This window comes from Calonectris borealis, chromosome 2, assembly GCF_964195595.1.
Source record: "Calonectris borealis chromosome 2, bCalBor7.hap1.2, whole genome shotgun sequence".
NCBI classification, from domain to species: Eukaryota; Metazoa; Chordata; class Aves; order Procellariiformes; family Procellariidae; genus Calonectris; species Calonectris borealis.
The window spans coordinates 138,219,364-138,326,226 of NC_134313.1; the positions used below are offsets into that span (position 1 = coordinate 138,219,364).

Here is a 106,863-nt window from a genome sequence, read left to right on the forward strand (position 1 = left end):
TCTCTCTTTTAAAATTTTTATTTAAAATTTGTATTAACAGTCATGTTTCCACTGTGCCTCTTCTTACATATTTACATCTGTATATTTCCTTAGTTTGAGGGTTAAATATCTACTTACAGGTAGTCAAACAAAACCCTCCATCTCTATCAATAATTTCCTACTAGTCAGTACCAAGTTTTGTTACTGTTTTTAATTGGCTGGAATGGTGTTCCAGTTTGCTAGTACCCTCCAAAATCTTGTCCCTACAGTCACCATGGGCTGGACTCTGCTGTATGATGCTTTATAATAACTACAACAAATCTAATAACTGCCAGCTACTTCAGCACGTACATGTGTTGCAGGATTAGTGTCCAAGATATTTTCTTATCTTTTTACTGGGCTTCACAAAGAGACAAGGAGACATATGTTCCTCCCTTGGGATGTTTGTAAGGGTACGTAGTGCAGTAGTTTTGCTTCATCAGGGTTTGGTGCCGGAGAAGAAGTTGTGATGGTCAGTTCCTTGTAAGCAGAGGAAGCTGCATCCACTTTCTGATGAATTCACAACAATTCTTAATAGGAACTTGTCATCAAAACAATTTAAGAAGGAAATTCCAAAAGCATTTTGTTTTATGTAATTTGGCTGGCCTCCGTCTGCTAAGGGAAGCGCAGCAGGCTAATAATCCTTGCCAGCAGTGAGACAGAAAGAGGCTGAACAGCAGCAGTCTTTGTCTTTCCTGGTCTGTCACTCAGATCTTTTTTCTTTTTTCTTTTTTTTAACATCTTTTTTCCATGCTCTTTGATATTTTGCCAGACTTCTGCAATTAAATATAATACACATTTTTTTCTCATGCAATAATGAAGACTCGTTGCTTTTTTACTGGCGTATATCTACCTCTCAGCTGCTAGCCAGGCAACAACTCCAATATTTGTGACCACAAATTAAATCTGAATGTTCAACAGCTGCTACAGCTTTCTTGTTTGTTTGTTTCTAAACTTGACAGACAGACTATCCCTGCTGCTGGAGCTTTGTGAAGTGACAGAATGAGTGAAAAATCTGTTGTGTTTTTTTTTCCCTTGCTAATTAAACTGACTTGATGTTGTGACTAATTTGGCCTACTGGGAATGCAGATTTGCTGACTGGAGCTACTGCCTTTACTGGGCCACACTTCTGATCCTTTGGGCCCAAATCTGGCAGAATGTAAGCCTAGCATAAAGTAATTTGTTTCAGTGCAATTTTACCAGCTGCTTTTAATTTTGTTGTAAAGACTGGTTTCAGAAATTGTTTGATGCTCTCTCAATAGGAAAGAGTATCTTGAATGTATACCCTTTCCTGAACACAAGAAGCCATCAGCATATCAAATGTTTTTTGCTGGATTTTGTTGCAAATGCTCACATATAAAGTTACTGTACCATTGTTCCTTTGATTATAGTGCTGAATTATTCAATATTATCATCCACTGCCCTTCTTAGAAGATCTCTTTCACTATTAATTATTAAAAGGTGTACCTCCACTTTCTTAATTAATGCTGGTGTTTCTTCTGTAGGTGCTCCTACAGTCCTTTGTGGGTGAGAAGTACCTACCACAAGTTTACTTCTTCAGATTCAGGTAGGCATCTAACCATGACTAATGCAACTTGGTTGGTACCCACCTCTGACCATAAACTCAGGGACGCAGTTCAGCTGGTATAAATAATCAGAGGCTTTAAGTAAATAGAGGTATGACAAATGAATGTAGCTGAGGTCTAGTTCTTTTTTTTTTCTCCCTCCAGTTCACAAGTTACTGTACAAACTTGGAATAATGTGGTTTAGATTTAGAATAATACTTTTGCTGTTACAGCATTTGGCTGTGCTGACTGCTGTAATTTCTGGTAGTGGTCAGGACTACGTCTGTGCTCCTGTTCCCCATCAGGCTGTAGCACTTAGCTTGTATTCTGGCTAGAACTAAATTGGCTTAATTCTTTTAAATGGATAATTACAAATTGTTAGTTATAAAAAGCCTCTCTTGCAGTTGGAGGGAAATCTTTCCTTCTCTGTATGGAAAGCATAGACAGTATTTATTTGAAGTATTTATTTGATTTTTTTTTTTAAAGATTATTTAATTAGCTGGTCCAAGTGAGGAGCCTAAGTATTTGTCTCCTCACCCTTTGTCTCTACAGGGGACAAATTCTGCACTCCCATCTGTTATATGAATCCAGAGCTGCCAGACATAACCAAGAGCAGAATATGCCTTTTCCTTTTCTTCCCTCACTTTTTCTGATGCTTATTCTCTGCTTTCTTGCACAGTCTTTGTTCTCCTGCCCTTCTTTCAGTGGCACTGCTGGCAACAGGAGGAGCTATGAACAATGTGAATTAGTTGTTTTTTCATGGGAAACTGCAATGGGGGGAGAGTACACTGGGCGCTTGTAATACTACTGATGTGCACTTACAGACGGTACAAAAGTATGCAAGGAAATGCTCCTGCAAGGAGAGAGAGGAGTGAAAACACAGAGTTACTGGGTCTCAGTGCTGGCACGCGTCTTACTAGTCAGGAGAGCTTCAAATGGAGCCATTTGGGTAGTTTACTCTTCCATTTCCCTGTAAAGTTCACATCAGCTGGGGTTGTTTCCAGGAGGTTTTCTGCATGGGGCCTTCTGCTGAAACACTCTGAATGCAAACTCAGCTTGTAGGCAAATCTCTTCTGTTTCTGTAGGCTGCGATCCCACATTATTGCTGCTGGTTTATGTTAGTTATTATGTGCCTGAAATCTAAAGGTCTGTGTCGCTTCTGAGGCACAAAATTTGAAATGTGAAGGCTCAAGTATATAGAAAGTTCTCTTAAAGTGTATACTATTGTCTTAAAATTAAGACAGTGTGACCTTTTTTCTTACTCTCTACTATTAGGAAGTGTCTAAAACATTGTTAGTGAAACATTGTTTGCAGAAATTGATTTTTATCGCTTTATTTTTCCCAGGTTTACAATGAGCCGTTGACAGCACTTTGAGTAGTTCATTTCACTCTTTGTCTTGTAAAGTCATTTTTCTTCCTCTGTTGTTTGTATAAAGTCTCTCATGCACATCAGAATCGTGGAGGGGAAAAACAGGGTTACAACAAGCCAGGTGTTTCCAGGAGTAGGAATGCCACATGCAATCGCTGTACTTGTAATTATTAAAGTTAGACTTTAATTTGACTTTCTCTTCTTAAATGTATAAGCAAAATACTTGTGATAGTAGGGAAAATAAACATAATGGGTCTAAATTGTATGAACTCCATTGCAAGACAATCAGGCATGTTAAAACCAGTGCTAATTTCATTAGGATTTTAAAGAAACTTGGAATGCACCTTGCACAATTTTCTTCTCTGGCTACATTTGTCTTGGTATTTCTGTTTGTTTTGTTGTTGTTTTTTTAAAATCTAACATCAGTCTTTTTGCTTCCTTTAAGACACCATAGGAAAACTGCAAATGGCAGTGTTAAAATCAGTAATTTCATACTTGTTGCTCTGATGATGCAGCATCTAGGGAATTTCTCATTTTCCTTTTATATATGCAAAAAGGTCCCATAGGATTGTTTTTAAAGCTTACTGCATCAGCCCTAAAAAACAAGCCAAGCATCTGCTGTCTGTCTAAATTGTTTTCAAAGTATTTATTGTATACAGTTGACATTTTTAAATGGTAGTGTTGAGGTCCATAGTGAATATGCACAAAGGGACAGGGTTTCAGCTGGCTTAACTTGGAGGAAATAAAGGGCTTATCCTACCTTGGCAGTTGACTATTAAAGCATGTTCCTGTGCTTGGACCAGTAAGTGTGTCTGAAGTTTGATGATGGCTGTAGGATCTGTGTTAGGGTCAACAAAGTCTGTGAAGTAAAATGTTGTTTATGATCAACCATGTCTCTCCATAGAAAGTAGAGGTTCCAATGTCCAGTCATTTCTTTTGTCACTGAAAAGGGAAATCTGAGTCATCTCGGTCACCTGAACCACCTCGGTTATTCAGTCATGTCAATTAGTCACCTTAGTTATCAGTAATGCAGCAGGTAGAATATATGGAGTCAATAAAACATACACTTAAAATGTTATCTGCAGTAATAATCAAGGTTTTTTAAGAGCTAAATTCAGTGCAAATGTCCAGTGGACATACCGCGGTTATTCACTGAATTGTTTTGTAATTAATTCTCTGTGCCACAGTGTTTGCATGCAGTCATGAATTTCTCTCCACTTCCTGGAAGAAAGTCACTTCCCCAGCAGTGCTATTGTGCTCGTGCCATTCCACCCCAAACCTTGAAGAAGCCCTTTCTGGCACCAGGCAGCGAGGAGTAGCAGAGGTAGGCGTAGCTGTTGCTCTTTTATGGGTAGACGAAGTGTTGTGGTCGTGTTTCATGTTGATGATCATTATGAGCCAGACCAAAGGAGAGATGATTCTGGCATACCGAATAAATTTGCCTGTGTTGTTTGGATCAGAGGTTCTTCTGTGCAGAGAAGAAAAAACATACAAAACTGTTTGGCATTTTTATTTATTTATTTTTAGTGAAGTGGAGCATTGTAGATTGAGAAAGGGAAATTAGGACAGGAAAATAGGCCACTTACGTACAGTGGCTAGAGCAACCCACAACTAAGTCAGAAATTAGCTCCTCCAAAAGCACAAAGACATAGCAAATGTTCAGTTTAATAAATCTGACAAGTGGTTACAAATGACTACTGAAGAAATAACGGTTTGTTCATCTTTGCTCTTGGAAAGACAGATGCTGAATGTATTCTTTGAGAAACTTTCTGACCAAAATCAAAATGGCATAAAGTTCTTGGATTAAGCCTGGAAAGTTAAATCACTGTTAGAAAACTACTTAGAAGAGAGAGTCTTTTCAAGTAAAAGCAGCTATAGGCAAGCGTGAAGCCATTGTTCTGGATGGAGCAGCTGGATGTCCAGCCTCGCTTTTTAAGCCATTCTTTATAATTCCTACCAGATCTACCATGCAGTGGGTGAAAATAACATTGGAGTGTAACAATAGCATGTCTGCTTGTTAATTCAGTTGATGCCCATGTCTTTTGAATCGCCCCATGAATAGCACTTGCCAGAGAAAAGATAGACTTGGTGAAGTTTGTCCCTCTAATGTTTATAGACAGGTGAAGGGGGGGGGGGGAAAAACCGACCTAAAACAACACCAGGACACCAGGGACTTTACAGGGAAACACCAGGACTTTAAAGGGAAAGTGTATTTCAGAGGTAAGCCTTCTAAAAATAGTAAAAGAGACAAATACTCATTTTGTAGGTTCAGAAGCTATTTCTTGGGATTTTCTGAAGATCTTAACTGTAAGAATCGCCTTTCGGCACATTTAAAATCCATTTTGAATTAAGCTGATAGAGGATTAGGATAGGGAGAGTTTGTTGCATCTAATGTATTAAACAAACAACTGGAGGCTGAAAATAGCAGTATAATGACATTTTATTAATTTTATTAATTCATTTTATTAATGAATAGTAACACATGAAAGGCTTGACCCAAAGCCCAATCCTTCTGTTCAAGAGGAGGATTCAGGAATGTCCTGGAATTGGGTTGGTTTTAGTTAAGTTTAGAAGAGAAAAAGGCAGAATTCTAGATCCAGGCAGTGGAGTGGTCTAATGCTTCCTACAGCCAAATCCAAACTTACTTGTTTGCTGTTATGTATAAGGCATTTGTGCGTCTCTCTGGCGAGGTGGATAACTGCTGGGAAGGTAGCCTCTCAGAGACAGAGTTTATCATACTCTGTTCTCATGGGAAGTATATCAATGCAGTGTGCTGGCACCTGATCCACTGTCACATCTATTCTTCAGGTCTGAAATAAACCCAGCAAACTTCAACAGTAAATATAAGTTAAGACAATAACTCTGTGATTAAAAGGACATGTTAATGCCTGTGGACTAACAGTGGTGTGTAAGCAGTGGGAGAGTAAATAGTTTTCAGATTAATTGCAGCTTTTATTGGTCTTATGTTTGCTGCAGGTTCTCATTACCATTGCATCCCAAAGATTTCCTCTTTATCAGGTTCAGGTGGAAACCATCACCACTTGATTTTGGTTTGAAAGGAAAATGGATACCATCTGCTGAATGCCCTCTCAGGTGATTCCCTGGGAGAGTTCCAAGAAATTCTGAAGTAATCAGGCATCATATGCTAAGAAGCAGAAAGCCGAAGTGTTTACAAGTACATAGAAGAACAGTAGAAGATGGTCTGAGCCAGACCTTGTACTGTGGGAGCGGAAGGGTAAGGAGAAAAGCTGGGCATTACAAAGGAAGTTCAAGCACCAAGGTTCTGATGTAAACTGCTTAGCTAAGTGCTCGTCACCAGGTCTGTCTGTTGACCGTGTCGCTGTTCATCCTGTGCATGTGAGCTGTGTGACAAGTTGTGTTGTGCCTGTCACAGAACCATGGAGAACACAGGTTGGAAGGGACCCCTGGAGGTCGTCTGATCCAACCTTCTGCTCAAAGTAGGGCTAACTCCTGAGCCAAAGCAGTTTGCTCAGGGAGATGTTCAGTCAAGTTTTGAACATCTCTGAGGATGGAGGGCCACAACCTGTTGGGGCAACTTGTTCCAGTGCTTGAATACTCTCACTGTGAAGACTTTTCCGTTATCAGAATTAACCTTGTTGCAACTTGTGGCCATTGCCTTGTTCTTTTGCTGTGTCCCTCTGAGAAGAGTTTGGCTCTGTCTTCACTCTAACTCCTTTTAGAGAGTGGGAGACCGCAGTCGGGTCTGCCCCCAGCCTTCTTTTATCTGGGTTAAATAAACACTGTTCCAATGTCATTCCTGCATCATTCGTCCAGGCGCCAGGGCACTCCTTTTTTCCCTGCAATATCATGAGCTGGTATTTTCCTTTGACTTCCTGCTAAAGAGGGATAGATCACTTGTGAGAGAATAGAGACATTTGGTCCAAACCAGCAATCCCCAGGTGAAAGAAATTCACAGGAAGGAGAGAAAGACAGACTGTAAAATTTTGGTGTACCTGTTGTTTCTTTCTGTGGTTTCTGTAAAGCACAGTCAGTATGCTTACCCTGCTCCATCGGCATGGCTTATCTGTAGAAAAGTGAGCTGCTGTGGTCCTGTGATGATGTGAGAATCTTTCAGAAATGGACAGCTTAGTTGTGAGCAAAACCTTGAAAATATGAGCAGTAAATGGCTCAAAATTCAGAAGGTAAATTTAAAGAACCTAATTTCTTTCCTAATATCAAATCTTAAACCAGCATCATAACTAATTTAGACACCTGACATACATTTTGAAGCAGCTGGTTCAGTAATAATGCTATGTGCCCCTAGCAATTAATCTTTCTTTAAAATATCTCATTATTAGAACAGCCTAGCTTCTTTTCTTGCAAAGGGAAGACCTACAGCCATGAGCTGCTAGTAACGTGAATGCAGTACTTTCGAGCGTGCATGAGGAGCATATAGAAAAAGCTATGACTCTTTCCTCTAGTTAGGAAAACAACCTGCTGGTGCCAGCCAGTTCTGCTGCATCACCACCATCATCTATGTGCAAGCTGGGGACAAGCTGGGAAGCAGTTTCATCATTTGGTCTTTTCCCTTGAAAGCACTGAAAGAGTATCAGGCCTTCGCATAAAAATGTAAAGCAACATGAGTGCTCAGGAGTATGTTCATCTATAGGCACAGCTCTTTATCTTCCAGTAGTCTTCTTCCAAGCAGATGACACTAACAGTGGAATAGGTACCTAGTAACTATGAAATAGAAGAAATAAACCTTGTTTTCAGTGTCAGGTGATATCCAGAGTTTGACAGCGAAACGCTAAACTCTTATGCTTATTCTGACTTTACTGCTTTGTTCTGGAGCTATATGTCTAGCTTCAGTATAGTAGCAGACATATCACTGTGAAAATCAGTTTTGTCTTGGTGGGGAGTGCATTTCTGACTTTATGCAAGCTAAGCAATATATAGGCTTATGCATTTAAACTTAGCTTCATATTTTATCCTACAGGTTAGCTGCTTATCGAGTCTACTGTCAGTGCTTTCTGCTATCAGTGCCCGAACATCTGCATTAGGGACATTACACAAGTTGACAGTCAGATACTGATATCTGCAATAAGTAATTAATCCCTTAAGCACACAGGAATTTTCTGTCAGTTGAATTTGCTTCGTACAATTTCCCTAAAAGAAAGACAAAGGTGATAGGGCATGGCTTATCTTTCACCAAAGTTTCTTCTCGGAGTCCCAAGACTTGCCTCTTTCTGTTGTCCGGCTTGTCAGCCTGCATTCCCAATTTAGAGTTCGCCCTTTTGAAGCTGTGTTTTTTCATCTTTCTAGTTGGTGCTGGGTTGAGACAGCCATCAGTTGAAAATGGTTCGATATGAATCAGCCAGGTATTAACTTGGGTTTGTTCATTATTTCTATGCAGTTGCTTTTTCCTATATAGTTTACATAGTCAAAGAGAAGAGTGTTCTGCCAGTGTGCTAATACAGTTTCTATTTAATTATGTACTTTCACATGGGTCAAGAACCCTTGTGCAAGAGAGTAAGAGAAGCAAACAGTAAGGGGTGAAGGAAGGACACAGTGGGTTTTATGCTGTTCTATTTTCTTTTTTTTTTTTTTTAAGAAAATGAATGAGTGAAGAAACGCAAAATGAGAGAAAATTTGCAGTGACTGTGCTTTACAGAAAGTACAATGAATTCCAAGCAAATGTAGAGGTAAATCTAAACTTAATTCTGCAGAGAATTTTAAATGATGGTGGATTTTCAAGTTAAAAATAATTAGTTTAGTTCCCAGTATGAGCTGGAAGGTGTTTTTGACACCATAGAATCATAGAATAGTTGGGGTTGGAAGGGACCTTTAAAGGTCATCTAGTCCAACTCCCCTGCAGTGAGCAGGGACATCTTCAACTTGATCAGGTTGCTCAGAGCCCTGTCCAACCTGACCTTGAATGTTTCCAGGGATGGGGCATCTACCACCTCTCTGGGCAACTGTTTCAGTGTTTCACCACCCTCATTGTAAAAAATTTCTTCCTTATCTCTAGTCTAAATCTACTCTCCTCTAGTTTAAAACCATTACCCCTTGTCCTGTGCAACAGGCCCTGCTAAAAAGTCTGTCCCCATCTTTCTTATAAGCCCCTTTTAAGTACTGAAAGGCTGCAATAAGGTCTTCCTGAAGCCTTCTCTTCTCCAGGCTGAACAACCCCAATTCTCTCAGCCTTTCCTCATAGGAGAGGCATCCCCCATTTTTGTGGCCTTCCTTTGGACCCACTCCAACAGGTCCTTGACTTTCTTGTGCTGAGGGCTCCAGAGCTGGACACAGTACTCCAGGTGGGGTCTCATGAGAGCGGAGTAGAGGGGCAGAATCACCTCCCTCGACCTGCTGGCCATGCTTCTTCTGATGCAGCCCAGGATTCGGTTGGCCTTCCGGGCTGCGAGCACACATTGTCAGCTCATGTCCAGCTTTTCATCCACCAGTACTCCCAAGTCCTTCTCGGCAGGGCTGCTCTCAATCCCTTCATCCCCCAGCCTGTGTTTATGCTGGGGGTTGCCCCGACATAGGACCCTGCACTTGGCCTTGTTGAACCTCATGAGGTTCACATGGGCCCACTTCTCGAGCTTGTCCAGGTCCCTCTGGATGGCATCCCATCCCTCAGGCGTGTCAACTGCACCACTTAGCTTGGTGTCATCTGCAAACTTGCTGAGGGTGCACTCGATGAAGATATTAAACAGTACCAGTCCCAATACGGACCCCTGCGGGACACCACTTGTCACCGATCTCCATCTGGACATTGACCACTACCCTCTGGATATGTCCATCCAACCAATTCCTTACCCACCGGACAGTACACCCATCAAATCCATGCTCTCCAGTTTAGAGAGAAAGATATTGTGGGGGATGGTGTCAAAGGCCTTACAGAGGTCCAAACAGATGACATCTGTAGCCCTTCCCATGTCCACTGATGTAGTCACTCCATCATAGAAGGCCACTAGGTTGGTCAGGCAGGACTTGCCCTTGATGAAGCCATGCTGGCTATCTCGAATCACCTCCCTGTCCTCCATGTGCCTTAGCATAGCTTCCAGGAGGATCTGTTCCATGATCTTCCCAGGCACAGGGGTGAGACTGACTGGCCTGTAGTTCCCTGGGTCTTCCCTTTTTACTTTTTTAAAAATGGGGGTTATGTTGCCCCTTTTCCAGTCAGTGGGAACTTCACTGGACTGCCACTTCTCAAATATGATGGATAGTGGCATAGCAACTTCGTCCGCCAGTTCCCTCAGGACGTGCGGATGGATCTCATCCATGGACTTGTGCACTTTCAGGTTCCTTAAATGGTCTTGAACCTGATCTTCTCCTACAGTGAGATCTGTAGGAGAAGATCCACCTTGTGAAACCATCCTGAGAAACCATCTTGTGTTTTATTTCCACCTTCTGGTATGAGTGAGAGATGTCAGCTCTGGAAGCTGCCAGCCTGTCACCACAGGAGTGGCTTTTCTTCTAGAAATGTATTGAAACTTGATGGCACAGTTTCCCTGGAAGAGCCCAAGTCATGGCAGCTTTCAGTATACGTGGTGCTGCTTGCCTTGTTGATGCCACTGAGAGAGACACAGCAGCTGACAAAGCAATAACGTGGATGCTGCTGAAAAACAAGGCTGCTTCAGCAGTAGCAAACCATTTTAAATATCTTTTAAAGGATCCAGTCTTAAATGAATATTATGTACTCAAAATAAAGTGCTCTTGAAGGCTGCTTTTCCCCAGGAAACATTTCTTCATGTAATTTAGGTAGAGCAAGCAATCAGTCGTATTAGGAGCAGACAGATCTGGAGCACTCACCACCCGTGAGTGCACTGCGGTGCTTCTTTGCAGCCGTTCAGCGGGATTGCTGATGTGAGTGATAATAGATATGATGAGTGCTATTAGCTATTATAAGTTATATTACAATAGAAGCAGGCCAACAAAAGCCAGGTAGACTGCATGGCCCTCTCCCTGTCAACAGCAGGCCAGTGTTTGTCTCCAGTCTGACTATTGGTGCTAAGAAGTTTTAGTCTGAGATGATCAGCAGGAGTGAATTTCAGGTCTCTTTCATCTCCTTCTCATTGCTATATCTGTGTTGGGGCTGAGACTCCACTGCTTCATCCCCATAAGTCTCTGCTGTCAGAATTCATGTGGTATTTCCAGGTATCTTGGTGTCTGCCTTGAGTGCCATCTGCAGCTCTGAGCCAAGGCACAGGAAGGTTGCAGGTCTGACAGAACAAAGCAGAAGATCCCTTGAGAGTACAAGGTTTACTCCAAACACTACAGAAGCTGCTAAGACAGTTCTTTTAAACTGTATTGCTCTATTTTATTTGACATTCCTGTGTCAAAGGCATGTGCCCTGCACTAACCAAATGATGTAGGCACCTCTGCATTTGGGAAATAGAGCACATTTATTTGATATTTTTAGTCAATAGTTGGTTTGTTTCACAGTGCTTTATCAGATCTATTCAATATTATTTTACTGAGCTGGGTGATTTCTGGGTTTGGGTTTTTTTCGTTTGTTTGTTTGCCTCTGAAGAAGGATATATTTTTGCACATTACTGGCTAGCACAGCAGTGAAAGATGGCTGGTAAGAGGTGGGTCAGTACCATAATTATAGGTTCAATACCTTCTCCAAAACTGGAAGGAGTTTCTACTTCCAATGCCTGCCTCTTGGGGGAATATCTGGGTTTCCAACATTTCCATTATATGGGGTGGAGGAAGAACCCTTGGGAATTCCAGAATATCTCTGGGTTCCTGATATTTTAAGTGACTTCTTGTGAGAACAGCTAGCATGAATTTCATCATGGAACCAAATTTCCAGCTTAAATGTCATCTACAGCATGGTTCAGACTCTCCCACTGTTGCAGAACTTCAACTGGTAGGTTGTTGCTCTGCTGTCACTCTCTCATTTATGTTTGTAGGAGGCAGTGCTTTTGTGCTTTTCCTCTAGTTTAATTTTAGGTTCCCAACTATATTATTAAAGTTGTCCCTAGTGGATTCTTCCCTTGATATGGGAAGACATTGTCCTTTTTTTTTTTTTAAAAAAAAAAAAAAATCTTGGGATTAGTATTCCCAAGAAGACCACACTTTTCCTCTGTGCTATTTAGATGTTAAAAATTCAGGGTTGCTTTGCAACATCAGCACCACCATGTGTTCCTCTTCAGTCAGTTGTCCATATATCCTCTTACAGCTTTCAGACCTCTCCCAGACCCTGTGGAAACCATTTGGAGTTTAGGGTCATGAGAACCAGTTGCTTTAGGACTTCTTTAGTAAATATATTCATATATCTTTGATTTATCCATGCTGATTCTTCTTGCCTGCATCTGATTCTTGTATTTCATCTATCCTACTCAAGTTTAGTAATGTATAAAGGTGAGTTTGCACACAAGCAGAGCATAAACAAGTGGCCATTTACTTCTCTAGTCCTTGAAGGGAGGATTGTGTTATTTAAGTTTAAATCAATCATCTAGATGTGCGCCTGTATCATTTGAGCTGCATTTTGCCTTTAGAATTCTTCAGTTAAAGGAGCACCATGAGCTGCTGTTTCAGGAAGGTTTCTTTAAAAAAAAAAAAAGTCATTTCAGTTGCTATGACAGCCAGTAAATTATAAGTATAACATGAATATAATGACATAGATGCTACATAAATCACTAAACTATAGTTGTTATAAAAATATTAAAACTCACCCACCCAAACAAAACCAAGAAAACATGTAAAGGAAACTGTGAATGTGAATATGTACAAAATGTAGTTGAAAGCTGAAATAAAAGGAAAGAAACAGAAATAAAGCAATCTCTGCTGACTGTAACAGGGACCTGAGTGTGACTGGAAGAGCAGCAGCACGTGAGAGAGCAGTACATATGTGCTATTTGGTGCAGAAGTGACAGCATGTGACCTTGATCTATGTAGTTATTCCGAATTATCTTTCTGTCCTGTTTTTTGTATCCCGTACTTCTCTCAGGACTGGTACTGAATACTCCTTTCTCTGTCTTTGCAATGTTTCCAGGTGCTGCCATTTCCCCTGACAAGCTACTGGCCTATTTGGGATCTCTAGAGACTGCATCCCTACAGATCTGACTGCTGTGATTATTTTAGCACTCGACGCAGATTTCCTTGAGGAACAGAGGAATTGAGTCAGCAGATGTGGTTCATCCGCTCTGCTTCCCCTGGGCCCAGCAGGGAGGCAGCGCGCAGGCTGGAGGGGCACCGAGGGGGGTCTGAAGCAATGGCGCTTGGTCCCTGCCCCAGCCCCTGGGGAAGGGGGGATCCTCCTCCCTTCCCCCAGGCGAGGGGCTGCAGGAGGTGCTGCTGCACGGGCACTTTGGCATACAGCAGCGCGGGAGGGCAGATGGCTCTGACTGCAGGTCCAGAAGTTGAGCCGACGGTGATAAAATGTTTTCCCAGTCTTTTTGGAAACCTGGGCCAACCTGTGAGGGAGAGGAAGGTGAGATACTGCAGTAAGTGAGAGGTGATCTGTCTGGGAGCAGAAAGCGTTTTCATGTTGGGTTTATTGAATTATGTGTGTTTTGTGAGGGGAGAGAGAATTCAGGACGTTCTCAAGCTGGGTACAGTATGATTAGAAATCAGCCGTAGTGGTTTCTTCTGGAACAGCTTTATAGGTTCAGAGGTTTCTGGATTCACTAATGTCAAAGCAAAATGCAGGAGATACGGAGTCTGTGATAGCGAGAAGAAGTAGAACATTGTAGAACATTGTTTCTGTTAATCCCAGAATCCCACTGTTTCAATAAAACTCCAGAAGAATGTTTTTATATTCAAAAGGTGGGAAAAGTGTGATCTTCCAGGTCTGTCCATACACTGCTTCCATCTCTTGACACTAGAAAAATTTCTGGTGGCGGCGGTATAGTCTCATCTCCAGGCTCTTTCAGAAGGTGTCTTTGCATTGGCATTATTCCAAGGGCCTGGATCGTAGGGGCAGAAAGGGATGGACTTGGTGCAGAGATGGGCACCCAGCCACATGGGCAATACCATTTTTTCCCAGCTAGTGTAGTGGTGTCTGTGACCCCTGAGCAAAGGTGAAAAAGTCTGAATCTGTATTTGAACTTCCTTAGGTCATTAACACAGTAAAAGAGGGAGCTTCTGAGGCATCTTTTAACCTTTTCTTCCACTGACATGTCCTACTTATTCCACAAACTATAAATTATCTGCCTGCCCCCTTCCCTTTAGAATATCCTTCAGTATCACAGATACCATCTATTTTCTCTTGGGTGGTCTTATTGATACACATCTAACTAAATTTTAGAGCAGTTGTTCTCAATTGGTTTTTATTTTTTTAAGGCTGCTGCTTCTATTTTGGACCTGGAGAAGGACTGACGTACTTGAAAGCTTATTGATTTTTCCCAGCTAGACTAGTGGGTCTAATAACATAGCTCTGCCTACAAACCTTATTTTGGTCATATCCTTGGATACTTGGAAACAGTACTGTTTTGTTATTTCTTCTGGCATAATTTGTGGCTGTCAGCATTATGCAAATATCCCAGCAATAACTAGTAATGATATGGAGAGTTATGTTGGCCTGTCAGCAATGTTCCTAAACTTCATCAGGGAAAAATAAACAGAAAAATCTCAGGCAACTGATGTACTGGAAGAGACTGCAATGCAAATGCATCTTATCATTATGAAGTTGCCATGATACAGCCATTTGTTCATTCTGGGTTGAATCTTTCTTTTTTTATTCCTGTGTGTTCCTAAATCAGAGAAATTTGGTGTTCACGAGTGTGTTTCTCCCCATTAGTGGAGTTCCAGAGCAGTTTGCAGTTTCCCTGCAGTCCCGTAGGGTGAAGGGTGCTGGACGGTACAGAAGCAGACACTCAAGTCTTGTAATGCCGTCAACAGAAGTGCTAGTGATGAGTGTAGGAGGCAGTGGCAGTTGTTAACGTTGAACTGTTAAATGAGACACTTGGACTGAGGTGATTGAGTTTCTGGCAGCCAGGAGCCATGGGAGTGACAGATCCAAGTACCAAAATATTACCTGTCAGTCTGCAGCTGTGTCATATTAGCAGTTCCAGCACTGGCCTCTTTCCTCGTGCTGACTGGGAGATGATGGTGGATCTTGGCACATACAGTCCACCAACGCCTCTCCAGTGGGGACATATCCTGTATGCTTGCAAAATGGAGCCATCCGTGTGGTCCTGCTCAGTGATGGCTGAGACCGACAAGTGCATTTCTCTCTTGCATCACTCACGGGAGAGGCAGTGGGAAAGCAAGCACATGTTCTTCACTCTCCTTGTCTGGATCACCTCAGATCGGTACTAAGGACACTGCTCTCCCAGCATGGTCCCTGGTGCCCCAGCGCAGTGGTGAGGTGAGACTCCAACCTGCATAGCTCCCACTGAAGCTCCTGAGGTCCCTTGTAAGCTCAGGACTTCTTTCTTGTCAGAGAATAATGTGGGTAAATGGAAAGGAGAAACCCAGAAGGGGCCGAGCATCTGAAACCCCTGCTAGTGCGTGGGGTGACATGAGCTACCAGACCTCCGTGGGAGGAAACCGCGGCCGCTATCGTGCTGGTAATCGGATTCCTGCTGGGAAAAAATAGCAAGTGAGCAGGTCATCGGGGACGCCAGCACAGCAGCTTTGTGCCACGGGCCAAAGATAGGTTATGTGCAGAGCCTGGGAGTGCTCGCCTGCCTGAATTGCGTCTTCTGCAGGTGTTGGCGTAACTTCCCCTCCCCAGGTTTGTTTCCATTTACATGAACCTCTAAAGGCCCATGTGGCTGCTAAGGAGCAGGAATTAACTTTTCCTTAAATATCATAGCATAAAACCAAAAGCCTGGTGGAGAAGTGGAAGAAGCCAACCCTGAAGATTTGCTTCCCACTCCCCACCCCCCAAAATCAAAAGATGTGGCTTTTTTTGGGAAAGATGTAATTTGTCCTCATTTTGGTTCTTAATAACTGGCACAGCTTGGCCAGCACTGAATGGTTGGCTGCAATTAACCTATGTAATATTATTTGTGCTTCTTTTCGAGGAAGGGCTGTTTTGTTTTAGCCCACAAGCCTTATTTTAGATAATGAAAAGCCCCATTTTTAAGTGCAAATGTGATTTTAAAGGTAGTTATTCTTGCCCATGAACATGTTGGCAACCTAAAGCAAAGTTTTTCAGATGCCAGAGGAAACCTGTTACAATTACCAGGCAGTTTATCAGTGCCTCAGTATGGGCATGTTTGAGAGTGACGGGTTTTGTTCTTCGCCACATGCTGTTCAGACAAACCCAGCGAGGCTGAATAATCGTGTGCCCTACATTCACCACCGCTCTAGGGCTGAACCCGCCGGTTCTGAAAGGTCACATTTTGAGGAATGTCTTCAAAACAGAAACCAGAGTTCAGCAACCCCGCACCATTTCCAACACTGGAAGTAAGGCATTGGACCACGTTTTCTTGCTCTCTTTGCTCCTTTTGACGTGCTGGTCTCTCATTGCTTAATGTACAAGCTGTCCTGAAAGAAAATTGTGCCGCTCAAATACAAGACGCTAAGAAGCTTGCTTCATGCTGCTGATGCAGTACCACGGTTGCCTGTCAGTGCCCTGCCCCAGGCAGCACCCTTCGGGAGCAGTAGAGCTGTGCTGGGAGCTGGAGCCCTGCAGTGCACTGCACCGGGGACCCCAAGCCTCAGTGCTACCTGCAGGGGAAGGAAGGGCCTCCATCCCTCACTGGTCCCTCGGTCCCATCAGTGCCGCTCAGGTTGGCGCATGGGTGTTTGAGCAAAGTTCTGTGTCTTAAACTGTGAATTATGGCTGCATTGCGGGTAAACAGGAAATCGCCCCCCCCCCTATTTATGAGACCTTGTTTCACATTTCCTTTTGCCTTTAAATGGCTTGCGGGGGGCTTTTAAAAACTTGAGAAAGTGGCTCCTTGTCACTTAAACCCAGGCAGAGTGGGAAAAGCTGAACTCTACTATTGCCAAGGAGTGTGTTTGGCTTAAAGATGCTATAGCGAGTGCTGCTGTGGGTAGTATACTGAGAGCTTGGAGAGGTTATGTTGTAGCACTGTTTAGCATAGTTTACGCTTTTCATGTTTTACCACTTCCCTGTATTTATACTTAAGCTTGCTAACCCCTTTTGGCCTGCTGTCAAGAGTTGGAAAATGATGATGCAAGTTGCTCACTTGTTTCTGTTTATGTGTCCAGCACTCCGTTATATGCCAAACAACAGGCATGAAGTGGTTGGTACTTAAAAGTCCTACCCGGGAGTGTGGCGAGGTAGGTCATAGGAGAACCCACTACCTCATATCTCATAATGAAGAATAGGAGCCCTTCTGGATGGTGTTTCTCAAGTCCCAAAAAGAAGTGGTAAGAGTAGAAGCTTCATATGTGCATCCATATGGCACAGTTTACCCTGGGCCATGACTAGGCTTCCAAGGCATTCCTACGTTACAAAGCTGTTATGAAATTGCATGTCTTGAATTATGCTTGAGATAAGACTTGATCTTTTCAGAGATTTTCAATAGACTCCAAATCTCTTAATTCGAAAAGCTGCAGAGGTAAAATAATGCATAGCTTAGAGGTATTAAAAGGAATCTAAAATCAATTTTAATAGCTAGATGATCAATTGTGTGTGTTTTCTTAAAGTAGTTGCCCAGCCATGTCTTACAGCACACATTTCTTACAGAAGGGAGAAGGCTGAATCACTTGTTTGTCTGGTTGTTATCTCAGTTACTAGTACAGAGTAGGGTAAATTCCAATCAGCAAGTGATTGCATTCAGACTAAAAACATTACATATGAACAATGCTTCAAAATCCCAGTATTCTGAATTTTCTGAACATTTTTATTAAAAATAACCTGAGTAAAGCTACTAAACTGCTCAAAAAAACCTAAAATATATTCCACAAGTTTTGAAGTTACAAACTAGTTTATTTCCTAGAAAGAACTCTTATGGACTGAAACTGAGTTGTAGGCAAAATACCGAGTGTATAATTATCTTCCCTTTAGTATTGCACACATATCTTTTACTAGTGGAGTGACTTTCTCACACATGTACATTTTAAATAGTTTTCTTCAAAAATAATTTTACATTTTATAAAATTATATTTAAAGGTATTTTAATGTTTAAATACAATGCATGTAATGAATTCTAAATATGTATAATATTTAGCAATATTATATTATTTCTATTGGACATACTATAGTAAGCATTTTAATTTTTTTTAATACTTAAAAATAATGTTCAAAAACAGTTTTTCATTTTTAAATCTGTTTTGACAACAGCATCAATGGACAGGACCCTAATTAGAAAGAAGTCATTACTAGAGCTCAGGTTTCTTTGTTGAATGAACATATGCATCAGTTCACCAATATCTCTTATGTTCTGTAATTTTTAAATATTAATTTTTTAAAATATTATTTTAATATATGTAACTAGCGGATGTGTGGTTACTTGGTTAGAAAACTACTTACATCTGTAAGACTGAACACAGAGAAGAGCTAAATCTTTAATTTTCCAATTGGTTAATAAATTGCTAGAATTGTCAAGAACGACTTTTGTGTGAAAATCTTAACCCCCCTGCCATGTGTCCCTCTCTCTCCCAAACGTGGTAATAGACGGGACCCTGGGACGCTGCAGAGGGTCTCGCCTGGCAGAAGCTGGTTTCTCCAGGCGGCAAGCGCCAGCCTGCAGCTGCCCCAGGGATGAGCCCGGGGACTTTCCCACCACTCCTTTTGGCACAGGACTGGCTGCTGGCTGTGAGATGTGCTGGCGAGCAGATAGGAGGGATGCTGGCGTGGAAGGTCATCACCACGTGTCCTGGGGGTAAATCTCTATCGGCCAAAACATGGTAAGGGTGAAAGCAGGATTGCTGCTTAAAACGCTGAAGGGAGTGTCGGCTCGATGATGGTTTGTGATCTGAGGATTACTGACTGCTGTGGGGTTGGAGCCCCCTTTGTATAGGGACTGACACAGTTGGACACACCTGCAATGCAATCAGGCAGCAGAAACAGCAAGAAACTGTATCAACACCTTTCAGATTTCTAACCAGTGCTTTAGCTGAGGAGCCCATAAAACCTAACTCGCTGTTCCACCCCCAGGAAGATGCGGTCCCTCTCCTGGAGAGCACCTGCATGCCAGAAGAATGTTTTAAAGCAATATAAATGGGTCTCAGTTAAAACCTCCACATGAGGGGCCAGGAGGAAGGAATCACCTTCAAACTCAATAATCCCCATTTTAAAGTGCATCCTATTGCAATTTATTGTTGAGTAAGAGCAATAGGTACAGTTCTGACATTTAGATTCCACTGATGTTTCAAAATTAAATGCAATGTGTTATGATGTGAAGCGCATTTTCTGTGAAGTATCTTTTTATTTTTATAAGAAAACTGATTCCATATTTGAAGAATATATTTAGCGTTGACTGTAACTTTCATTTCTCTAGCAGAGAAGCAGTAATTCAAGGGTTGTGTTAAAGAAATGCTTTGGGTTGGGGACATTTTTAACCGAAATGCAGACTCTGTGAAGGCTTCCAGGGAAGGGTATTTTGCCTGAAGAGAGTCACATCAAAAGCCCCGCCCAGCTTCTAAACCACAGGTGTCTTGAAAAGCCTAATCATCACACATGTTTGTACTGAAATTCAGTCAGATGCAAACCAGGTCTATTTGTATTCATGCCCCTACCTAGTTCAGTTACCAGCATATATGTGAAATGCCAGATGAAAATACACATGTGAAAAGTCCCCATCTGAACTGATCTCAAAGATTAAGTGGGGAAAATTCCTGAAAACTAGAATAACAAATCATTTTGCTGGGGGAGGGCAAGCTGAGAGGGGCTCCCAGGAGTTAAACTTTAGACACGATACAAACACAGAAGATGTTGGGTTTGGGGAGTTGTGTGACTGTCAGTCCAGAATGCAACTCCTCCCCCTGCTCAAAATCACAAGTCTCAGCTTGGCCAGCGCTCCTGTCCTAAAAACATCTGTTTCTCTCTAACACAACAACTATAAAGGGAGGGTGGGACAACTGCAGCAGCAATCATAGAATATCTCAAGTTGGAAGGGACCCATAAGGATCATCGAGTCCAACTCGATGGGTGCCTGGCTTGTCGGTACCTGAACTTCAGTGAAGCGGATCCCACCGAGCCTGAGCGTGCTTTGCTTATATCCGCTGTATGCGGATACGCTGAGGGCAGAGAGGCAGCAGGCGTCCAAGACTTGCTGCCTTTTGCCACAAAGTGCCTCCCGCCGACGATGATTTTTCTCTCCAGCAGATGGCCCAGCCAGCCCGCAGCCAGCCCTGGCAGCCTCAGCACAGGTACATGTCGTGGTGCCCTCTGCACGTTATTCTAGATCGGCAGCTTTGAAATCAGTCTGAGATTTAGATTATACAGAAAAGTAGTTTTAGGTACACCCAACTGAAATTCATTGGTACCTTAGAAAACTGCAATTTTGAATTTGAAATGTTTCCAGCAATAGTGGCTCCATATCAATGACAACTCAATACTACCGCTTCACAGCTGCAGAGTTTGTGAACAGAGGGTCCCAGGTCAGTAGTGCCTGGCAAATTTATTTTCTGTAGTAACAAAGACTGAAATGGAAAGCATGCAGCTAATGCATCAATTCTGCTTTATAGTATGACTATCTTACTGTCTCCTCTAAGTTACTGGAAATATCCACATGACATATTTCCCCTTCCAAAGATCAATACCTGTTACAAAAATAAATGCTGTTCTAGATGGAAAGCTGGCATTCAACAGGACTTGATTTCCACTTGCTATTTGCTGTTTCCAGTAAAGCTAGATAGATATTGAGACAAGACATTTACAGCCATATGATCTGTGGTTTGCATGAAGTGTTGACTTTTCCATAGAAAAATCTGTACTATCTGTTAGCTTACTGGTTTCTAATGACACAATACACCACTTCATTAGTTAATTATGCTCTTTCATGCTTTTCCCCCGTAAGAATACAAGCCTGCCTTTTCTAAACCTTACTAATCCAATCACTCATATCTCATGTGGATTTAACTCTATGTTTAAAGGGAAGGATGCGGAGTGTTGTAACTAACACATTCTTAAAGAGATGAACTGGAGCGGTGCGATGTATCAGCAAGCTGACTCGCTGCCCTAGTCATTCTGCACGGTCAGAGGCATGGACAGCAAAGGGGGGGGTGGGGCAGGAGAAGACTGCTTCCAGATTAACTGGACCTGTGAGAAGTAAAATGGCAGCAACTGTTACCTGATCAACTGCTGTGAAAGCGCAAGTCGGGAGATGGTGCTGCACTGGACCTTTGCTGTTGAGTTCACATCCACGAGGCACAACACAGGATTCCAGGAACTCTGATCCCGAGTGCTGGCTGAGTATTCCCACAACGTCAGACCTCTAGCTCTGGGCTTGGGTTTTGAGACTTGCATGCATGTACAGACCTGCACATCGGCTCTATTTATGCAACGTCCTAACCAGGTCCCAGGCACTGGAATTGTAAATAGCATCACATCAAGGCACAAGGGGAGTATTAAAGAAAGTAGGATGGGTCTTGAGAAGTTCATGTATTCATTTATGTATTTCAGTCAAATATCTAATTATAACATCACGCTGATGTAAATAACTTTCCGGTTTCGCATGTAATGGCTTCTAGTCATGCATGTTTTGAAGCTAATGCTTCTAAAATGAGACGTTTTTTCTTGCAAAATTTAGCCGTCACCAATAACTGAGTGTAGTCTGAACTGAGAACAGCATATTATTCTACTTATCATTTGCATCAATTTTGTACACGCAAAACTGGGACTCCACAGATTTGTTCCTGTACATTTTCTTTGAATTAATAAATTGAATGAATCAACATTTGCTACGGAATCTGGTTAATCTGTCCAAAGTTATATGGAAATATGGGAATAAAGATTAGACAGTCATCCCAATTAACTACAGATGCTGATTTTGTGATTAAGAAGTATGAGAACAGTCTCTTAACGTTCTTGTGTAATTTTCACTTGAAGAATCATAAAAACTTTGGCAAACCAAATTTAGAAAACATACACACTAACACCATGAAACTAAGATATAAAAGCCATTTATTCAAAAAAATGTGGTGGTGTCAAATCACATACACAAGCCAATATTGAGCTACAAACACAGACCAAACAGTTCTATAAACAGAAATTGGAGTGTTCATATACCATAGTACCTGAAAAAGACCGTTAATAAAAAGGAGTCCATAAGTATTTCATTTCACTTTTTCTATATGGCTCCTTGCTGAATGTCTTTGCCTAAGTTAGTGTACAATGAGCCAGAGGTAGAGTCCCAAGTAAAGCATCTAATGCCTCAGGGCTCTATTAAAAACCTTTATTCTTCTAAACAAAAGGAAAGCCTAGCCTATAGTTTTCTGTATGACACTGAAGTAAAGCCTCTTTGCTTGAACAGTACGGCATTCCCAAGCGCATTTGGCATTAACCTAGATTGAGACTGTGCTTTGTTGAACCGTCTCAGTTCTCCTCCCCTTCAGACTCCGACTCTAGAAGAGAAGTAAAACACTTCATGTAGGTTGCACAAGGACAGTGATGTGAGTAATTCTATAAAAATAACAAGATATCCTTCCAAAATTCAAATGAAAATTTTCATCACACCTAGTAATTCCTAGGAAAGGATGGCAGATAAAACAGAGTAAGCCAGAAAGAAATGCACAGTTTCAGAAGACGAAGATCTACTCTGCTACCCTCCACTGTGGAGCTCTTCATTTACAGATCCGTCACTAGAACCTTAGCGAGATAACCATGAATTATTCTGGTCCTCACCTGCAGAGCCGTGCAATGCGTATCTGAGCCGAGTTTAATACAGGATCAGCATTATTTGCTCGCTCTTCTAATCTCTCTGAGCAGGCTGTACTGCCATCATCCAGGAAGCACCCTTTAAACTATTTGCTCTGCAAATATCTACCATCATCATCATACAGCCTATCTAGAAAGGCATATGTGGTGTTACCCTACAGCAGGTTTAAACCTGTACAAACAAAATTTTTTATGATTTGTATAGCATAAGATAAAAGTAATTTAGAAGTAGAAGGAGGAGAAGTAGAAGTAAGAAAAGTAAGAAAAGTAGAAGTAATTTAGCAATTTAGAAGTAGGAACATACATGGTGTTTTTCTTACCTAAAGCTACCATACTATATTTCTGTCTGTGTTCACCTGACAGGAAAGGGCTTGCAGCCAACAAATATTACACATTAGATCAGATTTCTCAGAGCAAACACGGTCTACGTGTTCTTACAGTAACATTTTGTCTCCATTTGTACTGGACTTTGTAATTAAGGACATCTGGCAGAGGGGACATGCAGGAAAGGATAAAAATAAAGAGCAACAGAAAGGCATACAAGCAGAAGATTAAAAAGGAAAAAAAAAAAAGCTTAATTAGACCAAGACTGCTAGTCCAAAGTCTCAAGTGTGAAAGGAGCTACCATTTTTATACTGCTACGTGCACATGTGAATTGCTGCCGTCTTATCTGCTCCTTGGCATTACTACATATTCCCTCCAAGTTTCTAAAACCAATTACATTAAATGGATGCAAATGAACACTAATAATTATATCCCTATCTATTACACATGGATTGCTCTTCCCAACTGAGGTGGAATTTCTTTTCCAAGGTAACTTATTTATTCAGTACAAACCGAAGTATTTTCCTATACAGAACATGAGAAAAAAAAGTTAGGGACTGAAGAAATTAGTTCCCCTCCCCAATAACTGTTTTAAAGCAGTAAAACCAGACCACATATCTTAGCCTGGTCATTCAGCTAAAAGCAATTTCAGCTGCAGTGGCACAGGCAGGCTTATGCTCTGTTCATGTCGCCAGTACAGATGATAATAGCAGAAAAGGCACCGATACAGAAAACTGTTCGGTTGCGCATGCTAACACCAAGGTACTTCACGCTGTCATCAGTGCGGGGTTCTTCCCTGCAGAAGCTTAAAGAAATTATCTACAGACAAGTGGTACCTGATGACTTAAGGACTTCACAAGGACACCACAAACATTAAAACGCAGCAAGTGTTGTTAGGCTCGGGCATGACTGGAAACAATTTGGAGCAGCCACGCCTGCTGTTTTCTATTCTAAGTCTGTATACTTCATATGCCTGGAACAACTAAAATCTGGAAAAATAAATTTGATTTGCCAAGAGGCTACCATATTTCTTCAAATGAATCTGTACCTTCTTCAGCGTTTTGCAGCCACTCCACAAATTTCTTCATCTGGTCAAGAAAAACACTTTTGCCTTTAGCAACATGCGCTTCTTTATACCACTTGAGGATAGCTTCTTCACTCAGAACATCAGCTGAAATACAGATCAGTGTTTGTAAAAAAATCAATGTATTTTTTAGAGGTTAGAGGATTTTGAACATGAGGGAAGAAAGATTTTTTTTAAAGGCAGCATAAAAAAAGTTAATATGGTCGCAGTGGAACAAGCATTGCATGAACTACATTAGGCTACAACTACAGAATATCTGATGCATATAAGGGATTCCAGATGCAATAAAATGTGTAACATATTAGGCTTAAAATAAAGTACCAAATATTATGCTTCTGTAAAGGATAGTTCTCTATTCATCTGCTTTAAATACATCACGTAAGATGGTTGGATTAAAAAAAAAAACAACAAAAACAAAAACAAAAAAACCCCCAAAAAAACCCCAAAAAATCAGTCTGCACATCTCAGAAGTTACCACAATAAGAAATACCGTGCTTTTTCTTGCTGTTGGATCACAGAACTGTGCACGGTTCTAGAAATCTGAAGTGACAGACACCTCCTGACTGAACAGTTAAAAGACAGCCAGTAGGGGTTTTTTGCAATCATTTTTCCCTAAAGGTTTTACATTGTTTTTAGCTAATAAGTTTTAAGGCCACTATTCAGACCACCCATTTTAAGGGACCGGCTCAGATGGACAGCACAGCTGACATTTTTCTGTCAAGCATCAAGAACAAAATAGCTGTCAGTGAGGGAATGTGAGGCTGAGTGAGATTCAGAATAAAGAAGTCCTAATAAACAGCAAGGACACTTATTGTTTCCAACAGATGCAAATTTAGGTCTAGCAACAGACCTCTAGCCCCAGGAACAAAGCTCCTGCAATCCAGCCAAGCCAAATATCTCAGTAATTGATGGCTGTGGAGGCAAAATCTGGGATCCACAATGGCATTTTGGCAGTTACGTAATGCAAGAACAAAAAAATCCAACTGTATTTGTTCTATAAAAAGACTAAAGACAGCTTTCTACATCTCATTAAAATTTCCATTCTTTTTGTCTTTGAACAAACTACCCTCCCTTGCTCTGCAAAATCAACACATTTATGTCAAGTTCTTCACTGCTTCCTTGAGCTCCTTGGTGCCGTCCCACCCATTGGGTATTCGCTTGCCGAAGCGCCGACCCTGACCATCACCTTTCGCTTCAGTCTAAAGGTTATAGCAGATGTGGCAGGGAAGGGAAGAAGGCAAACTGAAATAAATGACACCAAAACCCCAAAGCATCTGATCAAATGAGACAGAGTAGACACGTTTCACACATGCTGTTGAATAATAAACAGATGGAAGCAACCAGGGATACGTTTGAACTTAATCAAAACTATGCCAGGACATCAAACAGTAACTGAATATGAAGTCTCCCTGAAAATTTGGAATTTAGTGAGTGCATGTGACTGGAAGTTACCTTGTCTCTCAGACACTTTTCCAAAATAAAACCTCTTCTGCAGTTTGCTGCAACTGACAGTACGCTGAAAACACAGGGAAAACAGGACTGCGCTGGCTCTGCACTTTTTTCAGTACATATGAAGTTGCGCTTAGTGAACCCTACAAGTGGCACATAAATCTGTATCTTCCTGAAATCACAACCCACCACAATGAACTTTTTCTCCAATGTAACAGAAACACTGTAGCTAAGAAAGAGGTTTCAAACACGTTGCATTAAATACCTGCTAGTAGTCTTTAACAGCAGCTCAAAGGCATTACAGCATTTAACAAATCCGAATTTTCATTTAGCAAACCTGAATATATTTCACATGCACTCTCATGAAACTGCAGTTTAATCCCTGCATGCAAAAAGCTTACGTCACCAGAGTCCTGAAGTTCACACAACTGCATCTGCAGAATTACTCAGGGTGTAACACGTATTACCATCCTTAGGGACAGGCAAAGAAAATCAGGAGAGATTTCAGGAAGGAAGGGGGAAAAAAAAAAAAAAAAGAGTAGAGCAACCCCTCCCAGCTCAAGCTAGCTCTTGGGCATTGTGGACATTTAAAAACACAAAGTTGCTGTATAGAAGAAGCTGCAGAAGCCTCTTGCTGCATTTCAGTCCATATTACGATACTGCCTCCAGGTAGGCACATTTCTCAGTCCAAGAGTAATTGGATTTAAGTTTAGTTTTTTGATTTGCAGACTGTAAGCTCAATGGGTTTGCTGCCAAAGAGGAAGGGGGAACTTCTCCCTCCCTCCCTCCCCAAAACCCCAAATCTGACAATAGCAGCATGCAATCTCACTGTGTGCCTCAAAGATTAAAACATCTCAAATCAGGTGGATAAAAAATTTGCCTGTATATAACTCCATAGCAATAAGCCTCCTACACTAACAGAGGAGAACAAAATGCATTCAACTACAAAAAGGACAATTGCAACTCTCCTTTCATTTCTGAGCAATATTATTTGTAATACATTCATGCCTCCAGTGCTCATAAGAGATGATATTCTCCTGTCAGCACAGAGATGCTCAATTAAACAATCATGCAGGACAGGGCGTAGTTAATCATACCTCTAGGTTGCTTTGAAGCAATGGGAACCTTGGGGGGGAACGGGAGGAGGAAGGGAATGATTCATTTTGTATATATATAGTTATTCCTCATTGAAGTTGATTATAGATATATTTTAACGGCTGAAGCTGAACGCTGTGGTTTGTGGGCGTGTGCACATCATTTTCACTGCAGTCCCAGGTGATGTCAGCCCGAAAGAGCTGGTTTTCCTGCAGGTGCATCCAGCTGCCACTCAAACCACCCACGGCCAGAGCCTCCAGGGACGCCCCTCACGAAAGGGAGAAGCTGCAGAGCAGAGAGGCTGAAGAGCCCAGTGTCTTTACTGCAGGGTTAACTGGAAAGTTACTTGAAGTTCAGGTCTCAGCTTTGTACTAAATCACCCAGTTTGAATGAATTTCTGCTTTCAACTCAAACTGCATAGCCATCGGCAGTAAAGGGAAAAGCACACCCTGTCAGCTGCCACCACAGTCAATCAATCTGCAAAATTCAACTCTATTGCAGCTAACTCAGTTGGGAGGACAGAGCCTTAAGGCAAGGGCTCTTTCAATGCAAGGAATGTCACCCACAGTATGGTCTTTATGGTATTTTTTTTTTTTGCTGGGAAAATTTTGCATCCAGTACCAAAAGAAAGTACTTGAATAATGAAGATATTTAAAGATAATTGCGTTCCATCAAAAAACAAAACCTGTGTATCGAGTGGAACTTGAAGATTCAGTTCTTGTAAGTGCAAGATTCCTGCAGCGTTTGAGAAGACAGTCTGCATCATTTGGTTACAACATCTCTGTACAGCAGAAGAGTATCTCTGAGGCCTAATTATGCTGCCACAAACTACTTCACATGTAGTTGTGACTTTTTTTTTTCCCCTCTTCAGTATTTTGTAAACATCTTGAATTCTAATGCAAAAGTACACAGAGGCATTGTGCCTGCTAAGGGTGTTTGCTGTTCAAAGGGTGAAATTCTGATCCTCGTGAAAGGAATGGTTATTAATTTCAATAGCATCAAGATTTCACATTTGAAATTTTCAAGTTCCACACAAACTAAAAGAAAGGAGATTCTGCAAGTGAATATGATATATAGCATATAATCCAGTAACAACAATGCTTATTTTACCCACAGTTAAAGGACACACTGCAACATGGAATGGACTAAAAAACAACATACATCTTACAGTGCAAGCATAACCAGCAAGGAGCTGGCAAACTTACTAGACATCACTCAGGAGAATGCAGTAATTCTTATTCTGCAACTGGCTTTGAGATTGGTCAAAATGCAGCTGGCAGATTTAAAATTGCACTGGCTTTAAGTGATAACCAGAGAAGCAACATCACAGCCAGGGATCAGTAGAAAACGGGACAGCTTATTTTTCTCTATACTGTACCAGGAACACAAAGATATAATAACATCAACAAGCTTTACCTGACTACAGAACTGCTTTTGCAGATTATACCTACAAGCCGGTAAGAAGCTGCTACCGTGTAAGGGAAAAGAGGGCTTGGGCTTTCATCGGGGAAAAAGTAGATATTCCTCCTTGTTTAGAGACAGAATTAAAAAAAAAAACCAACAACACAGGCCTTCAAGACTTTCTAGGTGATAATGAGCCCCACCGTTCCTGTTAATATGTTTAGGTATTTCCAGGTAATTCCCAGGAAAGTAATTCAAGGGCTATTTTATGATAGAAATATAGGACGGATTTAAATGCAAGATGTTGGACATGCTGATAAGAGTAGTCATACAACTAAATTTGTCAAAGCATGAGTGGCATTTGGTACCTATCATCAGTGATGACTATCTTCATGCCCAGGAAGCACTCCCTCGTAATGACTAATAAACAATAAACTGTCCACATTCATGCTGGTAGATAGCTGCATTTCTGTCTGCCCATCCACAGATACTTCATATGCTTTTATTTGCCACTAGAAAAAGTTCATTAGGTACCCTGAAACCTCTCCAGATCCTGTGCAGGTTACACCTGAAACACAACAGAAGGGGGAACATGGGTGTCTGCTGTTCCCTCACCATTGACATAGTCAGTAATAGCTTTTGGGGGCTGTTCTCCTTGACTATTAGCAAACAGAAGATATGCTGTCATCAGCAACTTATCTACAATAAAGTATATGTCTCTAAAAAGACTTGATGGCTTGTTTCTAGTGGATAGGTATGAACTGAGAGGAAGGAGAGGGTGAGATCTACCAGCACTGAAATGAAGCAGAGGCAGGCAGCACGGCTCTGGACCAAAGCCATGAGCCGTTAAAGCTCGATAACATGTGGGAGAAACAGCAATTGGAGGACTAGCGCTCCCAGAATCTTCCCTGGTTAACGCAGTAGCGAGTCCTCACCTAATGGACACTGTTTAACTCCAAAGCTGCCTTAAATAGATGGAGCTGATGACTTCCTTGCTGTGTCCAGCGCTCAGAAGGGCCCTATGGCTAGCGGCTGCAAAGTCAGGCGAGCAGTTGCTAGTAGGCAGCAGTAAGTCTGCCAAACAGGGCAGACCCAGCTTCAGCCCAAGCGGGGCCAGGAGGGGCTGGCAGCTGTGCTGCCGCATGACTGCGTCAATGGCAGAGAGGCAGGTGCAGAGACGGCAGAGCGGGCACGCCTGCCCGAGACACTCCAGGCAGGAAGACTGGCACGGCAACTACTGCACATGCTGGACACGCTGAACTCACGGCTTCCACCGACGGGCCATATGGTAGCTCCAAACACTCTTCCAGACACCATGTGAATCCTAAACAATATTGTGGCACCTGTAGTGAGGCTAAAGTCTTCTCACCCTTCCTAACAAACCTGCCTGAGTACACCTCCACAGCCAGAACAAGAGCATGCGGTGTGAGCGGAGTAGATGGGAACTGGTTTCTTGGAGCATGTTAAGTTTAATGTACAATTTAGTGATTTATTTTCTTTGTTTTAAATACTTTGGAATGTCAAGGTTGCTCTTGCAGGCTAACACAGTAATGAATTTACAAAAATTATGAAGGGAATCCTACACAAGACTATTCTTGGTTTAACCATCATTTAAAGTGCACAGCAGTTACGGCGCTCATTCACCATGTACGAAGTGAATTTTCTTTTCCAAAGAAAACTGAATAAAGTGCTTGCTGCAGGTCGCATTTTCAAGTTTGTCCTCAGTCATTAATAGTGTTTAAAAATTGTAGAATTTGAGGGCAGAGGGACAAGGTGTATTGCTTTTTCATTTGATCAGTGAGGCCACGCTATATTGACACAAGGATGGAAATAAATCCACGATTCACTTACTTCTGCCTTCTGAAGCCGTGAAATTATTTTAACAGCCTGAACTTGTTTGCCTTGAACATGCACCTGGACACAACAGGGTGAACAAAGATCAATACTGGGTTTCTACTCCTGCTGATTTTTCTCCTTCAACTATTTATAGCAAGAATGTCAGAACGAATTGTTTGGCACCCACCCATCACACGCAGTGCAAGACCATTAGTCTCTATGACAACCTGAACAGAATAAACTTGCAAAGAAGTCAACTTCACAATAAAAATTAAATCCCTCAAACTATGGTACCTGCAAGAAATTGGCAGGGAAAGGAAAAGGGAAAGAAGAATAAGGAAAGCTCCTTCTGGCAGGGAGGGAGTAATAAAAAAAAAAAAAAAAAAAAAAAACAACAAACCTGAAAAATCTTCCAGCCAAGAGGGTTTGCACTTTCAAGGTTTCTTAAAGCCAAGCTCTAATCTACTCTTAAAATCTGCCAGGAATTTATAGAAATGTCTTCCTAGAAGTGGTTTTAAACAAGAACTAAACTGCACTTGAACAGACTGTGCTTGGATCCTGCTCTTGCTTCTTGACTACGGGATAAACGCAACAGAGAGAGAAGGGCTTGTTTCAGCTTTTCCTGCTGCCACACGCTCCTTTGAACTATCAAAGCATAAGGTATTTCAGAGTTCAACTCCAACACAACCTTCTCATATGCAATACCTGGAGAACGTCTGTTTCCTATTACATCGTAGGTGAGTGGTTGGCATTGAGAATCCACGCACAGTATACAACAGTGGATATAGACTTTTACCTTTATAAAAGAGTACCACTATCTTCTGAAAGGCTTTCATGAAGTGGATGTTGTCATAACAGTACTCCTGCACCTTCTGGAGAAGAATCAACTCTGACTGGCCTTGAGTGCTGAACACAGCAAGCAGGGGGGCATATTGCTGAAAGGAGGAGAGGGTAAAAAACCAAAATGCATGTCAGTGTACTGAAAATAAAAACAAACAAATAAAATTCTTTAATGTATGCATCATGAATTTCATCCCTGAAAAATCTGTTTCGCTGAAACCTCAGATTTACTTGCCAATTGGATTTACTTAAACACATACAATGCATATACATAAATATCCATGAGCTTTTGTAAGATGTGCTACATGCTGTGAGCTAAAATTCAGTACTACTTATAGATACTGAATTTTGTAAAATCAGTTTATAAAGTCCACTGCTGTTCGTACATTTCACAAGGCAGCATGCTGCTGATTCAGGAGTGATGCTTTATTGATTTTCATGATGTAAGACATCCAAAGACGAAGCACATGAAAATACAAACCTGTAGTTTCACAGGGGTTTCAGAAGTCCCAGAAAATGGAATTAAATTAAATTATTCCAGGTTAACTGTGATCAAGTGTCATTATTTTTTCTCATTATCACCATCGGAATATCATGACAACCTTTGCTTTGGTAAACAGCAATGATTCCAAAGCACAGCATTAACTGCTAACTTTATTCTGACAAGACAGTAGCAGTACATTTCCTTGTCTTTTCCTGGAGTTTATTAACATAACAAAAGATAAAGCAAAAACTTTTTTGTTATGAAATTTTTTTTCTCTAATTTCAGATCTTAATATAAAAAATTACATCAAAGGACCATAACTTGTTCACGCCTTCCTTAAAAACTACAGTGTTTATATCCATCTCTCTCCAATTTCCTTTCCTCTTAGCTTGTAGTGAGTCTAGCTAAGACTGCAATCTTAAAGTAATATTAATAGCATTTTTCAGAGCTGAAGGAAGACAAGTTACCCTTAATCTTCAGAGCCCCTGGCCAAATATACATTAAGGTTACTATTTAAATTGTTCTCGCACTGCTCAGTTCGGCCTTTCTTCATCGTTTTCAGTAACATTGCCAGTTTGGCATTTTTCATGGATTTGCAATGGCCTGATATCGCAGAGTTCTGGTCTGTGCGACCAGGGCTGCTGATGGACGCCATCAGGTAAGAAACCACCCACCACCAGCAGCACTGATGGACACGTTCAAAAGTATATACATTTCAGAACTTCTTCACAAGGGGCTAAATCCTGAGGGTTTTATTCAACATGATCCATGGAAAAAATTATTAAAACACACGAAAATTGACTCAAAGATGAAAAGTTGGTCCAGAATGTCTTTTGCAAAATAATTATTGGCTATTAATTTAAAGACAGAGACAGCAAGAAATCACACAGCAACTGTAACTGTAACAAGAGCAGCTAGGCAGGCAGACAGTCCTTACAAAGTAACTATGAGAAATTACTAGATGTAGCTAACATCAGAGGTTGAGTTTTTCCACTTCTAGCAGGTATAGCCACATCTTTAGAAACAACATTACTGTTTTGGTAAAAGCAGTGCAAAACTTCTGCAGGCTTTGGGTAACAAGACTCCCTCTTTTTCCCCTTTTGGCCCTTGAAGCATCCAGCTGGTATCTAAGCAAGTTGCAGGGCGGCAGGGCAATATACATTGCAATTCATTTATTTAACAGCATCAGCAGAACCCACTCCTATCCACAGGTTTGTGAAGTGCTGCTGTCTATAAGCAAAACAAAATTCAAGCAAATCAATTCAAAAATCCTATCTTTTTTCCATTTAGAAATAAGACACCTTCATTTTGCCACATCTCACTAACTCCCTTCGCATTCCTCTCACTCCTCAGCTGGTACAGACTTAAAATTATAAGTTTCACAAGTGTCTAACTGACTAAAGAACCATAAAATTAGATTCCTTTCATTGCCGGCTGAGCTCAGTGGCATTATTTTCCATTGGCCTCCGGTTAGGTAGCAGCGGATCAGCAGCTGCAGCGTCATGAAGCTCACCCCACAGCCTTGCCTGCAGTGCGAATTGTCTGGAGGATTCTCCCCACCCACGGGGAATGTCTCTTCTCTGCTCCGGAGGTGGCCTGGGGGCCAAGCCCCAGTATCATAGTGAGGTTACTGGGATGATGAGGAACTTATCCTGTAAGACTGAGGGTTTAAGAGTTTGACCTGTCTCCTACTGAGTTCAGCTCCTGCCAGTCCTGCCATGCGGATGGCACACGTGGCATTTTCTGGTTCATGCCTGCCCATCACCTCCATGAGGAAGCCGCCCATCCAGTAAAGCTTGTTAAGAACTGTAAACTAGGTCAATATGCTGTGCCTTGACACGTCTTTTCAGGGGTCCCTCCCTTACTAAAAGAAATCTAATAAATTCAAGAGACTGGTACCCAGATGACAAAGCTTGTGAAAGTTATCTCTCAGGTACAGCCGTACAAGAATAAATCCCACCACCTGGCATGTCCCATGTCAAGTACGTATTTACACGCATCCTGACGCACGCCACCAGGGCGAAACAACTCCGTGATTGTTTCAGGGCATGTCGACACACAGGAGGGCACAGGAACTAGGCTCTGTGTCACGCTAACAGCGTTAATCTGATTTCTGGAGCTGACCCACACATTGGGTCAGCTGAGAGCCCAAAGACAGGAATCCAAAATCTGTCTCTACCTATAGGAAGGATGTGAAACAAATGCTGTTCATTTTTGAACACTGAAATGTAAAGAAGCAGCTAGCAAAGTCCAAATTTCTACTTCTACTGCTTCTGTTAAAATCTTACAGATAAGTGCAAATAGTAAATACTCCATACAAATTTGCCCTCTGTTTTTAGACAGTGGATGTAACTAGAAAGATGCCTATCTTAGATAGACAAGATGCCTTACCTAATTTAGTGGAGTTACATACATAGCTGATAGCTTGGGTCAGTGAGATGCATAGGACTAAGCATCCAGTCAACAATATTTGTACAAAGCCAGCTATGTTTCTCTTTTCCCAATGTTCAAATATTCCAAGAAGTGTTTGTTAATTTGCCCTGCAGTACTAGACAATAAGTCTCAATGGATACTCTGTTACAACTCAGAGAGATATGATCAATTTTTACGTCAAAAGAACAAGAAAAACAATGTCTCTCCTCCTTCTGGAAACTATCTCGTTTTTCTACTGCTATGTGGGTCACTTGAGAAGACTTCAAGGTATTCAATTTTACCATCAAAGACTACACAAGATCCCAAGCTACTACATTTCTAGGATGACTGATTGGGAAACCAAATTCAGATGAAAGGACAGCAGTAGTAGGAACTTAACCAACGTGGGAACTCCAAGTATGGAGAGGCATCCAATATGAAGAAGAAAGGAATTCAGATCAAGTTTAAGATCCATTTTACCATAAAGAATAAAGTACAGATTGCTTCTGTCCTAGGGCAAATCTTTGCAGCCCTGGCTATAAGGGAGTATTCTCTTGCTCATGGTTTACCAGCTTAAAAGGACTAATTCTGCGGAAAAGCCTCTCTGCCTCTGTTCTCCTTTCAAGTGCCTTGCACCGCACAATTCCTTCAGACTTAGATGAGGAATACCAACCATAGCAATAACTCTGACACCTCTGCATTGTTTTTAGGTTTTGAGGTTTTTTTCCACTCCAAGGTCATAAGAGTTTTTGTACGAACATGCAGCTGTGATACTGCAATCTGTCATCACTAGCAAACTACAGCCCGACTTTCTATGCATTCAGTTCTCTCATCCACAAGGACAGTACCCGGATCAGAGAGTAACCACACTATACAGCCAGCTCCTGGCTTATTGACAAGTCGCTGAGTATCCAGCTCCCACAGTCAACATCGGCAACAACCATTTCACAGATTCTGAGCTCAGCAGTCCTGCCTGGATCTAACCAGCTCTGTGCAAAGCTAGCACAGGTGCTGCCTCACCATGCTCTCAAAACTTCTTGGCTGTTGGCAAAGACATTGCAAAGGCAGTTCCTGCAGATTTACTAGTCAGGTCTGAGCAGAGCTGAGTCTCAGCATTTGCTTTGCATTGTCCTCAAGGCAAGGAGCCTCTCAGGGTCCGGCGCACTGAGAAAGCACAACGCAGAGGCGCTCAGGCTGTGACCATCTCCATTTGTTTTGGTTCTCTGCACTGTATGCCTCAGGGCACTCAATAATCTGAACCACCTCAATTTTGCATTCATTTGCCTGAAGGAGAAGGGACTATACACAATGGTTGGCGTGCTCAGTGTCAGCCCTCAAAACTCAATCTCCTGGATTAAAACTTGACAGCTGTAGAATGTATTCTCTTAATTCACAGCAGCCCTTCCCCTCTTCACCCATGCACGCACCTTTAGATGTTTGAGGGCTTGCTCTGCAACCAGCTCTTCCTTCTTGTTCCATTCCACAGCATTCATGACACAGGTCCACAGGAGACCGATCACGGCTGGCTCTGGCAGCTCATTTCTTTTCATTTCCTCTTTTACATAAAGCACTACCTGGAGCAGGAAAGAAACTGCTGTCTTAAGCAACATTTCCAATCAACCAGAAACGATGCTGACTTACCAAATACTTGCAGTCATTTACAAATAACACCACGGTGTAGAAGTAATAAGAAACAAAATTAGAACAAGAGTAATAAAAAGGAAGCATTTAGCATGTTTTTATTTAGCAACAGTACTATTACTTGACTACAAGTTTTGTCCCTCCCCTCAACCTAACAGTTAATGCAGTTCAATGAAATACATTCTCATCAAGCATAACTGAACAAAAAAAACCAAATCCCAGCCAGCTACACTTGCAAATCCAGAGGATGTTTTGTTGCTTTAGTGTTAAGCACAGAGTGAATTGATTAATAAATTAAAATAATTTAAAGAAAAACAGACAAAATCTATGAGGTGCTCAGATCTGTTCCTCTGTACCTACTGTTCATTTAAGTCTTTGACTATTATTATATAAACAGAAGTTGTAAAAAAAAACCACTCTTTACCTCTTTAATTGGGCATTCCTGAGAGAGACGTTCTTGTAGCTCTTTTTGAAGTTCTTTACGAGTCCCCAGTGACTGCTGAACTCTAAGGAAATCTGAGAGCTCTTTTAGACCTGCTTCAGTAAAATACTTGGCAAAATGGTCCACATTCTGCCGGTTGGCTGGAAATAGTTCCTAAAAAGACAGGAATGTTCTCCGTTAAATAAATAACCAACTATGACTCTTGACAGAATGGAAGGAACATTTTTAAACAATGAACAGCAGGAATCACCTGGTACTGCACTTAAAAAAAAGTCAGTGCTTGTATTAACACTGGAAAAGTCAACACTTCATTCATAACGTTGTGTTTCATTATAGTGGAGGGAAAAATGATGGTCAGTTACGCAAAAAACCTAACAGCCTCTCCACATGAAGTGCATGTACTTATGAATAGCTGTGAGCTTAAGATGTTGCTCAAAACAGTCCTCAGAGAAACGATACCTTTTCCAGATTCCAAGATTCTTGTAGGGAAAGTACTAAGCAATAGATGGTAAAGCCATTATATCCAAGGCACATTTACCATGCCCTCCCAGTGCGTCCACATTTACCTCGTTAAGAAGACGACACTTAGCAATACATATATGGCCCAGGCACCCTGACCTGACGTCGCTAGTCTACTGAGCAATGATTACCACTAATGCATCATTTAACAAAAATCACAAAATCCCCTTTGTACTGTTAACATTAACTCCTGTAGGCATTTCTAATTCAAAGATCTGTCAATCTATGATTTATGAAAGTCCAGCTACTTAGAAAAGTTAAAATTATTCTTAAAAATTGCTACAGCAAATGCCCCATCTTGGCAAGGATTCAACAGCATTTGCTTACCATGCAGTTCCTTGTGTCCGACAATGATTTGTGGGATGAATAGCACTTTTTTTTTTACAAAGAAGCTAAAGACCCTCAATCTGTTTACTTACTGAAAATGAGATTAAGAAGAAACTATCATGAAGGCATCTATGCTAGGCAACATCATCTGATATTTTATAGTTTTTAATATAGCAGCATAATGAGAGCCCACAGCTGAAAGCTTAAGTCGGTCAAGTTTGAACTAGAAATAAGATGCAGTTTGCTTTTTTCCCCTCTCTAATAAAAAGTGTAATTAGCCCATTTCCCAGCTTTAAGGAAAATTATTTATGACTTGGACTCTTAAAATCAAATATAAATTGAAGAGATGAAGGGGTGGGAGGTTGCTTCACTTTTGAAAGATTCTTACCTAATCATAAATTATTGAGGTAGAAACAGGAAATACTGCTGAAATTCTCCAGGCAGTGCTACACAGGATGTAGCGCATTTGATTGGATTATCACAGCAGCAATCTTTCTGAGGATTAAAAAAACCTATTGATCTTCAGAAAGACACTGGGAGAGAAAGGCACATGACATTGCTGCATATTCATATATACTCTAAATACCTCAGGCCATTGCTACAAACCCAGAACACAGGTTTTGAATCCAAAGGCCTTCCTGCATTGCTCCTACTAGGTCTGCTGTCATCACTGCAGGACCACTTATGCTACCCAGAAGGCTACTGCTGCAGAGAATTAGCTTAGCGTGCTTTTGCTATACTATTTAAACACTGTTGCTTTGGAAACTTATATTCTAATCATAACCCTTTATATTTTATTTATTATTTACAAAAGTAAAACATATTTCAAAAAAATAGAAGTCCTCATGCACAGTTGCTGGTGGTGTGTGTTTTGTTAGCAGTGGTTAGAAAAAAATACGTTTAATTAATTCCCAAGCCCCATATATAGTCTTTCAGAAGGCATTTAACTACAGGAAAAATAGAGATAGAATGTAAGAACATGTGATATTTAATATTCCTGAACCTGTATCAATGCTACAGCCATAACAATATTGCTGTGATTCAAAATATTTTAAAAATGCTAAGACAGTCAGAGGGAGTTAACATGCTTACAGCAAACTACCATCTGCATTTTATTTCCTTCTCTTTCCCAAGGAGAGATAAGGATTATTGAAAATATGTTGTACTTACTAGCAATCTCTTATCGAGGTTGGCTTTTCTTAAAGCAGAGGTAACAGAATTGGCATCTTTCTCTGCCATCCATGCTTTAAAAAGCTTTACAGCAAAAGAGGCTGCAATCCCTGTTTGAGAAAAAACAAAACATGCTTCAGCGATTTTCAACACGAATTAGAGACGGCTATAAGAATTACAAGGTTACAAAATGATTACAAGAATATGGAATGAAAATACATTTATGACAACAGGACTAAACACGTAGAGCTGAAATGCTCATTTTTCTCCTTAATGCAGTATTAATTTTCTGAAGCATGCCAGACTGTTTGAAATTCTTTTCATTCTGTATCGCCCATCTCCATTCAATTGTTCAAAGATTTTCTTTGCAATTATTTTTCTTACCTCGCCAATTTACAGACCAAGTCCATGCAAAAGGAAAAATTATGTGTTAAATCAGTTAGGAAATGAGGCACAAAATAATAAAGGACAGTCAGGAATAAGAACTGAAAAAACATATCTTCAAAGGGCTTTTTAGCAAGTCCTGGAATAGGGTTAAATAACTTTGCAATTTCAAGGTAACTGATTGTACCCCGACCTCTCCTAGGAGCCATTTAGTAGCTGGTAGGACCAGGCACAAATACTATTTTAAGTGGAAAAATTCCTTCCTCAAGGCACAACTTAGTATTTTGTGCATTAAATCAAACGAGCTCTACCTCCGCTAGCTGTAGCTTTCCCTGCGGAGCTAAGAAACCATTAGCCCCACACTTCCTATTTCCTAGAGTAGCACCACCACGGCTCTGCTCCGGCTTCTTGGTTGTGAGTGGCAAGTACAGGGAGCTGAAGGAAGCTGAAAGGTCTCAGAGATGAAGACCCAGCTCATCCTTGAGGAAGGTCCCCTGTAGGCCATTTATGCTTCTCCGTACGACACTCATATCAACATTTACAGTGCTATTCAGGGTGGTGATAATGATAATGGTACACTATGCTACAGCCGGTCACTATAATTTTGTTTCACCTCTGAACAGTCCTGAAGCTCTGAGAGCTAGATAGGACCTACTGGTAGGAAGTAGCTTCGTCATTCTTAGCCACTTTCCAGATAGATATCCATTCTTTTTATTTCTAGGATACGTTGACTAATGAGTCATGAAACAAGAATAGAAGAGATTATTCCCAGAGCAGTGTAAACTTCATTAACATTCATTACAGATCTTGACTGTTATGACAGTTTTGGCAACCTTACTTCAGGAGCTTAGTTGTAAGGCACTATCCTTAGAGAAGTACTATATGGAACTATGGATGCACAATGCCACACCAAGAGAGGCCTACAAATTCTACTTTGGGCTTGTTTTACACGTTGTACAGCAGGTTCCAAGTGAAACCAGCATGATGCAGCGATCATAAGTTCTGTGGGCTGACTAATCAAGACTGACAAAGTCTGGTCAACCAACAGGGGACCTAGGTGTAACGTCCACCTGTCATTTCTGAACCTGCAAACACAGTTCAGCGTATCTGATGTCCTGATGAGTTCAATATCAACATAGAATGGAACACCCTGGTCTCTGTCACCAAGCACTGTCCCCAATACCCATGTCCTAAACCCTTTTTCAAGTTTTAGCTTAAAACAAGTTTTATGCCAGTACAAATATTAGAGGGAGGTTGTTCTAGGGCTTCACTACCCACACACATTTTCAAACTTACTTCTAATTTACAGTCCAAATTTATCATTGGCTAGTTCCTATACTCTATTCATGTGCTGCCACTGTCTTTTCCTTTAAATAGCTCTTCTCTTTTTCTGTTTTTTCCCCCCTATTTGCGGAAAGCAACTTCAGCCATTCATTTTATTGATTAACCCCGTTAGCTGCTCTTTGCATATGCACTGGTTTTTCAGCATGGGCGACAATAAGGGTACACTTAACCCTGATGAGGTTTCACCACTGCCTAGACCTTTCTCTGTCTCTGCTAGAAGTAGGTCAGCCATCCCCAAAAGACATTTTTTCCCATCTATACGTCACTGTAAAAAGTAATGACAACACTGAAAAAGGGTAATCCTAAAATGAATTAGGTATTTGTCCTCAAACTTGATAGATCTCCTATTAGCACAATCTATCCTCTCTCCCTTTCAGCCAATTCTTTGCCAGTGTTACAATTGCCAATCAACAACTCCCTTAGATAATTTTTTCCTCATGTATTTTAACCTCACTTGCCTGCCGCATTGTTTTTTGTAAATCAAAGAAAGTACCATGTTTATTTTTATATGATCTATCTGTTTTAAGTCTTGATCTTTTTCCTGGTTTTGATTTATCTTCACATCTTTAATTATTCTTCCATAAAAGATCTATTTCAGAACACTGATTGAACAATCTTTTCCTCAAATGCTGACATGGGTACATTTTTAGTACATATAAACCAAGAATCAAAAGTATATGTAAGCTCCTGACAAAAGTTCAGGGCTCCTAGAAACATAAGTTCATAATGCAAATGGAATTTGTTCTAGGATTTGTACATAACAATTGTATTCTTAAAATGTTAAATTTAAAATATAACAAATTACTTGAGTCTTGAAAATGTGAGTTTTCAGATGCCTCTTGTCTTCCCATAACTAGGAACAGACTTTGATTTAAAAACATTGCAGGCCATCACCCTAAGACATGGATTAGTGCTTTTGTTTGAATTTTCTCTTAGTTTAATTCTGATTCCGAAAGCTGTGGGTGATGACAGAGCAAAGCTGCAGCTGTGGCTTTTCTTTCTGCAGCATTTAGAAAACAAATGTAATGGTTAGCATGCTGCAAATGAGAACATGAAGTTAGAACGCTTTTTTTTTTTTAATGAAAGTTAGAATACATTTTAGCTAATATATAGCTCTTTAACAAAACCAAAAAGATTTCATGAAAACTGTTCAACACTGACAGTGCATTTTCAATTATTCCAGGTAGTCAGTAACTGGCCGAGAAAGACGTTATTGAGCAAGCATTTGGAAAATCAGGATTCCAAGGTTGATGGCTATAAACAGCTAAATAAAAACCTTCAAAAAAAAAGAGAAGTCATCTCAAAACGGCATTATACCCTAAGATTGAAAGAACAGTTACTCATCATACGGTAAATACAAGCCCATGGGAAAGTGTATCAAACACTGATCACCACTGCTATGAAGGCAAAATGAGGGTTTGAATTTTTTTTTTTCTTCTGCAATATCCAGTTGGCTTGCATGTGCTTTCTGTCCCACTTCACACTCACATGCACAAGATATTGGCAACACTTGAAAAAATCCTGGTAGGCATATCTCAGGAATAGATATTATACTTCACACTTTTATAGTATCACAATAATACATATATTCTACAATTTTGCACACACATGTATAACTTCCAAAAAACATAAATCCTTTGGGGTTTGTTTTTGCTTTTTGTTGCTTTTTTTGTATGTTTTGACTGCCACCTTATTAGATTTCACAAAGTATGTTGGCCTTTGCTGTCTGTATATGCTTCTGCCTTAAAATACTGATTTCTGTTGTACAGTTACAGGCTTCCAACATATAAAATATGTTGCAATAAAATATATCTCCAATTAAAGCTAATGTAAGAAAAAAGATCATATAGAAAATTACCTTCTTTGACTATATTGTCAGTGAAGAGGCTTGTTAAAATTGTAGCAGGAAGAGTCCCGTTGGCTAACAGGATGCCAGAAAGCATTGCCAGCTTTGTCTGTTCCGTCTCAGTAAAGGCTTTAAGAAACAGCAGAAGCTGTGGGTCAGACAAGAAGGGGAAGAAAAAAAAAAAGAGATATATTTGAGCCATAGGCAATGATAACAGGTAGAGATGAATATTAGCAGACAGTTTAATTTCTTATTTCTCAAGAAGTCCCACTATAAGTAATAGCAATTACATCAAAACCTGTCCTGAAGCACGGCAGTGCCATTTCACTGATCACTTATAATTTCACTTTCCGTAAGGATGCAAGCATGCGGAATACAGCCTTAGTCAGGGAGACAAGGCCTGTCTTCTCCAAATATACATATGTATGTGTAAAAATAAAAGTGCTTCTTAAAGCCTTGAGACCCACAGAAATTACAGGATCACGGACTTGCCGATTTCAACAGGCTGACAGGAGCCTGCCCATTCACATCTTCAGACTTCAGACTAAGCCCCACACAGTTGCAGTTCCTTTTCTAGCTTACAAAAACTATTACTCATGTGAACAATAAAAGGATGAGAAAGTTTCCTGTTTTCCTTTTGGAGAAGGGAACACAGCACAATTACAACAGATTTTCTATTGGCTAAAATAAGAAATATATTTCAAGTTCAGACATTCTTGATAAAGCTGACAAAGGACAGACAGGAACAAAAGCTGTTTTAAGACCTCGCCATTCCCACTACTAATTACAAGAGGAAACAACTAGCTTGAGAAAAAAAAACTACAAATCTCACTGTCTTAAGCGCTATAAGATCTGAATTACATATTTACCTCTTAAAGCCTAAAAATGGCAATTAAGTCTATTTTAAATATCTTAATTTCATATGTTAAAATGAATGACTTGAAAGCGTATTGATGAAGTACATTACACCTCTTTTCCTTTACATCAGGAAAAAAAGTTGTGCTAAATGAGATTTTGCTAATAGCATTACCATTAACAATAATGTTTTCTTAACATGTTGTTAGCAATCACAATATGGGTGGGAAAAAGGAGGCTAGACAGCAAAGGGCAGCTTCATTCATTGCAAAAAGCTGCTGACTCTGTCAGAAGCTAGCTTAAAAATTTACACACACAAAAAAAAATCACCACAAAAAAAAGAAAAAAGAAAAGAAAAAACCCAGAAAAAAAAAAAAAACAAACAGAAAAAAAAACAGAAAAAAACCCAGAAAAAAAAGAAAAGAAAAGAAAAAAAAAGACTGCAGACATCCACTTCTAGAGTTAAAAAAGAATTCTCATTTCCTTCTTCAGCCACCAGCTTTATTCAGCTACCTTCTGCTGTCATGACACCCTTTTTCCTTTGCCAAATGAGCAACAGATGCAACCAAAGCAGAACAGCTCATTCTGATGGAAAATTCCCACCCAGTTTCCAATTTAAGGGTATTTCTTAATTACCAAAACCTACCCATACAAAGGGACAGAATATCAGTCATGTCCCTGTGCTTGTTTGTTACCATGGACAGTGAGAGCTCTTCTCCCAGATATCTAAGCAGCTTATCATTAACTGTAAAGCCTTCTGAATACAGTGATATTTTAAAAATCTAGATAACTAATGAAGTAAGTTATTAAAACTCATGCAGTGTTTTATGAATAGCTCTGCTCCGTATCAGTGAACAAAACCAAAAAAACCCTCATTCATACGGTAGTACTTACATAATAGCATCAGCTTTAAATTGCAGCTTACACAGACCTGAACGATTCAACCACAGACAAATCATTTGGGTTTTTTTAGTGGGCTTCAGCCAAATGATTGCAACATGCAGTTTTAGCTTAAAAAGAAAAGTTATGAAACTGTAAAATCTCAAGGTGTAATTTTATTTCAACAAACTGTGACTCACAACCAAAAAATGTGAGAAAGTTTGGGATGCAGATGAATGGAATTATTATTTCTAAATATATGGATGAGAAACAAGTGGTGTGTTGTATTTTCAAATGCAGAAATTAACTGGTATATATAATGGTGCAGGTAAAGGAACTCTGGGGCCACATTTAATGGGAAGACTGAAAACATTTTAACAGAATTTCAATATAAGTCTAGTGTAAAATGGAGGCCTGGGCATTTCAAGTTTTCTTTATGCAAGCTTTATGAACAATACAGTACCAAAATCAGATCTGCACAAGAAAAAAATCTGAATTAGACCTTTTGCTCTTTACTGTAAGTACTGAGACTATCAACAGAGATGAAATGGCTTTAGATTTTTGTGTAGGCTACTTAACTCTTACTTTTGCTCCCATATAAGCAAGAGATGAGGATTTTGATTAGAAAGTGGTCACACTGACTACTTTAACATGACAGACCAGGTTTTGACATATTTCCGAGCTGTAACCTGCATTGGGTTTTGTCAGTAATAGGTAGACCATGAACAATTATACCCATTCATGTCAGATTTGAGTCACAAACACAACAATGGCAGTAAATCCAGCTGCAAATCCAGAGTTATGCAGCCCAAGGTGAAGTATTCTAAGAGAAAAACATCCAAACATTTATCAACTCTAGTTTTAAGAAATCTGTATTTGTTCAAATGTTTCAGAAGGTCTGAAATCATGTATCTATGAAGTTCACAGCCTCATCCTCTTCCCTTTCCTTTGAAACATGCTTCTTGCAGGTCTCTTAGCATGAATCTGAATTATGGTGTTCTTGAACTGTATCCACTGCAGTATGTTTTAAGCAGGAGCCTCATCTTCTACATGTCTCTCACTACTTAAAGTACTGTTGATGCTACTAGCATAATTTTTGTTTTACTAATATTTTTGAAAAGCAGCTCAAATAAACTTATACAAGTAATTTTCTGCTGTTCAAGGATATTATTCTATACTTTCAAGCAATTGTGAAACATAGCCTAATTTAGGGGGAGACTGGGTGATGGGAAGAATCAAAACCTTTAATAAACCCACTTAAAAACCATCAAAAAGAACAAAACGTTCAGTTCAAAGCTGTTGTTTCAGATTTTTATTGCTGATTACTTTAAGAGCTCTTCTTTTACCATCACGATTACAAACAGCAGGGAAGTCACAAAATGTCCAAGTCACTTCAGAATAGTACCAAACCACCCACGGAAAGTTCTCCAAGCTGATGCTTCCCCGCTGTTAGCCAAGCACTGGCATTACTGCTTTTGTTACAGATACAGACTGATTCCAGGCATAAAATGCGCAGTTCTGGCTCACAATTTTGTATTTTTATCATAGCGATACGAACTCCCACCTATTTAAGTGGGAGTTCAGAATGCCTAATAAGCACAAGACCAGACCTAATGTGCTGTTCCATGCTATTTTTTGTCTTTAAAGAACAAGTCTTTTAGGCACAAATTCTGGGCATAAAAGATACGCACAAGTAAAGACACGCACGCAACATTAAAAAGCATACAAGAAAAAAAAGTGCTTCTGCTCTCCTCTTGCGATCTGGAAACCTTAACAGTGAAAATTAAGGAATTTTATCCACACAGGGAGTGTGGTGTCTTTTTATATCTTCATCATCTGAAGTGGTCTGTTGCTTTAGCATTTGACAGTTTGTCACATTTGTAGACAGCACTGAATTTTCAGCAATGGAGAAGGCAGCTAAAATAACAGATACCCGCTAACTGATTCTTGCCTTTCATTTAGCTGACTTAAAGCATCTCTGTTTACTCCCCATTTGATCTCAGAATATTAGTCTCCTATTTCATAATTCCCAGCTTGATTTAGGGTTCTTTCATTAGGAAAATAGGAACACGAACAAAGGACCTCATAACATCTCCCAGTACTTCAGACGTCCTCATATGACTCAGTAATACTTATACCACTGTTAAGACCAAAAATATACTTACCTGTACTTTATCCCAATTTTGGTAATAAAAAAACTTATATAGAATGCTACTTAAACATGCAAACACACTATACAGACAGCTAATATGGCATCCCTCATCCACTGACCTGAACAGAAAAACACATATGAGAGAGACGAACACAAATTTGGAACTGAGGATTTTACTGAAATTATTGCAAAATGTTGTCATAAGTCTATGCCACTATACTGGGCAGTGCTCATATGAACTTAAGCTGCCTATATCAAAAAACAGCAGGTAAGCAATGCACTTAAACATCTTTGTCTTTGTTGAAATTGCTTGCACAAAATAATTTAGATGTATGGTTTGCTTATGTCACTAGAAGAAAGAATAACCGGCAGTTTTGGCAGGAGAGAGTTAAGCAATAAAACACTTGAAAGCTAGAAGCAGACTAAAAAGGGAAAGGTACTGGGAAATAATAATGTTCTAAAGACAAAATTATGAACTAGAAGACATAAAGCAAATACTTGTACAAATACTGCCATTTAAGAGAATCTCTCTTGAAAGAGAAGTCCCATTGACACCATCTGCTTCTTTAGAGTGAAATTGCTGGTATTGCCTTGGTTTTTTTAGCATGACTCTGTGAGAAGAGCTAATTTTCCCACAAGTGCTCTAGCTGACTAATGAATCTGCCGGAAAAATCACTTTCATTGCTGGGACGGTGACCCATGAAACAACATAAAGGAGTCACTCTCTTGCTTTTCTAACCACCGACTAACTTCAGTAGTCTTTGAACTACTAAATCTTGCAGAAACACCTTCTAGAAATACAAACATATCTATCTTCTGACCCTCTATGAGCAGCTACTCTCATACAAGTTACTGCACACAGTGATTAAAGCATTAAATAGTTAAAAACCCAGCAGCCTCATCAGGGAGAAAACAGTCACTTGTTGGGTTCACACAGCAGGGGGAGGGAGAAGGTAAGCAAAAGGCATCTACGAATAGTCCTCAAGGTTTTTAAGGCAATGACAGCGCAGGTGTGATACACAGGCCCAAACCTTCACAACCATCTTCCCAGTTTCTAATTCTCAGATAAACTGCATTAACTGAGGAAGAGAGCACAAAAGAGAACCCACGCCAAAAGGCCAGGTTCCCAGGAGCCACACCAAGATTCGCACCAGAGCGCAGAGCTACGGGTGGCGATGGAAGGGCAGATGGAAAAGTTACCCCCCAGCCTAGGACCACTAAACAAACCTAATCTCGTGATCTGTTACACATGATGTAATCTGGCACTGAAAACTATACAAAAAGCATGTACATAAAATTGAGATTTGCAGTCTGCAAGGTGAACAAGCCCGCTCTGACGCTGTGCTGCCACACCTAGGATGCTTCCAATGGCTTTAAATGAGTGTCATGACTCCAGTCACACTGTACCTCAAATTATTGCTTTCTCTCAAGCTAGCGTATGGCTACTCTTCAGATCAGAGCCACTTGTTCCTCAACTGGAGAGTTAAATTATTATACATTAACCATAGTCTCACCTTGTTACTAAGTGTGCAAAGTGATTTCTTAGAAACTTAAAGGATTCAAACCCAAGTAAGTTACAGAAGAGTGAGGAGGCGGCTTGAATTGACATGGCATTTGCTTAATATGCTGAACACTCTCTGAAACTTGAATGCTATGAGTCAGCGCTTCTCATGTCAATGATTATAGTAATTAACAGCAAGAACATTAGATTTGTGTGGGGATAGAGGTAAATTTAGGTCTTTAGAATAATGTATTGAGCAATCAGCATCAGTTAATAGGCATGCTGGCCACAAGCGCAAAAATAATTTCCTATATGAGCAACAATGTATAAATCAGAGCCAAATTTATCAGCCACAAGTGGTGGTGGTGAAGCATCATGCTCCAGACTTACCCTCACTTGACCTTTGCAGCAATCTTTCTAATGTTTAAATATGGAAACACACTTTTACTTTTAACAAGTGTTTTAGTCACAGGACAGATTTTGCTATTATCAGCATGCCTGTTAAGTTACAGCACAGCACAGTGTTTATTACTTACTCAGGCCATTAGAAAAAGATATTTACATTGGTTACTAGGAACTCAAAATAGACAAAATAAATCTGTATTCTGTTTTTCAAAAATTTCTACTGAGGTTTCTCCTGTCTCCTTAGAATTCAGTATCACAAAACAAAACAGGATCCACAAATATCCACTACAGTCTAACAGGCAAATCCTGAGCACTATCCCAATGGAGATGACTTTTTCTTGGACATACCTACGGCCTCGAATACAAAAACTTGTGGTTAGGATTCATTCCACAATGCAGTAGTTTAATACTGTGCTGGTTTTGGCTGGGATGGAGTTAATTTTCTTCACAATAGCTAGTATGGGGCTGTGTTTTGGATTTGTGCTGGAAACAGTGTTGATAACACAGGGATGTTTTCATTACTGCTGAGCAGGGCTTACACACAGTCAAGGCCTTTTCTGCTCCTCACCCCACCCCACCAGCGAGCAGGGTGGGGGTGCGCAAGAAGTGGGAAGGGGACACGGCTGGGACAGCTGACCCCAACTGACCAAAGGGATATTCCATACCATATGACATCATGCTCAGCACATAAAGCTGGGGGAAAAAGAAGGAAGGGGGGACGTTCGGAGTGATGGCGTTTGTCTTCCCAAGTAACTGTTACGCGTGATGGAGCCCTGCTTTCCTGGAGATGGCTGAACACCTGCCTGCCGATGGGAAGTAGGGAATGAATTCCTTGTTTTGCTTTGCTTGCATGTGCGGTTTTTGCTTTACCTATTGAACTGTCTTTACCTCAAGCCATGAGTTTTCTCACTCTTCCAATTCTCTCCCCCATCCCAACAGGGGGGAGTAAGCGAGCAGCTGTGTGGGGCTTAGTTGCCAGCTGGGGATAAACCACGACAAATTCTCATATATCAAGTGACATTCTGCACAGCAGATTTGCATTTTGCTATCAAAAAAAACCCACAGAGAGCTGTTCTATTAGCAGGATAGTAATACCACCTCTCATTAAGAACTATACCCCAAAGCATATCGAAGTTCTGCACATAAAAGCCTGGAAGAAGGTGAGTTTTGTCAAAGCAACCAAAGGAAGCATTAATTCAGAATTACTCTACATCAAGTGCTACCAGCAGTATTCCCACAGAGCTAAATTTGCAGATGAAAGCTGCCACCTGTAGATTGCATCCTCTTTTCCAGTAGAGCTAAATAAAATACATAACAGCACTGCATCTGTATATATACAATTATATTAGATAGAGGCTAAAAAATATTGATGCTCAAGAGGAGACTGCCACCAACATTACCTTTTTGATTTCATCTTCAAATGCTTTCTCCAGGTATTTGTATCTCCTGATAAGTTTATTGAAGACCTAAAGATAAACACAGATTAACTTAAAAAAATGTAACAACTTGCAGCCATCCCTCTTTACAAAAAAGGCAAAGGGAAACAAGACTGCCACTACTGAATCCATAAAGAATATCTTTGACTAATGCATGATAAGACAATTTTTTCTTTTTATTATCTCTGCAGCAGGAAAGAAAAAGCAGGCTGGCTTCTTACACTCTAATATTCCACTGCACAGTTTTCTTTTAGACATTGTTTCCAGGAAATAAGCAGCCAGCAGAATGATATTTTTGCAGTCATCTGTTGTGTTGTCTGTCTCATGGCAGAACATGAAACATCCTTCTCTATAAGTTTGTTCACAAGTGGAAAAATATAAGTTTTGCAATTCTTGCTTCATAGGGCAATGTTTGAATCAGAGAATTTACTGCAGTTTGAGAGTCTTCTGTTTCATATTTCTCAAAATTTTATTCCTACTCTACTTTTTGCCCTATCCATAGATTAAAAGCAGGGGAAAGGAGGAGGAGAAGGAGGTTTACTCTGCACCCTTCCCCTGGTAATGCAGCTCTCTGGGGAAGCTGTCAGGTGTAAACTGATGGAGTGAGGCAGTCAGGTAGCACCACTGGGCATTTTCAGTAGATGCAGGATCTTTGTCAAATCCACTAACAAGAATGCTTACAACAAAACACACTACTGCCAGGGAAAGAGGAAGAACATTTGACAAAGCTTTTACAACAACTATGTTCTTGGAAACACTTTTTCTCCAGTTTTCACCATTTGTTTCCCACCACGTGACCACAGATTATGAAAGCAGAAGCAGCACAGGTGCAGGGTGCATTCAGATGGAAGAAGGGAGAGATAAGAAATTAAATAAACAAATCACTGCTCTCACTACTGTACAAAGGACACAAAACATATGATTCACTGTCACAGGTAAAAAGGTTTATATGGGGAACAAATGACATATTGTCAGGCTGGATGGTGGTGAGGGAAAAAATTAAATTTAGAAAGTTTCAATTCACTTTTCAGAGAACATAAAATACATCCAAACATCCTAAGTGGTAGTATTTTGGCTCAGAAGAAGTGAAAATCAAGTTGTGGCCATGCTGAGAGGCAGAGAGATACAGAATTCTAATAAAATAAGGCGTAAAATAAGGTGTGAGATGAAAATGTAAGCTAACATCTTGTTCATATTTCGAAACTAAATTTTGCGTATTTTTATAAGTCCTTGTAAATGACAGAAGTACACTTCATAAGCAAATAATCTGCTAAAATATCAACACTAGCTTTAGTCTTTTTTCTTGAAGACTTTTCACTCTTTGACTTGTTTCCACATCTGAAACCACAAAAAATAGCCACACTAGTGGTTCATTTGGGAGTCCAAGTAAGAAATTACCTGGAAGATAGGAAAGCTCGAAACACTATTTTAGCCTAGCTCCACTTTTTCATAATACAATAAGAGCTCTATTTCCCATTATGCATGAAAAAAACTGGCGAGGTCTATAAAAGGGTACATCTCTTCTGGCATTAACTACAAAATGTTGACTTGTTTTGGTGATTTTTGGTTTGAAATGCAGAGAACACATTGAAGATTCCACTGCTTCAAATCTTGAAGCCCTCCTTTCCATTTTCCAATATGCAACCTTTCATTTTGAAGTTAAATTTCTCTTTGGATGACTGGTACTGCCAATTTTTATTATCAAACTGTTAAAATATTAAGATTCAAGAAGACAGAATCAATGCTTTTACCAATAACAGATTTTCCTGTTTTTAAGAGATGATAAAGCTGATAAACAAGATATATTGACTCCCTTTCCAGAAATAAGTATAATTCACTTCTTCAGATTATCAAAGATGTGTTTTTAAAGGAGCTTTCTGCTATTTAGCAAACATTTGTAGCCGATGCAGATTCTTATCCCAGCACCCTTTAAATCGACCACACACCTTTTCAGCAACTTACGATCCTCAACACCTTAGCAGGGACAGTGGTTTTTATGCTTTCAATTACTGTCTCCAGCATCCCAATAACAACTAGTTATTTAAAAAGATAAATATGTTACTCAATTAACAATGGACTTTTGACATATGTGAGTTTCAATGGTATTGCATTTTTATGCAATCCTACTTGTATCCAAAATTGCATAGTGGCTTTGAACTTTCAATAGAATTCTTACTGTATTTTCTCATATAATTATTATCTTCTATTAAGGAGTTATGCAACATTAGCTTCTCTTCAATAATGTTTTAGGCTTCATTGCTTATTTCTGTTAATTTCACATAGGCCTATTTGTGCAAGCCTTATTCCTGCAAAAGGAAATTATGTATCACATACGTAGGAGAAAAGAAAGCTCTTGAAATATATGCCCAGTTCCTAAGTAGTTATACAACTAAAGGTTGGAGGCGTGAGCTTTATATTTTTTGTCATTCATATACTTCCATGTGTTTCTAAAAATATGTTCATACAAATCTTTCAGGCTGCATACAGAAAAGGTCAACAAAAATAATAAGGATGGTGTCTAAAAATATACTGAACCAACAGCAGACTGAAATAAGTAAGACTGCTTTCTGTAAAAGAAAGCATTGCCAGCTGTGATCAGATTATCTTAGACATCCTATTTTCTTATCTAAAATTTATAGTTAGGGCAGACTACTGGTTAACTGGATTTTCAATTGCCCTATTGCAGCCTAGACAGTCTGCAGATGTTCCACTGTAATCCCTTTTGATAGATAAACGGAAAACAGTAACCAACTACGCCTTTACTGACCTGAGCATAATTTCGGATGGCATCATGATCTTCATCTGCAAAAAATACACAGTGGTTGGTCATCTTGGTCTTGTCATTGTCATCTATGCGTGTGCCTCCAGGAGCTAAAAGAAAGCAAAAAAAAAAAAAAAAAAGGACAAGAAACAATTTCTCACTTTAGAGGATGTTCTATAATTATTAGATTTAAGGACAAGAAACAATTTCTCACTTTAGAGGATGTTCTATAATTATTAGATTTAATAAGTCCAATAAGTCTTATGTTAGTATCACTGAGGCAAAAGGCAAGGGTAAGACCTAGCAGGGGAGAGGCGGGAACAGAGAGAGGCAAAGCTTTGCGAGGCTGTGGTGGCCCCTGACAGAGGGGACAGCTGGCCGATATGCTGCACCTTAGATCACACAGACCTCACAAGACTGAGAGATTCAGGTCACACCAAGGAATCTTAGCTGGTTTTGAGAGCACTCAGTGTGATCCAATAAGTATGGGTTGGAGCATAACCCTTGCGCATATTTTAACTACTAATTCAAACACCACAGTAATGTAAATCCTTTCCGAAGAGAAAAGTATTAGCACTCTGTTACTAATTTGAGGACTTGGAACGTCTCCCTAACCCCTTTAATGCTTACCAGGCCCATGTAAACATTCAAAACACTGCTGCAAAAGTTTTCTCCTGGCTTATTTTGTTGAGAGCTTTTTCCCTAGGTATTTCTACCGGCTTTTGTTTCCTGCATTACCTCAAGTCTTGCAAAAACATCTTTTCTTCTTACATACCAAAGAGCAGGAAGTAGGAATCAAACCAACATGACCAGTAAAAAGAGCCAAATGATTCAAAATACAGAGGAAGGCAAAAGGCGTGTTTTCGCCCATACTGCCAGTAATACCTGGGAGAAATGCCCCATGAACATCCACTAAGCACTCCCCATTATCTTTCTATTCTCCTCTTTAGCTAGCCCTTGTTGCAATGTCTACAAACCAAGCTTTGCAACAGCTAATAACCTGGAGTGCTGTACTATACCTTTTCATGCTGATAAATTCCTCTGTTTCCCCTAGTTAGCATCTCTCTCATTTTCTTTGCTGTTGCATTTATATTCTGTTTCAGCGCAGACTGAAAGAAAGCTTCTCAGAGCAGTATCCATTTTTTGTGGTATTTGCAGAATGCCTCACACAATCAAGTCCCTAGGTATTACTGCACTACAAACAATAAACAATTCTATGATACGAGACCCAAAAAGTATCTAGATAAGTGAAATCGTAATACAGTTTATAGTTTCCACTTTGTAAGGGAAGACAGCATCTTAAAAGAAGCAAGGCTGATCCTCAAAATTCTGCATCAGGTACACTGCAGTTTACCTAGCATGCTGCCAGCTACCAAAATATCGAAGAGTGTGTCAGCATAGCGGCGATAATCAAGCCGTGAGCCAGTTGCATCCAGAAACTTGGCTATAGCCTCCAGGTCACTCCCAGCTTCATTGAGGCCTTGGACAATCGTATCCCTGAAGACTGTGGGTTCAAATTTCTCCTTTTCATCTGGAGCAGAGATAAAGGAGAAAGAGAGAGTCAGTTTGAAACTTTCTGTTTAAAATCCCCTATCAGCCAGCAATTGAAATGACCATAGCACCTAAACATACTCTTCCCATTCTGGTCAATGCACCAAAAATTTGGTTGGTTGGCTTTTATTGCCTGTGGAAATTTTGCAGTGTTTACCCTTGCTTCCCTCTCCTCCTCATCTCCCCAAAATACCAACACACATACAAACATACAGGAATAAATAAAAGGGAGGAAAAGCAACTATTGAAATTGTTTTCAAATTTCATACTCTTGCTTCTCTTGTTAATATTATCGAACGTGTGTATCATTATGCATTGTTAAATCTGATAGCAGAATAAAGGGTATGTCAGTCGTGTAAATAATCTCACTGTAGGAACACTCCATTTTTCATTTCTTGATATTTTCCTTTAAATAATTATGGTCGCATATCTAAAATGTTTTCAAAAATACAAGTCTTCAGGAAAAGAGGAGATCAAGGTACTCATAAAAATACTTTTTGTGTAAACATTTAGGACCCTGCCACACGGCGTAACCAAGAATTTATCTTTCATGTTCACAGACGTAAGCAGCACTAGGAACACAGAAACGCAGTGCTCACATCACATTTTCTACAGCCGTCCCTGGTTGAACTCGATTAAGGTACAGTCTGACCCCCAGGCAACATCCCTATGTCAAGGCCATTAGCCACAAGAGATGTAACTGCAACCTCCAGATAAAGCTAGGTAGATTTACCCATACCTCCTGCTGCTTTTTCTTGCAGGCTGTTAACAGCTTACCACAGACACTTGAAGCTTCTTAGCAAAGCAAGTCTTGACTTTATAGAAGGGCACATACGAAATGCTTGTTACCGTCAAAATAACTCTGAACATCAGAAACACAACTGCGAGCTGTTCTGTGACTCAAAAAAACTAGTTTGTTATCAGCTGCTGACCCAAATGTTGATAGAAGTTCTTTAAAAAACCTGCACATATTATATGCAGAAGATAAATCCAGGGATTTTAGTTACTAAGACAAATGAGGATTGGTAAAATTCCTGTCTAAACACGTGCAGTTTGAAACGTGCCAGCTGCAACCCTTGCAGGCTTTTGGGGAGAAGAGGTTCTGGATATTACACATTCTCTGGCTGCAGGTTTCCTTTCTCTGCAACACACAGTGCAACTTTTTATCCCAAATATTAACCAACAGACCTTGGTTTCCAATAGCCTTTCTTCCCGTAATCTCTTTCCTCCAGCCACATTAGCCTCACGGCAATTAAATAACTATTTTGCACACAATGCCTACTTCTATCAGCTTTAATATTTCTAATACATAAACGTTTCTCTCTCTTCTTTTTCCCTTACATGTACCCGGGGTGCGCTCATTCTACCATCTTCAGTGCATCACTTGCACATTCTCCCCCTCTTTCAATGCATTCCCTTCCCCCATAACAATTGTACCTGGAAAGCACAAGCAGTCCCTCCCACTCAGTGCTCAGTAGCACTGGAAAAATGAGGCATCACCTTATTTTCCAGAAATCCCCTGCTATGCCTAGCCTTTAGTGGCTTGTTGACTCTATTACCTATCTCCAAGTGGGGTGCTGCCCCATTCCCCGAAGCTGACCTCCTCAGACCAAAGCTGAGGATTACTCAACTCCACGGATACCCATATACATACGGCACTATGACTGTGTGCATCGCTCATACAACCACCTGTTCCCAACCCCAGCTCATCCTGAAGCTATGCACACAATCAGAGTGCCAACCCAGCTTCCCCCCTACCACGCTCTCGTCATTCAATAAACCACTCAATATGACCCTTCTCTGAATGGCAAGTGACTTCTTCCCAGACTTTTACTTCACCCCAGACCTTGGAGATATTCAGGCTCTCAGTTGCGTTACCTTGCCTGTCAGCCATGATGAAGATCTGGAGTCTGCTGTTTGAGTAACCACCTCTCATATCTGCAGGGCATGCCCGTGGTGGAAAAAACAGAGAGGGTGGAGTGGGGAAACTGCTCTGGGGAGATGCCTACAGAGAAGCATACTACTGGAATCCCATCTGAGCTATCAGACCAGTTACCAAACACTCAGTTGCAGCTCTCTTCCAACTTGAAGTATTAAAAGAACTCAAAACAAGCAACAAACCAATCAACCCACAAACAAACAAGCCTTTTGCTGAAGTAAGTGTAAGTACTTCAGTATGTGTACTTCAGGCAGTTTTATTTGCGCACAAGAAACCCAGCTCCACCCATAAACAAGTATCTGAGTATAATTATTCTTTTTTGGTTTACCAAATAAGTATGTATTATTTGCAGGGAAAAAAAAATGCTTGATGACTCATTAACCAGTAAAATGACACAGTTCTGTCTTATGAGATGAGTTAAAAAAATAATCCTATTTTACTTTTTCAACTCTATTTTGTCTAAAATTTTAAGATGTTCACGTCTAAACTGAAAGGTGTTATATGCTTGGTATCATGGGTACACAGTACAAACACAAACACCATGATTAATATTTCTCAGCTATTTTAAAGAGATTCTTCTGCCCTAGAAGTCCTCCTCTCATCTGGAGTATCCTACTATTTTCTTGTCTATCACAATCTAAAAATTTACACAGGAAGACGACGTAAACTCATTGCATGAAAAATTATTTATAATTTTATTGAAACATTTTCCTAGCAAGCTAATGTACTGAAGAGGAATATGCTGATGTAGTACAACAGGGTGAGTAAGAAGCCATCATCAAGAAGTGGTGACAGTACGTTGAGCTGTCAAGTACATAATTACTAAACAAGCACAGTTTCAATCACGGGCTAGCAGAGGCAGGTGTAGCTTGCAGATGTGATGCATGCAATATCCAATGCAGCAGTGCTATACACAGCTTTTCATTTTCATCATGTTCCCGGATCCTTATTTCCTTTCTTTTGCTTCTCAGGAAACCACAAAGTACACTTATACCTCCCTCCTTAAGAATTAATCTTAACTCTTAAACAGAAGGCCTGCAACTACATTTCTGTGGGAAAAAAACGAGATGCCCTCTTTGGCCCCCCTTCTGACTTCACGATAATGTAAAGGTGTTAATACTGACTTTTTACTAGGTAATTTTCATTCTGAAAGTAATATGCATTGTTTAGCTTAGCTTATTTTTATGCTGCCATTTACCTTTTTGCACCAGTTTTTTAGCAGATATTAACTCTATGTTATCTATGCCATGGGAACAAACTTGGGTCTGGGGTATTGCCTGCCAGTTTACTTTAAACAATACGCACTGTTTGTTCCTGTTAATGCTTCAGGAAGCTTTTTGTCCCACAGGTATTTGTCAACTGTCTGGAGACATAAATTCTTCTTATTTTCTATTGGCATTTTTGCTACTCCTATCTCCTCCTCTTCCATTTCAGAAGACACAAAGACATCAATTTGCATTCATGCAAGTACAGTGCAGTCAACACAATTCACATCCCACGTATCTGCACCATAAGCACAAATCCCGGCCAGATGCCAACTACTGCTGACCCTCACCAAAAAAGCAGTATTCAACAGGTACAGAGATTACATTAAGAACTAACCAAACTATTTCTTTGCCCAGATTGCTAAAAACTTGATATGGAACTGTGAGATGCCTCCTTCCCTCAGAAGGTTCTTCCCTTTACAACATCATTTTTCTTCCTTCAAATCTTTTTAAAGTGATTTTAATGCCTGCCACTGTATATGCTGGAGGCAAGGTTTATACCTTTTATTAGGTCAACTAATAGAACTGGAAGGAGTGGGATTTACAAGCTCCTCCTTCATAGTCCTCTCTCAAAAATGTTTTAGACACTAAGCACACTTTCAAACTTTAAAGAAAAAAATATCGTCATCTTCCTTTTTTTCTCTCTGAAAGCTCAAAAATTGTTTGCATTCAGAGATTAGGGGCAGTGATAGAGTTCATACGGACAATTATTTTTATTAGATGCCTGACTGCCGTGTTACACCTCACTGGCTCCTGCGAGCTGCAGAAGAGGAAAGAGTATCATGAGGCACAAATCAACTGGTAAGAACCAGCAGCCATCTGTCAACCAGCTCACTCCCCCCAGCATTTGCATGTTTCGGACCCCCCTACCTACCTGCCAGCTACACACAACAGGAGAGGCTGAAATGCCATGTTCAATGACAGCCACTGCACTCTCCTCTACCTGGGTGAAATTTCAGGACTCCCTGATATACTGAAAGTCAGGAGAAAAAAACCTAATAGTATCTTCTAGTCTAAGTCCAAGACATAACAGTCTGTGACACTGCTATGATACAAAAAGAAGTACATACAAACAGAAGGGAATAAACATGCTAGGAAGCCGTTTATTTTTCCTTGAGCCCTCTGCCTCCAGAAAGAAAACAGGTATCTACATTTTCTATGTAGAATCCTCAAATATTAAGGCACCCAGGATCCCACCATATCTGAAGAAGAGATTTTATGCTTTAAGCACACAAAGAAGTGTTTGCATGTTAAGATTTCTATATTAAATTTAATTATTAAATTTCTATATTTAATATCCCCAATCCCATGTAAGTAATCTCTCACAAGAAAACCCCCAAAATCACTCCTCCAACCTTCCAGACTCCCCCCAAGTCTTTCCTTCTTCCATGTAGTCAACAAGTATCTATTGCCACTTCCAATCACTGTAACAGAAATACAAGAGAGAGGCACAGAATTACAAATAAAAACTCTTTATTTATTCTAATTATTACTTGTATTAAATAGGAGTCAAAGACCAAATCCGTGTTAGGACCCATTATGCCAAATACATATTGCAAAACAGGGGCCGAAAAGAAAGTCCTTATGAGAGAGAGAATGTTTTTTAAGACAATTTTAGCAAATAACACATGTACCATAATTGACTGACCTAGACTGAATAATACATTGGATCAATCCAGCAACGCGCATATCTGATTGCTTTTACTTGTTGATCTGACAGGTGTTTCTTTAGGGATTGTTAATCCCACTCCTCTAGCTATATCTACGCTGTTGCTAATTAATGTAGTGTACAGCTACTGCACAATGTTCGGGACCATGTGATAGAAGGTTAATCCCACTAATTACTGGAGCATCATGACATTTATTTACAAACAATATAGGTTTCTTTTTTTGATCAGTTATACCTACAAATGTTGTATGTGCATCATAGAAAGGACATTTTCCATTTAAGAGACCGCATCGGTCAAACTAACCAAGGAAGTGGTATGTGCAAGGGAGGAAAGACGGGAGAAAGCTGGCACCGCTTTTTAACACGACTGAAAACAAACTATTTTGCAATTTTCATCCAAGCTTCGTGATCATCCTAGATCTTAAGACGCTCTTCAGATTTGTGATAGAATTTGTAATTTTCTGAGAAAGGTTACAAACTCTTTTTGTTTCTCTCATCCACACTGAGAAAATGCTCCTATTTACATTCTCTGTCACAAGACATCAAGACCAGGTGTTAGGTTTTGATGAGAAATAGGAAAGTCAAGATGGAAAAAGTCTGTTACGTGACAGACAGGAACCCCACCTGTGTGTGCTATAATAATCTGCTATTGCAACAGCAAAAAATCTAAGCCTTCTTTTCACAAACCAGACTTTTTTTCCTGAAAAAAATAAATCATTCATTACATATATTTTTGCTCTCTGCCTCAAAGTGTTGGGCATTCAACTCAGACACCTAAACCATGAGAAATGAACTCTGAGTATAAGCAACCATGTTAGGATGTACTCGCTGTACAGAATACCTGGATGATCAGTATAATTAGCACCTCTCAGCTTCCTTTAAAAATTGATCCAATACTGTACATAAGGAAAGAGAGTGTTGGTCATGTTTACAGAAAATCAGTATCACAATGAGTAAAATGGGACTTAGGCAATAGTAATTGTTTTATTTCAACAATAAAAAAACCAAACTACACTAACACAGCAGAAATAAGTATTTGTGAAAAAAGAGCTTTCTGACCTCTATTGTTAGAGAAAGCAGGGCCAACGAGATGATCTGACCATCTCATGGAGAAGGAAGGTGAGATAATTCCTTTTTAGATGTGAAAGGTTCATTTATAGAGATGGCATTGATTTGAGTCAAAGAAATAAAAACAAAAATCAAAACCAAAAAAGCCAGACTTTCTTTATGCAACCTTTAAATAAAAGCTTATATTTTGCTTTCTTAGTTGAAAGGGACATTTTAAGAAACATCTGAAACAAATATCTAGTAAGTTTTCTTCCTCGTATGTAAATATACGATGAGCTCAGTTAGAATCTAATTTTTTAACTGAGGCTTCTAATAAACCCAAAATTTACAGAAAGTCCCAAGATATATAGAAAAAATAATAAAATTTGTAGAGCTTAGTTAAAAATAACATCTGCACTCTTAACATGGCTGAAGAGAAGGGGAGAAAAACCTTAATCCTACTGAACTTTCAGTTATTCCACCTGCCCTGTTTCTAGACATTTTAACAAAGAGGAAAATAAAGTTAAAAATGTAACGTAACCTACCCCTCTTCCTAGTTTTGAACCGCTGGCCTGTTAGCACCGGCTTCTGATTCTTATTCATAAAATTTCTGGAGAAAAAAGAGAAAAATATTTTTACTATGGCATTTACAGACAACAGCTTAACCTGAAGGCAAAATAAACATTCAGTGTAGTAAAATCCCAACATGTGAAAGGGAAAGAAAGTTCTTGACGTACCCTCAAAGAATAATTCACATTATGTTAAAGATGAAGAGCACTATGACCCAAGAATAACTTTGATGAGATGTGCTTCTCTCAAAATCTGGCTCTTAGCATCCCTATAAAAAACCGTGAGGGTTCAAACCCGAGCAGGAAGGTGGCGGAGCCTCTGCCCTTCCTGCCGGAGCAGGGATTCAGCTGCGCTGCCCATGGGACGCCCAGGGGCACAGAAGCCACTAGGACACAGGAACTGGGAACGATCCCGGCAGGGCTCTGCGCCGCACAGGTCTTGCCCTCCGGCACATTCACTGGGCAATCGGACTCCCAGGGCTACAAGCCATCCTTCTGAAGAAATGACTGCGGTCTAACCACAAAGACAATGTTTTAACAATCAAATCCCTCTCAAATGTTTCTTCCAAGCGTGACTGTATCTAAGGAACTTTCAGTTTCTAAAAACCTGTATGTGTTGTGAAAATAATAAAAGACAACTTCCCCCCCCACACCCCCATCAATAGTTAAGGACCTCCAAGGCACATCATATAATAACAACAACAGTAAAAAGATAAATATTGGGCTTATGTGACTTCAGACCTTAACGGCAAATCTCAACATGCAACATTAAAAAATTTGGGAAGTGATCATATATTAATGCCATTTTATCTAAAGAAAATAAAACTAGTTTTCAGCTTTGGATATAATTACTTTAATCACACGAGACGCAGCTTGCGCAATGAGCATCCAAACTGACAGCTGAAGGCAAAGAGCAGTGAATACAAGGAAGCTTTGCAGCACGTGGCAATTGTCACGGGTCATCCCCCTGTCCTGCCAACAACAAGTGCCAGAGCTAGGACTTACAGGCCACCTATTTCATACCCTGCAGGTCATTAGGTCACTGTTACATATGATTTGTTCAGCCAGAATTAAGCCTTACCACGCAAGAAGCTTTGTCCTTTGGGCATGTTCTTCTAATAAATTTAGTTTTACAAAAATTTGTATTATTTGTATTTCTTCATTGCAGACTGCAGGTCTAGTTTAAAAGTACAGACATTTGCCAACACTTCTTCCTACCAAAGAGAAACTCAAGCTCTGTGGCTAGAAAGATGCCATCAATCACACATTATTATCCAAGTAATGCTCTCTCTACTCCTGAAAGTTCATTTAACAATTCTGTTAACAATGCTCCAGCTATACAGTATGTTCCCATTCACCAGACTACCTCTTCTGGTTGCAGCATCACTAGTTGGCCATGTCTGCAGCATTTCAGGTGTTTAACTTGGCAAATACTGCTTTCTAGTCTAGGTCTGCCATTTATCCGCAGTCAAAAACTGCCCACATGCACTGGAAATAGCCAGTAAAGTTCAGAGTCAAGACTGGTTTTGCTTTCTGCAAGTCATAAAAAAATACAAAGATGCAACAACCAATTAAACTGAGAGGTTCACATTCATCACTGAGATTTAAAGTTACGGTTTTAACAGGCCAAGGAGCATTTCCAAACAACTGCAACACTAAATAGCCTTCTGGAAAAACGATTTGCCCATCTGCAAAGAGAGTTAAAAATGGCAAACCATGATATCACGGTATCTTTTGAAGTGCTGTAGGATCCAAGCCTCCCTTCACAACGGAGCTCAAAAGTCCATTTCCCCACTTAGCTGTCTCAGTGGCAGAGGATCAGAAGGTGCTTTACAAGTTAATTAGGCAGATAATCTAGCAGTCAACAGGGATAAGCAACAGCCCAGTCTCTAGCCAGTGACCGGCTAGATTTCACATATTTATCTGCTTTGTCTTTGTGCCCTTCAGTTATTTGTAAGAGACTGATCTATAAAATATAATATAATATATAATATTAGCCCAGGTATTTTTGATTGTTTTTATGCTTGGCCCCAATACCTTACACCTTGCTGTGGGTCTAAAACTGTTCATTTCAATAGATGCAGGAGGCGCCCATGAGGTTTGGAAAGAAAGTGTCAAGCAAGCCACGCAGCAGGTAAGAATTAATCCTCTTGTCACAGCTCTTTCAGAGCACAAACATGCCCTCGGACTGGGATCGACACTGCCCACTTCCTTAATGAATTCCTTGGGGGCAATGAAATGAATGACACCTGACCTTCAACCCAGCCATACTGGTACGGTTTCCCAGTTGCTATAAAAGATACAAATGCATATGCTAAATTTCTAGCACTAGACTTCTCCTTTCCTTTGATGCAGTGTCTTTTTAAACTGCGAGAAGAGTTGCACGCACCTGAATTTTGACTATTGGATTTTAAAACCGTTCCCTGTGAATATAAAATATGCCCTTTAAGACAGCTGGGAACAAGATTAAAAAAACAGTTAAGTCAGACTCACCACTTGTAGCAGATTTAATGACTAGAGGTTCGGTGCAACAGAAGAGACTCTTGAATAGCTAATTACTAGGAACACAGGATCTGCCTTCTTCTATATTTAGCTTTAAATACACTGCGCTCTAATCTGCTCGAGTAAGGGTCAGGCTTTATAAGGCACTCCCTCAAGCCCTGGCCCAGGGAGAGCACAGGCACTTTCATCAAGAAACTGCAGCACAAGCCTGAGCAAAACCAACCCAGTGATCTATATGGCAGCCCAGGAGTTATCCACACTACAAAGGACACCAGGTACTGCAAATGAGATTTTAAAGTGCTGTTGCCACCACAACAGGTGCCTAGATGATAGTTTAAAATTTACAAAAGTGAATGCAATGCAAAAACTTTTTTTTTTGTTTAATCAAGAACACACCACCAACAACACAGAAGTGATGGCTGAAGGTTGTATATTCAGGGTAGCAGCATATAAACTTGCACAGTACATTTGATTGCATCGCAGTGCAGCCTGCCTCTCAGGTGTCATATAGCTATAAAGCCTTGAAATCATAAAAGACCTTGAACTACTACATATATTCTCCATTTTGAAAGGTACAGGATCTGAGTAGGTCAAAGCCAAAGGCAAATTTTGAAATGCCAGCTAGAGAAGTCATAATGATTTTCAGAGGAGTAAAGATCTTAAGGATGGTTAAGGGTAGGAAGGAAATAGCCTCAAAAAGAAAACCCAAGCCACCAGTCAAACTTGTATCTTGCAGCCCAACATCCTCCAGGATTCATTGAACTGCCAGCAGGAAAGAGAGCAAGAGATGTGGAAATGATAGCTCCCTAGCACAGTCCTTTCACAGACTCCACTCTTCTACAGAAGATGGGAGAGGCTCAGCAATAGATGCTTTATTCTTGATTCTCCCTTTAGGATCCAGAAAACCTCTTGTAGAAAACTCATGTGTTCAAATTCCATACTCAAATACTTTTTATTTTATAAGCACATAAGTCAGAAGCTGGGCTGACTCAAGCGGGAGATGTCAGACAGCAGTACAGAACCAGGCAGTGCACTCCAGAACAGACTCATTTTCCATAAAAACCTCAAAATGTCTAAGCCTGCTGATAACTAACTTGCAGCTACAAAATTCTTCAGAAAAATAAAAAAATGCATGACTTAAAACAGTTTCCCAAATTCCACTCCCACTCTTGTTAACAGGCTTCTACAAAACAGATTCATACTTAAAAAAATACATAAGTTGTTGAGTTGGTACATTCTCCTGAAACTGCTTGAAGTCCACAAGTTCAGCTTTCTCTACAGTTGCTTCTCATTTACATGCTAAAGACCCTAAACAGTTAAAATAAAACTGAGGGACATCTACAGTTGTAGGTATCTAGACATATATTTCATAACAGTTTCTATGATCGACCAATCCTTCTCACACAACTAATAAAAATTGTAACAGAATTAATAAAACCAGAATTAATAAAATTAACTTATAAAACCAGCAACAGATGAAGTAAAAGCTTCAGCAAGCTTGAACTTGCTTAACAAGTTAGAAAAATGCAGTCTTTTATCCATATCACAGGGAAATTCTTATGATGATTAACTCCTAAATTATTGAAAGCCTTGATAAGGCTGAAGTTTCTATCAAGCTAAAATACTGGAAACATTTGTTCTTGTAAACATATTGCTCAAATTGAAAAGAAAAAAAAAATACTGAAAACCTTTATCCAAACCAATACTATTTTTCTAAGCATCATTTTACACTTCTTTTAACCGAAATCTCTGAATCATCTGACATTCTTCAAACATTAACATGCTTGCGATGAATTCAGGAACAGTTGCTTCACAGCAGCGAAACTTCACTGCCCTAGTTATGGAGAGAGGGAAATCAATGCCAGACAACATCAAAAAAAAGAACAACCATTTCATAAAACTCCCTACCAAGATATAACAACTCTATGTATGCAGGGCACTGTAATAATGGCAAGGGAACCCATGGGGGCAGGCGGCAACCCTTTGGGCAGCCCACCGGCAGGCTCCAGCAGCACTGCTCCACAGGATGCTGATGCTGCTACGGGGACTCACGCCGATGGCATTTGATTGACACTGTGCCGGAGAGAGCTGCCAGAGTACCACCAACACAGCACCACCAGCTTTCACAGGAACAGATGCTTGGCAGGAATTATTTCCATCCCCTTCCCTTGCTCAGACATCATGCAAGACAGGAGCACTCATCACAAAGTCAAATAAAATAAAAGCATATGTGGGGAGAGTTTGTATGAAGGAAAAACCCCAACCCACATATCAAGGTCAATCTTCCCCCCCGCCCAAGAAGTGGAATATCCAGGACATTAAGAGGCTTCATTGGGTCTTTTTCATCCAGCAATGTTACTAGGCGTTTTCATCCTCCACTGTTACTGTTCCAGGCTTAGGATGAAAACCTAAAGAGGGTTTTCCTCTTCTTTCAGCAGCAAGCCAAGGAGTTAGGTTAAAAGCAAATTACCGAACTTGAGCAGCATGGAGGAAGAGCTGCCCTTGCACTTCTGCTGGAGAGGAAACGTGTCAGCACACAGCCAGCAGCTGTCTCCGCTCCCCGGGAAGGCAGCAGGCAGCTAGATTACGAGTTAACAAAATCTGTAGGTGGAAAACTCATAAATCATTACCGGTACAGAGGAACAGAGCGATGTAAAGGGACGACAGGACAGAGTGGATGCAACGCAGCCACCGGTTCTTGCCAAATCCTCATCAGGCTTCCCACTTTCCACCCGGATATCGAGTCCCTGCGGGGACTCTCACAGCTCCTCCTTTTCCACAAGCACTTCCCAACACCCGGGTGCGGCAAGTGGCGAGAGACCGCAATGCATATCGGTCATGCAGCCTGCGTTCACCGCCGCGACAGCTGTGAAGCATTTTCTGCTTTAACACAGTTTAGCACCCATGTAAGACTACGAAACCCACCTCAGCTGCTGACATTTCCCAGTTCGGTCCGTGTGAAGGAAAAGCTCTCTATTTACACATCCGAGGCAGTACAACAGCTAACTTGCAACATGAACAGCGGCGGCAACACTCCCCACCTCCTGCTAAAGCTCACTTTGATACTGTTGAAAAATAAGGAAATAAAATGCTCTATTTGCTGCTTCACAGGGTCCCAAGTGCTGAGGACGGGACCAAAGCAGCGCTAAGAAGCCACCTCTCCTCTCTTCTTCATGGCACATCTGAGGAGCCAGCAAGACCAAGCCCCTACACTTAGTGAGACAGGGCGGGTTTCCTTTACGCAGGTTGACTTGTGCTATTTCATCACCATTTTCTGACTCTTGCCCTCAGTTCCTATAACATAGTTTTGTTAAGAAGTGACGAATAACCTGGAGGTCTGTAACTTCAACCGAAGTACAAATCAGCAGGAAGGGCAGCACTGGCAGCCGGAAGGTTTATCTTGCTATTTTGCCCACAGAGGCCAACAGTAGAGTTACAATGTTTATGAAACCTTTATCCCAAAGGTCCCACTCAGTACAAATAGCAAAGCCAGAGCCAGGTTCTCACCACGTTAAGATCCCTTACTGATTTTATTGCACAAACGACCTCAGTGGCAACATGCAGGGACTAAGCAGTCACATAACCATGTGCATGGTAAATACAATCAACCTCATGTTTTAATATTTACGTGGAAAAAAGGATACCGCTAATCCACGTTTATTGCTGAAAAATACATCTTCTGTTATGGATTAATTTTGCTTATCACATTACAGTACATGAAGCAACTAGATACCGACCTTCGATTTCATACTTGGAAGCATGCCCTAGTCACCAGCACCTATCATGTGTAGTATCTTAAGATAGTGTTGTAGCAGGTTTTCAACAGACATTGAATGCCCCGTCTTTCCCAAAAGAGCTTTCCAGAAGCTCTTAAGGCACTTAATCTTTTTTTTTTTCTTTTTTTAATCACAAGACAGTTTTTTTCCACAGTAAAGAGTAAGTGTCACTTCAGTAAAAGTACTTGTCCTTTATTAGTAGGCCTAGTGGGAGAGAAAACAAAGAGGTGAAACAAGTGGAATTGGCTTCACTCTGCAGCAAGTACAAACAAATACCAAAAGAGAATGAAACGTACCACACATTAAATAAAAAAAAAAAAAAATCTTGCTCATGCAAGATTCTCCAGCCAAGAATTGTGTATGCAACCTGTGAGTAGTTATCCAGCTGAGAAATAAGCAAGTCAAGACAAAAATGAGACAACAAACTCACCAAAATTTGCACCATAAATCTCATCACCTAACTGCTAAACTGGCATGCATAGGAAGATGTTTCTTGAAAAACAGTCAAAAAAACCCAGTGCCACCAATTAATGTACAATCACACGCTGCATTACAGATCCAGCTCACTGCACGTATTTCAGGAGAGAACGTATTTCTTAGGTCACTAACCAAAAATTTCTACAGAAGCAGCTCAGCTGCGTAACAAGGTAAAAACAAGACAGAAACCTCCCATGACTCAAGCGCTCCAGATGCACTTCACAAGGTCAAGAGAACTGTATATTGAACCACCGAGGCAACATTCTGTGTCTCATAATCAGCAACCATATGAAATATGCATGACTCATGGCACAGCCAAGGAAAAAAAAAAAAAGAAAAAAATTCTTAATCATTGACAGGTGAAAATACAAGTCAAGAAAATGAAATCATACACTTGGGTTGACACACACAAGAAGTTATCTTTCGGAGGAATTAGATATAATTCTTCAAGGACAAGGTATTAGTATGAGCTTTTATCAGACCTGAGAGCTCTCTTAGGCTGCTGTGCTCCTAACTGGAGTACCCTGAAATAATGGAGACCGTTTATTGCTACAGATAAAATGAATGCTGATTGGGTATGAAATTAAGCTGATGGCTAGTCATCCAACTCCAAGCTTGCATGCCTTGCCAGCAGGGAAACCTCTTGGAAAAAGAAGGGGATAAAAAGGATCAGCAAAGATCAGGGCCAGGTGAACTTAGAAAACAAGCAGAAGACGGTACTCTTCCAAAGCTAATAACGTTTTTTTCCTCATGCAAGACACCACTTTCAACGGGCTGTGTAGATGTTAGAACAGGATTCTTGAATTTGGAGGGACATTGGATGTGCTGTTTATCCCGAAAAGTATAACCATTTCAGCAATTACTGTAAGAGATGATGTTGCTAAAGGAAAAACGGTGTAGCTGAAATTCTGCAAAAATTATTATAAAAGTACTGCTGCAATTTAGCTTAATCCTTCATTAATGTTTGACAGAGAGAGTTGTACTAGCCACTGTTCACAGTCCACTTGGAAGAAATCATTAATGGAGTTACTTTATAGGGTCCCCCTGAACCAGGTCTCCAATAAACGCAAATATTTGGAAGAAAACTTTGTTAAAAAACTTTGTTAAAAAAAATCACCAGAGAGGCTTCATTCCTAGCAACGAAGTCTGTCAGACAGAAGACAACACAAGAACAGCTCAGTAATGAAGGCCAGTGCAGGAAGACCAGCTTTCTCACGTAGTGTATTACTCCTCTGCTCAAGTCCACCCTGCTTCTCGTTTTTTAATGTATCAGCCCACTGAAAGTTATATTTTTTACAGTGTCGACCCTACTCATACAATTCAAATATCACAACAATAAAATCAGAAGATGTGCTGCTTCCATTTTTCTTGCTACCTCAAAGCTGAGGAGCAGCAAAAGCACAGGAGATCACCAGTGTCTCCAGGATACAGTGCTGCAGCATTTGAAAATCCATAAACTGTCTTCAAAATTACAAGGGCAAAGCTTAAAAATTAAAAAACAAAACAAAACAAACTGTGCATGCTCCAGAAAGCAATGCCTCCCAGTTGCTAACAGTTTATTATTTCATGAGCTAAACACAGTAATCAAAGGAGGGATGTATTAATAGCCAGCACCTCTTACACACTTGCAAGCAGTGAAGGCCTTGGCTTTAATAAAACGACAACTGCTGCAAGCAGTAAAGCAAGTTTTAACTTAGAACTCCCTAATTATTTCTTCAAAGCGTGTGCAAGGGAAAGGAGTTCACCAAGTTAACACATGGCTTTTTACCTGCAGGACAGTGAATCAGCTTCCAGATACTTGAATTCTGGTATTTCTGGCTAAAAAAAGATGGCACAAAGAGCCAGCAGTAGAAACGCACAACGCTTTGCACCATGTCAGCTATTCCAAACATACCAGCTAACACTGATCACGCTGTTAGCAGCATTCACTTGGACGGAAAAGGAGTCCATAACTGACTTGTATCACTCTGCATCCCAGAAACAGTCCCATGTTCCCTGCGGCTGCTTCCTCCTCCTCAGAGCAGGTCGAACATTTTGACAGAACACACTAGTTTTGGTGAACAAATTCCTGGAGTGGGAGATAAAAGTAGAAACGCTCAGATTGCTTCAACCTGCAAATAGTTACTTTCTACGCGGTGATGGATGCAAATCCTGTGAGACCAAGCTGAGATAACTCCATGGCAATAGGTATTGATTCACATCGACAAGTTGGCTGTTGAAAAAAAAACAAAACAAAACCAAATCGACCCAAAAGTGTATGCCTATACAATCAACTATCATCCTGGGTGAGTCAGAAAAATAGCTATTACAGATTGAACATGGAGACAGGGGGCACACACTTGCTATCCTACCCACTGCTTGGCAGCTCACATATCAGTGCTCTCAGCCTGACTTAAGAAAGTAATTTCTTCACCTCTGTGAGGAAGCCAGAAAGCTCTTAGATGAATTATGGAAGAACAGTCTGTCAGGGGCTATTAAACACAGGGATGATAGAACCGTCTAAGCTGAAAATTGCTGTAAGCATGACTGACGTGGTTTAACCCCGCAGGCAGCCAAACACCACGCAGCCGCTCGCTCACTCCTCCCACCCCCAGTGGGACAGGGAGAGAATCAGAAGGGTGAGAGTGAGTAAAACTCATGGATTGAGATAAAGACCGTTTAATAGAATAGAAAAGGAAGGGCAAATAATAATAATAATAATAAATAATAATAATAATAATAGAATATACAAAATGAATGATGCACAATGTAATTGCTCACCACGCACGCTGACCGATAACCAAGTAGCGATCGCTACTTCCTGGAATACGCCTACCATTCATATACTGAGCATGACATCACATGGTATGGAATACCCTGTCGGCCAGCTGGGCTAGCTGTCCCGGCTATGCTCCCTCCCACCCTCTTCCAGAGCATGCAAGCTGAATGTCCTTGACTAGCAGGGTACTTAGCAACAACTGAAAACATCAGTGTGTTATCAACATTCTTCTCATACTAAATCCAAAACACAGCACTAGGAAGAAATTTAATTCTATCCCAGCTGAAATCAGGACAATGACAAGAGCATGAAAGGAAGAGAAATGTAGCACTTCCATCTATCTATATTTTCACACCACCACATCCTTTGCCTCCCTGTCTTTTTTTTTTTTTTTTTTTTTTTTTTTTTGCATCTACCCAATTCTACAGGCCACTTTCAGAGACCAGGCTCTGGACTAAAGGCCAGTTTCTCCCAGTAAGTCAAGCTTTGGTCTGAGGTCAGGTAACTTATACGCATCATGTATCCCACATAGCTCCTTCTCACTCAGTACTTCAAGAAAGGCTGTCTCTTAAATCTACGAATGCACAAGACAAGCATTACTCACCCATGACAGCATACTCCACTTGGGAGTACTACAACAACAGCACCGAGAGCTGGGTGGCAATTCAGCAAGGCCAAGTGAGAAGGAGAAGCAAACATAAATCCCAAGAGGACTGTCCTGGGTCAGCGTATTCTACTACTAATTTTGTAGGAGCAGGTATATAATATTTTACCCCACTCCGTCACAGAGGCAGCAAATCCCACCCGCGGGCAGTACTGTTTACACTGCAGCAGTTCCTGAAGCGCTTCGTGCCCATGCACTGGAAATGGAAGCACGGACAGCTGTCAGTCAGCTCAGCTGCGCGCAAAAACCGACAATTTAATTTATGCTATTAATTGTGAGGACCACTACCTATTTCACTGTTGATCATTTTAGGAGGCAAGCAGCTAAGCCAAAACCCATATCCACTTTTCCTGATCAAACAGCCAACTGTCAGAACCCAAAAATGGGGTGCGTTTGACCTAACTTTAAACATGAATGACGACAAACATCTAAGTCCAACCCTGCAATCCTTGCCTCTTTTCACAATCAATGGAGAAAAGTAAACATTTGCAGAAAATAGCTTATCTAAAATATTCTGCTTGCCCATCTTAGGGTGAAATCTTAAGGGAGTCTCTTGTGAACAGCTTCAGGCACTTTTTAGATATTTGAACAAGATCAAAATTCCTCCATCAGTTTCTACAACTCTACAACAGAAACTCACACCTGCAGATTGGCAATGTGTGAAAGTCTATAGCTCAGTGACACCTAAAAACATCTCAGGCAGAGTTAAAAGTTTAATTACGCAGCCAAAACTAACAACAGAACAATTACTAATGGTATGTTATTCAGCTCTATAGTTAATTCAGTAGACCTGCTTGTTTATCTTTCTGAAATGATTCACAGAGTTTCCATTGTTGGCTCAGAAGCTTCAAAATCCAGCGTACCACAAATATGCTGAGAGAATAGGCTCAGTGTCAGACCACGACAACCCACCCGCACCCAACCCAGTTTTCTGAAGCCAAGCATTACTGCAGGAGTTATGGCTTTCTAACCAGAATAGATTTAGTATCTTTTTTAATGGGCATAAAACATCACTATGCCAGCCAGCCTGGCTTCCTTCAGCAGAAAAAGCATACATCCGCTTTGCGATTGTTTGGGCTGTATCAATGTCAGCTCAGCACAACGATATTTGATACTATTAATAGGGAAATCTATTTTCTTGTTTACAGCATCATTGTTCATGCACTGGAAAGACCAATATCAGCAACCTACTTTTGCAGATAACCTAATAAAGGTTCCACAGGATGTATGTCTGCAGGCATATGCATATATGTGCATGTAAGAAAGTAAGAATGCCAATAAAAGCTACGTTAGATTTCTACAACTCACTTCCTACGAGGATGCAAGATATGAAGAATTTAAAAGGTTTATTAACAAGACAGCTAAAGGATTTTTTTTTCTGGACCGAGAAAACACAATGAAAGGCTTGGCGGGTTTCTCTGAGGACTTCAGAAAGACATGCCAGTTAACCTAGGGCTCTTGAATGTGGATCAAAATACATTAACTTTCAGTGAAAAAGGGGCATATACCTTTCACTGCTAAACCTCCTGTCCTTTTGAAAGAAACAGGGCTTTTCAAAAGCCAAAAAACTGTTAACAGCTACTGCATCTATCGTACAATGAGGAAAACAAAACAAAATTATTTCCAATTTTAAGAAGTGAACTAATGCTAATTCCCAAAATGTAGACCTGTTCAGTCATGGATACAGCCAAACTCTCAAAGTCAATGAACTGACTGTTAAAGCCCATGCAGACCAATGCACTTGCATCCCACCTCAAATATTACTCTGCCTAGTTTGATACGCTCTGTAGAGTTGAAAAACTAGAAAACCTGGCATATGTTCTTTGCTAATGGAAGATAAAATGCAAAGGTATCAGAAGTGCCAAGATAAATTTATTTTTTAAAAATCTAAAATAAAAGAAAGCAGATATTCAGCGCGACTCTCAATCAGGGGCTTTGCAATAGGTGGTAATTTTCCTCTAGTCTTGACAATGCTGCAAAAACAGAGTTGATATTTCAGATTATGAATATGTTGATATGAACCTTTATTAACCAACTGTTGAGAACGCTAATTAAGGTAGCTATTCAGTAATCTAATAACCTAGTTATGAGCAGGAACTGAGTAATTTATACTGGGATTACCAAATAAAAAAAACTAACAAGGATATTAAAAAGAATAAATGGGGAACATCTTGGTCTACACTAGGAAGACAGTGCCCTTTTCCCCATCACCGGCATCTTGCTCTCCCTCAGCTTCAAAAGTTTTTTTTTGTGTTGTCTCCTCATACCATAACACTGCTTTTGCACCACTGATACCTACCAGGTCAGACTGAAAAGGTCAAAAACTGTTTAAACTGACAAGACAAAGAGAAATGGAGAAAGAATCGGGTCTTCCTATACCCAGGAAAGAAAAGCAAATCAGGGAGGGCACTAAGCTGCTACACTAATCCTAGCATCAAACAGGCTACCCATGAAATGCTTTGGCTTGACACATTTGGCTTCAGGGACCTGTGGACTACTGCACATTGGGAAGGAGGCACTTTTCAGCATACACCAATAAACATTTTAACAGGAATAAAACAATTGAAAATATAAAGCCCTTCCCTTGGCTCTTTTGGAAAAGTAAATTATGTTTTCCTTTCTCTAATTCAAGGGAAAGTCCTGTAATAAAGTTACACAAAACAAGATAGCCAAACCCAAAACCTGGCAAAAGACCTCATCCAGTTATTTGAGCACAGGCGAAGCAGGTGTTTCCCTGTGCTGGGAAGGGACCCAAGACTTATGCACAGGACGATGAATTTCAAGGCCAGAGCTAAGAATTCAGATGGCCCTGGGGACATGCTGACTGGGGCCTCTTTTGCCACAAAATGTAGGAAAAACACCATCTCGGACAGAATATGGGATTCAACAGCACAACACCAGGCTTCCAAAGCACTGGCTGATGGTTTGGGGATCCTCAGGACTCGGTCACAGGAAACCACGCATGAAGATAATATAGTCAAAGCAGACCGAAGACAGAAAGGAGACTACCAGCACAGGCTTCAGGAGCAATCTCAGAGAGGTGCAGAGACACGGGACAAAACCAGCAATAAGACTCTAATCAAACTCATCATATCAATATTAGCTCATACAGACAAGATTGAAGATTGAGAAGAAATCACCATCCCCTCTTCTTTTTAAAGAGTTGAGTTCTCATTGAGTATTTAAAACAAACAACACACTTTGTTTTTCTGATTTCCTATTGCTTGAAGCATGAAATGGTAGCGAAAACAAATGATTAGCCCTGTATCTGCTAATGCTCAGTAACACGTTCCTAAGATTTCACCTCCTGTGCATTATCAGAAGAAAAATGACTAACGTGTAACTTGAATGCACTGAATGAATATTTCCTCTTAAAAAACATTTCTAAGGAAGTAGGGGATTTTATTTATGGAAACAAATCCTAAAACAAAAGGATCACTTAAGCTTGCAAATTACAAATTGGTGAACTGCTTAGACTTCTTTTTCTGCATGAAAAGAAAACACATTTAAGGAAAACACATGAAATAGTGATTATTGCAATGAAGTACAACCCCAAAACCATATTTAATTGTTCTGCCTGCAGTAGTTGAAGGAGTTGTAGAAGGGTGTAACTCATTGGGATTCAAGACATCACAGGAGGTCCTTCCTTCCTGTGTCCCTGATCGACCTCTCTGTCCCAGACTGCATCTAGCATTTTCCTCGCCTGACCTGTCTGTCCTCAATTCTAATTCTCACCAGAGGTAATCCATCCTTCTTACGGGCTGACTAAAAGCAATAATCTTTGTCCGCTACTATGAGTCTGCAATAACCGCAAGCAATTTCTATACAAAACTTTCCCATCTGGCCTAAGAATAACTCAGATTTTGCCAAAACATGCCTATGTATGAAGCACTCGATGAATTTTAAAATTCCTACAAAAACTCTATGCAAATACTACTGCAAAACCACATTTCTAATTTCAAAAGCTCTTAGATGCATAACACCAAGCAGCTCTTTTAGACCTCTTATGGTAGGAATTACCACTGATTTACTCCCTGGAAATATTTTCCTGACTTCTGGGAATTTAAAAACCAAAATACATATCTTGACAAAAGATTATTTGTTTTATATGGCACATGTGAGGAAGTTTTTTTACTATATTAAAACATACTTAGTGATAAAAGCATATCTAAAGATGGAGTGGGAACCAGACTGAACCACAGGAAAAAAAAGGCTCTTACCATGTGCATCAGCCATTACCCAGGTTTCAGCTTCCGCACTGACTCGTGACCAACTTACCTCTTAACCACTTTCCCTTTGCGTCGTAAGCATGCACCAAGCATGTCCTAGTCTTGCAATCTGATCTACATGAGCTGCCACTTGCACCTATTCAACCCCATCGCAAAACTGTGACCCAAATAGGAAGGTTTACCAGCAATATGTTATAAATATATGATTTTCCTTTATTGTGATTGCACTATACAACCACACTTTACAGAAGACCAAAGCTGTTAAACCCCGAAACTCAAGTGTTTCGTTCTGCTGTCAGCTTTACAGCACATAAGACCATTGAGGAGCACTAAGCTGCCGTACATACGGTCACCACACCATTGTACCCTCCCTTTGGTCACTGGACTCTCTCTTTATTTTGGTTTTTATTTTGGAATAGCTTTTATTTTGACTTTTGCAGTCTCTTACAAGTTCTACAGCTAGATTTAAGAAGTATGGTCTGGCAAGTCGAAAAGGGTTTTCAGGCAGGGCAGAATATTATTGTAGTCCACAGACTTCTCTCTCTAGGGAGAAGCAATAGATTTTTTCCATTTGTCGATTTTCCTCTCACACACCAGCGTTACCTCTGAGAGATACCTGAGTATTCTAGTTTTCTTTGAACAGATAATTCTATTTTAAATTAACAAGTAAGTATTGCTGCAGTTGAGGGGAGTACTCATATTTAATCAACAACGGATCACATGAAAAGAAATCACATCCACAGTTTAACGGGCAACCGTGGCAGTTCACAGGTGAAATTTATTGCATGCGACATATCAGAATGTAATTACTTTACCTGTAGGCTCAGGCAGTGAGACAGGTATAGGTGACAGCCTATTGCCTTATGTACAACACAGACATAAGAATTCTTGAATTTGAAAAGGAGGAATGAGGACAGAAAATAAGCTGAGGAGTAAAAAATAATGTCTCTTAAAGCAATCTGAACTTAATAGCACATATCCATTCAATGCATAATCTTATTCCTCTGCCCTAAACAATCACCTTAAGCCTGCAAACAGGTACATATATCTGTAGATGACTGTATTATGTAAGCAGAGTTTAAATAAACCAATCTTAAATTTAAAAATTACTCAGGGATTAGATCTAATTAGATATGTTTAACCCAACTGCTTCCACCATTCTTCACCAGATAAAAGGTTTGATCGTCACTGACTAACTGCTGCTAACACATAATGCTCCCAGGGACTTTATTCTTCCCTGTGTGGCACTCACAAGTCCCAAAAGATGGAGTGGGGTCTATATATGCTGTAAAGTTTTTCAGCGTCCTTCTACACAGAGATATATTTCCTTTACAGCTTTATGTAATTTTATTTACTTTACATCTCTAAGTTTTGAATTTATTTTAGCAACAACACCTGTCTGAAAAGCCACTGCAAATCAACTCTTGCAGAAGCAGTGCTGCTGCATGATTGGGTTATTGCCACCACTTGCAAAGTTCAAGTGGGAAAGACCTTAGTCTTGCAAAGGTGCTCAGCTGGGCCTCTGATACATATTGCTCTTCAGTCACTAAACACATCTCGGTCCTTTATCAGCAAAAAGCTGCTTGTTCTATTACACTTACAAAAATATTAAAGTACCTATCTACGTGGATTCATATGCATGAAACAATTTGTTTAAAGCTTGGATTTTTCTTAATCAAAAAGAATCACAGTGACTTAAAATCTCATGTGAAAAACAAAAAAGATGTATTGTCTGAGCAAGTTGTTCATATCAGGACCATCTAGAACAATCAAGAGAGTATTAAATGAACCTGCAAAGGAACAATTTTTTTTTCCCTAAATTACAGATCCAATGTTGAGTATATAAATAGAGCAAGGGTTACACATACCTGGTTTTGTTACAAAAGTAATGCTGATTTGTTTTTAAAAGAAGCTTTTAACCAGGTAGAACAAATGCACATTTATCTAAGGCACTCACATTGCCCTCATCACACAATACCTGAGCACCTCAAAATTCCTTCTTTGCACCATTAACCCTCACTATATGTGGGAAGATTATGTGCGTTGCCCTTGCATGACTGGAAGTTAAAGATATACACAAAAATAAAAGCATGTACTCAAAAATGTACTTTGCAGCCTCTACAAATAAACTTGTGAGCAGTTTTCTCTAAGGAAACCTCTATAGAGATGGTTGCTATGCTAGCTATATTCTGGGTGCAAAAACATCAAAGCTAGCTGTCCTCAGTCAGATCAGGTCTAGGAGCAAACCACCAACACTCATGCTAAATCAGACTAATAAACCCTGTCAGGAGGACTATACCATAACATAAACCTTCAAGTCCCAAACTGGTACTTTCACACTGCTCTGTCCTGTATTTCCTGCTGGAGAACGCTGCTCACCTCAACCCTGCTTACCCAATAGTCTGGACCAGACCATCTTTTGGAGGATGCTTTGGTGTCCTTCTGTCCCATATGCTTGAGAATCCTTCAAGTCAGGGTTCAAGAGAAGATGAAGCGAGCACAGGTCTCGCTTTGCCAGACTTTGGATACGGCTAGAGTCAAGTGTGGAGATTTGCTCCTAAATTTCAAAGTGTAGAGAAAGCCTAACTTTGTGCAAAGTCCCACAGGGAATGAGTAGCAGATGGAGATCTCTATCCATGTCTTGGATGAGCACCCTGGCTATAGGAATACCTTGTCATTCAAAGATATACCTGTTGTGTTCAAACATGTATCGTGCATGCCAGTCCCTGGCTGCTTTCAATTATTCTTTCGCGGTCTTTTTATAATCTACCTTCTGGTACAAAAAAAGACTTAGTAATTTTGACAGATCACAGCATAGACCCAGTCGTTGTCCTGAGACCCAAAAACAGATGAAACCTAAAAAACCCCCACTTAGAATAAAATAAAAATACTTAAGGAAGTCAAAGAGTTATACAATATCAATCAACTGGGGGGGGGAAGTAACCTATCCACAGGTTAGTATCTGTGAGATCTGAGAGGAAAAAAACAGGATGTTTCTAGTAATAAAAAAAAAACCCTTGAACTTGCATGAACTTGAATTGATCTAAATGAATAATCCTATTAGATACTCCTCACTTCGGCCAGGATGTAAGTATCAGGATTGGCGAGAGCAAGACCAAAACCCAGCGAAGGTCTGTCTGAAAGGCTCAGCAACACATGAAGGAGATTTCCCATAGCCCAGGCCATGCAGAAGATGGAACCATTTTACAAAAACGCACTTGAGAACCATATGAAGTGGCTTTTATACAGGAATGATTAAATAGACTTAAGACTTCAGCTTGGCAAAAAGACAGTGGCGGGGGATAATACAGGTCTGTCAGGCCATGACTGCATGTCAAGGGTGAACAGGGAACAATTCTCCATCATCTCCCAAAATAGGAACTGGGGGTTGGGGGTGGGGAATCAAATGAAACTGTTAAGTAGCACATTCAAAAACAAATAAAAAGAGGTCCTTTTCAAGCAGCTGTGGAAGTTATAACCACAGGATGCTGCAGACGCAGAGTTTACCTAAATTCAAAAAACCCACCACAGGCCATCCAATAAAAAGGGTTCCCGCTGTGAACCAGTGGGATGGGAGCTAGGAGAATAAGTCATAGGATTATCAGTACTTGTTTGAACTATTTTTTTATTTTTCCCTAGATAAAATGCAGTGGGTCAGACTAAGTTTCTGATCATGCTAAGCCCTGGCATAGAAAGAGGCTATAGGATCTCTGACCCATGCTACCACTAGCAGAGCAGCAGGGTACATGGCCATAATTCAAGCAAGCCTTAAAGATACAAGGGAAGGTTAGTCATTTGACAGAAAACAGCTTGGAACCAGTGAAACCAGTTCAGCATCAACTTTTCCTCTCTTCCACGTCCAAAGACTGAGAATTTCATGGTGCACACTCCAAGGCGTAAGGCAGTCCCTTTTCCCCTAGCTTGACCCAAGAAAATGCATTTATTGTACTGTATATTGTATTACTAACACTCAGTGAAAGAAATCCTTGTTATTTTCTTGCATGGACCTTGCTCCCGACAGCTGCAGAAAACATCAGGTGTTTACGATCACCTATACATGGATTACAATAGCCATCATAAATTCACAGGAGCAGAACTGCACACATTAGAACCAGCAAAACTGAGGGGAAAAAATGTCACTACTTGTACCTGCGTCACAAATCAAAAGTATCAGATGTATAACCTGATTAGGAAGTAAAAATGTTTTATATGTAATACTTATAATTTGAAATCTAGACAATATTGAGTCACAGTCCTTTTCCCTCTGTAATACCCACAACTTAAATTATTACTTACCATACAGTAATACCCACAACTTAAATATGTGTAACAACCAGATACAGGAGATAAAAGAAAATACATTAAGGGGCAAGGCACAAAAGTACAGAACCTACATTTTCAGATTCTAGTTCCATGCCCTGACACAGACTCCCTACACCACCTTGGAAAAATCACTTGCTGCCTCCATGCTTCAAATCCTATACATAAAATGGAGGCAATGCCACTTTACTACCTCATCACAATCTCACAACGATAAACCGAAGATTGTGCAATGTCCGCAAACTACCGGACTGAAGGTCATACAGAAGCCTTCCACAGTTAAGAGCAAGAAACATCTTTAACTAGTGTTAAGTATTTTATTACCCTTACAGATGGAGCACTCCTGCAGCCTTAAGCCACCAAACGAGCTCCAGTGAGGCTGCCAAGGAAAAAATGTGTTTGCCTGTTTACTCTGTGAACCAGGGTGCAGTGACCATACTGACATTCTCACATTAAAAAAAAAGGGAATATAATATGCATACTTTTGTATACTGAATGCCTGACAGGTTTTTCTTCTGGAATATGAAAGGAAGCTTGTAGACTCTTGTTATTTAATAGTGCCACAGAGATTATCAGCATACTATAATATCACAAAATTTGTTCAGAGTGGGTAAAATTCACACCCTGCAGTGAACCAACAAAAGACCACTTAAACCCCAATTTCAGCCTTCACAGTTGAACCAGTGACAGACTTCTGTTAGCACTACATGGGAATATCTTTCTGGACCAGAATATAAAAAGCACTTTTGTCTTGAGGACATTTCCTTCAAGGCATTTTTGGTTTCCCACAAAAAAAGTCAAGGCAATCTGTTATAATCTGAAGTCCAAAGCAATCTCTCTTATTTACACTTGTTGATTCAAGTAAAACTAGATGGCAGTACATCCCTGTGTTTCTGTGATTTTTAAAATCACGAAAACATACAGAATTTGACTCTTTTGTTAAAATAAAATCGTATCACATTTTGGTTTTGTACCCAAGCAGTTATGAAGATACACTAGATTCAGAGAGTGCGCTCTCCTATGAACCAGGAAGCAAACAACTGGACTTGACTACTTCTGAAAGTCAGTCAAGCAATTAATAAACGTGAAAACAGAGAAAAAGATTAGTATTTGAGAGAGAGATTCCAATAAATAAGTAGCCATGAGATGACCTGCAAGTACTAAGGAAAGAAAAAAAATCAGCTTGCTGATAAGGCTATGCCTTCAAAAATTAGTTACAGGAAAAAAAACAGTTTCCTTAAAAGAAAAGATATAAAAATTTTACCTTGAAGAGTAGGACAAGGAGGGTAAAAAGTACCACCAAGTGCTAGGGTTCTGCTTTTCTCCCTCATACAAACACACGCAGAAATCAAGGACGTCAAACCTCAGCCTCTGTCCCTTGCTGGGGATCTGCAGGATCATCCCTGTGCCTACTAAGCTTCAACTGGAGGAGTGGAAAGTTGGATCCGTAACAAAGATCGTTTTTCCACCGACGGTTTAATTTTAGAAACAAAAGGCACCTCTCTAAACACCCCAAACGCGTTATTTCCCTTCCCAATTCATCAAAGTCTGTTTCCTTTCGGGGACACGATGCCGTGACACCAGCAGGGCTTTATTCGCCCGCTTTAGTCCAATAAACACCTCTTCCTGCCTAGAAAAAGACACCCCACAAACCGATGCCATAAAAAGGCAAGAAAGCAGCCCCCGCGGAAGGTTGGACCGCCGGGTACCAGAGCTGGCCAGCCGCGGCTGCCAGCCCGCACCGCCGCTCTCCCGCCAGCAGACCCAGCGCCGCCCGTTCCGGGGGCCAGAGGGCTTCCAGCGGGCTCCCCCGCGCCCGCAGCAGGCGCCCGGGCGCTTCGCCCTGGCAGCGGCCGGGGCGCGCAAACCCGCGCACGGCGCATTTCCACGCGCCCGCTTCCTCCGCGGGCACCCGGTCAATCCCGCCCGGACCTGCGGTGGCCGCCGCGCACAGGCCCCGCGCCTCGCCCGCCCGGCGCTGCCCCGCCGCAGCCCGCGGACGCCGCCCGCCGCCCGCCCGGGCAGCGCCGCCGCGGGGCTGAGGTACCGCTCCCGCCCGGCGGCGGCCGCGCTCTCCGCGGGGCGGCCCGGCCGTGAGGGGCGCCCGCCCACCCTCCCGCCGCACCTGTCGGGTGGTTGCGCGGTCCGGGGAGCGGAGGGCAGAGGCGGCGGCAGCGGCGGCGGCAGACAATGGAGGAGTGAAGGACAGACACATTGACACACGGGCGCCCCTGCGCCCGCCCCCTCCGCCCGGCCGCACCACTCCCGGCTCCTCCCCGGGTGGGCACGGAGGAGGAGCCGCAGGGAAGCCAGAAAGGGGGGACAAAAGAAAAGCAGAACCCGTTTCTCAACTCCAAAACGAGGGACAGGAGAGGAACAGTCTCCTTCTCTCCGGCAGCGCAGAACTGGGAAGTCGGCGGGGGGGGACAGCCGGCAGCCAATCCTCCCCACGCCTCGGCGGGAATGGTTTACCCCGCGGCCGGCCCCTGGCGAGGCGGAGCTGTGGAAGGAAGTCGCCATGAGGAGCGGGGCGGGGGCGGGCGCTGCCGGGAGGGGGCGGTTGGGGGGTGCTGTCGGGCCCGGGCTGTCGCCGCAACCGGGCTGAGCTCGCCTCGCCGGACGGTACCGTCCCGAGCCCGCCTTACCGTCTGTGGGAGGTAGGGGGGCGCGATGGCTCCCCCCAGGAGAGGTGACCTGAGCCCGGAGGAGAAGGACTTGCTGGGAGTTATCGCCACAGGTGAGCCCGGCCTGGCCCGGCCCTCGCCCCTCCGCGGCGGTGGGCGGTAGTGCTACCCTGCTGGGCCTGGCCCCGGCGCCTTCACCTCCTCGTCGCGGGCTGGCGAGGCTGCCGCCGGCGCTCCTCTCGGCGGAGGCTGGGCAGCGCTGTGCCCTGCCCTGCTGCCGCGGACCGGGCCGTGTCGCAGCGCCGGCGGGCCTCGTAGAGCCCGGCCGGGCCCCCGCCGCACCGGCCCCGCCGGTTGTACCCGAGGAAGGTTTGCTTTCGCACCCACCGCCGGCGGCGTTAATGGCGGCGGGCGAAGGGCAGATCGCGGCCCCTCGGCGGGGGCGCTGGGGCCGTTACTGGCCGCGCTGCCGCCTCGCGCGGGCCGCGGGCTCCCCTCGGCCGCGGGCACGGCAGGGCTTCTCGGGTCGCCGTTCTCGGGGGCCCGTGATGCGGGCCTGCCTGCCTTCCAGCCCCCGCCTTTGGGCCCCGTCACCCTTCTGCCAAACGGGGAAAATGGCTGTTCCCCTGGAAGTCAGAACGCGCTTCTCCCTCACACTGGCCGTACGTGGGGCAGGCCTGTGTCATCCGGGGAAGGCAAAGGGGGTTGCTTGCCTGGCGTGGAGGGGGTGCGCGTTGCTGTGCAGTTCAGGCTGGGGAAGTCCAGCTGTGAAGGTCTAAGTCTGCCAAGGAAAACTTACATCTTTCTTATGCGTGTTCATATCAGTAATGTACATTGACATTTATCTAATGACTTGTATTAATGTGCTCTGCAAAAAACTGTTTTCTTGGGGATAATCCAGTTCTTTAGCCTGTTACAGGTTTCCCTGCATGCTGTTGCCAGACCAGGATGTCCTTGCAGACAGGATGTTCTTAAATTAACAGAACTTGAGCTTGTCCAGGGTATTGCGCACCTCTTATCCCTTAGACTGTTTTATTTTGTATTTCATGTAAGCGTTGCAGTTTCACCATGTTATGTGACATATGCTTATCGCTGGGGGCGCTTTCTGTCACGCTTGCTGTAACAGTTGGATTTCATGGTCCAGCAACTTGAGTTTCACAGCCCTGTCTAAGTAGTTATACTTCAAACGGTATTTTGAAAATTGTGAGCGATGTTTGTTAGTTGGAGGTAAACAAAAACACCTGATGTGCTCCATGCATTTCTATATGTAGTTTTGAGGCAATTTGAACCCATAAGAAATTTTATTTATAGTTTTGGGGCTTCACTCTCAATTCTATTAAAATGTTCCTCTGTGTCAGAGACACAAGCATAGGACAGTCAGCAATGAATTTACTGTGGATCAGAATCAGTTTGATTGACTCACTTTAAGCAGAGTTTCAGGCTTTTGTCTTGCAGACACTTCTGTGTAATTTGCCTGAAGCTTATGATTAGGATCATGGGATAATTTAGGTTGGAAGGGACCTCAGGAGGTCTCTAGGCCAACCTCCTGCTCAAAACAGGTCAACTGTGAGGTCAAATGAGACTGCTCAGGGCTTTATCCTATCAGGCCTTGAAAGCCTCCAAGGATGGAGGCTGCAGAGTGTCTCTGGGCAACCTGTTTTGCTGCCTTACTGGGCTGACAGTGAAAATGTTTTTCCTTATATCCAGTCTGAAGCTACTGCTTCTTTCAACCTCTGCCTGTTGTCTCTTGGCCTCCTACCATGCTATGAATAGCCTGGCTGCAACTTTAAGCCCTAGCCAATTCTAGAAGTCTGACTTCTGTCAGTTTAGTGTCTTGTTTGGAAATCCTTCCATGTTGTGTCATACAGAACCTGAACTTGTAAATGCAACTTTGCTTTGCTTTACTTGCAATTTACTTTATTAAAATTTACTTTGAAGATCACCCCTTGAAGACTTGCTGTTTCTGATGTTTGTTCTTTTGCAGGGATGATGTTCTGAAAACTCGAGGTCCTAAGAAGCTTCTCACATGTTTAAAAAAAAAAAAAAAATATTTGGGGGAGTAGGCTAGTTGACAGTGCCCGGACTGTCAGTCAGTGTATTTTACTGGGTCTTTATCAAGTGTGTGAGATGACTCAGGTGACTGGCTTTTTTCCCTAAAATAATTAATTTTAAAAAAAGAATGGGTAAAGAAACCTGTTTAGTATAGTTAAACCACACCAAAAGCTTTATGAAAAGAAATTATTTCTCGTATTTGTAATGTTTTTTGAAAGAAAATGAACCAAAACTGAAGTTGCAAGAGCTGCTTTGCTGAAAATTTTCTGGAAGAGCACCTCCTTGTGATATAGTGAAGATAAACATGAAGGCTGTCATTAAAGTGAGGGATGTAATGCTTATTTTTATTAAGCACATTACTGCTGAAAGAGCTTTGCTTATGATTGAATCAGTGATCAGAAGTTTCTGTTAATTTGCAATAAATTTAATTCCCCAAGCTTAGACTCTTTGAATGTTCTTTTATTTCTATTTGTTTGGATATCTGTTGAAGTTGCATTGACATTACTGAATAGACCTTTGAAGGGCTTTAAATCAGGTTCTTAGATCTCTGGCTTAACTGAAAGGATTGTTGTAGCAAATTGAAAAATACAAAGCTATGGCCTACTCTTCCTTGCACAGTTTTTTTTCAGACTTCAGTCTACTTATGCATTTGGCAATTTTTAGAAATGTCAGTGATCAAGCCACCTCGGTCCTTGTCCTTTCCCCCTCTATTCTCTATTACTAAAAGCAAATTCCTTCCACTTTTGTGGACCTGGGAGGTGGAATGTTGCAAATTTCAAATTTAAACAGGAAGGGAGATGTGAGTAGATTATAAAGCATGCTTCATTCCGACCAGACAAGTCTTTGAAATGGGATAGTTCCCTTTTGTGAGAATTTAGATAGCTCTTTTAGACATAAGGTGCTCCAAAAGAGGTCAAAGTACAGAATGTGTTAAAATGCTCAGTATCATTTTACTCATTCAGAATTGTTCTGATGCAGTTTATGAAGAGACATATTAGTCTCCTGTTCTTGTATGTGTGTAGATCAGTTACTTCACAAAAACCGGATGTTTACTTCTAGTGCATGCTCTCAGACTACTCTTTGATGTTGTGACTTCTTGGCTTTTAGCTTCTAGAACAGAACGCTGTTCATTCCTAAGACTCTTCACTAAGTGCAATTGATTTTTTGGTGGCTAGTCTACATGGAACTGATCTTTTTCCTCTTGATTCTCAATTTATTCCCTTTCTCACCCCCCTTTCTCTCTTTTTGTGTCTTTTTTTTTTTTTAATTAAAGGAAACACCGAGGAGGCTGGAAGGCTACTGGGCAGCAAGAATGTCCGTGTCAATTGCTTGGATGAGGTACAGCAAAACTGTACAAGCATTATGCTGGGTTTAGCAAGGAAAATAATAGGTCTGAAGGCCTTCTTCTTAAATAACATTGCTATACAGGCTCCTGGAAATAGACTTATTCTGAAGATATTTCTATCCTGCAGCTGAATAATGAACCTTTGAAGAGCTCTTACTTTTTTTTAAGAAAGCTTAAAGATTAATGTTACTTAAAGTACTACACTGTTTGTATTTTCTCTCAAGTTTCAGCATGACCTTTGGTGTCTGTAAGGTAAGATGAACACTGCAGCAACACATGGGGGTGCTCCCTGACTTCTTGTCACCTTCACCAAACTGTAGTCCCTCTGCTTAGATAGCAGCAGACAGTGTGGATAAAGAATACCTGTCCCCATCTCACGCTTGCGTCTCATCACCCAAAGGCTTATCTTTGCAGAACCATAAACATACTCAGTGAGCAGCTAGGTCAGAAGTGGAAAACACACAGTCTTTTGCCAAGGCAGATGTGATAGACATGTAGAAGGTAAAATCCTTAAGTGCTACCTGAAGATGGGAGGAAGTTCGTGGAGAAAGGAACCTTGTGTGATGTTCATATCTGTTTCCTCTTCTTTTTCTTTTTACAATGTTTTTCTAAAGCGATGTTAATATGAAGTGTAACATGGAAGCGAAACTGTAATTGGACGGCTTCTATGTTAGATCAATGTGTAATTTATCAATTTAAATGTCAGTTTGTGTTTTTTTCCCAAATACGTAATTTCATAGGATCACTGGGAAATTCAGGCTGGAAGGGACCTCTAGTTCAGCCTCCCACTCAAAGCAGCTTCAGCTCTGAGGTCAGATGAGGTTGCTCTGAGGTTTATCCTGTCGGGCCTTGTAAACCTCCAAGGATGGAGACTGCACAATATTTCCGAGCAACTTGTTCCACTGCCTTACTGTGCTTACAGTGAAAATGTTTTTCCCTTATATCTGAACCTCTATTTCAACTTATGCTCATTGTCTCTTGCCTTCCTGCCACCGTAACTGAAGAGTTTGGCTCTGTCTTCTCAATGATCTTCCTGTAGGCCCTGCAGGCTGCTGTTGGGTCCCACCAAAGCCATCTCTTCTCCAGGCTGAACAAACTCAGTTCCTGCAGTCTCTTCACTGCAAAAGTGCTCAAGTTCCCACCATGTCTTGGTGGTACTCCACTGAACTCACTGCAGTTTATCCATGTCTTTGTTTTATTGTTTGGAAGGCCCAAAATTGGACAGGGTATTGTAGATGTGGTCTTGTGAATGCTGAATGAAGGAAAATTATCACTTCATCTACTGGTTATCTTCCTGGAATATTGTTGGCCTTTTTTTGTGCTGCCAACAGATCCATTTTCTGATTGTTCTTAAATACAGTTAAATATTTAAACCTTAATTTCTAATGTATGAATTTCAACAAGCTTCTGACAAACTACTCAAATTAAGCTTTACAGTAAACTTTAGGAACACAAAATACAATGTGCAAGCGTGCTTTATTGCACGGTCTTTAAAAGCTGTAATTGCTGAACTAGTGCTGAATGACTGCACCCTTGATGCAGTGTTAATGCAACATGCAGGATTACTGTTGACAGGATATGGTTTATTAGTAGAAACCATAACTGAGTTATGCCTCAGGCTATTGTTAAAGAAGAAATAGTATTAACAATACTTGCCTAATGCTCACGTCTGACTAAATACACCAAAGGTACATAAGGCTTAAAAAGTTCATGCAATGTAGTTCTTGCAGTCACCTTTTTATCCCCAAGAGTGGTGTGTAATGATGCATATTGAACAGAAGAGGGTTCAGATTTGTTTAGGATTCTTAATCCATCAGTCCTCTCACATCAGCTTTTAGAATTTTTTCTGTTATAAACCAGTTTCCCTCTAATGTGTTATTCTAATATTTATACCTAAATAGAGTGTGTGAATCCCCAGTTAAACATTAGCTTCATCTGTTATTCAGTGTTGCCACAACTGGATACTGCTTTGAATGCATCAAGTCTTATTTTCTTCTTCTGTGGCCTTAGCTGTTTATCCTGAAATTCACGTTATTATTTATATTACTACTGTTACTTATTTTATTAAGAAATGAGGAAACAGCCCTGAAAATTGAATGCTTAGATAATTGAAATGGGAGCACAATTCAGTTGGGAACTAAGAACTCATTTCCTTCCTGAAAGTCCTTTTTACATGAGAGAATCCACAGAATGAGCACAGGTTTAATGTAATTCTCTCTTCTATTTGTGCTACAGCAAACATGCAGTCACAATTTAATAATTTCCACAGGCTGGACAATCCACAGCATCTGTGGAAGCAGGCTGTTACATACTGCACTTCCTGATTTTAAAAAATAAACACATAAGATGTCCCTTTAATTTTGGTTTGACCATATATTCTAACTGCTTAGATCTGCTTTTTTCTAGATTAGAAACTACTGACAATCAGCAATCTTTTCTCTATGTACCTTTAGATAAGGACCAAGTTGCATTTTAACATCTTCCAAATTGACTTTTTAAGTATCTTGCCTAAAGTTATGTTTCTTCAGTAATTGAGCTATAATCATGGCTCTTTTCTGAATCCTTTTCAGTTGTTTCAGCTTCTTCCTTCAAAAATGTAGGTATGAGCTGGACACAGTGTTTCAGCGTTGCTTCTGCTGTTGTTACATGTATTTAAAAAATAAAAAAACTGCTCCTCTAAGTCCATTTGCTTTTCCTGCCCATGTGCCAAGACTCACTCACCCTTCACCTCCTCCTATCTGCAGTGCTCTACCGGGAGCAGAGTAAGACCCCTTTATTCAAATTAGTTTCACAGATGCCCATCTTCCAGAAGGTTGTAGATATCCAGCAGATACAGTCCTGTTTTTTCCCCAGCATCTTTTATGACCAAATCAATTTTTTTTGTTGTTTCTTTGTGGATTTAGGTAGTCAAAAAAAGGAAAGTATTTAGGGTTAATCACTGTCTTTATGAAAACAAAGAACTCTTCCACAAAACTTGTGTTTAACAGTTTGATTCTGGCAACTCTAAAACTTCAGGGGCATTTAAGCTCAGGCATCCCAAAATATTAGGACAAATAGATGGGCAATGGAAATGGATGCAAGATAAACACAAATGTATTTCATTTAAATGCACACTGCTCAGTCATTTTTTTGTCCTATTTTAGATGGAGCAGTTGCTAATTTGGAAATGTAGTATGGAAGAAGTTTTCTCTCCCCTGGGAGTACAGAGCTTGTAAATAGTGTTGTGACTTGGCAGTTGGCAGTTTACTGACTTTAACTCCTTCCATTTGCAGAGTGTGGCTAAGATCTTCCAGATTATTACGGAAAGGCAGTCTAGAGGAAGTGCATGGGACTTCTAGCTGTGGAAGTTTCCTCAGTCATGTTGGTAGTTAAAGTTGTGAAGGAGCACTGTAGTATTACAATCCCATATTTTCTGCAGATCTCTGCAGATCAAGTAGAGAGACTTGACCTGAAAAGACTTAACAGTTTTTCTGTATTTAAAATAATTTTAAGGTCGTTCATAATCTTCTTATATACAGAACTATCATTTGGCATTAGCAGCATTACTTTTTTTCCTCTAGCTTGGTAATTCAGCTGTTCACTTCTGTAATAAAATACATCTTTTAGAAACAGTCCACTTCTATATGCTAATTACAGAAGTAAATACTTTCTGGGAATTACAGCAGCAGCCTGCTTATTCGTGTATGAGGTATGTGTAGCTTTACTCATTATGTTCAGTGGACGGTTCTTCGGTTAATCTATTTTGCTATTCCAGTATGAACTTCCTATGCTAGCAGAGAATGCCCAGATCCTTGGCCTTTATTGAGGAGAAAGAGTTCTGTCTTCTGATGTTTTTTACATAATATTTCAAAAAACACAAACCAAAGAAAATTCAACAGCTATTAAGAATTATCTGGTTTCAATTCAGGTCGCTGACTGATGTAGACTTTAACTTTTCATCGCTGCTGATGAACAGAAAGATCATCAGAGAAATCTAATGTGTTACATATGTGAAACCAACAGCTCAGCAGGATGGCTATAAAGGAGGAGAATTATAGCTATGATCGATCGACATATCTACACTCACTGAACAGTATTTCATATTCTAATTTGTTCATACTTGGCTATAGCTAAAATTATTCATCCATATATCTGTTGACTACCTTCCAAATCCAGCTTGCAGTAAGTTTAAGATAGGTAAGGGCAATCTTATTTAAAAGCTTTAAGGGTGAAATTTCTAAAGGCTTTCATCCAATGAAAATTTAAGTCATGTATTTCTAGACTAGCAGCATTCAGTACCATTTCTGTTAAAAGTCAGAGACATTTTTACAGTCCAATTCCAAATACCTACCTGAACTAGTCTTAATGAGTTGGTCTGATTTCAGTAGTGCTCTTCCTTTTTATTTAGGAGAGTTGATTTTGAAGACGTTCCTCAACTAGTATTTCTGCATTCCTTGTGACACCTGCTCTTTTTGCATCATTTGTTGCCTTTTTAGTAATTTCCCAAACACTGTCTCAAATAAAAGCCAAAGCTCCAGTCTATGTGTTTAGTTTGTAATTTTCAGAATGAATAGAACTGGTATAGTTGCCTGAATCTAAAGAATAAAATAAGGCACTTTTTCCATGTTAATGTGGGGCTGGGTTCCTCACTGCAAAATGAGCTGGGAAAGGGAGAGGTGGATGCTTTAACAATGTCAGCATACAAGTGTCTATGACAGTTTTTCAGCTAGGGTTTTCACAGTCTTTTTTTTTTTTTTTTTTTTCTTTTCTAGTTCTATTTACCCAAATCACCTCTGACTTAAACTCTAGTTAGGTAGCTAGTATTCACATATGCAGTGTCATAGTGTACCCCAGTATGCGCTGAGGGAGCCACTCCAGTGTGATCCAGCCCATGTGTGCCACATCTTGGCCACGTTTCCACGTGGCTGAGAAGAATGAAGTGAGCACAAGAAGTGTAAAACACTGGGAATGTTGAGACCACTTGAATTCCTCTTTTCTCTTGAGTAACACAAGACCATGTGGCTACTTCAGTAGCAAATCATCAGTGTGTTATCCACAAAACAATGGCTTTTAAAAATATGCATGTATCATATCTGTATTCTTACATAGTCAGCATGAGTGTTTAAATGCTCAAAACATAGTCATTTTTTTCTGCCAAATATGCACAGGTCACTGGGATGCAAGATGGTCTGTGTATTTGTTTGTTTGTCCTGACTCTTGTTCCCTGGCCATCCCCTGCTCCCCAATTCCTCTGGTCAACGAAGGCTGAGAAACAGTGTTGTTGAAAACTTCCTCCGTAGTTCCTAGAAGGCAGAAGGTTGCTTTCCCAGTTTATTATCTTTATAAATTTGTTTTTATTCATCCTGTGGAAGTACACCTTTCCCAGGTGATGAAGAGAGAGAGACTGACCTGCTTTCTTCTTCCCCTGCTTCTGGTGCTAGAGTCCAACCCCTCCCTAGTTCTGGTACTCATCTGCCCTTCCTGCCTCCCCACACATCCTTTTCTTCCCTTTTTAGCTGATTCAGCCTGCTGACCCCATAGTATTTTTTTTTTCTTCAGTTGGCTCCCCCACCATGGCAGATGTTAGGTCTGCTTAGCTCTTGGAATTCCATCCCTCAGTCTGCTTCTGGTATATTTTCAGCATCGGGAGCTGGGAAGGGTGGTGTGTAATGGCTGGGCTGGCCGTGCCATGAGGCATAGCCCTGTTGTGCGAGGGAGTCCTTGTTGGTTGATGAGCTGAAGAACCCGCTCAGGGGAGGTGCCAAAAAATTTCTAGAGGCACTGCAAACTCTATTCCCTTTGTACAGTCAGACACACAGGGAATACTTACAGCCTTGCAAAAGATGGGAGATGTTAATTTTGCTCCCTGTAAACCACGTAACATCCCTGCAAAGTAAACAAAACTGGAAAAGATTCATTTTTGTCCTAGGGAATGAGATTAAAAGACTGGATTTTTGGTCAGAAGAATTTTATATAGTAGCTGCTAGAAAATGAATTCTTCATCCTATGTTCCATACTGGAACAATAAATAATTTGTTTCATCTGTATGCTTAATAAACTGTCTGCTAGTTTAGTCTTTTAAGTATGTTGTATTGACAATGCAAATGTCATTTGTCAGAAAACAAGCTGTTGCTGGACCTGTCTTTGATATTCAACCTGAGAAGAGTATTTGCAGTTATTTCAGTTTCTGTATAGGGACATAATACAGGATACCAAGTTTTTCCAGATAAGCTTGTGTCTAGCCTGTGCCATTTTTGTTTGCTATGAATGTGAAAGGCTAGTGTGACTTTAAATCCAATTTTCTAACAACTGTCCACGTGTTTTCTACTTGATATGGTTTTTTGATCCACGCCACAGCCTGATGCTTTCAAAATTTAATCAAAGGCTTTTAAAAGAAGTTTCCCAGTCGGAGGGGATGACAAAAAAAAAAAACCCAACCCTTTCCTTTGTCCTATAATCTTCAGACAGATTTTTTTAATTGAAACTGGCATTCAAGATATAACCTAACTTAAAGTCATTGTTTTCTTGAAGTTTCTTCTCCAGTCGAAAACCTTACTGTGTTCATATTCCCTTACAGCAGTACTTTTCTGCACTGCTAAAGGAGGCGAATCTATACTATGACTCCACACTGGGATTGGCCCATAAAAATTGCTGTCAATATAATAGAACATAACATAAGATAATGTAATATAATATAATATAATATATTATATTTTATATATTAGGATAGAAAGCCTTTACTCCACCTTTATAAGACCACAAATGAAACCTAGCAAAAACAATCACAAATTTGTTTCATGTTTGTGATGTGATCTCTTCAGGTCTTTTGTTTCTTTAATGGCGGTTTATATTGCAGTTTACCAAAATATTTCCGGTTACTAAAATATAATGCATCAAGTAATCATTTTTTATTATTTTCAGTTAGGATGGGGAATAATGAAAATACAATACTTAAAAATTGTTATTATAATTTTAACTTTCCCAATTTCTCTCACCTTTTGGAATTTTTTTGAAAATTATACTGATGAATTTAACTCAATTGGGTTTTATTTTATCATAAATTGAAACAAGAAATATATTAAGGCTCCAAGTGACAATTACGTTATTTCTGAGTATCACGTTACCATGCGTTTACAGAGCTGTAGTAATGGTGTACGTGACTGTATTTATGCATACAGCCTTAACTTGCAAAAAAAGGAAGAAAATGCCATTTTGATTTCCTTCAGGGACAAACTAAAGCACACCCCCTTGTATTCAGCATTGGAGAATGTTCTTGGGCAATTACTATGACTTGATATTAAGTGAAAATAAACAGCATATTGGAAAAAGCATATCAAATTCTAAAAATGGAATGTCATGCATTTTTCTCAAACAGAAATGTGCTTCTCCCTGCCCTTTGAGAGGGAGGGAGCCTGCACTAACAATTCACCCTAGTTCGGAAAATTTCCCCTAGGGTTTGCCCAGGTTTGCATTTATAATTACACCAGTGCAACTCTTAACAAAAACTCAGTGCCTCCCTTGCTGAAGCTAAACCTTTTTGTACTGGTGCAGTTTATCAAAAGGCAAGGTTTGAGACAGTGTGGTTGTTAAAGTCTAGTTAGAGCAGTGTATCTTTACAAGGGCTTTCGGAGCTCTGGCTGATGTAAGATCACAGACACAATACCAAAAGGGTGGATAAATGAGAGAGAGGAGGGTAGCACAATTACCAGTAATCATGACCAAAAATGAGCAAGATGGGTTTCAGAAACTGCAAATCTTTGTAATGGCAAAAACAACAGGAGCCTATTCCTCATTTTCTTGTTGCTTATCATATAATGCAAGGGAGAAAAGAAATAACTCAGGAACCTAACAAATTTTCTAAAACAAGCTTTTCCCGCTAGCAGAAACATTAGTTGTCTTTAACACTAATGTCTTATACAAAAGGCTAATGCCAAATCAGCAGTAAATGGTTTTCATTTATTCAACACTGGTCTGTTTTCAAATATATAGCACCGCATAATCAGAAATGTGACATGGAAATGGAAAGTCTACTGCATGTTAGTAACCATATTTTTTCATAAAGATTTTATGAGCTTTTTTTATTGTTGCTAACTTAAACATTACGTGAGGCTTTGGTAGTTATACTGAGTATGTACGTACAAATAAAAACTATCAACGGTATGAAGATCAAGAGATAAAACTAATTATTTTTTGTATGCTACTTCCTTTCTCTTTCTTTTGTTAGCATGGCATGACCCCTCTAATGCATGCAGCGTACAAAGGGAAAATAGACATGTGCAGGTTGCTCTTGCGACATGGGGCTGATGTTAACTGCAATGAACATGAGCATGGGTATACTGCCCTGATGTTTGCTGGACTTTCAGGTAACTTCTTACTAAACTTAGCTCACTGATTGTTATGACATTGATGGGTCCAATTTGCCATAAATTAATTATCTAAAGGAAGATGTCGACACCTTTCTATTGTTCAGGTTTCCTGTTACTTACGTGAACCATGCAAATATGTCAAGACCAGTAGAATCATCAGGACAGTGGAATAGGATAGCTACTGTTCAGGCTTGGGATCTTTTTTCATGTAAAAATTGACTTTGTTCAGTATTTTGAGGCATATAGTCTATCTGCACTTTGTCATGTTTGTCAGATCTCAAAATTCAGTCTCCTGTGACTGTTTCCTTGTGCAGTGGGATACATTCTGTTTAATTATACTGTGTTACACTGAAAAAGATGCTGCACCAAACTGCCTTTTTTTTAGGACTACAAATCAGTAGCTTTTACTAATATTTGAGGTGTGTCAGATCAATCCAGTATTTTTCAAATTTTGCCTTTCTCCTACAATATTTTTGCAATTATCTTGTGGGCTTTTAAAAATGTATTTAGTAAGTTGTTTTAAAACATGTTTTCTCACATTAATTTTCCTTCTCCTCTTACATTTTTTTTTTCCATAAGAGTGCTTATAGCTGTATATATCTTATCCTGTCTCAAGTGGTGGTTTGCAGCTTTCCTCTTGCTATTCTTTTTCCCTGATGAAAGGAACAATTATTTCCTTGAGTGAGAAAAAAACATTACATAAAAAACATTGTTCCTTCTGGGAAAAAGATTAGGTTTGGGAATAGGTTATTTTGAGTATCTTCTTTACCAGGCCACTTACGTCTTCCCAAAAAGGAGATTCTAAGGAAGTAAGGTTTCTTATCAGGTAGAGTTTAAACTCTGCCTTCTTTCATCAAAAAAAGAAAAGCATGTATATGAACCTTAACTGGATCCTCAGATTGCTTTTCTGCTAAAACTTTGGTAAAAAGATTTGGGAAATTCAAGCGTTCTGTGGCATTGAGTAATATCAGAGCTGCAGCAAGATGGGAACAAACTCTCAGAGGTTGTTAAATGACTGCAGCTTTATGGAAAATGCTGGATTTTCACCATTTTCTCACAGCTGAGCTTTTAACCTGTCGTCCTGGATTTGAATGCTTCTGAATGTTGATTTTAGTGTCTGTTATCTGTGAGTGCAAAAGGTACATGAGCACTACTGACGCAATGCCTTTGTGTTTAAATCAGAAACATTCCTGTCCATCCACCATTCCCTTCTTTTTTTATATTCACTTTTCTGTACTTAGCATATGCACAAAAACTGATAAAATAAGAATACCTTTGAAAGCAGGACCAGCATGAGTGGTGACAAGTGTCCTTATTAGTCTCTGAAGGGCACCAATTAAGTCATCTAATCTTCCCATCAAATTTTAGCTTCATTTTACTTGGTATTTAGCCCAGTCTGAACACCCAGTTCCCGCTGTGGAGAAAGGAACAATCTGTTCCCTTCTCTATGTTCCTGCTACATAATAGTACTGGATTTGTTTTTCTTCTTAGAATAGCAAATGTTGTAGTTGAACTGTCAAACTAGATTAGTAGAATTTGATTCTATACTGCTATCCAGAGGGACCAAACTCTAGTGTAGTTATATGCATATGACTCCCATAAGCACCATGGGGAGCTGAATGTGCATTACAGAGACCAGAGTTATACCCTGCCTGAATTTAGTTTTTACTTTGATTTGGCCCTCTGGAACCATAAATAAGGAGGCAGCACTGTGCCTTTCTCTTACTCCATTCTTAAAATAATCACATTAAGAACATTCACTTCCCTCAGTGTAATTCCTGATCTTTAAGAAATTCACTCCTTGTTTTCTACAACATAAAGAATTACAAGTTCTGGTTTGTTCTCTCTCATTCCCATATCTTCCCTCCCAAATTCAGGAAACAAAGAAATCACCTGGATGATGTTAGAGGCTGGAGCAGAGACTGATGTCGTCAACTCTGTGGGAAGGACAGCAGCTCAGATGGCTGCTTTTGTGGGTAAGGTGAAAGTCTATTATCATTTCCTAAATTCCTAAAGAAGTAAAATGTTAGATCCTGATGCTTTGTATTGGAGCAACATTACTTAATGCCCTGTTCTGAACTGACACAGTTGTTCAGCTTTTTCCCCACACCTCATCCTATAACAGAGTCAATTTGTGTTCTGTTCCCATGCTTTGTTTCATAAAAGCACAAATGATCTTATCTATAAGAACAGATGCTGCTGTTCTCCAGGTGTGCAAGGTTTTGCAATGTCATCACTTTTCAAATAGTAGGAGGAAGCTGGTAACATCTGAGGTGTCTCAAGTGGAGGTATGTGCTTCTGCCGTACAAAGTGCGTAACTGGAGCTTCCTTTGAGGGAAGGAACGAACGTAGCACTAAGAGTCAGGAACTCTCATCTGAGCTTTGCCATGAGCATGCTGTGTGCTAGCGGTGAGTCACCTCCTGCCCTTCTCCCTCTGCATGTGGAAGAGGGAGAAGTCTTGGAACCTGAGATAGTCAGTACCTGAACTTAACTAGAACAAGCTAAAAGATTTGTCGTTCCAGTATGCCGTGTGATCCTGGGCAAAACATGGAACCAGGCTTTTTTCTGTTGTTGTGTTTCTTTTTCTTGTCTTTTTTTTCTAAAGCCTTTTTACTTCTTTACCCATCTTGACAGTGCTGGGAGATTCCTGAATTAACGTTCCCAAATGTACCACTTTTTCTTTATTTCTAGCAAGGACGTGTGATAAAACATTACCAGAAAAAGTGGAGTCATTTTAATGACTCAGCTATTGCTGTCCAGATGACCTTCCCAAGAACAAAAAAAATGAGGACCTGTATTTTCACTTCAGCACAACCTTCTCGTATTGTTCAAGTGTTTGAGAACTCTCTTGCAAGTCCATTAGGTGTTCTGGATTCAAGAGCCTACCTTGCCATTTAGATTTACTTCCTTGAATAGTGAGTTAGTGCAGTTTCAATTTCAATCATATCTCATTTTGGTCTTTTAAAGACGAAAAGATTGACGTTGCTCGCTTGAGGTTCAAGCAGCAAAGCCTTAACTATTCCCTTAATATGTCAGAGAAGTCCACTCCTATTAATTATACTTTGGATTTGGAGAGTCTTTTCCAATGCAATGCTGAATTGAGTTATTAGCGAATGGGGGATGTTATCTCCAACATAATTTTGGAGAATTTTTGTTTAAAATCTCATCAACTCACCAGGATAGAATAAATATTTTCAGGCATACTGAGATGTGCTACTCTGTAGAGGTCTGAACATTGGAATCCATTTCTGTTCTTTTTTTATTCTCTGTCCAATCAACATTAATTCACCTGTCTGTGTGTGGGAAGTGAGGATACTTCTTCCCATGTCATTAGTCTTATACTGTGGTCTATTAGCTTAGAACAGTCTCTTCTAAAACAGTGGAGGGTTTTAAATGCTGGAATTTGGTTGGCTGTGTCTTCTACTGATTGATAGGATTAGTGCCAAGATAAATCAATCAGTTTAAAGAATGTGGTCCTGAACTAGAGAAGCTAGATTTTACTTTCCCTTTAGCCAAGTAATCCATCATTTTGTCAGATGTAGAAAGCAAGAAGGGGGTGTAACTTCTCTCATCTTGTTACTTTCATCACAGTCCTTTTTTTGGTAAATTTTAAGCATGTTCTGTTCTTATAATTTCTCCTGCTTTAGGTTAATATATTACTATCTGTTTCAGGTCTGAAAACTTTCAAGTCCCAATGCAAATGTAATTAATTTTTGAAAGTACAGAGTGGAGAGGACTTTTCATGAGAAATTTTAACATTAGTATGACACTATTAGTATAGTATAACTTTGGGGAGAAATACCTATTCTCTTAGTTTTGGCTTACCAGGGAAAGAGGATGCAGGAAGGGGGTAGAGTTTTCAAAATGAAATTTCAAGCAGTCATTCCCTGCTGGGAGTCAGTAAGTTACGCTTACTGAAGACGAAAGTTACGCTTACTGAAGGTGAAAGTTACATTTACTGAATGTAAAAGAATGGCAAGAGTTGCCCGTTACCAGTGCAAAGCGTGTTATGCTAAGCTCCTGTGTGGGTAATTCTCATCTGTATTGCTTACATTAGATTTGGTTTTAGGTCTTTTTTTTTTGGTTATTATTTCATTTCATTGGTGATTTTTTTTTTTCTTGTATGCTTCTAGGTCAACATGACTGCGTGACCATCATCAACAACTTCTTTCCACGTGAAAGGCTGGACTACTATACTAAACCACAAGGCTTAGATAAAGAACCAAAACTGCCAGTCAAATTAGCTGGGCCTCTCCATAAAATTATTACTACTACTAACATGCATCCTGTTAAGGTGGAGTAATATGTAAATGGTATATGTTTGTTGGCATGGGAACTGTTTCTTTATGTCAGAAAGCATTCAACTCTTCAGACTCCAGTTGAGATCAAAAGCATTATCCATTAATTTAGATGCTTCTGAAAGTGAGAAAGAATTGGGCTCAACATTTAGACATGACTCAAAAATGAAGCTATTTCAGTGTTTATATGCACCAGAATCTTGAACTACCATCTTCAAGTGGAGAGATTCTTATTTTTTGCATCAATAACCATGAATAGCTTTCTTTTTTGGCCTTCTTTTTTTCCTAGCCCTACTTGAAGTGGAAACACAGAACAATTTCCTATCTTAACAAAATCTCATTGTTTTCTCAATGCTTGTCTCAGCATGTATCTTAGAATCATAGAATCATAAAGGTTGGAAAAGACCTCTAAGATCGAATCCAACCGTCAACCCAACACCACCATGCCCACTAAACCATGTCCCTAAGGGCCTCATCTACACGTCTTTTAAATACTTCCAGGGATGCTGACTCAACCACTTCCCTGGGCAGCCTGTTCCAAGGCCTGACCACTCTTTCAGTAAAGAAATTTCTCCTAATGTCCAATCTAAACCTCCCTTGGCGCAACTTGAGGCCATCCTACCTTCATCACTGGTTCACCATAGTTACATCTACTGCTGCTGCTGTTTCTGAAAGCATGGGCAAGAGATGTTTATTTTTACTCCCCAGTGTATTTGCTGAAAATAATGTCTCTTATGGTTTGCTCTTCCAGTGTAGTTCAGAGAAATTAGTACACCTAAATTCAAACACAAAGTCCTTGGGCTTGCTATTCAAAGTCAGGAATTTGTCAACAGTTGCCAACCAGGTATTTGCAGTACATACAAACAGTAATGTACCAGTGGCAGCTAATTTAGTGAGTAGAGTATACAGTTTCCTCTTAAAATTGTAAGTGCTTTACTAGTCTACCTGAAGTACTCCCAAGATTATGTGAGGTTAATGTGTTCTGTGAAACTGCTTAAATCATACAAGTCCAGTTTATTTTAGGTGTTCAAAAGGAAATAGATTTTAGGACAGCGTATGGTAGTTTCTGTAACTGTTTATTTTGAAATGGTTTTGATTCTTCAGGTTCTTATTCTGGAAAAATCCTTATTATTTTTAATATCAGTCCTAATTTTGAATGTTTCTTTTATGGGAACTGTGAATTACAATATACTAAATAGTAATACTAAATAATGACTGAAAAAAAGAAGGGGAAGGCTGCGTAAGGAGGAAGTAGAGGAATATTAGAAACTCCACTGAAATATAGCTACAATGAGCTATATAACCTTTAATGCTAATGCACAAGTTTTAAAATATTGGTTCCTAATTGGATTACATTTTCTTCAATCTTTCTCATAGATTGTGTTGCTGGTAAAAGAGAACCCTCTATTGGCCGAAGTAGAAGCACTGCAGAAATGTTATAGGGTTCTGGATCTAATTTGTGAGAAATGTATGAAGCAGAAAGATATGAATGAAGTACTTGCTATGAAAATGCACTACATCAGTTGCATCTTCCAGAAATGTATTACATTCTTAAAAGAGCGAGAGGATAAACTAGATGGATTTATCAAAAGGTATGTATTTCTACAGAGACGTCTGAAGGCATATGTATGAACCAACTTTACAGATATCAGAAAAAGATAGCTGTAGTAATAGATTGGATTGTCTTGGATAAAGGCTATGCCAAGTAAATTTTGAAATAATCCAGTTGCAGTCACTTCAGGTTGGCACTGACTCCCTTTTTTCTGTCTAAAGCGGCATTGTCCTTTCCTGGGGTACAAAGGAAACATTCCTAGAGTTTCAGCTCCCTGCTGGAACTGGTTAGAGCTTGGCAATCGCACATACACTATGGAGCAGCAGAGCGCAACATGTGGTGAAGAAAAAGGGGAGTGATAGGCTTGAAAAAAGAATTTCTCAATGTCCGATATGGATCATCTGGGAACATTTCTCTTGCCATTTTGCTCTCCAGCAGTCATACAGGGTGAGATTTTTTTTCAAAAACACTTAAGCCACTGAGAACTGCAAATCCCACTGGTTCTGGATGAGACTTGGACTCTTAAATCACTTAAATCTTCAGAACCTACTCAGAGTTACAAAACCAGCTGCCTGCTCTTAAGTATCAAAGTAAATGGTCTGGCTTTTAGAAAGATCACATTCCCCATAGACCTCCATGGATTTCTATGTGATACCGAAAATAAATTATGAAGTCAGCTTTCACATGCTGAAATCAAATAGTTCATCAGAGATCCATATAAAAAAGTAGGTGCCAACCAGATAAATATAGAAGGATCAGGACTATAACACATTATTAAACATAAGTAAAGCAGAATTTGTATTTTGAAGTATTGTGTATTCTTCAGTGTTTATTTTTACAATGCTCATTTTTAAACACAACAAAGCATTTTGCTACTTCAGTCTGATGTAGGTACTAGTCTATCTGTGGATGATTATTTTTCTCTGTGTGGCTGAATTAGTAAGTAGTGGTTTCAGAGCATACATTTAGTTATTTTATATTTCATAATGATTGTGCATTAGAATAAAAATAATTTCATTTGCATTTTAAACACCGTTGCATTTGAAGTTGTCGAATTATTTCTAATTATAATAATTCTCTATAATTTGAAAGAGGACAGAGTCAGGAGGACAGAGTACAGCATGCTGTGTATTTGTTCTTGAACATTTACTATGTGATTTCTTATTTGACTTTGGTTTTAAAAAATTTAGTCTCTTGAAAGGAAGAGATAAAGATGGTTTCCCTGTATATCAAGAGAAGCTAATTCGAGAAAGTATCCGAAAGTTTCCTTACTGTGAAGCTACATTGCTCCAGCAGCTCGTGAGAAGTATTGCTCCTGTTGAAATAGTAAGTTTTTCCTATCAGGAAAATACTTCCTAAGCAACTTGCATAGTAATTGAGTTTAAACAAAGCCATCTTTCTGTTTCTCAGCTTCTGCAATGTATTATATTAAGCAAAGGCTTTTGAAAGTCCCTGAACTCTCTGCCAAACTGGAATTTTATTTTACATATTGCAGGAAAATGCTCTAAAATACTTCAACTAGTAGTTTTTTTCCTGTGCCCATAATGAATGCTTAAATACCTCAGCTTTTAAAGAAAATTGGAATAGTTTGTTTCTGTGTCAGAGCTTTCTTTTCCTACTCTGGGATGTCTATTCAGTTTTTCTTTGCCAATTCACTTTTACAAACTGTAGATTCAGACACAGATGAAACCAATTCTGCACTCTTTTTTCACAATGTCTAAATTCAATTTAAGATCAAATCATTTCCTAGATTTAATGTATTTCTAGTGTACACCAAAGGTTGGTAATACATGATGGTAGAAAAAGGGAAAACATTCTGTGAAGCTACTTTTATCACAGGGAGAGGCAAGATGATGCAATATAGAGTAAAATGTGTATCTAAATTAGGAAATCAAAATTACAAGTAAAAAAATCTAACTTCAGTTTTCCTCATATGTCTTTGCTAACACACTCTTCATTGTAGTACTATAAATTATTTCATAATAAATCTTGCACAAGAGTTGTTACTCTGTTGTAAGAATGTTCTCTCTGGTCTCTGGGAGCTAAACGTTATATGCACTAACACTAGGGAAGTGGAACAATTCTGTGATGTGTTTGGATTATGCTAAGTGAATTAAAAATAGCCTCCATCTTAAGTGGCTCCAGTCTAATAAAATGTCCTGAGGCTTAATGCAATCCCTACTGTTTGTCTAAGCCAGAAAAATAAACACAGTGTGAAAACATAAGCCGTCATGATGCATTAAGACTCTCTTTAGAGTAAACATTTTCCTTCCTGTCCCTTTTTTCTTCGAAGAGCTTGCAGTCTTTTCTGCCTTCTCCCTTTAAAGAAATACAGTTTGTTGCATTGGATTTCTGTACATTTTGCAGAACTGGGAAGGAGGAGATGCTGTAAATCTTTAATAGTCTGGAAGGCCTTGACCTTTGGCATGCACAATTACTTAGATTCAGTCTGGGCATCTCAGCATTGTCATAGTAGTTATGATCGTGCATATTCCATGGTAGTCTTAATGGTTTAAGGATTTACTTACAGCTGGAGCATTTTTTTCCTCTAATGTTTACATCATTGCCCAAAAGAATAGTTGTAATTTATGGTTACCAGTAAAATATACTAAATCTTACTGCTTGTATTGCATGAGAAAGATACTGCAAATAATATCTAAATAGTAATATGCAAATAATCGTTTTGAAGATTCCGGGTTTTGATCATTTGGTTTGTAGTATCTGCGTGCACTGATCACAATAGTGTTTTGGTGACAAGCAAAATATCTTTCTGTGTGCCAGCACAGAGACTAATCTGCGAAAACCTGCTGCATATGATCTACAAGCAGATGACAGTGTGTAAAGAACACTGAGTTCATTAATAGTATTATTAATAATTTACAGAGTGAAAAATGATCATTTTTATCCTCCCTTCTACAGAAGCTAAGGACTAAATTAACTTTATATACAAAAATTTATCTAACTCTATAAATGTTAGGTTGTGCATGTTAGTTGAAATTCTATGATTTACTTTTATGTTCTTGCTGCTGTGGCATCTTCAGTGAGACTGCAGCTAGCCGCTTGGAAGCTTGCATTGCTTGTTTTGTTGTTTTTTTACGTGTCCCTCTTTATGATAGTGTTGTTTTTTAATCTCATTACCAACTCTTGTCTAACCTTTCAGGGTTCTGATCCTACAGCTTTTTCTGTACTTACACAAGCTATTACTGGCCAAGTGGGTTTTGTGGATGCTGAATTCTGTACAACTTGTGGGGGAAAGGGAGCAGACAAAAGATGTTCAGTATGTAAAATGGTAAGAATCCATTAATAGTTATAATGAATCACAAAAAATAGTGCCACTGAGGTGCTGAGGATTTTGAATGCTTGACTATTTACTGTGTAGACTTACGAGGAATGGCATGTATGCCTACACTGAAAATGTGCAAGCCATCTACTTCTGGGAGAGATGCCTGAAATTCACAAGTAGGAGTACTTGGATTTCCAACTGTGTATGAAGAACGAGTAAAATTTCTGTATGTTTAGAGTTAACAAAACAAACTATTCTTCATAGAGTTTTATATAGGTTAGAATCACACCATATGACCTTACAAATTGCTTAAAAATACCATAAGTAATATACATAGCAAGATTTAACTTGGTACACTAAGAAATATAAGAATATTGTGTATTTTTTTACTACATAAAGATGAATTGATAGCTCTGGTAACTTTCAGGTGATGTACTGCGACCAGAACTGCCAGAAAATACACTGGTTTACCCACAAAAAAGTCTGCAAGACCCTGAAAGAAATTCATGAGAAACAAGAACTAGAAGCTGCCAAAGAAAAAAGGAAGCAAGAAAAAAAGCAAAAGAAAGGTTAGGATCTGTAGTTTGCTTGCTGAAACTAATGCTGCATTAACTGCACACCACGAGGAACAATAGTAACAAGTCTTAAAATCTGTAACAGCTGAGATTGAAAGAAAAATCTTTGTTGTAACATAACAGCATACCTGCATTTGTTGGAAATTCTAGTCTTTCAATTTACAAATGCTATGTACTTTCTAAAATCTGATTCTTAATGCTAGAGTTACACAGGTTTCTACAACTAAAGCATTCTGAATTACACTGCACTGTTTCAAAATCCAAATCTTTAATCAAAATCATGCAGAAGTTTCATGCTACTCTACCTTTTGTTGGAGGTGTTAGGACAAGCTGGATAATAGGAAAGCAGCCCACTCCTTCCAGTTGCAAAGGTTGATGTAGATGTTAATTCTCCTGTAATGCTTTCTTCTTCATATTCACAGTATCAAGTTGTGTTGTGTACTTTGAATGTGAAGAAAGAAAGCATTACGATTTAAACTGTTAATGATGTTTTTCTCCCTTCAGTGAGCAAATAATTAATAAATAATGACAGAAAAAACACTGTATCACACTCACCCCCCCTTAACTTTGATACAATGTTTCTGTAAGTGAAATAATAGGAAAATCACTTTTTCTCTTTCACAACTTAATAGATTCCCCTTCCCTTGTTTTAAGGATTGTAGAAGTGCACTGGACAAATCACACTTCTTTTATAATGGTAGTATTCTTCACTTCAGCTGGACTGTAAAAACTATAGCAGGATATGAATTACTAATAAATTAGTAATTATTGAAGTTTTCAACAGCTTCCTGTGATGATCCTGTTACAAGAGTTGTTGTTGCATGGGATCAAGATGACTATGGAAGTTGGAGGCAAGGATAATAGAAATCCCTGAATATATTGCATACCAATACAGCAAAACATAATGGGCTGTGAGCAGTGTGATGCTTCACGCTGGTGACAAATACACAGACTTGCAGGTTCCTATTAACTGAACAAGTCAGTGGCCAGGTGCTGTCCTCTTCAGAGGTGGAGACAGGACCTTGGTGGATAGTTCTTCTCCCTCCCTTCCTAAAAAGGGAAGCTAATATTTTTTGACATGTTACTACTGCACTATCTAGACGTTAATCTTGCTAACTTCTTCAGCTACATGGACAACACACCATGGACCTTACCAGATTATGCGTTGTTAGCATGACAGTGAATTCATCCTAGCTTCAAGTCACCTTGTGAATAGTGTTGTATCAAAGCTGCTCTTATCAACAGCAGTTTTATTTCAAAAAGCTAGTAATACCCCCTACAAATCCCTTGCATCTGGGCAGGTACATCCCACAGCTGCAACTACAAGCAAAACCAAGAGTTTAGGAGTTTCCACTGTACAAGGGTGAGTGTTAAGGAAGTCTATGCTTCAGCCTGGTCTTCAGGCAGTTAGGTCCATAGCGAAATGAGACCTTGGCAGGGCTTTGGCAGTGTTGTGGCTAACTGTGACAGTGTTTTCAACTGGCTATCAATCATAACAGAGAATAAGAAACCAAGATGAACTCCTTCTGAAGGTGCCGGGGCCCTCAACTAGGCTTTCCCCTCTTTCTTTTCAGAATTGCTTGCGTATAGCCCCTACTTAGCAGAATCAGGGCAAAAGTTATTTAACAATTCTTTTCTCTGAAAACATTACTTGAAAAGTAAAGGTGCAATAGCTGATTCTGTTCCATGCAGTTAGGTTATAAATTTTAGGATGACTCACTTCAACCAAAGTTCATTGTGGTCAACTGTTCATTAGCAAATAATTTCTTCAGTCTGTTATATGCAAAAATGCTTTCTACATAATCATGTACATGCCTCTTTTTTTTTTTTTTAAAGAAAAACAAACCCCACCTGTATTCTGTGTTTAACCAGCCTGCAGCCATTTTTTGAAAAGCTACCTGTAAGAATAGTGTTGATAAAGCATGTTTGAATTGAAAGTTAAAATAACTGTAGTGTCCTGCTCTGCTCCTCTACGTATTAAAAGAAGTATGGCAAAATTGAAGATAAATTAATGAGAGCTTTGTGTAGAGTTAGTTTCAGAGTAATCTTGCACCAACTTAAGCAGAACTCTAATGTCTTAAGTCGTTTTTGATGAAGCTTGGTTAAATTAATCAATTTTGTCACTGATGCAAAGTTTCCTAGTGTTTATTACTCTTCAACAATAAAAATGTTTGTTTGCAGATGAGTTCAGTGTTTAGTGATGATGCAATTTCTCTTTTGTTTAGATGAAGTGAAGCCAATAGAGGGTAGTTCTACAAGTGAAGAACAGTCAGACCCTGGTTCAGATGCCTCCAAAGAAGTGGATCCAAATCACGCTACTGACCAAATGGAAGAACCTGAATTTACCAAAGAGACGGAGGCACTAGCCTTGCACCCTGAAAGTCCACTGGAAAGTGAGACTGGCTTAGCTGACATTGCTATTCAAAAAATTCAAGATTCTGAGGAGTAAGAAGAGGTTAGGAAGGGACTAAGTGTTCTGGCTACGTCCCTGTACCTCAAGGGTCCTAAAGAATTTTTTATGCTGACCATGTCTGAGTTCTTACAGCACGGCTTGCACAAGACTCCCTTTGAAAGAGAGCATGTCTCTGTTCATCTTGAGATGAAGTACTGGCTAATTTGTCTATAAATACTTCAGGTTCTGCCGTAGATTGTCAAAAATAGGTATTTATTATCTGATGAAAACTAGAGTGACATAGATCCATCTGTATGTATACCAACAGTAAGCATAGTAAAAAATTATGAGTATCTGTGGTTAATCAGCCACTTAGTGAAAAATAAAAAGCATTTGATTTGGATTATTCATGTTTTCAGAACCTAAAATCTGTTTTAATTGTAATTTAAATATTTTTTTCTGCAAGTACACAGAACGGTATTGAAAAGCATTGGGGAGCCAACTGTTAAATTGCTTTTTTACACCACTTTATGAAGCTTTATCTGCAGGAATTCAGTAGCAGTTAGGTTTCTGAAGATACTCATCTGAATTCTCAACTTTTCGTGACATTACTGTAAATATTTTTGATTAGTGAGTGTACAACAATAGTGTCTATTTTGTGGCAATTTTATTAAATGATACTGCTGTTTCAGATGTCTCAAGCTGACTGTGAAATGTGTGTTTCAACAGAATTATTTCACTGTTGGTTTGGTCAAAAATATTCCAAGTTTGTCAAAGTCTAATGAAGGGAAGACCAGAATGATTTCTAAATCTCAGCTTTCAGGTAAAAATGCCTTAGAGCACACTGGGATGTTGCTTATGAATTATTTCATAAACATAAAAGATACTTAATATTGTTTATGCTGAACATGGTCACAGTGAATTAAATGGGAAAATTCACGTGTGCATTGATACAACTGGGATTTCAGTTAGGCTTTCAACTAAATACCATATCTAGAAAATAGTTTCCCTTAACTATGCTGTTTTCACTCAGACTTACTACTGCATCTCATGAAATCAATGGGAATGCCACAACCGAAAATATCACTTACTGCATAAGGATGGCAAAATTTGAGATTACCTAATTGTTGGATGAATAACTGCTGTTTTGAACATGGCAATATCCTTCAACTTAGAGGAACAGGACCATCCTCAGAGGAAACAGAGGAAAAATGCTATTTTTTACTATTTAATATATTGAAAGATTTTGCTTAATATTCTGAAAACTGTAAGAGTGAGGATACATAAATGCACCTGTGCAGGGAATGTACCTGTGTTTTAATTTCAAGGATTAGTAAATTGTGAATAAAGGGAAGTTTTTTAAAAGAAGGGAGCTGCGTGGCGATTCTGTTTACTGCATCTGTAATGCTTGTTGGGACGTGCGGCGACATTCTCATTTGACGTGCGTGGGCCTCCTGTAGCTTGGGTGTACAAGTTTTAATTTCACGACAATTGGCGAGCAAGAGATGTATGCCTGGGACTTAGATACAGAGTCATAATGTAGTCACCACCCACTCTTGGATCTGGGAATGCAGAAGTGCTGCTGGGATTTGGGGCTCACTGAGATGTGTTGCTCTTTAAGGTTTCTCTGAAAATGCAAGCCCTTTAGGACAAATGATTCAGGATTTTAGAAGTGTGGTAAAATCCACAGTGCAAATCTTGCTTTCATTCTGGCAGCCAATGCTTTGTCTTGATAAAGAAGAAAAGCCCGAGCAATAGGAGAAAGTATGAACATTGGAAATAGGTGTGAAGTGTGGCATCGTTGACGCAGTTATGCAGTTGTGTTTGTTCTCATTTGAACTTGAAAAGGCTTCAAAGTCATTTTGAGCAGACGCTGCCACACTTCCCTCTCTTTGCAGCGAGTCTCAGAGGAGAGCAATTGCAATCCAAGTTAGGGTCCCGGCACGCACTGACACTCCAGAGCTACCTCTGCCTTCCTCAGCTTGAGCCGGCGACAGCTCTTCTGTTGGAAGATCATGGTTGGTAAGTCGTGCATAAACTTGGGGTAATGACTAGCTCTTGCATAATCGTGAATTGGAGGAAACATCTCGTGACGTGTTACTTAGAAGGAACTTAAAGTAGGATGAAAATTCATATGCAATTTACTGATTCCTTAAGCAAGGTTTTAAGTGACAAGACAGCTGCAGCGTGCAAAGCCAACAGACACACTCTTGCACTTTCAATGGTGTGTGATTCAAAAGACACTTCTCCCTTCCACTGGGAAAAATGGAATTTTCACTTCTCCGGCTGTTTTGCTAGATAAAAGAACAGAGCATAGCAGCTGTGAATCTGTCTAACTTGCTTCATCGCAGTTCTTGCTCCCTAGTTTACTTTT

General features: G+C 40.1%; 2 protein-coding genes and 1 long non-coding RNA gene across 12 annotated transcripts; 2 read left to right on the plus strand and 1 right to left on the minus strand.

Annotated features, from left to right (window-relative positions):
* Nucleotides 1–4,185: 4,185 nt before the first annotated feature.
* LOC142078316 (uncharacterized) lies at nt 4,186–13,289 on the plus strand. Its single transcript, XR_012672175.1, has 3 exons — nt 4,186–4,276; nt 5,929–6,187; nt 12,920–13,289. It is a non-coding gene; the product is annotated as an uncharacterized LOC142078316 (long non-coding RNA).
* Nucleotides 13,290–21,899: 8,610 nt separating this feature from the next.
* On the minus strand, nt 21,900–80,544 carry BZW2 (basic leucine zipper and W2 domains 2). Of its 5 annotated transcripts, XM_075143636.1 has the most exons (12): nt 80,148–80,544; nt 59,273–59,337; nt 52,611–52,787; nt 51,263–51,366; nt 48,460–48,525; nt 41,280–41,415; nt 37,694–37,803; nt 35,660–35,830; nt 35,022–35,168; nt 30,655–30,793; nt 24,042–24,164; nt 21,900–22,356 (listed from the first exon to the last, which is right to left on the minus strand). In XM_075143636.1, exons 1-12 carry the CDS (start codon nt 80,540–80,542, stop codon nt 22,328–22,330), a joined length of 1,662 nt encoding a protein of 553 aa, XP_074999737.1. In that variant the 5' UTR covers nt 80,543–80,544; the 3' UTR covers nt 21,900–22,327. The 5 variants fall into 5 exon arrangements, with proteins under 5 accessions (XP_074999737.1, XP_074999738.1, XP_074999740.1 ...); XM_075143637.1 differs by lacking the exon at nt 52,611–52,787; XM_075143639.1 differs by lacking the exon at nt 59,273–59,337 and having other exon boundaries at nt 80,148–80,255.
* On the plus strand, nt 80,517–105,857 carry ANKMY2 (ankyrin repeat and MYND domain containing 2). Of its 6 annotated transcripts, XM_075143643.1 has the most exons (12): nt 80,562–80,759; nt 81,556–81,647; nt 82,631–82,782; nt 83,972–84,036; nt 92,247–92,385; nt 94,266–94,364; nt 96,523–96,683; nt 98,065–98,279; nt 99,430–99,565; nt 101,400–101,528; nt 101,950–102,091; nt 104,323–105,857. In XM_075143643.1, exons 5-12 carry the CDS (start codon nt 92,253–92,255, stop codon nt 104,544–104,546), a joined length of 1,239 nt encoding a protein of 412 aa, XP_074999744.1. In that variant the 5' UTR covers nt 80,562–80,759; nt 81,556–81,647; nt 82,631–82,782; nt 83,972–84,036; nt 92,247–92,252; the 3' UTR covers nt 104,547–105,857. The 6 variants fall into 6 exon arrangements, with proteins under 6 accessions (XP_074999742.1, XP_074999743.1, XP_074999744.1 ...); XM_075143644.1 differs by lacking the exon at nt 81,556–81,647; XM_075143641.1 differs by lacking the exons at nt 81,556–81,647; nt 82,631–82,782 and having other exon boundaries at nt 80,517–80,759.
* The last annotated feature ends 1,006 nt before the right edge of the window (nt 105,858–106,863 follow it).

What these genes read in the sequence shown, in the direction of transcription:
- ANKMY2 (XM_075143641.1), top strand. Translation starts at nt 80,693, where the DNA reads ATGGCTCCCCCCAGGAGAGGTGACCTGAGCCCGGAGGAGAAGGACTTG. An exon ending in GATGTTTGCTGGACTTTCAG is followed by an intron (nt 92,386 to 94,265) that starts GTAACTTCTTAC and finishes TCCCAAATTCAG; the next exon opens with GAAACAAAGAAATCACCTGG. An exon ending in TCAGATGGCTGCTTTTGTGG is followed by an intron (nt 94,365 to 96,522) that starts GTAAGGTGAAAG and finishes GTATGCTTCTAG; the next exon opens with GTCAACATGACTGCGTGACC.
- BZW2 (XM_075143636.1), bottom strand. Translation starts at nt 80,542, where the DNA reads ATGGCGACTTCCTTCCACAGCTCCGCCTCGCCAGGGGCCGGCCGCGGG. An exon ending in GTTCAAAACTAGGAAGAGGG is followed by an intron (nt 52,788 to 59,272) that starts GTAGGTTACGTT and finishes TCTCTGCTCCAG; the next exon opens with ATGAAAAGGAGAAATTTGAA. An exon ending in AAGCCCTCAAACATCTAAAG is followed by an intron (nt 30,794 to 35,021) that starts GTGCGTGCATGG and finishes TCCTCCTTTCAG; the next exon opens with CAATATGCCCCCCTGCTTGC.